The 128,365-nt window shown below is 39.6% G+C and overlaps 7 protein-coding genes, 1 long non-coding RNA gene and 2 pseudogenes across 9 annotated transcripts; 1 reads left to right on the forward strand and 9 right to left on the reverse strand.

Annotated features, from left to right (window-relative positions):
* Positions 1-25,732: 25,732 nt before the first annotated feature.
* Positions 25,733-27,827, reverse strand: LOC118557738 (gastrula zinc finger protein XlCGF8.2DB-like). The gene has a single exon (XM_036128018.1). It carries the CDS (start codon positions 27,810-27,812, stop codon positions 26,928-26,930), a length of 885 nt encoding a protein of 294 aa, XP_035983911.1. The 5' UTR covers positions 27,813-27,827; the 3' UTR covers positions 25,733-26,927.
* A 21,801-nt stretch (positions 27,828-49,628) lies between these two features.
* Positions 49,629-58,273, reverse strand: LOC110367634 (annotated as a pseudogene).
* A 5,734-nt stretch (positions 58,274-64,007) lies between these two features.
* Positions 64,008-67,152, reverse strand: LOC118557968 (gastrula zinc finger protein XlCGF7.1-like; the record flags this gene model as incomplete). Its single annotated transcript, XM_036128505.1, has 2 exons — positions 64,008-64,837; positions 67,122-67,152. Coding segments are annotated over 2 exons (861 nt in total), but the record flags the coding sequence as incomplete, so codon positions are not given.
* A 7,063-nt stretch (positions 67,153-74,215) lies between these two features.
* On the reverse strand, positions 74,216-74,818 carry LOC118557750 (gastrula zinc finger protein XlCGF57.1-like; the record flags this gene model as incomplete). The annotated part of the gene is made up of 1 exon (XM_036128034.1): positions 74,216-74,818. A coding segment is annotated over one exon (603 nt), but the record flags the coding sequence as incomplete, so codon positions are not given.
* A 152-nt stretch (positions 74,819-74,970) lies between these two features.
* LOC118557746 (gastrula zinc finger protein XlCGF49.1-like) lies at positions 74,971-76,006 on the reverse strand. Its single transcript, XM_036128028.1, has 2 exons — positions 75,415-76,006; positions 74,971-75,133 (listed from the first exon to the last, which is right to left on the reverse strand). Exons 1-2 carry the CDS (start codon positions 75,955-75,957, stop codon positions 74,981-74,983), a joined length of 696 nt encoding a protein of 231 aa, XP_035983921.1. The 5' UTR covers positions 75,958-76,006; the 3' UTR covers positions 74,971-74,980.
* Positions 76,007-76,149: 143 nt separating this feature from the next.
* LOC118557742 (gastrula zinc finger protein XlCGF7.1-like) lies at positions 76,150-85,035 on the reverse strand (the record flags this gene model as incomplete). The annotated part of the gene is made up of 2 exons (XM_036128022.1): positions 84,988-85,035; positions 76,150-76,991 (listed from the first exon to the last, which is right to left on the reverse strand). Coding segments are annotated over exons 1-2 (888 nt in total), but the record flags the coding sequence as incomplete, so codon positions are not given.
* A 3,163-nt stretch (positions 85,036-88,198) lies between these two features.
* LOC118557969 (zinc finger BED domain-containing protein 1-like) lies at positions 88,199-90,428 on the reverse strand. The gene is made up of 4 exons (XM_036128506.1): positions 90,344-90,428; positions 89,151-90,244; positions 88,782-88,860; positions 88,199-88,569 (listed from the first exon to the last, which is right to left on the reverse strand). Exons 1-4 carry the CDS (start codon positions 90,426-90,428, stop codon positions 88,199-88,201), a joined length of 1,629 nt encoding a protein of 542 aa, XP_035984399.1.
* A 9,060-nt stretch (positions 90,429-99,488) lies between these two features.
* Positions 99,489-101,815, reverse strand: LOC118557970 (annotated as a pseudogene).
* A 12,540-nt stretch (positions 101,816-114,355) lies between these two features.
* Positions 114,356-116,947, reverse strand: LOC118557752. Of its 2 annotated transcripts, XR_004927972.1 has the most exons (5): positions 116,712-116,947; positions 116,409-116,522; positions 115,301-115,327; positions 115,037-115,210; positions 114,356-114,958 (listed from the first exon to the last, which is right to left on the reverse strand). It is a non-coding gene; the product is annotated as an uncharacterized LOC118557752 (long non-coding RNA). The 2 variants fall into 2 exon arrangements; XR_004927973.1 differs by lacking the exon at positions 115,301-115,327.
* A 4,496-nt stretch (positions 116,948-121,443) lies between these two features.
* On the forward strand, positions 121,444-123,258 carry LOC118557735 (gastrula zinc finger protein XlCGF8.2DB-like). Its single transcript, XM_036128012.1, has 2 exons — positions 121,444-122,007; positions 122,176-123,258. The coding sequence occupies exons 1-2, from the start codon at positions 121,635-121,637 to the stop codon at positions 122,817-122,819; spliced, it is 1,017 nt and encodes a 338-aa protein (XP_035983905.1). The 5' UTR covers positions 121,444-121,634; the 3' UTR covers positions 122,820-123,258.
* The last annotated feature ends 5,107 nt before the right edge of the window (positions 123,259-128,365 follow it).

The raw sequence follows: 128,365 nt of genomic DNA on the forward strand, positions 1-128,365 counted from the left end.
AATTATAGAACAAATATTCAACCCATTTTACAAAAAAAAAAAAAAAATTGACATTTGGCTCAATTTTTGGAAGAATATTGTTAACAAAAACGGAAGGGATAGCCAGATTAATTTATCCAGCATATATCTTAAATATACCAAATACTACAAAAACAAATTCATCAAATTCATCACAATTTCATCTGGAATAATAAAAAACATGTGATCAGAAAGAACGACATAGTAATATCAGTAGAAAAAGGAGGAATAAACATTATTGATTTTAAAGTGATGAATGCCGTGATTAAATTAAAATGGCTGCAGACTTTTATTAAAAATTAAAAGAGCTTATGGTTTATTTTCTCTTCACAACTTTAAAAAAAAATTGGAGGAAGGAAATTTCTCTTAAGATGTAACTTTGATCCTGCAAAATTACCGATTAAACTGTCAGTCTACCACAGAAGCATTCCAAAATGATGTTAAAAGTTTTCATGCCTCGATTAAGTTACTGGAAAATAACCGTAAATTAACAAAATAAAATTGATTTGTAACAAATGGAGATCGCGGGCATAATGTAGTTTGTTTGAGTGGATTTGCCATATGATGAAGTCATCGGGAAGCGCCCGAGCCAATCTGACCACCCGAGTCGATCTGGTACCTACAACGGCATGTGTGCGCTGAGCCCCCCGCAGTGTTCTGTTCATTTGGTAAATTCGGGGTTTAACTTTTTACTGTAAATTATACGATTCTGTCCGTGTTTCAGCATCATGGAAATTACGGGCCCCAGCAACTAGCTACTTTATCGATACCTTATACACTCACCGGCCACTTTATTAGGTACACCTGTCCAACTGCTCGTTAACACCTAATTTCTAAGCAGCCAATCACATGGCGGCAACTCAGTGCATTTAGGCATGTAGACATGGTCAAGAGAATCTCCTGCAGTTCAAACCGAGCATCAGTATGGGGAAGAAAGGTGATTTGAGTGACTTTGAACGTGGCATGATTGTTGGTGCCAGAAGGGCTGGTCTGAGTATTCCAGAAACTGCTAATCTACTGGGATTTTCACGCACAACCATCTCTAGGGATTACAGAGAATGGTCCGAAAAAGAAAAAACATCCAGTGAGCGGCAGTTCTGTGGGCGGAAATGCCTTGTTGATGCCAGAGGTCAGAGGAGAATGGCCAGACTGGTTCAAGCTGATAGAAGGGCAACAGTGACTCAAATAACCACCCATTACAACCAAGGTGGGCAGAAGAGCATCTCTGAACGCACAGTACGTCGAACTTTGAGGCAGATGGGCTACAGCAGCAGAAGACCACATCGGGTGCCACTCCTTTCAGCTAAGAACAGGAAACTGAGGCTACAATTTGCACAAGCTCATCGAAATTGGACAATAGAAGATTGGAAAAACGTTGCCTGGTCTGATGAGTCTCGATTTCTGCTGCGACAGTCGGATGGTAGGGTCAGAATTTGGCGTCTACAACATGAAAGCATGGATCCATCCTGCCTTTTATCAATGGTTCAGGCTGGTGGTGGTGGTGTCATGGTGTGGGGAATATTTTCTTGGCACTCTGTGGGCCCCTTGGTACCAATTGAGCATTGTTGCAACGCCACAGCCTACCTGAGTATTGTTGCTGACCATGTCCATCGCTTTATGACCACAATGTACCCAACTTCTGATGGCTACTTTCAGCAGGATAATGCGCCATGTCATAAAGCTGGAATCATCTCAGACTGGTTTCTTGAACATGACAATGAGTTCGCTGTACTCAAATGGCCTCCACAGTCACCAGATCTCAATCCAATAGAGCATCTTTGGGATGTGGTGGAACGGGAGATTCGCATCATGGATGTGCAGCCGACAAATCTGCGGCAACTGTGTGATGCCATCATGTCAATATGGACCAAACTCCCTGAGGAATGCTTCCAGCACCTTGTTGAATCTATGCCACGAAGAATTGAGGCAGTTCTGAAGGCAAAAAGGGGTCCAACCCGTTACTAGCATGGGGTACCTAAAAGTGGCCGGTGAGTGTATATTACATAGTCCTACAATATGGGAGAAAATGTATTTAGCTCTGAAACACCAGCTTTGTTGAGTTGTAGCTGCATGAAGTGGGATGCTGATGCTGGGTGCTGTGTAAGTGATGCACACCACAGATGTGCGTTGTTTACAAAGGCAACACTTTCTTTTTTTGGGGGGGGGGGGGGGGGTATCTTTCTGCGTGGGTCTCAATTTATTATGCCGGTCGCTTGCAGTAAATCTATGAATGAAAAACTCTGGTTTAAAACTATTAGATATTAGGAGTATCACAGGGTTTATTGCTGAAGCTAACAAGGGAACACACTGGCGTTAAATGAGCATGTCAGAATGATTGGCATGAGGAACAATAGATAAGGTGACACCCTTGTAACTTGACAGAAACAAGGGTGTGTGAGCACGACCAGAACTAACCATTCAGTGGACTGGTCAGAGTTTCTACAGACCTGCAGCTCTCACAGAGATCAAAATTTTAACCTCTTTTTTTCTGAATGCAGAATACATTTAATATTGTAAAGATGGAAGGACCATTTCACCCACTATAACAAAAAGTGCTTCTGAACAGGATTACAAACTATAGCTTGTGGGGTCCATCCTGGGTCCCGCTCTATTTAATATCTATATTCTCCCTTTAGCTCAGATCATAAAACAACATCAATTACAATAACTAAGCAGATGACGTGCAACTCAAATAACCTGGTCACCAGGTGACAAGGTGAGGTGCTTGTAAATCAATGCATTAATGTGCCAAAATTTTCTTCAATTAAATAAAAACAAAAAGGAAGTAAAAAAAATGTCTGGACCAATGGAAGACCCAGAGTTAGCACACAGCTTCAGTTGTTTCAGCAAACGACACAGAGCGCCTACCCCAAAAGAGAATCCGGTGCTCTTCTGTTTCTCTGTGTCCCCTAAGAGTAATGTTCCCTCTAGCTCACATCATGACAATATCCATCTTCAAATGCTAAAAGTCTATAAATGAATGTGATGTTTCCAGCATCTCCTGGCATCTGGCTTATTACAGTCTGGCAGCTCTTAGGCGAACGACTTTCTCTGTGCTGCCGTTTTACTGAGAACCAGAACATGAAGGTACAAGAACAAATGTAACTTTATTCTGCTTCATTTTATTTTATGACGATTTCTATGATGACCTTAAGTGAAAGAAAATGTTCAAAAGGAAAGCCCCTCCATTGGGTGGGCCCTGATACAAAGTAGGAGGGCCCAGGACCACTCAGGACCACCCATAGCTACGCCCCTGCTCTGATGTAAGCATCGACGTCTTCAACATAATCAGAGCCAACAGGACCAGAGACAGTGGTACGAGGAGGGGGTGGCTGTGTTTATTAATAACCGCTGGTGTAGTTCTGAACACGGTAAAGAGAGACTTTGCACAAAGGACACTGAGCTGAGAGCCGATGGTCAGTGAGTGGAATGCAGACGAAGCATAAGCTAATTGTATGCTAACTGCAAAGAGGCATAAAGCTCCTCACCTCCCTCCCTGCCCTAAGTTCTTCTGATCACAATCTAATGCATCTCCAACCTGTTTACAAGCCACTGGTGCTCAGGGAGTCAGAGGTAACACACAGAGTGAGGAGATGGTCAGAGGAGGCAGAAGAAGCCCTCAGAGACTGCTTCAGCTCCACTATGTGGGATGAACTGTGTGATCCTCATGGGGAGGACTTGGATCAAATAGAGCAAAGTACCACGGCTGTGGAAAACCTGCTGTGTGATGTCGGTACCAGAGACCACACACCCCAATGGCCTGAGCAGCTACAGGCTGGTAGCACTAACATCACACCTGATGAAGACCTTCTGGACCATCTGGAGAATCCTGGAAGTACGTTGAGGATCATGGTCTTTGGTTTCTCCAGAGCGTTCAACACCATCTAATCAGGACTCCTGAAGGACCAGCTGGAGTGGTCAGGAGTGGACCACCACCTGTCCCAGTGGATACTGGATCACCTCACTGGTTGACCCAGTATGTGAGGACACGGAGCTGTGTCTCTGACAAGCTGACCTGCAGCACAGGAGCACCTCAGGGAACTGTGCTGGCACCGTTTTAGTTCACCATCTACGCTGCAGACTTCTCCATCAACTCACTATGCTGCCACCTGCTGAGGTTCTCTGATGACTCTGCAATAGTCGTCTCATCACATGTGAGGACGAGTCAGAGTACAGACAGGGGATCCAGAGATTTGTAGACTGGTGCCAGCAGAACCACTTCATGCTTAATGCAGGGAAAACAAAAGACCTTTTTTAACTCTGCGGTGGCATCAGTCATCTTCTATGGTGTGGTTTGTTGGAGCATCAGCTTAACTGTAGCAGAGAGGAAACAGGCTGCTGCATCCTAGATGCTCTAAGGAGCGTTTCTGCAGATCATTCCGCCGAGCTGCAGTCAGACTTTATAATCTTAGCTGCTTATTATACGTCTGTGTGTGTTCATGGTTAAATTGATTAAAATTAGCCTTTCTAAATAGCGACAGATCGCACCCTCAGCTATTTCTGTCTCTAGGCGCGGACGTGACGTCACACTCTGTTCAACGCCCAGAAATCTCCAAGGCAGCTGTGACTCTTAAGCAGCCTCTCTGGTGTACGATGGGCGTCTGCTGTGGGGAAATATAGGAATTTGTCACAAGAAATGTAGCCAATAAGTGCACTCAACCATGAAGTTTAAGATGTCTGTGGAGAGTCTGCGAGGTGCGCAGTACAACCAAGTGTGCAGCTGTCGCTCCTTTACTTTCTGCTCAGAGTCACCTGGGTTCACACGCAGGTAAACTTACATTCCCACCAGGTGAGAGAGCGCTCAGAGTTATGACATATGTTTACCTGCCTTGGTAAACATATCTGCATTTAGTAAACGGACCCAGTTTCTGAGGATGGCTGAACTAAAAACCTCCACAGAGTCGGGAGCATTGAGCGCCTTCTGGCCGTGGAGACGTCGGCAGATTCTGTTCTGATGGGGGAAACATGCGGTGGTGCATTAAATAGAAATGCTTAAATAAGCAAGAATGATCCCAGACAGATTTTGTATCACTTGTGTCAAGAGCAAAGAGATATATGAAACATATGTTTCAACTAGATTATTCTAAGGATTAACGCTCGACACAGCATCTTCTCAACAAGTGAAAGGGTCTATGGTCATTTTCAGATGTCCAACAAAAATAACATTTACTTTGTCGCACATCACCAAAAGTCTATGTTGGAAACAAAAATCTACCTTCCTGAGTCCATCCCTGAAAACAGATGGCTGCGTTATACTTGGAAAACATATTTTTGTTGCTAGACAGACCCCATAAAATTAAAACTTAATAAAGTTACGCTCAAAAATATTATAAACTCTGGCAGATCTAAACTTTTATTCAATCATTTAATCAAGTAGGGAGTAAGGATGGCAGGTAGCCTTCAGAATACAACCATGTATAAAGATACATGACAAAGACAGAAAGATGGATAAATAAGAGAGTTAAGAGAGACAGAAGATGGTTACTCATATAAAGCTGTATTATGTGATTCAAATGGGCAGCTAAGTGGAAGCCTCCATTGCAAGACAATAAAGGAATACTTATTCTTATTAATTTCTGTATGTAGTCTAAATTAAAGGCAGGATTGGTCCTCCATAGTCAACAGCCAGAATAAAACATGCAACCACCTTTCTAGACAAGATAAACCAAAAAGTAGTTTGGAGGAACTTTCCCAGACAGACAGACAGATAGACAGACAAGAAGAACTTAATGCTGAATGTTGCTATGCATGCTAAGCTAGCATTAGTAGCTACTATGCTACATGCTAGCCTAGCATTAGCATCCCATGTGCCACATGCTAAGCTAGCTAGCTGATCATATGCTGCAGGCCTAGCCAGTTTTCTGGGGGAAACCCTGCAACGAGTTCTGATGAAGAGGAGGAATCCATCAGCTGCTGAAAACGGCTCCTAAACTTTAGCTCCATCCACACAGTTAGCATGAAGAAGAAAATCTACAAACCTAATCGGTGCAGCAGAACTCTGGGCTGGAAAACATCCCCCATCATTGGTGTCTCCTCTGCTGCGTCCTGCCGCTCTTTGAGCTCCTGCTTCCCTCCAGTTTCTCCGCTGTGCCTCCAGCTGCTGGACTTCTTTCCAGACTTCATCACCTGCAGCAGCTGCTGCTCTCTTTCAGATTCACTCCTGCTTCTGGCCTCACAGCAAAACAAGGACAAAGAACCAGGAGGGACCAACGTGGCTGTGCTGCTGGGAAGAGGGAATGGAAACAACGGAACAGGAAATGTCTTCTTTCTTCTTCTTCTTCTCTTTTTTTAATGGCGGTTGGCAAACAACTTATAGATGCAAACATCGTTTCGGTGTGCGTTACCGCCACCAACTGGTGAGGAGTGTGGGTCAGAATGGCCCTATTCCTAAAATATATATATATATATATACATATATCAATATATCTATATCTATAATATTAATTTACAAATACTAAATCCTCCTAATTTCTTCGTCTTCTTTTACTTAATAGCAGATTGCAACCATGACTTTTAGGTGCATACTGCCACCTACCTTATTGGATAATGTAGCATGAATCATATCCAGTGTGGAAATTTACCATCTTTCTATATTTTATTAAGTAATTGTAATATTATCTCAACTACTTTCTCAGGTAAGTTCTGAAACATGATGTAACTTAACTCATGTTCTCCTGTTGCACTATTTCTGATAATCTTTAACACTATTTTTAATTCATTAGTATTGATTTCTGCATCTCATGTATTCATACATCTCTGTTTTCAACGAAAATATTCTCTATATGTGTCTATGAATACGAATGATCACCACTATGCACACTAGCAAATTTCTTTCCTAAAATATTAGCTTTTTCTTTATTTGTTATTGCAATTGTTCCTTTATCCTATAAAACTGACAGTTTAACAAATACTTTCTTCCCACTTACTTTCTTTAACATTGACCAAACCTCTACTATTTTAACTTTTTCTGCTATAGTAGAACAATAATTCCTCCATGCGTGCCGTTCACTACTCTCAATAACTCTTCGGACTGAGCACTCTAACAACTAGTCATATTTTCATGGGTCAAAATTTTACTTAACACTGTCATTGCTCTATTTCATTCTTTAATTGCTTTTTTACCTTCATCATTCCACCAAGGCACTGTTTTCTGTTTTCCTCAGACTGATTTATATGGTATACTATTTAATGCTGCATTTAAAATTAGATGAGTGACGTCAGATGTACATTCCTCAATATCTGCCTTCATTGTAATTGATTCTGCTGATATGTTGCATATTTCTTTAAAATTTTCCCAATGCGATTTTTCAAACTTCCATTTCTTATGAATAGGCCTTTCTTGTGTATCTATTTTTACATTTATTGAAAATATTACTGGATAGTTATCACTTCAAATACTTGTGCTTTCCTTAACAATCCATTCACATGAATTTGCCAAATTACTAGATAGTAGAGTAAGATTGATACACAGAAGTGTGTTAGAAAGTATACCAATTCTAGCACCATTTCATTATTTATGCATACTAGTTTTCTAACATCCATCAATTCTTCCACTACTTCTCCATACGGACAATAAGTCACCACTTAAAATTAAATTCTGGGACTACAAACGAAACACCATTCCGATTATTTGAATCTTTGGAAGCATCCGTAAAAATTTTTACATATCCATAATATTCTTCATTTATTTATTTTTGAACCATACTTGAATCTGAAATATCCTCTTTGTATTTCCGTTTATACAACAAAGTTAAATCCGTATCAATTTCAGGCAACATAGATGGATGAATTAATGATCTAATAACTGTTTTACGGACATTTATTTGAGATAATTCAAGATCTGTTATATTAGAATCTGCTATCCATCCAAAAGAATTTAATTTATTCTTCCCCTTTTCCCAACATGGTTTTAAAATTTCCTTACATGAATTTCACAATGATTTTTTAACTGAAACCAGTAAGTGGAAAGTAATTGTAATCTCCTCAATTGTAGTGGTATTTCTCCCATTTCTATTTGTAATGCTGATGTTGGTGTTGTTCTTATGGCCCCTGTGCATAGTCTCAATGCTTGATGCTGAACAATATCCAATTTTTTAAGTAATGAAACTGATGCTGAACCAAAAGCAATACATCCATAATCAAAGACAGACCTAATCTAACCTGTATAAATGGATTTCAATGCTTTCCTCTCAGCTCTCCATTCAGTCCCAACCAAATATCTCATAACATTTATAACTCTTTTGCATTTATCAATCATCATTTCAATATGAACTTTCCAAGTTATCATTCCCCAGATATTTGAAATGTTTGTTTCTCTACCAACTGACTCACAAAACAATTGCTAGTAAACTCTTTTTGCACATTTTACAGTTCTTTTGACTATAGCTTGTGACCTTTTATATTCAATAAAATACTGAAAATTCTGAATTTTCTTTAACATTCTAAACACTTTATTATATTATTTATATTGAGATTTAATCGCACAGTCATAATCTTTTGTCTACCATGGAACAATTTTCTTCTTCCCGCTTCCTTTTTTTCTTTGGATAGATTGTCAAACTGTAACTAAGATGGCTTCACAAACAGAAACATTTATATTATCAACATCCAAATTAATATCAACCTTTTACATTTCTTCATCACTAATTCTCTCATGTTTTTCCCAATCAGCATTTGCAAAAACCCATCTTTCTATTCCTTCAATATAATTTTGTCCTACCTCACAACCCACTTTTATTAGTATTGGATAATGATCACTTCCTACTGTTGAATCTTTTAAAACTTTCCAATTACTGATTCCTGCAATATCCTTAGACACTAATGTAAGATCTATTGCTGATTCTGATCCCTTCCTAATATTAATTCTGGTACCACTTCCATCATTAATACAAACCAAGTTCTTTATATCCATTATTTCTTCTATCCCCTCTCCATTGGAATCATTACTACTATTACAAAGTGTTCTGTGAGCATTAAAGTCTTCACAACACATGACCTTTCCATTTATATTTTCAATCAATTGACTCATTTCCTCAAAACAAAGTTTTTTTACAAGGATTATAAAAATGTAATATTTTAATATTTCCATTTTTAATCCAACTTTCTACAGCTATCCATTCTAATTTTTTCCCTTTTCCTAGAAATCTATATTGAACTCCCTGGTTTATAAAGATTATACATCCACCCCCACTTCCCTGTTCCCTGTCCCTTCGTATGCTATCATATCCCTTTATCACAAAATCTAATTCTGTTTTAAGCCACGTTTATTGCACACAAGTAATATCCGGTTTATTTTTCAAATAATTTATGTAGCCTTTAAACTCTTGGCCATTACTTATTAAGCTCCTAGCATTCCACTAAAAGAGAATCATATCCCCCCCCCTGTTTTACCATCAGTCTCAAGCTTTTTATTTATTAGTTCCCAAGAAAGATCCTTTGCAGAAAATTATTTTTCTGCCCCTTTGTTAGGTTTAAACACCAAACATCTTATTCAGCAACCTGCACAAAGAAGACGCAGAAAATCAGTTAAATTTGTCTTGCAAGGAGAGTGCTCGGAGACTGCTCAGTTACAATCCTCCAAACCACTCTGAAGCAGTCTCCGCTCGCCAGGCTTTTTATTGAAAATTGGAACGCCCTAGTTACAGAGGATTCCAACTGCTGGGGGTAGGGAACAAACCAGTTGAAATCCTTTAGGCAGAAAAACAATACACAACAACATCATTCAAGGTCATGGAGTAACTTCTTCTTTATCTTCCACAGGCAGCTGTAAGATACAATTGGGTGCAATTGCAACTGTTTGCATGCCTGTGATCTGAATCATCAGTATACAAGGAGAAATAACACTTCAGTAATAAGTATAATATAATGTTGTATAGGCAATGAGTTATTATAAGTGAAACATAATAATACTAGAATATAGATTAAAAGTAGAATAACTATAATAAATCCAACATTACCCTCCTGTTTATTCACTTTAAGCTATGTTTCATCCTTTATTGGTCTCTTCTTGTCAGATTTTCAACCATAAATTCATTCACAACTTAAAGGTTACACTCAGAGGTCGTCACAGTCGTCGGGATCAGGATACATGTCTGGAAAATTAAGAGATGTCTCTTCGTCTTCATTTTCAGAATCAGCTGGTGATTTTTCAGTTACAAGCAGCGCATACATTTCCTCTTTTACGGGCTGTATGGCTGTTGTTATCACTCTAGTGCACAATGCTCTTATACACGGAATACAACAACATCCACATAAGGTCAGAATAGCTGCAAACACAGCAATAGACATTAAAATTGATACCATTAACTGTTTGTATTTTCCAAACATTTCTCCAAAGCCATCCCACATAGATGTATCAACTCCAGAATGGTCTTTCATTTTGCTGTTTAAGGAACGGAGGCCTTCTAGGGCCTTTGTCAAGCTGCCATCTGCCGCAGTGTTATTTGGAATAAAGGTACAACACTGTTCTCCAAAGATGGCACAGACACCTCCTTTTTCTGCTAGGAGCATATCAACAGCAATTCTGTTCTGGAAAGCCATTATAGAGGTAGCTGACATTTGTTCATGGATGGCTGCAAAACCTTGTTCTGTTTTATTACCTAATCTCTGAATGTTATAATGGATGTAGTTGATCCTGTCTACGTTTTTATTTATAGTGCACCACCAACAAAAAAAAGATTCAAATCCTGCTGCAATCTGATTTACGATTTTGTACACATCTGGAACTCCGCGGGGAACTCCTATGCTATCAATATAAGTTGGATCGTCCTCACTCCAACCTTGTACTGCTCTCTTGTTTCTTTTTTGCCAAGTGTGTGGAAAAACACTTTTCACCGCGGTCAATAATTCCCGTACTGTAAATGGAGTTATAGAAACTGGGAAAATCCATGTCACAGATGCACAAAGGCCAATGGTGTTATAAGGGAGTTTGTCAAACAATCTATTATAACCACACCACCACCAGATGTCACTACGTGTTACAGGTTTGAAAGTTATGTTTACTGAAAGTATTTCTGTACACTGGGTCTCATTTAACTTTCCTAATTTTTTGCCTGATCCAGTTCTATTTACACATGTGAAGTTACCTGGAGCCACATGTTTTGAAAACAGCGGTTTTCCTTTATCTTCAGTAGTTAGAGGGTAAATAGTGTCCCAGAATGTACAGTTTCCAGAAGGCACTGTGTTATTCATTATTTCAGTCAGACATTCAGGAGTCATTGTTGCTGGTACAACCTGTAGCAAGGGTCTGGGACCCATACAAACTAAACAACCTGTGGATACAGTATGAGCAGCTTGTTCCACCATTAAAAGCCAACTATTGCTTTTTCCGGACATTCCTGTGGTAATTTTGAACCAATCATCTGCAGTAGGATCTACATATATGTGTGGAGTTATTGGAGAGACAGTTTTTTGTCCTAAAGTAACTTCAGGCATCATTATTGTTGTCAGGTTTGGGCAGAAAAACAAGGTAATGCACAGATCTGTCTGGTGAGGGCGCCAAATACACAGGGCTAAACCATGACAGGGAGGATCTTTAAATTTTCTGAAACTGGCTGGTTTTCCAAAAGGTTTATGGGTGGTATTTATCGTCAGGAAAATAGTATTACTGGCATCAGTTAGTTTCACCTTTCCTTTCCACTGTCTGGCAATGTTACTCGTACCATATGTGTTTTGTCTCCACGTATGATCTGGGGTCCGTTCTTCGTACGTCGCTAACTCAGTTAGCAGGATTTCATTGTTGACGATTTGGCATGATCTTGGATCGTTTGGTTCTTCGAAAGACATCCTGCACTTGTTGTCATAGCAACATGTGCGCCAGCTTAAACCTGCTCCAGAGCAGGCTTATTTCATGTAAACAAGATTAGATCACGGCTGTATAAGCGGAGGAGATAGGGAAGTCTGTCGTAGCCATGTCCATTTTTACGACAGCAGCAACCTGTTGCGGAAGGTGCAAGAATAATTTGCAGACTTTTTCAAATTAATCGCGTATTGCGCAATAGACAGGATCCTTTAGCGCAGCGCGACAGTGTGATTGTAGAGAGACTTTTCTTGGTGGCTGTTATAAACAGACAAACATCATTTAACAGTGGCTTTTAAAGAGGAAAAAGTGGTGTTGGAGCCATAAATCTAAAATATTTAAGTTATTTGTATGATAGTTTGCTTTTTACTTTTATCATATTCAGTAAGAAGATTTGTTCGGGCCATTTTATTGTGAAGTTTAGTTTACTTTGAAAGGCTTGCTTCCTGTCGAGCCGTATATTGTATTAGAAAAAAACTATGGATGGATTATCTAGCCACGGAGCAATACAGTTTTACCGTGTAAACTGTGGATGATTGGAAAAGGAAAATTTTCATTTTTTATGGATAAAGATTTTTTTTTGTTAAAATTCCCAGTTTGCACGTGTCCTTTACTTCTCGTGTCTAAGGAATGACACCGAAATTTGGATCTCTTGACACAACAAGTGCCTTTTTAAAATAAAGTATAATAATTAAAGGCTACCATTTTGTAGAATATTCATGTATCTCACTTTTACTTGCCCCCATGTTCTAGTGGGTCCCGTGGAGGCTCTGACATAAAAGAACAAAGTAAATATGAGATTATTAAAATGCAAAAATTCATACTGTAGAAAGTGATAGAAACATCTATCATGGGTAGTGTTTACGCATTAATTTGTCTGCTGCTTTTTGCCAGCCCTCTCTCCTGGCTTTAACAGATTTTTAGGTGTTTTAATTAATAACTTAAATTCGGCATAACCTTTAAGCTCGTGTTCTGCTTGTGAGAAAAACTGTGGGCGTTCTTTGGCCATGCTGAACAGCCAATAGCAGCGTTGCTGATCATTGTTTCTACTATCGATACATTTCCCCTTTTAAACAAACGCATGAACGCGCAGTTGTCTCAGATAACTCAATCCAGTCATACTAATCGTAAACAACAGGTGTGTTGGAAGAACCCAATTAGCCGAATCAGGATTAGCCGGATGAAATCATCTTGGATGTGTCATTTGATCTTGGATGTTTTAAGCAACGTACGAAGAACGGACCCCTGTTGTCTCAAACACATTTTCCCAATTGTGCCCTGTCTGTTTCATTCCTGTGCCATCTAAATACCATTTGTAACCTTTCCAATCAGAAGCTTTGTAACCTCCTATCTTGAATTGATCTTTATTAAACCTAATCACAGTCCGGATCTTATTATTCTGATAACAAAAATATAGCTCTTCAGTTCTTTTGTCATCTTTCGACGCTTTACATGGATTTTGTAATAGTTTCATAATTTGGGAAGGTTTAGGATTGTAGTGGCCCACTCTTCTTGGTTCTCTGGCTCTTTTAGTTCCATGAGGAATTTGAGCTTCCCATAGCCATATAACTACTGCTGCCACGGTTAGGATGGCTATCCCCAACCACACAAGTCTTTTCCCTTTTTCAGTTAGCATTCTGTTTGCAGATTGAAATGCTTCCTAAAGACCCCTCGGCAGAGGTGTGGACAATCTTCACCGATTTGAGACGATTGTATACTAGAAATACAACCCCCTTTGTACAACGGACTTACTCTGAGGGTCGTTGAAGAATTACAATACTACAACAGATACCACAAAGCAATCACTAGGAGACAGACTAATACAGTCAAATTGAATGCAATAATGGAAATTGTGACTTTAGTCATGTTTAATGATTCTTTTGCAATGTGTTAAGTGAATCCACGTGCTCCGCTCTGCAATCTTTACAGCAGTTCCAGTGGTCAGCAAAACCTGGAAAGGTCCTTCCCACTTAGGTGCATGCCAATGTTTCTTCTTTATGCTTTTTATCAGAACCCAGTCCGCTGGTTCAACTAACTGGTTTTCTTGTGGAGACACAGAAGTTGTAACACTGTCAGTTTGTTCTGTCACTTGTTTCTGTTTTTCCAGCATTTTTCTCATATAGTCTGCTAGAGTGCTTTCATCGTCAGTTTCCCATTTGTTCTTAAAATAGGGCAGTTTATATGGTTTACCAAACACCATTTCATAGGGTGTCAGGCCATTTGTGCTAGTAATGTTTATGTGCAGTTTAACAAGGTCCAGGCACTGAGTCCACGGCCTTCCTGTTTCTTCCATGCACTTTCTTAGTCTGTTCTTTATTGTTCCGTTAGTTCTCTCAACTAACCCTGTGATCCATTATCACTGTAGATTTTTTCTGGTATCCCATAACGAGGGATAATGTCTTTACATAAAGCTTTTGCCACTGTTAACGCATCTGGATGTTTTGTGGGAAATAGTTCTATCCATTTGGAAAATGAATCAACTATTACCAGACAATATTTTTTCCTTCACTAGGACTTAATTCAATAAAGTCCATGTGTAGATGTTGAAACGGATAATCAGGTTTTGGAAACTGACCTCTTTTTGGTCTCAGGTTCCCCTGAGCATTGTGTTTTGCACATATCAGAAATGATCTACAAAAATTTTTTGAATAAGAATTAAACCCATAGGTGGTTGTAATGAAGAGCTTCATTACTGTTTCTATGACACTTAAAATGCAGTTTTAGAATATTGTATACAAATAACTTGCACTGTGATTTAAAGTATTTTATTTTCAGTTGTGATGGTTTGTGCAGTTCTTCTCAGCTGGCACTGATGACCTGTCAACAAACCAAACCATTGATTACTGTTTAGAATTGTGATTGTTTGTGTAAATGACTTACCTCCTGTCTCTTCCTCTGCAGGGTGTTCAGGCTAAAAGATTCCCCGGGGGCCTGAACACCTTTTAAAGGTTCCGGAAGAGTCCATTATGGATTGAGGGGGGGAAGTAAACTGTATTTTGGCTGGTGTAGTATTTTAGGAATTTAGATAGAAATGTTCTGAGATATTTATAGATGATGATGATTGTTAAATAAAGTATAATGTTTTAGCTATATTATTTGTTAGTGTTTGTATGTTAGAGTGTGAGTGTGTTTCCCCTGTTTAATGGTAGATCTGGTTAATGGGAGGAGTTGGTGATCTATAAAAGGCTTCTTGTAAGACTCGAGTGTGATTGTGGCTGCTCCTGTGACCTGTTTGCCAAGGTTGGACAATAAATACCAAGTGGGTGCACCTTTTCTCTGCCTCAAGTCTCCTGCTTCAGCCAGCCTCTAAGGGCCATTCTAACAAGTGGTGTCAGGAGTTTGTGTCGGATTCATAAAGTGGAGCTAAGGATGACAAAAGAAAGAGAAAAGAAGAAGCACGACCAACAGGTGGAGCCTGATGATGGAGCCAAACCACCCAGTGATCCAGGGGGCTTCACAGCCAGTAACCCAGAGAAGATTGAGGAGCTGACAGAGTTGGTTAAGTCACTCATTCGGTCTCAAGCAGCAAGAGATCAGCAGATGGAAAAAGATGCCTCCCGTCAAGAACAAAGATGGAAGAGTATGCAGCACCAGTTTCAGCAGATGCAGCTACAAGTACATGAAATGAAGCAAGACCCTAGAGGTGAGCAGCAAGAGTCTGGAGCGGAGCGGCCTCAAGATGACAGTGATGATCCAGTTGAGGGGACAAGCCAACGAGTCAATCACGTCAGACCTGAGAGGGACCTCAGCATGCACAGAGAACCTAAACTGCATCCTCTTTCACCTAATGATGACATTGAACATTTTTTGACTACTTTTGAAAGAATGGCTCAAGTCTGTCGATGGCCAAGAGATGAATGGGCTATCCGGCTTATTCCCCTACTGACTGGTAAGGCACGAAGTGCTTATGTCTTAATGGATATTGAAGATTCAGAAGACTATGAAAAAGTGAAGGCGGCCATCTTGCAAAAATATGAGATTACAGCTGAAACCTATCGTCGACGTTTCCGTTCTATGGACATTCTTCCTGGGGAGACGCCACGGGAGCTTTATGTGCGCCTCAAGGACATGTTTTCCAAGTGGATTAAACCAGACAAGGCAACTGTGAAAGAAATTTCTGAGACGGTGATCTTGGAACAATTTCTGCTAATGGTCAACCCTGAACTGGAAGTGTGGCTTCGTGAGCATGACCCTAAGACAGCAGAGAAGGCGGCACAACTAGCAGAGGTCTTCACAGCTGCGAGAAAAGGGACAAAACATGGAACCTTTGGACGGGACATCAACTTTGCCCATAGAAGTAAGTCCTCTGGGGATGGACGGGGTTTTGGTCAGATTGAGAACAAGGTATTCTCTAGCAGTAGGCAGAATAACTCTAAGTACAAACCTGATGCAGCTAAGAATTCCCCTTTTCGTGCAGTTAAGCGCGATACAAGATGTTATTTATGTAATGGACTGGGTCACACTCAGTATTTTTGCCCCCTTACTAATCAGTCTAAGCCATCCCTGTTTTGCACTGTGCCCAGGCCAACTAGACATGTTTTTCAGGATGCTGCTCATACTGCACCAGTTTTAGTTAATGGTAAGCGTGAAATAGCGTTGCTAGATACGGGTGGATTTCAGACCGTTGTTTTGTCCTCCTTAATACCTAGAGAGAGGTGGACTGGGGAGCAGTCTCATATAAGCTGCATTCATGGGGATAAACATGTATATCCAATGGCTGACGTATATCTGACTGTGGGAGGGCACACATTTTTCATGTCAGTAGCTCTTGCCTCAAAGTTGCCGTACACAGTTATTCTGGGTAATGATGTCCCCATTATTGCAGATCTCATCCAGCAGGCAGGACTACATCCTCACAGAGAGCAGTCAGTGACACACACAGAAAATGCTGCCCAACTAGAAGTAAGGGATGCCCTATTGGCCCAATCTGTAGAGGCTCAGTCTAAAGCAAGATCTACAGGGTACAGCATGGTGACCACAAGGGCGCAGAGTGTACAAAATGTCTTGAGGGAGTTACCATTTTTTGAGGAAGAAGTGGAAACGGGGCCTGGTAAACCATCTAAATCTAGAGCTCAGAGAAGAAGAGAGAAGATGAGAGGCGTAGCCAGGCAACCAGATGACGTTTTGATACCATCTCAACTGCTAGATGTTAACCTTCCAGTAAATGTGGGTGAACTTCAGCGGCAGGATCCAACTTTAAAATGTTGGTTTGACAAGGTGACTGATGTTGAAGGAAATGCACAGGGCAGTCCAGGATTTCTTGCTGAGGCTACTTATGTAGTAAAAGGGGGAATTCTGTATCAGTGTAAAGGGGATGTGCAGTCCTTAGCATTACCACAGGAGTTTAGAGAGAAAGTAATGGATCTGGGACACACTGTTCCATGGGCTGGACATATGGGGTTTCAGAAAACACTGTGTAGAATTGCGAGACGGTTTGTGTGGCCAGGCATGTATAATCAGATATCAAACTTTTGTAAGTCTTGTGTTAAATGTCAGCTCACTTCAGGAAGAAAGGTTCCACATGCCCAGCTTTTGCCCCTGCCAATCATTGGTACCCCTTTTGAGAGGATAGGGATGGATGTAGTGGGTCCCCTACAGAAAAGCTCAACGGGTAACAAATACATCTTAGTAATATGTGATTATGCAACGCGGTATCCTGAAGCTTTTCCCCTGAGGTGTGTAAAAGCCAGAAATGTGTCGAACTGTTTGATACAACTGTTCTCAAGAGTAGGCATACCAAAAGAGGTTTTGACAGACTGTGGAACAAACTTTATGTCTAAGCTTTTGCAGCAAGTCTATAAGCTGTTAGGAGTGAAGGGAATTAAGACCACCCCGTATCATCCTCAGACGGATGGGCTTGTAGAGAGATACAATCAAACTCTGAAGAACATGCTGCGCAAGTTTGTTTCCACTACAGGAGCAGATTGGGACCAGTGGTTGCCCTATATGCTGTTTGCCTACAGAGAAGTCCCACAGGCCTCAACAGGATTTTCACCGTTTGAACTGCTGTATGGGCGCCAAGTAAGAGGACCATTGGACCTCCTGAAAGACTACTGGGAAAACCCTGAATCAGCAGAAGAGAACATTGTGGCATATGTGGTCAAGATGCGGCAGCGGTTGGAGGAGATGACAGCTCTGGCACAGGAGAGTATGATGACAGCACAACAGACCCAGAAAAGATGGTATGATCAGAAATCAAGAGAAAGGGTCCTGAAACCAGGCCAACAAGTCCTATTGCTGCTACCAACATCAGATAATAAGCTGCTTGCTAAGTGGCATGGCCCATATGAAGTGACTCGACAAGTGGGTAAGGTCACATATGAACTGTTTATGCCGGACAGAGTGAAAAAACATCAGACATTTCATGTGAATTTGCTGAAAGAATTTCAAGCACGCCAGAAGCCAGTGCAGCATCTCTTGGTTTGTGATGTCAATGGCGAAGAGGAGAATGAGAAGTTTTTGCCCTCTGTTGACCCACAGGCGGGTGGGGTTGATCTGTCTCATCTCTTAGCATCCCAGCAGGAGGAGGTTTCATCGCTGTTGGATCCAGAACTGTTTAGAGAGACTCCAGGTTTCACAGACCTGGTGCAACATAACATCTACCTCAAGAAGGAAGCTCCAGCGCGGCAGAAGAGCTATAGGATTCCAGAGCGGTTGGTGCTGGAACTGAAGAAAGAGATCAACTTTATGCTGGAACTGGGTATCATTGAGATATCAACAAGTGAATGGTGTAGCCCAGTGGTTCTTGTGCCAAAGAAAGATGGCTCACTGAGATTTTGTATTGACTTTCGTTATTTGAATTCTGTGTCTCAGTGTGATCCATATCCTATGCCCAGAATGGATGACCTGTTGGAAAGAGTGGGAGGAGCCAGGTATATCACTACACTGGACTTGAGTAAAGGATACTGGCAGGTGGCTCTAGTACCAGAGGTACGCAAGCTGACGGCATTCAGGACACCATTTGGTATGTACCATTTTAAGGTGATGCCATTTGGTCTTCAGGGAGCACCAGCCTCTTTTCAAAGACTTATGGATCTTGTTTTGAGAAATGTGTCAGAGTTTTCAGCAGCCTATTTGGATGATGTGGTTGTGTTCAGTCATACCTGGGAGGATCACATGCTACATTTACAACAAGTGTTGGGATGCATCAGGAGAGCTGGACTGACCATCAATCCCCGAAAATGTGCCATTGCCCAGAGAGAGGTGGCCTATTTAGGCTATGTCATTGGATTTGGCAAGATTAGACCTCAGGTGGGGAAGGTTGATGCTATTCATTCGTTTCCTGTACCAACGACCAAGAAGAAAATGAGAAGCTTTTTGGGCCTTGTGGGGTGGTACAGAAAGTTTATTCCCAAGTTTGCAGAGCGTTCAGCAGTGTTGAATGACCTCACCAAAGGCAAGTCTCCAAATAAGATTCAGTGGACGGCTGAATGTGACAGAGCTTTTAAGGATCTTAAACGTGCCATCTGCATGGAGCCTGTTTTGCACACCCCAGATTTTGATAAGTCCTTTACACTGCAGACAGATGCTTCTGGAGTGGGTCTGGGGGCAGTTCTGTTACAGGTGGTGGATGGAGAAATGAAGCCAGTGGTGTTTCTGAGCCGCAAGCTCCTGGACCGGGAGACCAGATATTCAACGGTGGAGAAAGAATGTCTAGCAATGAAGTGGGCCATTGAATCATTGAGGTACTACCTGCTGGGAAGACATTTCTTTTTGGAGACTGACCATCGGGCCCTCCAGTGGTTGCATCGGATGAAGGATGCGAACGCACGTATTGCTGGATGGTACCTTGCCCTGCAACCATACAACTTCACAGTCCACTACAAGGCTGGGAAAACCAACACTGTAGCTGACTGTTTGTCCAGGATTCATGAAGATTGAGGTACTCTGCTCTTAAAGAGAGGGGGGAGGAAATGTAATGAAGAGCTTCATTACTGTTTCTATGACACTTAAAATGCAGTTTTAGAATATTGTATACAAATAACTTGCACTGTGATTTAAAGTATTTTATTTTCAGTTGTGATGGTTTGTGCAGTTCTTCTCAGCTGGCACTGATGACCTGTCAACAAACCAAACCATTGATTACTGTTTAGAATTGTGATTGTTTGTGTAAATGACTTACCTCCTGTCTCTTCCTCTGCAGGGTGTTCAGGCTAAAAGATTCCCCGGGGGCCTGAACACCTTTTAAAGGTTCCGGAAGAGTCCATTATGGATTGAGGGGGGGAAGTAAACTGTATTTTGGCTGGTGTAGTATTTTAGGAATTTAGATAGAAATGTTCTGAGATATTTATAGATGATGATGATTGTTAAATAAAGTATAATGTTTTAGCTATATTATTTGTTAGTGTTTGTATGTTAGAGTGTGAGTGTGTTTCCCCTGTTTAATGGTAGATCTGGTTAATGGGAGGAGTTGGTGATCTATAAAAGGCTTCTTGTAAGACGCTAGTGTGATTGTGGCTGCTCCTGTGACCTGTTTGCCAAGGTTGGACAATAAATACCAAGTTGGTGCACCTTTTCTCTGCCTCAAGTCTCCTGCTTCAGCCAGCCTCTAAGGGCCATTCTAACAGTGGTGTATACTTTGTTTATTAACCCCATAAGAATTAAACCCATAGGTGGTGTATACTTTGTTTATTAACCCCACCATCCCTCCTGTTGAGACATGGGACTTCCCATGGCTCAAAATTGCTGCCCATTTATAGAGATTTTTAGGCAGAATGGGTTTATTTGCTGGTCAGGTGTACAAGCCATCTGTCTGTACAGCACCATTGCGCTGCCACAGTTTTATTTCTTGTTGTGGGGCCTGGTTTTGCATTTCCCTTAAAACATCATGAGTTAAAGGCTCAGGGTCCATAGAAAGTGTGCACACGAAAGTGTCTGTCATTGCAGCTGTTTTGGCAGTTTTGTCTGCAAAAGCATTTCCTTTAGAAATAGGGTCAGTAACATTTGTGTGTGCAGCACACTTGCAAACAGCGAGTTTCGCAGGAAGTTGTACGGCTCGAAGGAGTTCTTTTAACAAATTTGCATGAGTTACTGGTTTTCCAGTCGATGTTATCATGCCTCTATTTTTCCAATGTTGGGCAAATGTGTGTGTGGTTGCAAAGGCATACAGGCTGTCAGTGTAAATGGTTACTTTTTTTCCTTTCATGAGTTTACAGGCCTCAGTCAAGGCCACTAATTCTGCAGCTTGGGCAGAGTAGTGCTGTGGCAAAGAAAAAGCTTTTAGTACTGTGTCAGCGGTGACTACAGAGTAGCCAGTTCTTGTTTTGCCTTTGTCATCCTTTTTGGATGAGCCATCTACAAACAATGTTTCTCCCTCAGTCAGGGGAACGTCCTTCAGATCAGCCCTGCTTTTGGCTGTCTGTTCGGCTAAAGCTTGACAGTCATGATGCTCGCCATCAAATTATCTAATTTAGAGAATGTGTTTACATTAAAGAAATACTTTGGGATCTGCCCTTTAATTTTTCCAAATCCTTTTTTGTTCCTGTTGATTTCTGTCGCTCCGCAAAGTTTAACTTCTGTGGTAAAACAATTTAAACCAGTAACATTCTTCATAAATTCTTAAACATCAGCAACTCCATCTGAGGATAACTGTAAAACTGATACATGACTAGACGTAGGGCTGATAAAATCTATCTAAATAACCGGGTTGTACTTTTACCAAACAGCTTTAAGTTCCATTTTAACTTTTAACTTTTGTTTCTGCTAACTGGTGATTCCTAGACCTACAATTAGCAGAAGTTGTTAGTGAGCTAATTCCTGCTTTCCTTAGATCAACCAGTTTTAAGTCTAGTGTATTATATTCAAACTAGGGCTTTCAAACTATTAAAATTTTAATTTCAATTAATCTCGTATTCTATCTTTTATATTTCTGAAAGTATAAAAGCTCATTTGGAAATTTTAATATGCACTTTTGCAATAATATTCATTTATTATTTACTCTCTTTCTCAAACACATATTCCTGAGCGCTCCCTAAGTTTGTCAATGCAGAGACAGCAAGTCTGCCTCTAGAGGGGAGGGCTGCGCCCTGAGCAGCAGGCGGGACATACCAACTATCAGTGACCGATCCTCGGCTGTTTTCAGCGATGTTGGGGCTGTAGGTGTAGTAACAGATGATGCGCATAGTTGGTGGGTGTTTCTAATAATGTGTTGTTCCTGGGGGTGTCACCAGGAACCGTTAATTCTCCGCCCAACACATTCAGATGTTGGTCAGGTTTGTTTATCATATATATTGTCCTGCTTTAGGTCAAACTGTCTCTCAGAGGTTCGCCTCAGCTCAGTGTAAAAAGTCTCCCCTACACATATTCCATCCAGCTCCACTTCTCCCATATAATCTCCCCACATGCTGTTTGCCAAGTTAATAAAGTTATAACATTACAATATAAAAAGACCCTACTCTATTATTTTTTACAGCTGTCATGAATCCATTGATATCCATGCTGCACAATTCTATTTATTCTCACTAATATCCTGATCAAATGCACCGTAATTCTCTTACGCTTCAGTTGCTATTCTCAGCTCTGTCATACGCACAAATCTACACACACAGACTTACACACAAAAACCCATTACCGCACAGACATCAATCTCCGCGGATCCAAGCAGTCTCTCCCCCACTCACTCAAACAAAATGATCTCATTTCCACAGACACAATATGTTGTACAAGACAGACAGACAGCTTGCGCGTAGTGTTCTGCGAGACGTCTCTCTTTCTTTTTTTTCTTTCTTTTTTTTTTTACGAAACCTCCTTGTTCTAAAAAACTCCCAGAGTGTTGCTCTGTATTTCCCCTTTAGATTTCCCGATTTATTAATGATAGCTTCCTGGAATTTTAGCTATTTTCTGTTTGTTAAGTCACCTCTTAAACCTGAATTGTATTATTTTACCCATGTAGCTAAATGTTAAATTTGATCAGAGTGGGTCCTGCTGTTTTTATCCAGACTTGGGTCTGGGCAAGACCTTCTTTTGCCATTTATTCTCCTTGTTTTTGCATTTAAATTTAATTTTTTCCTGTAGTTCGTTTATGTCAGAAGTGGATAGTTTGCCATTGAAGTTGTACTTTTTTATCCAATAACATAAGGGCACAATTGCTGCTTTATCTTCTTTCTCAACAACTTTCCAATCTTTACATGTAAGTTCTTCAAGCAGCTCGCGTTTTTGTTCACTTTGTCCCTTTCCCATTTTGGTGAATGTTTGGACCCAGTGGGTTGCAACACCTGCTGTGTTCTAACACTGGGTTTATTTAGACAAGATGACGATCAATAACTGTTTGTGGTAAAACTCACTTCAACCTTCAAGGTGGAGTTTTCTTGCCTACATGCATCCACAAAAGCTCGTCATATTTGTTCTTGCCTGTTTTGGTATGAAATAAAATACCTAGTGGTATTTGTATTTCCTCACACACACACAGTCACAGTTTTGAGCTCTTACTTTTAATGTAACACAGAGGACGCCGCCGTCCTTCACAGAATTTAACTAGTTAGTTTAAACTAGAGGAGTCTGTCCTCCTGCGGACTTTAACTGTTTAGATTTCCTATTTTTTTAAAACAGAGGACGCCGCCGTCCTTCACAGAATTTAACTAGTTAGTTTAAACTAGAGGAGTCTGTCCTCCTGCGGACTTTAACTGTTTTTTATCTGCTACCTGATAGTGCCTAGGATTGTCAGGGTTTTATCTTGTTTCTCAGAAATGTTCACTCATTCCTCTTTAACGAAATTCTACTCACAATTCTCTGTGTCCCTGGAATTCTTCAACCTTCGGATCCCAGCCTGTAAAGGAGGGACCAGTCCCGGAAAGGGTCTTAGTGCTGTGGCCACAGACTTGCTGGAACCTCACTTTACCTGCTGGGATCGTTAGGTATGTTGAAATCCGGCTCGAAGGACCATGTAATGTTAGGTTTAAACACCAAACATCTTATTCAGCAACCTGCACAAAGAAGACACAGAGAATCAGTTAAATTTGTCTTGCAAGGAAAGTGCTCGGAGACTGCTCAGTTACAATCCTCCAAACCACTCTGAAGCAGTCTCCGCTCGCCAGGCTTTTTATTGAAAATTGGAACGCCCTAGTTACACAGGATTCCAACTGCTGGGGGTAGGGAACAAACCAGTTGAAATCCCTTAGGCAGAAAAACAATACACAACAACATCATTCAGGGTCATGGAGTAACCTCTTCTTTATCTTCCACAGGCAGCTGTAAGATACAATTGGGTGCAATTGCAACTGTTTGCATGCCTGTGATCTGAATCATCAGTATACAAGGAGAAATAACACTTCAGTAATAAGTATAATATAATGTTGTATAGGCAATGAGTTATTATAAGTGAAACATAATAATACTAGAATATAGATTAAAAGTAGTAAATAACTATAATAAATCCAACACCCTTTCACAATAATTCCATGTTTACTTTCACTTGATCAGTACAGTTAACAACATAAGCCATAAATAGAATTAATTTATCCACTGCAATATCCAGTCCTAACATAACTCTTTGGTTTTGCTCTGGTCTTGCACTCTGATGAATCTGTGAACCTCCTTGAATTATTCTTTTTCCTTCCAGGACCTTCTCGGCTGCTTCTGCACAACTAATGTTTTCAGCTGTTTTAAGTTGTTGTATTTCTGCTGCTCTTTTCCTGGCTTCACAACATCTACATGCAACATTATGCTGAATCATACGTCATGTCATGCAAAGGATTGTGGGATTCCTTATAGCTCCTTAGCACCGGTAAGAGACTATGCTAAAGGAACTATGACGGGAAGCATATAGCCTTCTTTCCTACTTCCTTCCTTACTGACTGCATTATTCGGACAACATTCCCGCTTTGGCTAAAGACTTCTTATCTAAATTATGTTTTCTAATGGGACGGTCAAAAGAAATCAGCCAAGATATCAGGACGAGAATTATGGACTTGCACAGTCTGGCTCATCTTAGGTGTAATTTCTAAATGCCTGAAGGTCCTGCCATCATACCGCTCCAGAATGAGACTGTATATTGGCCTGAAATGTGCACACCAACCAAAGAACAAAAGCAAAAGACTTTGTGAAGATGCTGGCTGAAGTTAGTCAGAGTGTCTCATTATGTACAGCAAAACAAGTACTGTACTGACATGGGCTGAAAGGCTACTCTGGCAGCAAAAATAGGTAAAAGTCAGATGATGTTTGCAAACCCTCACATGGACAAAGGTGTTCATTTTTGGAGACATGTCTTGTGGTCTTAAGCCACTAAACTTGAGCTGGTTGGCCTTAAGGACCATTGTTACATTTGGAGGCAGAAGCTTTCAAGCCTGAGAACACCATCCCAACTGTGAAATATGGGTTGGTAGCATCATGTTGTGGGCTTATTATTTTTTTATTTTTGCTGTGTGCCAAAATCTCCTTCAACTGAATAAAAACAAAACGGAAGTAAAAATTCTTGCACACAGCTTCAGTTGCTTCAGCTACGTACCACAATTCTGGCACAAAATCTGGGTGAACTAATGCAAGGGTTCTCAAACTTTTCATGGACAGGGACCCTTTAGGAGTGGGAACATTTTTCCAAGGACCCCTTTAGATTCCTCATGCTGGTAGTAATTTTAAACAGCCTTTTGTACAGTTGAACACTTCGGGAACTATGTACGTTATATATATAAAGAACTCAGAAATTTGCTGCTCTCTCCATTTGCTATCCACTGTCCATGTTTTGTTTGATTTGTTAATGTTTATTTATTAAAATTAAGAGTTTTGCTTTTTTTTTTATAAGTGTCATTTTTATCATGTAAAAAAATAAAAGGCAATATGGTCTTCAATAATAGGCCCAAAAAATAGGCAGCACATAGAGGATACACTGATGTCAAAATAATCAGCATCTGCCCACAAAAACCTGGGGTGATCGATCACTAACTAATATGCTGAAGGAATAAAAATAAAGATTTTAAGACTTGATATTCAGAAGACATTTATTCAAGGTATACTTTCACAGGATGTTTTCTTCACATATAACAAATTCAAGCTTCCAAGAAAATAAGTTTTGAGAAGACTGAAAGAAAATCCAGTGAATCCTATTTGGTCCATTTATCAGATTAAAGACTCTTAAATTGTTCAGCTTTAGCACAACAAACATCTTAAACTGTTGGTAGAAAACCAAAAACATTCTTATGAATATCTGCTTTAGGCTTTGTTACACACAGTCAAGTCACTCATCAATGATATCAATAAACACTGGACAATTAGTGTGAAGGATGAGACTGTCTCTCTCCACACAGTTTATTCTTGGAGGCATGGATGACAAACTCTAAGATCATCTTCCACTTGTAAACGAGCTCAAAGACTCTGCAACACTTTCCCACGAGACAACCATCACACCTCCAGGTGATAAAGCAGTGTCATGTTCAGCATCCAGATTTGGGGAAAAGTTGACCTAAAAGCCGTGATTGCAAAGCTCTGGATTTCACAAAGTTAACTGCAGTGATAGCTGTGTTCAGAACAGAAGATCTGGGTCCATGTCTTTGGAAGCTAGTGCCTGATGATGCAGGACACAGTGGGTGGCTATAACGCGTGGATTGATGGATTATATCCACGCTTCAACTCTACTCTTTCAGCCGGTCATCACTGCTATTAGTTTAAATTTGAAGTCCAATTGTTTATAAAATCATTAATATTTCCTCTTAGTTTCACTTGCGTTGTGTTTGTACTGAAATGTGCTATACATAAAACTTGGTATGGTTTTTCATGTGTCTGTTTAAATTAGATTTGTGGCTAGATCTTTGTCCACATAGACCAACAAGAAAAATTCTCCTGTCCAGTGTGGATTTTCCTTTGTGTCTTTAAAGTTCCTTTTTTGTTAAATCTTTGTCCACACAGATCACAATAGAAAGGCTTCTGTCCTGTTTGGATTTTCATGTGACTGTTTAACATTAATTTGCAGCTAAATCTTTTTCCACATAGATCACAACAGAAAAGCTTCTCTCCTGTCTGGCCTTTCTTACATTCCTTCTTATAGAACATTTCTTATATCCAGAGTCTGAAAAGTGTTTCAGCTCAGAGAGATAGTGTTCTTTGTAGTCCAATTTGTTTCTGCTTTTATTTTCCTACATTTATTCATTTAAAGCCCTTTGCATTGTCCATGTACTGAAATGTGCTATACAAAAAAGCTTGCCTTGTCATGCATTGTATGGTCAATTTTGTGTATGTTTAAACTAGATTTGTGTCTAAATCTTTTACCACATAGATCACAATAGAAAGGCTTCTGTCCTGTATGGATTATCATGTGTGTGTTTAAACTAGATTTGTGTCTAAATCTTTTACCACATAGATCACAACAGAAAGGCTTCTGTCCTGTATGGATTCTCATGTGTGTGTTTAAACTTGATTTGTGGCTAAATCTTTGTCCACATAGATCACAACAGAAAGTCTTCTGTCCGGTATGGATTCTCATATGCAAGTTTAAATTTGATTTGTGGCTAAATCTTTGTCCACATAGATCACAACAGAAAGGCTTCTGTCCTGTATGGATTTGCATGTGTATCTTTAAACTAGATTTGTCTCTAAATCTCTTTCCACATAGATCACAACAGAAAGGCTTCCTTCCTGTATGGATTTTCATGTGTGTGTTTAAATATGATTTTTGACTAAAGCTTTGTTCACATAGATCACAACAGAAAGGCTTCTGTCCTGTATGGATTCTCATGTGTCTGTTTAAATTTCCTTTTAGACTAAAGCTTTGTCCACATAGATCACAACAGAAAGGCTTCTGTCCTGTATGGATTTTCATGTGTATGTTTAACGTTCCTTTTCGACTAAAGCTTTGTCCACATAGATCACAACAGTAAGCCTTCTGTCCTGTATGGATTCTCATGTGTTTGTTTAAACTAGATTTGTGTCTAAATCTTTTTCCACATAGATCACAACAGAAAGGCTTCTGTCCTGTATGGATTCTCATGTGTCTGTTTAAAGGTGGTTTTTGACTAAAGCTTTGTCCACATAGATCACAACAGAAAGGCTTCTCTCCTGTATGGATTCTCATGTGTGTGTTTAAAACAAGTTTGAGACTAAAGCTTTGTCCACATAGATCACAACAAAAAGGCTTCTGTCCTGTATGGATTCTCATGTGTCTGTTTAAAGTTTCTTTTCGACTAAAGCTTTGTCCACATAGATCACAACAGAAAGGCTTCTCTCCTGTGTGTATTCTCATGTGTCTGTTTAAAGCTGATTTTCCCATAAATGTTTTGCCACAGTCTTTGCAGCTAAGCGCAACTCCTGTGTGGCCTTTCCTACATTTATTCTTCTCTGTAGAACATTTCTTATATCCTGAGTCTGATAAGCGTTTCAGCTCAGAGAGAGGGTGTCCTACATCACTGTCTTCTTCATCCTCCTCAGTGTCTTCAGCCTCTGAAGAAATGGAAGCATCTCCATGATCTTGTATCTTGATGGATTCTCTTCCATCATTCTCTTCTGGAAGCTCTCTGCCTTTAATTTGGTCTGGGTCATGCAGGTGGGCACAAGGTTTGTGGTCTAAAGAAGCTTCTTCTTTAACAATCACCTTCTCCTTAACATCTGCAGGAAACATGTAAACATATTTTGCACATTAGAAAACATTTTGATCTTAGCCAGAACTGAGGCACACTTTAAGATATATTTAGGGAATGTTGTTAGATTAAATTCTTTGACAGAACATGCAGAACAGTAAAACACATAAAAAAATGATATGACTGTTATAACCGCTGCAAAAACTCAGTTCTTCATTGAACTACATTTTTTACATTAAAGTGCTGATGACACAATATTGAACTTTTCAGCCATGCTTTTAAAACAAAATGTTAGGCTTTGTCCAATGTGCTTAATGTGTCTATGTCCAAATATACAGCACACCAGATTATAAGGCGCACCATCAATTTTTGAAAAAAAGTAAGGACTTTAAGTGTCCTTTATAGTTCGAAAAATAAGGTAATAAAATGAGAGCAAGAAGATGTCATTTTATTTAAATGTAGAAGTTTTGAGTATTCTGCCACAACATGACAACTACGGTATTTTGATATCATTTTCTGATTAATTCCTTCTAAAAACTCACCAGATGATGTGAAAATGTTATCCCACCCAAAGCTATTTTTCCAGCCTAATGCGTTCAAAATAAGCCGGATGGGAAACACTTTTTATTTTAGGATTTTATTGAGATTTTTTTGCAGCACTGTAGGAGTGGTCACAGAACCCCTGTTCAGCCCGAAGCAAATAAAATGTTTGCTCAATAAGTCTGCACCCTATAAAAAAATAGAAAGCCCCCCTTTAGTTTTTTCCTGCAGCCGAGCACAGTCCATGAGCCACGGGGACTGTCTGCAAAAGTTTTATCCATCGTCAAGCATACCAATCGCCTGCATTTCTTGTGACAAATTCTTCCATTTCTCACACATTCTGCCAGTGGCACAAGGAGGGGGGAATAGTAGCATGTTTGTTAAGCTACACAGCAAAATTGGAAGAGTTGTTTTGAGTTGATTTTACTGGTGTTAATTGTTCTGGTGTTAACAGGAGTCACTGTGTGTTAATTGTGGTGTTACATTAACACAGAGTGCTTAAAAAGCTCTGTGCACTGTTGTTTCAAAGAGTTAACTGCCTAACACTGACTGAGAGTGACATTCCATATCCGGTTCTTTCATCATGTTGCACACTCGAACAAATTAATGTTGAGACATGCGGTGGTTGTGAATTTTCTTTTACTTTACTTCTCTCTGAAAATGCCAACAACATTCATACATAAGACGTGCGTCACACTATGGCTGTTCTTTTTCTAATGAGTTTACGTTCTCCAACAGAAATTTTATGTCAAACATACAGTGCCTTTTGGTAACTTTTCCATTACTTTTGCTTACCTGAAAATGCCAACAACATTCATACATAAGACGTGCGTCACACTATGGCTGTTCTTTTTCTAATGAGTTTACGTTCTCCAACAGAAATTTAGGACCCAGGGCTGCCCTAAGCGCCTGTTCAAAACTAATCCATTTTTTAACTCATTTCACTCTCAGCCAGAATCGTTACCTAGATAGTATATATGAACGTTCAGCTTAACATAACACAGTTTGTTTAATAACAAAACAAAATATTTATAGGAGAGGTAACAGAATAGAATTGTATTTTAATGGAGGGGGGGGGGGTCCTTGATTTAAAGTCCCCATCAACTGGTCCCCCACAATCATTCTTCCTTTTGGACGACGGACATCTTGCCGCTCTTTTCTACCTGTAAAATAGATGATTGCTTAAAAAGGTAAGAATCTTAATATATTAATGTGACGTTAGTTGTGTTTCCAAGAAAGTTTCAAATAGGCACATCAGCCTGCTGTGTGTGTAAACTGGCCAACTACAAACTTTGTGTTTCGGCTAGGCTATGTAGTCTAACAACTAGTTGGTAGACGAACCAAGAATTTGCATAGCATAAATAAATACGTAATATATAGTAACCTAATCCCAATGTCCCAAATGTTTTCTTTTCTGTGACAAATGAAATGTATTTTGTGGAATCGAACGGGTGGCCAGGAAGCTGTTAGGATATCGCGCGCACGTTGTATAGCCTATGCTAGTCTGACATGGACATTTCATTCTGTTTCCGTTCTCCAAAATAACTTAGAACTAATTTAGTTATATAATTTAACTAGGTACTTAGTTCTAGCAGACACCAGCGAATCTGTATTGCTCCTTAAACCGCCTCTGGCATTAATATCTGCCAACAGTGCCTTAACTTTGCTAACTGTGGGCGGCAGTGTAGGCTAGGCGGGGAAAGCAATCCCATTCGTGAAAGTGTACTAATAGGGGGTTTTCAGCTGACGTCACGCTCACGTGACTACTCAGCGCGTCCTCCATATTGGGTGGCAGTCGTTTCGCACTGTTGACCTGCATTGTATGACGCCTTAGGCAGTATTGGAAGTGAACAATGGGGAAAACGTGTTTAATGGTTGGTTGCACGGCCCGTGGAGGTGGAGATCAACGCTCTATCGCCTACCAGCCGTAATAGTGAATCAGTGTGAAAAAACAAAACAGCTCTCTGAACAACGCCGTCACCTACGGCTGACACGGATATCCAGGTCCGATTTGGACGGTGTTAAGCTGGAATACGCCAGAGTCTGCGGTGCTCACTTTGTCACAGGTAATTAACTGTTAAGTATTTAAAACATGTAAGAAGAATATATTAATAATAGGGCTTGGGCGTTATGACTTATTACTTTCCGCGGCTGCCATGTTGACTGCCTCCGCCGCCTCTACTGCCTATGACTACCGCATACTGTATTCCCTCTCTCAGCTGTGTTTTAATTTGATTAATTTCACCTTAACTTGATTTCAACCATGGTAAACCGTTGCTGTGTTGTGGGCTGTAACAGCGCAACACATGATCGCCATGGGAAAAACATAGAAAATGGGTTAACTTTCCACCGCTTTCCTGCCTGGAGGCGCAACCACGGAGAACAACTGTCAGAGATAACAAAGAGTCGTCGGCTCGCTTGGATCGCGGCTGTAAGTCGACCGAACATAACTTTCCACAGTATCCCGATGTCAATGAGAGTGTGTTCTAAACCTTTGAAACACATAGCAGCTAGATAAAAGTACATTACATGCGTGAGTGGTTGTTAGCGCTAACGGTTAGCAGGTGCCAGAGCCCGTCTGAGCGCAGCTTACCTTTGAACGAGTTACTGTGTTCCCACTGTTTGCTGGCTTTATGATCTGCAGCTCCTACCGGCGCCAATACGGTAAATACAACTTAATTTTGCACTGGTCATTGTTCTGCTTAAATAATTAACGCCGCGAGCGGCGTCGATCGGCCCTGCAGCCAAGCGCCTTCGCGCACCGCCGGCCGTCAGCCACCGCAGAAGCATGCGACGCATTTGCGTCGGATTGTTTACATTTTTACCATCTTATTAAAACTCACCCGTCCACGTATGATGGCGATTTCCTTGATGTACATAACCAGATGTGAACTGGTTGTGAGCCTCTAGACCTTTGTAAGCTCTCATTTCCTCAAGAGTGTGCAGAGGGTTTTCACCGAACACCAGGTAATGCACTATGTCGCCGTGCTCTACATTTGGCCAATCATCTGGATTACGGCTAAACAAGGCACCGTGGAGGGGATAGGGGTCCATATGGTCGATCACGGAACATTTCCTCAGATATACGTCCTTATCTGGTCGCTCTAGCCCGCTGGCGTACTTATCCATTCGCGATACGATAATACGAGTACGACAACTAGAGATAAGGAAGTGTACCACCCAATATGGCGGACCGGAAGTTGGCCAGTGACGTCAGTGAAAACCCCCTATTGTTAGCAGCGAACATCAAGGCATTTGAAAATGCACCCGTTACCTCCGCCAATTTCTTTTTGCATGTGTCTATGTATCGAACAATGCACGCATCTGTATATATCTTGACATACTTAGTAGAAGTCAGCAGTAGTGTGTGTGTAGCAGACTACTACTGTAAATCTTGTGCAAAATTCTGTTTCCCTGTGAAATCTGTTCCCCCTGTGTCGGGAGCGCGCATTGCAGCCAGAGAGGCGGATCTGACTATTTTCAAGGCGCTCCTGATCATTTTTCGGTAAAAACAGCTCATATAATCATGTCAACTTTGTAACATTCAGTTTAATCGGTTTCTCCTTTTACAAATTTATAAAATGAATACATTAACGAGGTCTTCTTGCGCTGTTTTGTGTTGTTTTTTTAAACGCCAAGAGAATCGGTATTTCTCCAACTTTTGTCCCTTCAGCCTGACAGAAATAAACGTCACCAAACAGATTTCCAACACGTAGTGTATTTTTAATTTTTCATTGCTGATATAAGAGGATGGAAACTGGCTGATAGCAGGGCACACAAATTAGAATTTCTGGTTAATCCCCTTCTAATGTAAAATATGAAATATTACTGGATTAAGGACATTTCTAGTATAACATATCACACATATCAATTTTAGAGAAATTGGAAACAGTTGCTCTTTATTTCCCAAAGATGTGGGAGGAGGAGAGGAGAAAATGGATGTTTCAGCTCCCTGAAATAATCTGTTCCTCCTCCATAACATGGGAAGAAGTAAATGTACCTGCAGGTCTTGAAATGTGCTTATTCCTCTCACCATCAACAACAAATCCTGTTGATTTGGTCATATTTACTCTTTATTTGCAAAAATTAAACGGGGGTAACAGTTTTTCTGTAAACTGAAATAATCTGTTCCTCCTCCATAACATGGGAAGAAGTAAATGTACCTGCAGGTCTTTAAAGGTATACTATGCAACCGGGGTTGATTTTCCAGCGAGGCTCCCCCCAGAGGGCGAAAGTAAAAGTGCACTGTCGTAAAGATGCTCAGCTGTTCTGGTTTCTCCATCAAGCCAGGCGCGGTTGTTTTGAGCTTAGCAGACAGGCGAACACAACGAAAAGTGGAAAAACCGCCGCCGCCTCGCCAAGCCGCAGCCGCCGCGGTAATGTCTCGCCAACATAAAAAAAAAAAAAAAAAAAAAAAAAAAAAAAGCTAAACCGGGGTTTCATCAGATCATAACACATGTTCCCACATGCATCTGGGAGATTACAGTTGTCTTTCTGTAAAATGTACTCCACAGGTTGAACTTTTTGGACATAATTCCAAAGGGTATGTTTGGGGCAAAACATCACCCTAATAACACCATACCTAAAGTGGTGGCAGTATTGTGCTTTTGTGCTGTTTTTATTCAGCTATAACTTGGGCCTTAATTGGGGAGGATGGAATAATGAATATTTTGACAAAGGCCGTGGTAGTGGCACAGAACTTTTGACCCTCTGTTAGGAAGGTGAAGATGCAGATGAACTGCATTGTTCAGGTTAATAGTTCAGATTAAAAGGTGGAAAAATCTGTGAATTTATTTGTTTTTCTGTCATTTTCTTTACATAACAAAATCCTGGAATTTGAAGAGGGGTGTAGACTTTTAAGACCTACTGTACATATGTACGTAATATTTTCGCTCTTTGGTACACCTGGCAGTGTGACAGTGTGAAAGTAAGCTATATATGCTGTACTCCTTTGCATTGTGATCAATGCACACTATTAAAATTGGTTATAGGTATGGAATGTATAATTGCCAGAGTCAGCTTAGCATTTATTCTGCCCATTGCCAAATTGGAACTTTCCATGAACATTAAAAACACTAATAGCTACTTGTCTTTCACAACATTACATGTTACCACAAAAGCCCATGTCAAAACGGATACTACCACAGTCATATATTAATCAAAGGATGTGCTGTACATATTTCTTTCCTTTAGACCACTCAACGCCTTCTACTTCTGATACTGCATCTTCTCTCACAGATACCTTGTCCTTATCAAGCGACAGCGACGTAAGAGAAAAGAGCATTTCTACAGGTTGTAGTAGACTGAACAAAGAAGGAAGCCCATCTGTGGAGAAGGCTCCCCTGTGAGAGACCACAAAAGAGGTAACATTTTAAGGAAAAAGTCATGTGTTGTTTGTAAACATACCTCATTTCTGTGGCAAAGACATAGGCAAAGTTTCTATCCATACTAATACTCCCCAATAGTATGATCAAGCATTTGTTTCTCACCTACAAATGGAGCAGGAAAACCACTCAAATGTATCGTGTGATGCATGACACTTACATGCTTAATTATGTTTAATAATGATGATGATTACTTTTGTGTGTTTTGTGTAAGCAGATGGTCAAAAATGCCTTGCTTCGGAAATCTGGAGGACAGGACATTCTTGAAGAGTATAAATCCGAAAACACGCTGAAGCACCGCACTAGGAGGCAGCTTGTCAACATACTGGCAAGTGATATGACTGAGAGACATGGGTAAGACCTAGCAATTGAACTTTGACATGAGTTTAGATTTGTGCAAAATATATTCTCCTGCCTGTCAGAGAGTGAAGTGAATTTTTTGTCTTGCCGCTACAGTCGGATTCCCTCCCGTCAACAGAAGGAGAAGTATGCGCTGGACATCATTTCACTTTTTCCTGCACTTAAGGATCCCTTCTCACCAAAAGGATATGTAAGTTTTGCATTGATTTTTAGGAGTCAGTAGAAAAAATTACATTGGAAGGTGGCTAATGTGACCGCTAGGATGGTTATTATTGCATATATTTCATATTTTAGTCATAGCTATAATAGCCTGACTTATATAGGTGATTTTTACTTTTGTTTCCATTTGCTGTGCGAGACGTAACACTATTTTGATGTTCTTTCATTTGTTGTAGGAGCATTTTTATGATGCACAGAAAGGTACTGGATATTTGGCGTGGCGTCTGAAGACAATGAGCAGGACTACAGCTAAGAGGCCAGCAAAGGTGCCATCATTGCCTAAAAACCAAGGGCCAAAACGGAGAAGACAAGTGACAACACTGCCTGGGCAGCTTGATGGTGACGACTGCAGAGAAGCCATTTTGTTTCTTATTCCTGAAGAGGCAAGTGTGCTGGAGAAAATGAAGATGACGTTTCAATATCGTCAGGACTTGGTGCATGACCCAGAAAGAAGCGCTCATGTCTTCAAAACATTCCCACGTTTCCTGGATGTCAAAGGACTTGTGAGTAGAACATTACTTTCCTTATAATACAGCCCCTTTCAGAATTCTTGGAGCAGCCTCACAAATTATCTTGTTTGTGTTGTCCACCAAAGACATTTAGAATTAAAAGTTCAAATTGTCAGAGTTTTAACACTGGTTCAATGTTGTCATATATGTGATTAACAGGTAAATCAAGACTTCAACCTGCTGTTTGGTGCTGAAAAAAGTTCCAAGTTGTTGAACAAGTGGGACACAACATTCAAGCCGAAGATCATCAAGGAGGCCACCCAGCTGACTCAATCAACTGATCTGCGTCGTCTGTTAAAAGAAGCTGAGAGGCACCCAGAGAGTGATGGTATGCTGGCACACAGTGTTTTACAGTATAAATGAATTCGATGGCCGTAAAAGTCCTCAGAGGGCCGGAATATGAACACAAACCATTATTTTCCCCTGCATTTTAGGTCTGTATTGAAGGAAGCCACATTTAAAACAGACCCCACCTTCTCTAAGTCTCCTGAATATAACTTCACTGTATTGGAAATGCATTTTCTGAGATTCACAAATTATGTCATATTTAATTTGAAGCTGCACAACATTACAATCATATCTAATAATTGATGACATCAAAGTGTTGGAGAGTCATGGAATTAGTTTGCCATATTCAGCTGTGAATGTCCGCGGCACAATTTCCCAAATCACAGGCGATAATTTAGGCATACATGGGATCATGGATGTTATCGAGTCGTTCAGTGGACGTTACTTTTGTCGTTTGTGTTTGATTGAAACAAGTGATGCCCAGAATGTTATCAGTGAGGATGACCCAAAGATTATCTTGCGAGGTAAAGAAATCTTTGAAATTCATTGCAACAAGTTACAGTCAAATCCACAAAAGTTGCATGTGTGTGGTTTAAAAAGGAATTCAACTTTAAACAGCTTACAGTTCTTTCATTGTTCCCAGATGCGAAGATAACCGTTTACGTCTTGCTAATCGTTGCACAGGTTCTCATTCGATCATTAACTGTTTACACTGTTCTCAAATGCTAAGGTAAGTTGCACATGCCTTAGCTAGGATGAAGCTGCACTACAATATATATTTATCGCAGTTTTTCCCCTACCATTCAACAAGAACACTTTGGATTAGACAGGTTTGTTCCTTTTTCTTCTTCTCTATTTTGCCTCATTGCTAATAACTGTGTGTAACTGTCCATGTGTTTGCAACTGTGACACACAAATTTCCTGCATTGCAAGACAATAAAAGAATACTTATTCTTATTAATTTCTGTATGTAGTCTAAATGATGGCAGGATTGGTCCTCCATAGCCAACAGCCAGAATAAAACATGCAACCACCTTTCTGGACAAGATAAACCAAAAGGTTGTTTGGAGGAACTTTCCCAGGCAGACAGACAAGAAGAACTTGATGCTAAATGTTGCTATGCATGCTAAGCTAGCATTAGTAGCTACTATGCTACCCTAGCATTAGCATCCCATGTGCCACATGCTAAGCTAGCTAGCTGATCATATGCTGCAGGCTTAGCCAGTTTTCTGGGGGAAACCCTGCAACGAGTTCTGATGAAGAGGAGGAATCCATCAGCTGCTGAAAACGGCTCCTAAACTTTAGCTCCATCCACACAGTTAGCATGAAGAAGGAAATCTCCAAACCTGATGGGTGCAGCAGAACTCTGGGCTGGAAAACATCCCCCATCATTGGTGTCTCCTCTGCTGCGTCCTGCCGCTCTTTGAGCTCCTGCTTCCCTCCAGTTTCTCCGCTGTGCCTCCAGCTGCTGGACTTCTTTCCAGACTTCATCATCTGCAGCAGCTGCTGCTCTCTTTCAGATTCACCAACACTCCAAATTCTGGCCTCACAGCAAAACAAGGACAAAGAACCCGGAGGGATCAATGCGGCTGTGCTGCTGGGAAGAGGGAATGGAAACAATGGAACCGGAAATGTCTTCTTCTTCTTCTACTTCTTCTTCTTCTTCTTCTTGAGTTTATTGGCGGTTGGCAAACATCTTTTCGATGTGCATTACCGCCACCAACTGGTGAGGAGTGTGTGTCAGAATGGCCCTATTCCTAAAGATATTCATATTTATATATCTATATATCTACATCTATAATATTAATTTACAAATACTAAATCCTCCTAATTTCTTCTTCTTCTTCTTCTTCTTCTAAAAGCAATGAATCAAAGACACCTCGAGAACCGCGCAGTTTGTATATGGACTGATAAACTTGCTGGTAGAGCACCCCAGTGGAGGACTTTATATAAGCCTCCAATTAAAAAGAGAACTGGTGATCTCCAATGGAGGATTTTACACGGTGCCATCGCCACAAACTCTTTTTTATCCGTTATTAATCGGGCTGTTTTAAATGAGTGTCCTTTCTGCAGTCTGTCTGAGAACGTTTTTCATGTTTTTATGGACTGTAACAGACTAAAGACCATTTTTAGCTTTTTAACAAATGTTTTTAGTCTTTTTGGCACTGTTTTTACTACTTCTTTATTTATTGGAGGAGTGTGCCAAAATAAAAGTAATAAGGCAAAGGCCAGACTTTTAAACTTTTTAATCAGTGAGGCAAAGATGGCTATTTATTTGTCTCGTAGAGACAGACTGCAGGGAGGACCTCACCTTGATGCTGTGGCTCTGTGGAAGTGCAATGTTAAAGCCAGAATTAGGCTGGAGTTTCACTTCCACAGAGCCACGCAGAACATGGAGGATTTTATGCAGTTGTGGGGTTTTAAAAAGATTTTTATGTGAAGTGTCTGAAAGAAAAGAACTTCAATTTAACAAGCTTCTTATTTAAGAATTTTATGTAAATGACACTTGGTTTTAACTCAATTGTTTAATTGTTTGGCCTTTTGTAATTAAAGTTTTGTTAAAAGTCAAAAGTCTTCTTCTTCTTCTTCTTCTTTTACTTAATGGCAGATTGCATCCATGACTTTTAGGTGCATACTGCCACCTACCTTATCAGATAATGTAGCATGAATCATATCCAATGTGGAAATTTATCTTCTTTCTATATTTTATTAAGTAATTGTAACATTATCTTAAGTACTTTCTCAGGTAATTTGTGAAACATGATGTAACTTAACTTATCTTCTCCTGCTGCACTATTTCTAATTCCCTTCAACACTATTTTTAATTCATTCATATTGATTTCTGTCATCTCATGTATTTTCGTCACATTCTTTAGGAATAAATACATCTCTGTTTTCATCAAAAATCTTCTCCATATGTTTCTATGAATATTATCTAAATGATCACCACTATGCACACTAGCAAATTTCTTTCCTAAAACATTAGCTTTGTTATTGCAATTATTCCTTCATCCTATAAAACTGACAGTTTAACAAATACTTTCTTCCCACTCATTTTCTTTAACATTGATCAAGCCTCTCCTATTTTAACTTTTCCTCCTATAGTAGAACAATAATTCCTCCATGCGTTCCGTTTACTACTCTTAATAACTCTTCAGGCCTTGCTCTATTTCATTTTTTAATTGCTTTTGTACATTCATCATTCCACCAAGGCACTGTTTTCTGTTTTCCTCAGACTGACTTATACGGTATACTATTTAATGCTGCATTTAAAATTAGATGAGTGACGTCAGAAGTACATTCCTCATTATCTGCCTTCATTGTAATTGATTCTGCTGATATGTTGCATATTTCTTTAAAATTTTCCCAATGAGCTTTTTCAAACATTAACTTTATTTCTTATGAATAGGCCTTTCTTATGTATCTATTTTTACATTTATTGAAAATATTACTGGACAGTTATCACTTCAAATACTTGTGCCGTCCGTCCGTCCGTCCGTCTTCTTCCGCTTATCCGGGGTCGGGTCGCGGGGGTAGCAGCTTCAGTAGGGAGGCCCAGACGTCCCTCTCCCCGGCCACTTGGGCCAGCTCCTCAGGAGGAATCCCAAGGCGTTCCCAGGCCAGCCGGGAGACATAATCCCTCCAGCGTGTCCTGGGTCTTCTCCTGGGCCTCCTCCCGGTGGGACGTGCCCGGAACACCTCACCAGGGAGGCGTCCAGGAGGCATCCTAACCAGATGCCCGAGCCACCTCAACTGGCTCCTCTCGACGTGGAGGAGCAGCGGCTCTACTCTGAGTCCTCCCCGGATGACAGAGCTCCTCACCCTATCTCTAAGGGAGAGCCCAGACACTACGGAGAAAACTCATTTCAGCCGCTTGTATCCAGGATCTCGTTCTATCTGTCACGACCCAAAGCTCGTGACCATAGATGAGGGTAGGAACGTAGATCGACCGGTAAATCGGGAGCTTCGCCTTTTGGCTCAGCTCTCTCTTCACCACAACGGATCGGTACAGCGCCCGCTTCACAGCAGACGCTGCACCAATCCGCCTGTCGATCTCCCGCTCCATCCTCCCCTCATTCGTGAACAAGACCCCAAGATACTTGAACTCCTCCACTAGGGGCAGCACATCCTCCCCAACCCGGAGAAGGCACTCTACCCTTTTCCGGTTCAAGACCATGGTCTCGGATTTGGAGGCACTGATTTTCATCCCGGCCGCTTCGCACTCGGCTGCGAACCGCTCCAGTGAGAGCTGTAGATCACGCCCTGATGAAGCCAATAGGACCACGTCATCCGCGAATAGCAGAGACGCAATCCTAAGGCCACCAAAACGGATCCCCTCAACACCTTGGCTGCACCTAGAAATTCTGTCCATAAAAGTTATGAACAGAATCGATGACAAAGGGCAGCCTTGGCGGAGTCCAACTCTCACCGGAAACGAGTCCGACTTACTGCCGGCAATGCGGACCAGACTCTGACACCGGTCGTACAGAGACCTGACAGCCCTTATTAAAGGGCCCGGTACTCCATACTCCCGGAGTACCCCCCAAAGAACCCCTTCGGGGGACACGGTCGAATGCCTTCTCCAGATCCACAAAGCACATGTAGACTGGTTGGGCAAACTCCCATGCCCCCTCCAGAATCCTGCTGAGGGTATAGAGCTGGTCCAGTGTTCCACGGCCAGGACGAAAACCACACTGCTCTTCCTGAATCCGAGATTCGACTATCCGACGGACCCTCCTTTCCAGTACCCCTGAATAGACCTTACCAGGGAGGCTTAAGAGTGTGATTCCTCTGTAGTTGGAACACACCCTCCGGTCCCCCTTTTTAAATAGGGGGACCACCACCCCAGTCGGCCAATCCAGGGGAACTGCCCCCGATGTCCACGCAATGTTGCAGAGCCGCGTTAACCAACACAGCCCCACAACATCCAGAGCCTTAAGGTACTCCAGGCGAATCTCATCCACCCCCGGGGCCCTGCCACCGAGGAGCTTTTTAACAACCTCGGCAACCTCAGCACCAGAGATGGGAGAACCTGACCCAGAGTCCTCAGGCTCTGCTTCCGCAATGGAAGACGTGTTGGTGGGATTAAGGAGGTCTTCGAAGTATTCCGCCCACCGAAACACAACGTCCCGAGTCGAGGTCAGCAGCACACCACCCCCACTGTAAACAGTGTTGGTACTGCACTGCTTCCCCCTCCTGAGACGCCGGATAGTGGACCAGAATCGCTTCGAAGCCGTACGGAAGTCTTTCTCCATGGCCTCTCCGAACTCTTCCCACGCCCGAGTTTTTGCCTCGGCAACCAGCCGAGCCGCCTGCCGCTTTGACTGCTGGTTCACATTAGCTGCTTCCGGAGTCCCACAGGCCAAAAAAGCCCAATAGGACTCCTTCTTCAGCTTGACGGCTTCCCTCATCGCTGGTGTCCACCAGCGGGTTCGAGGGTTGCCGCTGCAACATGCACCGACAACCTTGCGGCCACAGCTCCGACTAGGCGTCTCAACAATAGAGGCGCGGAACATGGTCCATTCAGACTCAATGTCCCCCGCCTCCCTCGGGACGTGTTTAAAGTTCTCCCGGAGGTGGGAGTTAAAGCTCCGCCTCACAGGGGACTCCGCCAGACGTTCCCAGCAAACCCTCACAGTACGTTTGGGCCTGCCCGGTCGGACCGGCTTCCTCCCCCGCCATCGGAGCCAACTCACCACCAGGTAGTGGTCGGTGGAGAGCTCCGCCCCTCTCTTCACCCGAGTGTCCAAGACATGCGGCCGCAGGTCAGATGAAACGACAACAAAGTCGATCATTGAACTGCGACCTAGGGTGTCCTGGTGCCAAGAGCACATATGGACACCCTTATGCTTGAACATGGTGTTTGTGATGGACAATCCATGACGAGCACAGAAGTCCAACAACAAAACACCACTCGAGTTCAGATCAGGTGGGCCATTCCTCCCAACCACGCCCCTCCAGGTCCCACTGTCATTGCCCACGTGAGCGTTGAAGTCCCCCAGCAAAACGAGGGAGTCCCCAGGAGGGGCACTCTCCAGTACCCCTTCCAAGGACTCCAAAAAGGGTGGGTAATCTGAGCTCCATGGGCAAAAGCCCGGCCACCAGACGCTCGCCAACGTGCCCCACCTCCAGGCCTGGCTCCAGAGTGGGGCCCCGGTGACCCGCGTCCGGGCAAGGGAACACGAGGTCCAATAATCGTACTCATCATAAGGGCATTTTGGGCTGCGCTTTGTCTGGTCCCTCACCTAGGACCTGTCTGCCTTGGGTGACCCTACTAGGGGCTTAAAGCCCCTGACAGCATAGCTCCTAGGATCATTGGGACACTCAAACCCCTCCACCACGGTAAGGTGGCAGCCCAGGGAGGGGACAAACGAAACACCATTCCGATTATTTGAATCTTTAGAAGCATCCGTAAAATTTTTTACATATCCATAATATTCTTCATTTATTTATTTTTGAACCATACTTGAATCTGAAATATCCTCTTTGTATTTCCGTTTATACAACAAAGTTAAATCCGTATCAATTTCAGGCAACATAGATGGATGAATTAATGATCTAATAACTGTTTAACTGACATTTATTTGAGATAATTCAAGATCTGTTATATTAGAATCTGCTATCCATCCAAAAGAATTTAATTTCTTCTTCCCTTTTTCCCAACATGGTTTTAAAATTTCCTTACATGAATTTCACAATGATTTTTTAACTGAAACCAGTAAGTGGAAAGTAATTGTAATCTCCTCAATTGTAGTGGCATTTCTCCCATTTCTATTTGTAATGCTGATGTTGGTGTTGTTCTTAAGGCCCCTGTGCATAGTCTCAATGCTTGATGCTGAACAATATCCATTTTTTTAAGTAATAAAACTGATGCTGAACCAAAAGCAATACATCCATAATCAAAGACAGACCTAATCTAACCTGTTTAAATGGATTTCAATGCTTTCCTCTCAGCTCTCCATTCAGTCCCAACCAAACATCTCATAACATTTATAACTCTTTTGCATTTATCAATCATCATTTCAATATGAACTTTCCAAGTAAGCCGTTCATTCAACCATATACCCAACAATTTATCATCATCAGCAAATAATGAAATGTCCATTTTATTTTCTTTGCAAGTTATCATTCCCCCAGATATTTGAAATGTTTGTTTCTCTACCAACTGACTCACAAAACGATTGCTAGTAAACTCTTTTTGCACATTTTACAGTTCTTTTGACTATAGCTTGTGACCTTTTATATTCAATAAAATACGGAAAATTCTGAATTTTCTTTAACATTCTAAACACTTTATTTTGAGATTTAATCGCACAGTCATAATCTTTTGTCTACCATGGAACAATTTTCTTCTTCCCGCTTCCTTTTTTTCTTTGGATAGATTGTCAAACTGTAACTAAGATGGCTTCACAAACAGAAACATTTATATTATCAACATCCAAATTAATATCAACCTTTTGCATTTCTTCATCATTAATTCTCTTTTATTTTTCCCAATGAGCATTTGCAAAAACCCATCTTTCTATACCTTCAATATAATTTTGTCCTACCTCACAACCCACTTTTATTAGTATTGGATAATGATCACTTCCTATGGTTAAATCTTTTAAAACTTTCCAATTACTGATTCCTGCAATATCCTTAGACACTAATGTAAGATCTATTGCTGATTCTGATTCTAAATTTTGTTATCACTTCCATCATTAATACAAACCAAGTTCGTTATATCCATTATTTCTTCTATCACCTCTCCATTAGAATCATTACTACTATCACAAAGCGTTCTGTGAGCATTAAAGTCTTCACAACACATAAATGACCTTTCCATTTATATTTTCAATCAATTCACTCATTTCTTCGAAACAAAGTTTTTTACAAGGATTATAAAAATGTAATATTTTAATATTTCCATTTTTAATCCAACTTTCTACAGCTATCCATTCTAATTTTTTCCCTTTTCCTAGAAATCTATATTGAACTCCCTGGTTTATAAAGATTATACATCCACCCCCACTTCCCTTTTCCCTGTCCCTTCGTATACTATCATATCCCTTTATCACAAAATCTAATTCTGTTTTAAGCCACGTTTATTGCACACAAGTAATATCGGGTTTATTTTTCAAATAATTTATGTAGCCTTTAAACTCTTGGCCATTACTTATTAAGCTCCTAGTATTCCACTGAAAGAGAATCATATCCCCCCCCCCCCGTTTTACCATCAGTCTCAAGCTTTTTATTTATTAGTTCCCAAGAAGGATCCTTTGCAGAAAATTATTTTTCTGCCCCTTTCACAATAATTCCGTGTTTACTTCCACTTGATCAGTACAGTTAACAACATAAGCCATAAATAGAATTAATTTATCCACTGCAATATCCAGTCCTGACATAACTCTTTGGTTTTGCTCTGGTCTTGCACTCTGATGAATCTGTGAACCTTCTTGAATTATTCTTTTTCCTTCCAGAACCTTCTTGGCTGCTTCTGCACAACTAATGTTTTTAGCTGTTTTAAGTTGTTGTATTTCTGCTGCTCTTTTCCTGGCTTCACAACATCTATATGCAACATTATGCTGTGTCATACGTCATGTCATGCAAAGGATTGTGGGATTCCTTATAGCTCCTTAGCACCGGTAAGGGACTATGCTAAAGGAACTATGACGGGAAGCATATAGGCTCCTTTCCTACTTCCTTCCTTACTGACTGCATTATTCGGACAACATTCCCGCTTTGGCTAAAGAGGTCTTATCTAAATGATGTTTTCTAATGGGACGGTCAAAAGAAATCAGCCAAGATATCAGGACGAGAATTATGGACTTGCAAAGTCTGGCTCATCTTAGGTGTAATTTCTAAATGCCTGAAGGTCCTGCCATCATACCGCTCCAGAATGAGACTGTATATTGGCCTGAAATGTGCACACAAACCAAAGAACAAAAGCAAAACACCTTGTGAAGATGCTGGCTGAAGCTAGTCAGAGTGTCTCATTATGTACAGCAAAACAAGTATTGTACTGACATGGGCTGAAAGGCTACTCTGGCAGCAAAAAACAGGTAAAAGCCAGACAACGTTTGCAAACCCTCACATTGACAAAGGTATTCATTTTTGGAGACATGTCTTGTGGTCTAACACCACTAAACTTGAGCTGGTTGGCCTTAAGGACCATTGTTACATTTGGAGGCAGAAGCTTTCAAGCCTAAGAACACCATCCCAACTGTGAAATATGGGTTGGTAGCATCATGTTGTGGGGTTATTTTTTATTTTTTTTGCTGTGTGCCAAAATCTCCTTTAATTGAATAAAAACAAAACGGAAGTAAAACTTATTGCACACAGCTTCAGCTGCTTCAGCTACTTACCACAGATCTGGCACAAAATCTGGGTGAACTAATGCAGGGGTTCTCAAACTAACTAAAGTTGGCGTTGCTTCGGTGTGTGAGTTTGCTAAAGCAATATCGGACTCCGTAATTTTCTCTGGTCCCCTGCCTGATTTGACCAGTGATGACATGTTTAGCCGCATGTCATCATTCAACCGCTGGTTGTCTAGGTGGTGTCCTGAAAACGACGTGGGCTACATTGATAACTGGAGAACTTTCTGGGGAAAACCTGGTCTGATCCGGAGAGACGGCATCCATCCTACTTTGGATGGTGCAGCTCTTCTTTCTAGAAATCTGGCCGGATTTATTAGTCCTCCTAAATGCTGACAACCCAGGGTCCAGACCAGGAAGCAGAGCCGTAGTTTAACACACCTCTCTGCAGCTTCTGTACTGTTGCCCATCCATTATCCTATTGAGACGGTGTCTTTCCCACGGCCAAAACTTAACAGATCAAAAACCTATCTAAAAGGAACAAATCATAAAAACCTAATAAAAATCAATACGGTTCACCTTGAACCTAAAAATAAAACAATTAAATGTGGTCTATTAAATATAAGGTCTCTCCCTCCAAAGACTTTGTTAGTTAACGAATTGATTTCTGATAAACAGATTGATTTGTTTTGTCTCACAGAAACCTGGCTACAAGAGGACTACGTTAGTATAAATGAGTCAACTCCCTCCAATTATTCAAATTTCCACATTCCCAGATCTGTGGGAAGAGGAGGAGGAGTGGCAACCATCTTTCAGTCTGATTTATTAATTAGTCCCAGGCCAATTAATAACTACAGTTCTTTTGAACATTTAACCCTCAGTTTCCCTCATCCAAACTGCAAAGCAATAAAACCTCTTCTATTTGTTGTTTTGTATCGTCCACCAGGCCCTTACACTCAGTTTTTGGATGAGTTGTCAGATTTCTTATCTGATTTGGTGTTAAATACTGATAAGGCTATTATAGTGGGTGATTTTAACATCCATGTTGACACAGAATGTGATAACCTTAGTGTAGCCTTTAAAACTATCCTAGATTCAATTGGTTTTGCTCAAAATGTGCATAAACCGACGCACTCTTGGCTCCATACTTTAGACCTTGTGCTGACATATGGCATTGATTGTGAAGAATTAACAGTATTTCCTCACAACCCTGTCCTATCTGATCATTTTTTAATAACATTTGAGTTTAATCTAACTGAGTTCTCCACCCCCAAAAGAGGGTTCCATTATAGTAGATCTTTATCGGATAATGCTGTATCAAAACTTAAAGAGTCTGTCCCCTTTTTAATATCCTCCGTATTGCAGAAATGCCCTGTAGATGGCAGCAATGTTGTTTCTTCCAATTCACAAATAGATGTCTTTGTAAACGGTATGACTTCGTCATTGCGTTCTGCATTAGACAATGTAGCTCCCTTGAAAAAGAAGGTGATTATTCACAGGAAGCTGGCTCCTTGGTTTAAATCAGAGCTGCGGTTCCTTGAAGCACAATGTTAGGAAATTGGAGAGAAAATGGCACTCTACACACCAAGAGGAATCCTACCTAATCTGGAGGGACAGTCTATTGTTGTATAACAAGACCCTTCGCAGAGTTAGAGCAGCATATTTTTCATCATTAATTGAGGAGAATAAGAATAATCCTAGATTTCTCTTCAGTACAGTTGCCAAACTTACCCAGAGCCACAGCTCTGTTGATCCATCCATTCCCTTAGCTCTTAGCAGTAATGATTTTATGGGATTCTTCATAAATAAAATTGATTCCATTAAAAATAAAATAATTGGCATCCTCCCAAACATGATTACCTCGTCCTCAGTAAGTGAGGCAGCATTGGAGGAATCTTTAGAACCTGCGCAGTGTTTGAACTGTTTAAAAGCAGTAGAGCTTTCTGAGCTATCTAAAATTTTAGCTTCATCTAAACCTTCTACCTGTATGTTAGACCCAATCCCAACCAAGTTGTTTAAGGAGGTATTCCCTCTGATCAGTGGTCCTATTTTAGACATGATTAATCTATCCTTGGTAAATGGATATGTACCACAGGCTTTTAAAGTAGCTGTTATTAAACCTTTACTTAAGAAACCATCTCTTGATCAAGATGAGTTAGTAAATTACAGACCTATATCTAATCTTCTTTTCTTATCTAAAATTCTTGAGAAAGTAGTTGCTAATCAACTATGTGAACATTTACAAAGTAATGACCTACTTGAGGAGTTTCAGTCAGGCTTCAGAGCTCATCATAGCACTGAAACAGCTCTGGTGAAGGTCACCAATGATATTCTCATGGCCTCAGATAATAGACTTGTGTCTATACTTGTCCTGTTAGATCTCAGTGCTGCATTTGATAGAGTTGATCACAATATTCTCCTACAAAGACTTGAGCATACTGTAGGGATTAAGGGAAAAGCATTAGGCTGGTTTAAATCTTATCTGTCGGACAGATTCCAGTTTGTTCATGTTAATAATAAATCTTCCTCAAACTCTAGGGTCACTTGTGGAGTACCACAGGGTTCAGTCCTTGGACCAATTCTATTTACTATATATATGCTTCCGATTGGCAAAATTATCAGACAGCATGGGATTAATTTCCACTATTATGCTGATGACACTCAGCTATATTTATCCATAAATCCTGATGAATCCAATCAGTTACTTCGACTGCAGTCATGTCTTGATGACATCAAAAGCTGGATGACTTTAAATTTCCTGCATTTAAATTCTGACAAGACAGAAGTTGTAATCTTTGGGCCAGAGTCTTCAAAAAATAAAGTTCTTAATCAATCACTTAATCTGGACTGGCATTAACTTGGCCTCTGGTAATAAAGTTAAAAATCTTGGTGTTGTTTTCGACCAAGACATGTCATTTAAATCCCATATTAAACAGGTTTCCAGAGTTTCCTTTTTTCACCTCCGGAATATCGCCAAAATTAGAAACATTCTGTCCAGGAGTGATGCTGAAAAACTAGTCCATGCATTTGTTACTTCAAGGCTGGACTATTGTAATTCTTTACTATCAGGAAGTCCACAAAATGCAGTTCGAAGTCTTCAGCTGATTCAAAATGCTGCGGCAAGAGTTCTGATGAAAATCAACAAGAGGGATCATATTTCTCCAATTTTAGCTTCCCTTCATTGGCTTCCTGTTAAATCAAGAATAGAATTTAAAATTCTCCTTCTAACGTATAAAGCCCTTAATAACCAAGCTCCATCATATATCAGAGCTCTGATTACCCCATATGTTCCTAACAGAGCACTTCGCTCTCAGACTGCAGGTCTGCTGGTGGTTCCTAGAGTCTCTAAAAGTAGAATGGTAGGCAGATCCTTTAGCTATCAGGCTCCTCTCCTGTGGAACCAACTCCCAGTTTTGGTCCGTGAGGCAGACACCCTATCTATTTTTAAGACTAATGTTAAAACTTTCCTTTTTGACAAAGCTTATAGTTAGAGTGGCTCATACCCTGAGCTATCTCTATAGTTGTGCTGTGATAGGCCTAGGCTGCTGGAGGACATCAGGGTCTAATTTTCTCACTCTACTGATTTCTACTGTTCTTCAGTCTACTGTTTCCAGTTTTGCATTGTATTACATTGAAATGACTGTCGTCATTTCAGCTTTTAACTTTTTGCTCTCTCTCTTTTTCTTCATAGTAGGTACACCTGGTCTGGCGTTCTGTTAACTGTGACATCATGCAGAGAAGACGGCTCACCCGCTACTACCATCTAATGTAGAACAGATTACTAGATCAATGTGTGCTTCTGTGCTTTTTTGTCTCTCTTGTTGTGTCTCTGCTCTGTCTTCCGTAACCCCAGTCGGTCGAGGCAGATGACCGTTCATACTGAGCCCGGTTCTGCCGGAGGTTTTCCTTCCCGTTAATGGGGAGTTTTTCTTCCCACTGTCGATTCATGCTTGCTCAGTATGAGGGATTGCAGCAAACCCATGTACAATGCAGACGACTCTCCCTGTAGCTCTACGGTTCCCCAGGAGTGAATGCTGCTTGTCGGGACTTTGATGCAATCAACTGGTTTCCTTATATAGGACATTTTTGACCAATCTGTATAATCTGACCCAATCTGTATAATATGATTGAACTTGATTTTGTTAAGTGCCTTGAGATGACATGTTTCATGATTTGGCGCTATATAAATAAAATTGAATTGAATTGAAACTTTTCATTGCCAAGGACCTCTTAGGAGTGGGAACATTTTTCCAAGGAACCCTTTAGATTCCTCATGCTGGTAGTATTTTAAACAGCCTTTTGTACAGTTGAACACTTCGGGAACTATGTACGTTTATATATATATATATATATATATATATATATATATATATATATATATATATATATATATATATATATATATATATAAAGAACACAGAAATTTGCTGCTCTCTCCATTTGCTAACCACTGTCAATGTTTTGTTTGATTTGTTAATGTTTATTAAAATTAAGAGTTTTGCAATTTCTTTATAACGGTGTCATTTTTATTATGTAAAAAAACTAAAAGGCAATATGGTCTTCAATAATAGGCCCAAAAAAATAGGCAGCACATAGATGATAGACTGATGTAAAAATAATCAGCATCTGCCCACAAAAACCTGGGTTGATCGATCACTAACTAATATGCTGAAGGAATAAAAATAAAGATTTTAAGACTTGAAATACAGAAGGACATTTATTCAAGGTATACTTTCACAGGATGTTTTCTTCACATATAACAAATTCAAGCTTCCAAGAAAATAAGTTTTGAGAAGACTGAAAGAAAATCCAGTGAATCCTATTTGGTCCATTTATCAAATTAAAGACTCTTAAATTGTTCAGCTTTAGCACAACAAACATCTCAAACTGTTGGTAGAAAACCAAAAACATTCTTATAAATATCTGCTTCAGGCTTTGTTACACACAGTCAAGTCACTCATTAATGACATCAATAACCTCTGGACAATTAGTGTGAAGGATGAGCCTGTCTCTCTCCACACAGTTTATTCTTGGAGGCATGGATGACAAACTCTAAGATCCTCTTCCACTTGTAAACGAGCTCAAAGACTCTGCAACACTTTCCCACGAGACAACCATCACACCTCCAGGTGATAAAGCAGTGTGTCATGTTCAGCATCCAGATTTGGGGAAAAGTTGACCAAACAGCCGTGATTGCAAAGCTCTGGATTTCACAAAGTTAACTGCAGTGATAGCTGTGTTCAGAACAGAAGATCTGGGTCCATGTCTTTGGAAGCTAGTGCCTGATGATGCAGGACACAGTGGGTGGCTATAACGTGTGGATTGATGGATTATATCCACGCTTCAACTCCACTCTTTCAGTCTCATCTACTCATCAATGCTATTAGTTTAAATTTGTAGTCCAATTGTTTCTAAAATCATTAATATTTGTTCTTAGTTTCGCTTTGTGTTGTCCTTGTACTGAAATGTACTACACAACAAAAACTTGCATTGTATGGTTTATTCTGTGCTTGTTTAAATTAGATTTGGTGCTAAATCTTTTTTCACATAGATCACAACAGAAAGGCTTCTTCCCTGTATGGATTCTCATGTGTGTGTTTAAATGTGATTTTTGACTAAAGCTTTTTTCACATAGATCACAACAGAAAGGCTTCTGTCCTGTATGGATTCTCATGTGTGTGTTTAAATTTTATTTTTGACTAAAGCTTTGTCCACATTGATCACAGCAGAAAGGCTTCTGTCCTGTATGGATTCTCATGTGTGTGTTTAAAGAACTTTTTATGCTAAATCTCTGTCCACATAGATCACAACAGAAAGGCTTCTGTCCTGTATGGGTTCTCATGTGTGTGTTTAAACTTTCTTTTCGACTAAAGCTTTGTCCACACAGATCACAACAGAAAGGCTTCTGTCCTGTATGGATCTTCATGTGTCTGTTTAAATGATGTTTGAGACTAAAGCTTTGTCTACATAGATCACAACAGAAAGGCTTCTGTCCTGTATGGATTCTCATGTGTCTGTTTAAATGATGTTTGAGACTAAAGCTTTGTCCACATAGATCACAACAGAAAGGCTTCTGTCCTGTATGGATTCTCATGTGTGTGTTTAAAGTTCCTTTTTGACTAAAGCTTTGTCCACATAGATCACAACAGAAAGGCTTCTGTCCTGTATGGATTCTAATGTGTGTGTTTAAATGGGATTTTTGACTAAAGCTTTGTCCACATAGATCACAACAGAAAGGCTTCTCTCCTGTGTGGATTCTCATGTGTGTGTTTAAAGCTGATTTTCCCATAAATGTTTTGCCACAGTATTTGCAGCTGAGCTTAACTCCTGTGTGACCTTTCCTACATTTATTCTTCTTTGTCAAACATTTCTTATATCCAGAGTCTGACAAGTGTTTCAGCTCAGAGAGAGGTTTCTCTGCATGACTGTCTTCTTCATCCTCCTCAGTGTCTTCAGCCTCTGAAGAAATGGAAGCATCTTCATGATCTTGTATCTTGATGGATTCTTTTCCATCATTCTCTTCTGGAAGCTCTCTGCCTTTAATTTGGTCTGGGTCATGCAGGTCGGCACAAGGTTTGTGGTCTAAAGAAGCTTCTTCTTTAACAATCAGCTTCTCCTTAACAACTGCAGGAAACATGTAAACATATTTTGCACATTAGAAAACATTTAGAATAAAATGGCATGACTGTTATAACCGCTGCAAAAACTCAGTTCTTTGTTGAGCTACCTTTTTTTCACTAAAGTGCTGATGACACAATATTGAACTTTTCAGCCATGGTTTTAAAACAAAATGTTAGGCTTTGTCCAATGTGCTTAATGCGTCTATGTCCAAATATACAGCACACCGGATTATAAGGCGCACCATACATTTTTGAGAAAACGTAAGGACTTTAAGTGTCCTTTATAGTTCGAAAAATATGGTAATAAAATGAGAGCAAGGAGATGTCATTTTATTTAAATGTAAAAGTTTTGAGTATTCTGCCACAACACGACAACTATGGTATTTTGATATAATTTTCTGATTAATTCCTTCTAAAAACTCACCAGATGATATGAAAATGTTAACCCACCCAAAGCCGTTTTTCCAGCCTAATGCGTTCAAAATAAGCCGGATGAGAAACACTTTTTATTTTGGGAATTTTTTTTACAGCACTGTAGGAGTGGTCCCAGAGCCCCTGTTCAGCCTGAAGCAAATAAAATGTTTGCTCAATAAGTTTGCACCCTATAAAAAAAAAAAAAAAGAAAGCCCGCCTTTAGTTTTTTCCTGCAGCCGAGCACAGTCCATGAGCCACGGGGACTGTCTGTGAAAGTTTTATCCATCGTCAAGCATACCGATCGCCTGCATTTTTTTGTGACAAATTCCTCCATTTCTCACACATTCTGCCAGTGGCACGAGGAGGGGGGATAGTACCATGTTTGTTAAGCTAGTTGCACTGAGAGCCTTTTCTTCTCCAACAGGCACCCACTGAAGGGCACAGAAGGGATCGTATGTCCTTGACTGCTTGGAGCAGCTCAGTGGATTGGAACATATCAAACAGTTTGATGGGAAGACTTGTTCCCGCTGAGCAGAAATCTGAGTGACAGCGGTAAAAAAAAACGAGAGGTTTGCGCTCCTGGACTCATGTCAGAAAGCAATAAGGGGGGGCAGCCTTTAGTTGGCTGCACTTTTTTTGTTCAAAAACATGATCATCTCTTTGCTAATGTGTATTTCAATTTGATGGCATGTGTGCGCTGAGCCCCCCGCAATGTTCTGTTCATTTGGTAGATTCGTGGTTTAACTTTTTACTGTAAATTATACGATTCTGTCCATGTTTCAGCATCATGGAAATTACGGGCCCCAGCAACTAGCTACTTTATTGATACCTTATATATTACATAGTCCTACAATATGTGAGAAAATGTATTTAGCTCTGAAACACCAACTTTATTGAGTTGTAGCTGCATGAAGTAGGATGCCGATGCTGGGTGCTGTTTAAGTGATGCACACCGCAGATGTGCGACGTTTACAAAGGCAACACTTTTTTTTGGGGGGGGGGGGGGGTTCTTCCTGGGCAGGTCTCAATTTATTATGCTGGTTCGCTGCAGTAAATTTATTAATGAAAAACTCTGGTTTATGATTATTAGATATTAGGAGTATCTCAGGGTTTATTACGGAAGCTAACAAGGGAACACACTGGCGTTACATGAGCATGTCAGAATGATTGGCATGAGGCACAATAGATAAGGTGACACCCTTGGAGCTTGACGGAAACAAGGGTGTGTGAGCACGACCAGAACTAACCATTCAGTGGACTGGTCAGAGTTTTTACAGTCCTGCAGCTCTCACAGAGATCAAATTTTTAACCTGTTTTTTCTGAATGCAGAATACATTTACTATTGTAAAGATGGAAGGACCATTTCACCCAGTATAACAAAAAGTCTTTCTGAACAGGATTACAAACTATAGCTTGTGGGGTCCATCCTGGGTCCTGCTCTATTCAATATCTACAGTCTCCCTTTAGCTCAGATCATAAAAAAACATCAATTACAATAACTAAGCAGATGACATGCAACTCCTCATCACCTGGTCACAGGTGATGAGGTGAGGTGTGTGTAAATCAATGCAATAATGTGCCAAAATTTTCTTCAATTAAATAAAAACAAAAAGGAAGTAAAAAAATATATGGACCAATGGAAGAGCCACCAAGAGTTAGCACACAGCTTCAGTTGTTTCAGCAAACGACACAGAGCGCCTACCCCAAAAGAGAATCCGGTGCTCTTCTGTTTCTCTGTGTCCCCTAAGAGTAATGTTCCCTCTAGCTCACATCATGACAATATCCACCTTCAAATGCTAAAAGTTTCTAAATGAATGTAATGTTTCCAGCATCTCCTGTCATCTGACTTATTACAGTCCCGCAGCTCTTAGGCGAACGACTTTCTCTGTGCTGCCGTTTTACTGAGAACCAGAACATGAAAGAAGAAATTTCATTTTTATTCTGCTTCATTTTATTTTATGACGATTTCTACGATGACCTTAAGTGAAAGAAAACATTCAAAAGAAAAGCCCCTCCATTGGTTTTGCCCTGATACAAAGTAGGAGGGCCCAGGCCCACTCAGGACCACCCATAGCTACGCCCCTGCTCTGATGTAAGCATCGATGTCTTCAACATAATCAGAGCCAACAGGACCAGAGACAGTGGTACGAGGAGGGGGTGGCTGTGATTATTAATAAACGCTGGTGTAGTTCTGAACACGTTAAAGGGAGACTTTGCACAAAGGACACTGAGCTGAGAGCACAAAGCTCCCCACCTCCCTCCCTCCCCTGGGTTCTTCTGATCACAATCTAATGCATCTCCAGCCTGTTTACAAGCCACTGGTGCTCAGGGAGTCAGAGGTAACACGCAGAGTGAGGAGATGGTCAGAGGAGGCAGAAGAAGCCCTCAGAGACTGCTTCAGCTCCACTATGTGGGATGAACTGTGTGATCCTCATGGGGAGGACTTGGATCAAATAGAGCAAAGTAGCACAGCTGTGGAAAACCTCTAGTGTGGTGACGGTGCCAGAGACCGCACACCCCAATGACCTGAGCAGCTACAGGCTGGTAGCACCAACATCACACTTGATGAAGACCTTCTGGACCATCTGGAGAATCCTGGAAGCACATTGAGGATCATGTTCTTTGGTTTCTCCAGAGCGTTTAACACAATCTAACCAGAACTCCTGAAGGACCAGCTGGACCGGTCAGGAGTGGACCACCACCTGTCCCAGTGGATACTGGATCACCTCACTGGTTGACCCAGTATGTGAGGACACAGAGCTGTGTCTCTGACAAGCTGACCTGCAGCACAGGAGCACCTCAGGGAACTGTGCTCGCACCGTTTTTGTTCACCTTCTACACTGCAGACGTTTAACTCTGTGGTGTGCTGCTGCATTCCAGATGCTCTAAGGAGCGTTTCTGCATATCGTTCCTCCCAGCTGCAGTCAGACTTTATAATCTTAGCTGCTCCCAACAGACATAATACCTATTTAAATCATACACATTTTTTCACAGGTCATGATCCAAGCGTTATTGTTTTCACTGTTCCCAGATGTGAAGATAACTCAGTCTAAGCGTTGCACAGGTTCTGATTCAACCATTAACTGTTTACACTGTTCCCAAATGCTAAGGTTAGTTGCACATGCCTTAGCTAGGATGAAGCTGCATTACAATAAATATTCATTGCAGTGTTTCCCCTACCATTCAACAGGGGAGGTGCCCTGTCAACCCCCCCCCAAGGAAGTTGTGGCATGTAGTAAATTTAGGGCTGGGCAAGTTAACGCGTTAATTTCGCGTTAACTCATTAGACTATTAACGGCGATATTTTCTTTAACGCGCGTTAACGCATGTTGCTCACATGCTTTTATTTTGTGAAGGTCTGTTGCTGCGGTGTAGGGGTTTGAATCAGAACAGTAGGTGGCGATAATGCGCCAATAACCTCGTTGTCAGCCAAGCCTCGGATTCAGAGTAAGAAAGGTGCTGGCCGGAAAAAAACAAAGCCGACATGCGGAAGGCGCAGGAATAGCGTACCGCGCACGTGACGTCACCGTCTCAAGAGCAACGCCCCTTTTGCCGCTTAGGTAGGACATACAGGTAGAGAACACCCATAGCAACCAGCTATTACACGCGCAACAGAAACAGTGATATGACCGACTTTATAGCCGCTAAACTTTCCCAAGACGATGTCCTAGGTGCACGGATTACTGGTCGCACTGTCGAAGAACACACCAACCTTCAGCTCAAACGATGGCTTGAGTGTCGAGGGCTTAAAAAGACCGGAAAACGGGTCGAGTTGATCGAACGGTAAGCTTTGTTTTTTTTTCCTGCGTGGCGATCATGGGGTCCGTCCAGGAATGGGTATATGTTTAATGTTTGTCTTATTTGAAATGTTTTTGAGTAAGCTATCCTGGTAGCAGGGTATCATGTTAGCGCCTGCTACTATGATAGCCTATATGCTATCATGGTAGCAGGCGCTTCATTATTAACATGTCGGCCACCAAAATACTCTTACCTGTTCACTACTTGATGTCGCTGGAATTGGGTCAGGATGTTCTTCGGTTGGGCCCTTTCCTCCAACAACATGCTTGCTACATATGTACTTGAATTTGGCAACTTTTTCCGGGTTGAACTGTTGTGTAGGCCGACCGCACCGGTGTACCCAGCGCACACATTTCTCCTTGGCAGTCTTGAAGAAAACATCCTTCATATGCGGCCGATCAGCGTACCTCGAGTCGCTGTTGCCCGTTCCATAGCAACAATGTTTAAAAACCATGGTCTTAGATTTGGAAAAAGCAGTCGTTTACCGAGTAAAACCTAGGCTAACGCACGTCTCTTTTACAGCGACACAGCGGCGGACTATGCAAGTTTGCCCTACTGCGTACCACGTGATGTGACGTCATCGTGACGTTAAGTTTCTAAAAATAGCTCGCTCGCGGTACGCTATTTGCTTAGGCGAGGCGGTGAGTTGGCGAACGGAACAAGTTTTGTGCGGAGCGGAGCGGGGGGGGGGGTCTGCTTAGACGCCGTCGGTGAAGTCGCTTCTCGTTTCAAAGTATCCATGTGTTTTTGCCTGTTTTTCCCTGCCATTCACTATATGCACGCGAGAAAGCAAAAACAAAAAAACCGCATGTCAAACGTCAAATAAACGCAAGCAACACAAGCATATCGAGTTAGCAAGCATTTCAGTTTAAAGTTCTTCCAGCATGGAATATGACAGAAACAAGTTAGTTGTAACCACTGCCAAGTTAAACTTTGGTATTGAACATAAAATGGTAATGCTGCTCCCTGCTGTTACCTCAGAAATTGCCTGTTTTTGGTAGATTTTTTCCCCATAAACAGAATTCCCTGTCAGTGGCAATAAGCTTTAATTTATTATTATTGCTATTTTTTTGTTTTACATGTTTAAGTTGAGCTTTACACTAAATATGTGTTACTGATAAGTGCTACAAATGTTACAACACTTTTGTTCATATGGCAGCAGAACATTAAAATAAAAGTGCTCTTTACACTACTTTTGAATTCATTCTTGGAGTTTGTAAATACAATGCGATTAATCAGGGCGATTAATCGCCATTAAATATTTTAATCGTTGCCCAGCCCTAAGTAAATTATTATACGTCTGTGTGTGTTCATGGTTAAATTGATTAAAATTAGCCTTTCCAAATAGCAACAGACTATTTCTGTCTCTAGGCGTGGACGTGACGTCACACTCTGCTCAGCGGCCAGAAGTCTCCAAGGCAGCTGTGACTCTTAAGCAGCCTCTCTGGTGTACGATGGGCGCCTGCTGTGGGAATTATAGGAATTTGTCACAAGAAATGTAGCCAATAAGTGCACTCAACCATGAAGTTTAAGATGTCCGTGGAGAGTCTGCGCGGTGCGCAGTACAACCAAGTGTGCAGCTGTCGCTCCTTTACTTTCAGCTCAGAGTAACCTGGGTTCACACGCAGGTAAATTTACATTCTCACCAGGTGAGAGCGTATTGACTTAAAAAATTTTCATTTTTCTATTGTAAAAGGGACGCATTTGTTTATTTCATGTGGTAAAGTCTATGATGGAGTCCATCCCTCAAAACATTTAGCTGCGTTATACTTGGAAAACACATTTTTGTTGCTAGACAGACCCCATAAAATTAAAACTTAATAAAGTTACGCTCAAAAATATTATAAACTCTGGCAGATCTAAACTTTTATTCAATCATTTAATCAAGTAGGGAGTAAGGGTGGCAGGTAGCCTTCAGAATACAACCATGTATAAAGATACATGACAAAGACAGAAAGATGGATAAATAAGATAGTTAAGAGAGACAGAAGATGGTTACTCATATAAAGCTGTATTATGTGATTCAAATGGGCAGCTAAGTGGAAGCCTCCATTGCAAGACAATAAAGGAATACTTATTCTTATTAATTTCTGTATGTAGTCTAAATTAAAGGCAGGATTGGTCCTCCATAGTCAACAGCCAGAATAAAACATGCAACCACCTTTCTAGACAAGATAAACCAAAAAGTAGTTTGGAGGAACTTTCCCAGACAGACAGACAGACAGACAAGTAGAATTTGATACTGAATGTTGCCATGCATGCTAAGCTAGCATTAGTAGCTACTATGCTACATGCTACCCTAGCATTAGCATCCCATGTGCCACATGCTAAGCTAGCTAGCTGATCATATGCTGCAGGCCTAGACAGTTTTCTGGGGGAAACCCTGCAACGAGTTCTGATGAAGAGGAGGAATCCACCAGCTGCTGAAAACGGCTCCTAAACTTTAGCTCCATCCACACAGTTAGCATGAAGAAGGAAATCTCCAAACCTAATCGGTGCAGCAGAACTCTGGGCTGGAAAACATCCCCCATCATCGGTGTCTCCTCTGCTGCGTCCTGCCGCTCTTTGAGCTCCTGCTTCCCTCCAGTTTCTCCGCTGTGCCTCCAGCTGCTGGACTTCTTTCCAGACTTCATCACCTGCAGCAGCTGCTGCTCTATTTCAGATTCACTCCTGCTTCTGGCCTCACAGCAAAACAAGGACAAAGAACCAGGAGGGACCAACGTGGCTGTGCTGCTGGGAAGAGGGAATGGAAACAACGGAACAGGAAATGTCTTCTTTCTTCTTCTTCTTCTCTTTTTTTAATAGCGGTTGGCAAACAATTTATAGGTGCAAACATCGCTTCGGTGTGCGTTACCGCCACCAACTGGTGAGGAGTGTGGGTCAGAATGGCCCTATTCCTAAAATATATATATATACATATATCAATATATCTATATCTATAATATTAATTTACAAATACTAAATCCTCCTAATTTCTTCGTCTTCTTTTACTTAATAGCAGATTGCAACCATGACTTTTAGGTGCATACTGCCACCTACCTTATTGGATAATGTAGCATGAATCATATCCAGTGTGAAAATTTACCATCTTTCTATATTTTATTAGGTAATTGTAATATTATCTCAACTACTTTCTCAGGTAAGTTCTGAAACATGATGTAACTTAACTCATGTTCTCCTGTTGCACTATTTCTGATAATCTTTAACACTATTTTCAATTCATTAGTATTGATTTCTGCATGTCATGTATTCATACATCTCTGTTTTCAACGAAAATATTCTCTATATGTGTCTATGAATATGAATGATCACCACTATGCACACTAGCAAATTTCTTTCCTAAAATATTAGCTTCTTCTTTATTTGTTATTGCAATTGTTCCTTTATCCTATAAAACTGACAGTTTAACAAATACTTTCTTCCCACTTACTTTCTTTAACATTGACCAAACCTCTACTATTTTAACTTTTTCTGCTATAGTAGAACAATAATTCCTCCATGCGTTCCGTTTACTACTCTTAATAACTCTTCGGACTGAGCACTCTAACAACTAGTCATGTTTTCATGGGTCAAAATTTTACTTAACACTGTCATTGCTCTATTTCATTCTTTAATAGCTTTTTTATATTCATCATTCCACCAAGGCACTGTTTTCTGTTTTCCTCAGACTGATTTATATGGTATACTATTTAATGCTGCATTTAAAATTAGATGAGTGACGTCAGAAGTACATTCCTCAATATCTGCCTTCATTGTAATTGATTCTGCTGATATGTTGCATATTTCTTAAAAATTTTCCCTATGCGATTTTTCAAACTTCCATTTCTTATGAATAGGCCTTTCTTGTGTATCTATTTTTACATTTATTGAAAATATTACTGGATAGTTATCACTTCAAATACTTGTGCTTTCCTTAACAATCCATTCACATGAATTTGCCAAATTACTAGATAGTAGAGTAAGATTGATACACAGAAGTGTGTTAGAAAGTATACAAATTCTAGCATCATTTCATTATTTATGCATACTAGTTTTCTAACATCCATCAATTCTTCCACTACTTCTCCATACGGACAATAAGTCACCACTTAAAATTAAATTTTGGAACTACAAACGAAACACCATTCCTATTATTTGAATCTTTTGAAGCATCCGTAAAAAATTTTACATATCCATAATATTCTTCATTTATTTATTGTTGAACCATACTTGAATCTGAAATATCCTCTTTTTATTTCCGTTTATACAACAAAGTTAAATCCGTATCAATTTCAGGCAACATAGATGGATGAATTAATGATCTAATAACTGTTTTACTGACATTTATTTGAGATAATTCAAGATCTGTTATATTAGAATCTGCTATCCATCCAAAATAATTTAATTTCTTCTTCCCTTTTTCCCAACATGGTTTTAAAATTTCCTTACATGAATTTCACAATGATTTTTTTAACTGAAACCAGTAAGTTGAAAGTAATTGTAATCTCCTCAATTGTAGTGGCATTTCTCCCATTTCTATTTGTAATGCTAATGTTGGTGTTGTTCTTATGGCCCCTGTGCATAATCTCAATGGCTGATACTGAACAATATCCAATTTTTGAAACCGATGCTGAACCAAAAGCAATACATCCATAATCAAAGACAGACCTAATCTAACCTGTATAAATGGATTTCAATGCTTTCCTCTCAGCTCTCCATTCAGTCCCAACCAAATACCTCATAACATTTATAACTCTTTTGCATTTATCAATCATCATTTCAATATGAACTTTCCAAGTTATCATTCCCCAGATATTTGAAATGTTTGTTTCTCTACCATCTGACTCACAAAACGATTGCTAGTAAACTCTTTTTACACTTTTTACAGTTCTTTTGACTATAGCTCGTGACCTTTTATATTCAATAAAATACTGAAAATTCTGAATTTTCTTTAACATTCTAAACACTTTATTATATTATTTATATTGAGATTTAATCGCACAGTCATAATCTTTTGTCTACCATGGAACAATTTTCTTCTTCCCGCTTCCTTTTTTTCTTTGGATAGATTGTCAAGCTGTAACTAAGATGGCTTCACAAACAGAAACATTTATATTATCAACATCCAAATTAATATCAACCTTTTACATTTCTTCATCACTAATTCTCTCATATTTTTCCCAATCAGCATTTGCAAAAACCCATCTTTCTATACCTTCAATTTAATTTTGTCCTACCTCACAACCCACTTTTATTAGTATTGGATAATGATCACTTCCTATGGTTAAATCTTTTAAAACTTTCCAATTACTGATTCCTGCAATATCCTTAGACACTAATGTAAGATCTATTGCTGATTCTGATCCCCTCCTAATATAAATTTTGGTATCACTTCCATCATTAATACAAACCAAGTTCGTTATATCCATTATTTCTTCTATCCCCTCTCCATTGGAATCATTACTACTATTACAAAGTGTTCTGTGAGCATTAAAGTCTTCACAACACATGACCTTTCCATTTATATTTTCAATCAATTGACTCATTTCCTCGAAACAAAGTTTTTTACAAGGATTATAAAATGTAATATTTTAATATTTCCATTTTTAATCCAACTTTCTACAGCTATCCATTCTAATTTTTTCCCTTTTCCTAGAAATCTATATTGAACTCCCTGGTTTATAAAGATTATACATCCACCCACACTTCCCTTTTCCCTGTCCCTTCGTATACTATCATATCCCTTTATCACAAAATCTAATTCTGTTTTAAGCCACGTTTATTGCACACAAGTAATATCGGGTTTATTTTTCAAATAATTTATGTAGCCTTTAAACTCTTGGCCATTACTTATTAAGCTCCTAGCATTCCACTGAAAGAGAATCATATCCCCTCCCCCCTGTTTTACCATCAGTCTCAAGCTTTTTATTTATTAGTTCCCAAGAAAGATCCTTTGCAGAAAATTATTTTTCTGCCCCTTTCACAATAATTCCGTGTTTACTTCCACTTGATCAGTACAGTTAGCAACATAAGCCATAAATAGAATTAATTTATCCACTGCAATATCCAGTCCTGACATAACTCTTTTGTTTTGCTCTGGTCTTGCACTCTGATGAATCTGTGAACCTTCTTGAATTATTCTTTTTCCTTCCCGAACCTTCTTGGCTGCTTCTGCACAACTAATGTTTTTAGCTGTTTTAAGTTGTTGTATTTCTGCTGCTCTTTTCCTGGCTTCACAACATCTACATGCAACATTATGCTGAATCATACGTCATGTCATGCAAAGGATTGTGGGATTCCTTATAGCTCCTTAGCACCGGTAAGGGACTATGCTAAAGGAACTATGACGGGAAGCATATAGGCTCCTTTCCTACTTCCTTCCTTACTGACTACATTATTCGGACAACGTTCCCACTTTGGCTAAAGACTTCTTATCTAAATGATGTTTTCTAATGGGACAGTCAAAAGAAATCAGCCAAGATATCAGGACGAGAACTATGGACTTGCACAAGTCTGGCTCATCTTAGGTGTAATTTCTAAATGCCTGAAGGTCCTGCCATCATACCGCTCCAGAATGAGACTGTATATTGGCCTGAAATGTGCACACCAACCAAAGAACAAAAGCAAAAGACTTTGTGAAGATGCTGGCTGAAGCTAGTCAGAGTGTCTCATTATGTAAAGCAAAACAAGTATTGTACTGACATGAGCTGAAAGGCTACTCTGGCAGCAAAAAACAGGTAAAAGTCAGAAGATGTTTGCAAACCCACACATTGACAAAGGTGGTCTGACACTACTAAACCTGAGCTGGTTGGCCTTAAGGACCATTGTTACATTTGGAGGCAGAAGCTTTCAAGCCTGAGAACACCATCCCAACTGTGAAATATGGGTTGGTAGCATCATGTTGTGGGGTTATTTATTTATTTATTTTTTTGCTGTGTGCCAAAATCTCCTTCAATTGACTAAAAACAAAACAGAAGTAAAAATTCTTGCACAAAGCTTCAGTTGCTTCAGCTAGTAACCACAGATGAGGCCCAAAATCTGGGTGCACTAATGCAGGGGTTGTCAAACTTTTCATGGCCAGGGACCCCTTAGCAGCGGGAACATATTCAATTCAATTCAATTCACATACATACATACATATACATATATATATAAAACTCAGAAATTTGCTGCTCTCTCCATTTGCTATCCACTGTCAATGTTTTGTTTGATTTGTTAATGTTTATTTATTAAAATTAAGAGTTGTGCACATTTTTTATAACGGTGTCATTTTTATCATGTAAAAAAAAGATAAAAGGCAATATGGTCTTCAATAATAGGCCCAAAAAAATAGGCAGCACATAGAGGATAGACTGATGTCAAAATAATCGACATCTGCCCACAAAAACCTGGGTTGATGATCACCAACTAATATGCTGAAGGAATAAAAATAAAGATTTTAAGACTTGATATTCAGAAGACATTTATTCAAGGTATACTTTCACAGGATGTTTTCTTCAAATATAACAAATTCAAGCTTCCAAGAAAATAAGTTTTGAGAAGACTGAAAGAAAATCCAGTGAATCCTATTTGGTCCATTTATCAGATTAAAGACTATTAAATTGTTCAGCTTTAGCACAACAAACATCTTAAACTGTTGGTAGAAAACCAAAAACATTCTTATAAATATCTGCTATAGGCTTTGTTACACACAGTCAAGCCACTCAATGACATCAATAACCACTTGACAATTAGTGTGAAGGATGAGCCTGTCTCTCTCCACACAGTTTATTCTTGGAGGCATGGATGACAAACTCTAAGATCATCTTCCACTTGTAAACGAGCTCAAAGACTCTGCAACACTTTCCCACGATACAACCATCACACCTCAGTGATAAAGCAGTGCGTCACGTTCAGCATCCAGATTTGGGAAAAGTTGACCAAACAGCCGTGATTGCATAGCTCTGGATTTCACAGAGTTAACTGCAGGGATAGCTGTGTTCAGAACAGAAGATCTGGGTCCATGTCTTTGGAAGCTAGTGCCTGATGATGCAGGACACAGTGGGTGGCTATAACGCATGTATTGATGAATTATATCCATGCTTCAACTCTACTCTTTCAGCCAGTCATCACTGCTATTAGTTTAAATTTGTAGTCCAATTGTTTTTAAAAGCATTAATATTTCTTCTTAGTTTTACTTTGCGTTGTCCTTGTACTGAAATGTACTATACAAAAAAACTTGCCTTGTCTTGCATTGTATGGTTTTTCATGTGTCTGTATTAATTAGATTTGGTGCTAAATCTTTTTTTCACATAGATCACAACCGAAAGGCTTCTGTCCTGTATAGATTCTCATGTGTGTGTTTAAATTAGATTTGTCTCTAAATCTTTTTTCACATAGATCACAACAGAAAGGCTTCTGTCCTGTATGGATTCTCATGTGTGTGTTTAAACTAGATTTGTGTCTAAATCTCTTTCCACATAGATCACAACAGAAAGGCTTCTGTCCTGTATGGATTCTCATGTGTGTGTCTAAACTTTCTTTTCGACTAAAGCTTCGTCCACACAGATCACAACAGAAAGGCTTCTGTCCTGTATGGATCTTCATGTGACTGTTTAAATGATGTTTGAGACTAAAGCTTTGTCCACATAGATCACAACAGAAAGGCTTCTGTCCTGTATGGATTCTCATGTGTGTGTTTAAATTTTCTTTTCGACTAAATCTTTGTCCACATAGATCACAAGAGAAAGGCTTCTCTCCTGTGTGTATTCTCATGTGTCTGTTTAAAGCTGATTTTGCCATAAATGTTTTGCCACAGTCTTTGCAGCTAAGCTTAACTCCTGTGTGACCTTTCCTACATTTATTCTTCTTTGTAAAACATTTCTTATATCCAGAGTCTGACAACTGTTTCAGCTCAGAGAGAGGTTTCTCTACATCACAGTCTTCTTCATCCTCCTCAGTGTCTTCAGCCTCTGAAGAAATGGAAGCATCTCCATGATCTTGTATCTTGATGGATTCTCTTCCATCATTCTCTTCTGGAAGCTCTCTGCCTTTAATTTGGTTTGGGTCATGCAGGTGGGCATGAGGTTTGTGGTCTAAAGAAGCTTCTTCTTTACCAATCAGCTTCTCCTTAACATCTGCAGGAAACATGTAAACATATTTTGCACATTAGAAAACATTTTGATCTTAGCCAGAACTGAGACACACTTTAAGATATATTTAGGGAATTTTGTTAGATTAAATTCTTTGACAGTATATGCAAAACGGCAAAACACAAAATAAAATGATAGAATGATGATAGAATGATCCGGCAAAATTACCAATTAAAATTGTCAGACTACCACAGAAGCATTCCAAAAAGATGTTAAAAGTTTTCATGCCTCGATTAATTTACTGGAAAATAACCATAAATTAACAAAATAAAATTGATTTGTAACAAATGAAGATCGCGGGCATAATGTTGTTTGAGTGGATTTCCCTTATGATGAAGTCATCGGGAAGCGCCCGAGCCAATCTGACCACCCGAGTCGATCTGGTACCTACAACGGCATTTGTGTGCGCTTAGCCCCCTGCAGTGTTCTGTTCATTTGGTAGATTCGGGGTTTAACTTTTTACTGTAAATTATACGATTCTGTCCATGTTTCAGCATCATGGAAATTACGGGCCCCAGCAACTAGCTACTTTATTGATACCTTATATATTACATAGTCCTACAATATGGGAGAAAATGTATTTAGCTCTGAAACACGCAGATGTGCGTTGTTTACAAAGGCAACACTTTTTTTGTGTGTGTGTGGGGTGGTATCTTTCTGCGCAGGTCTCAAATTATTATGCTGGTCCGCTGCAGTAAATCTATGAATGAAAAACTCTGGTTTATAATTATTAGATATTAGGAGTATCTCAGGGTTTATTACGGAAGCTAACAAGGGAACACACTGGCGTTACATGAGCACGTTAGAATGATTGGCATGAGGAACAATAGATAAGGTGATGCCCTTGGAGCTTGACGGAAACAAGGGTGTATGAGCACGACCAGAACTAACCATTCAGTGGACTGGTCAGAGTTTTTACAGTCCTGCAGCTCTCACAGAGATCAAAAATTTAACCTCTTTTTTTGAATGCAGAATACATTTATTATTGTAAAGATGGAAGGACCATTTCACCCAGTATAACAAAAAGTCTTTCTGAACAGGGTTACAAACTAGAGCTTGTGGGGTCCATCCTGGGTCCTGCTCTATTCAATATCTACAGTCTCCCTTTAGCTCAGATCATAAAAAAAAACATCAATTACAATAACTAAGCAGATGACATGAAACCCTACATCACCTGGTCACCAGGTGACAAGGTGAGGTGCGTGTAAATCAATGCATTAATCTGCCAAACTTTTCTTCAATTACACAAAAACAAAAAGGAAGTAAAAAATGTCTGGACCAATAGAAGAGCCACCAAGAGTTAGCACACAGCTTCAGTTGATTCAGCAAACGACACAGAGCGCCTACCACAAAAGAGAATCCGGTGCTCTTCTGTTTCTCTTTATCCCCTAAGAGTAATGTTCCGTCTAGCTCACATCATGACAATATCCATCTTCAAATGCTAAAAGTCTATAAATGAATGTGATGTTTCCAGCATCTCCTGCCATCTGGCTTATTACAGTCTGGCAGCTCTTAGGCGAACAACTTTCTCTGTGCTGTCGTTTTACTGAGAACCAGAACATGAAGGTACAAGAAGAAATTCAACAGTGAGGAGATGGTCAGAGGAGGCAGAAGAAGCCCTCAGAGACTGCAACAAATTCAACTTTATTCTGCTTCATTTTATGACGATTTCTATGATGACCTTAAGCGAAAGAAAATGTTCAAAAGGAAAGCCCCTCCATTGGGTGGGCCCTGATACAAAGTAGGAGGGCCCAGGCCCTCTCAGGCTCACCCATAGCTACGCCCCTGCTCTAATGTAAACATCGATGGCTTCAACGTGATCAGAGCAAGTTAAAGAGGCCACCTCCCCCAAGTTCTTCCGATCACCATCTAATGCATCTCCAACCTGTTTTCAGTTGTTTGTAATCCTCTTTTAATCAGAAGTATTAAAAGAGGATTACATTCGTTTGTTGAACATTGTTGATGGCCTGAATGTCAAGGTGTTTCTTAGTGGCCCACTTGCCCCGGTTAATTGTGGAGATGAGATTTTTTCCAGAATTCTGATGCTAAACAAATGGCTACTATGCTACATGCTACCCTAGCATTAGCATCCCATGTGCCACATGCTAAGCTAGCTAGCTGATGATCATATGCTGCAGGCCTAGCCAGTTTTCTGGGGGAAACCCTGCAACGGGTTCTGATGAAGAGGAGGAATCCATCAGCTGCTGAAAACGGCTCCTAAACTTTAGCTCCATCCACACAGTTAGCATGAAGAAGGAAATCTCCAAACCTGGTGGGTCCTGCAAAACTCTGGGCTGGAAAACATCCCCCATCATTGGTGTCTCCTCTGCTGCGTCCTGCCGCTCTTTGAGCTCCTGCTTCCCTCCAGTTTCTCCGCTGTGCCTCCAGCTGCTGGACTTCTTTCCAGACTTCATCACTTGCAGCAGCTGCTGCTCTCTTATAGCTTCACTCCCGATTCAGGCCTCACAGCAGAACAAGGACAAAGAACCAGGAGGGACCAACGTGGCTGTGCTGCTGCGAAGAGGGAATGGAAACAACGGAACCGGAAATGTCTTCTTCTTATTATTCTTATTCTTCTTCTTTTGACTAATGGCGGTTGGCAAACAACTTTTGGTGCATTACCGCCACCAACTGAAATGGAGTGTGAATCGGGATGACCTACTCTAATATGCTACTACTATAAATAATAAAAATAAATAACTAAATCCGTTTTATCAAATTAGTCTTTTTAAGATATCTTAATAATAAAGAATAACCCTCTGATTTGGCATTCATGTCTAAAAGATATTTTATGTTTAACTTTAATTTACTGTTTTGTAATCTATTTATCAATTCATTTCTCTCAATATGATATTTACTGCAAAATAATATAACGTGCTCCACTGTTTCTTCAACAAAACAAAAAATCACACTTTCCTGTATCATGAATCCCCATTTTAAATAATGTGCTATTTAACCCTGTATGTCCAAAACGTAATCTTGACATTACTGTTCTATTCCTTGATGTTATCCTCATTAATCCTACTTTTCTTTGAATATTATAAAACCATCTTCCAGTTCTTTCTTCTTCCCACTGTTTCTGCCACCTTGCTCTAATCCTTTTCTTAATTACTGATTTTATTTCACTTTTACTAAATGGAATTATTATATCAATTAAACTGTATTTACTTGCTCTTTTTGCATACTTATCTGCCATCTAATCTCGTTTTATTCCTATATGAGAAGGAATCCATATAAAATAAACAATTAATCCCATTGCTTGAATTCTGAATTTCTACCAATAAATCCAGTCTGCTATCTGAATGTCTTCTTCCTTCTTCTTCTCTTTTTTAATGGCGGTTTGCAAATAACTTATAGGTGCAAACATCGCTTCGGTGTGCATTACCGCCACCAACTGGTGAGGAGTGTGGGTCAGAATGGCCCTATTCCTGAATATATTCATATTGATATATCTACATCTATAATATTAATTTACAAATACTAAATCCTCCTAATTTCCTCTTCTTTTACTTAATAGCAGATTGCAACCATGACTTTTAGGTGCATACTGCCACCTACCTTATCGGGTAATGTAGATTGAATCATATCCAATGTGGAAATTTATCGTCTTTCTATATTTTATTAAGTAATTGTAATATTATCTTAAGTACTTTCTCAGGTAATTCCTGAAACATGATGTAACTTAACTTATCTTCTCCTGTTGCACTATTTCTGATAATCTTTAACACTATTTTCAATTCATTAGTATGGATTTCTGCATCTCATGTACTCATACATCTCTGTTTTCAACGAAAATATTCTCTATATGTGTCTATGAATACGAATGATCACCACTATGCACACTAGCAAATTTCTTTTGTTATTGCAATTGTTCCTTTATCCTATAAAACTGACAGTTTAACAAATACTTTCTTCCCACTTACTTTCTTTAACATTGACCAAACCTCTACTATTTTAACTTTTTCTGCTTTAGTAGAACAATAATTCCTCCATGCGTTCCGTTTACTACTCTTAATAACTCTTCGGACTGAGCACTCTAACAACTAGTCATGTTTTCATGGGTCAAAATTTTACTTAACACTGTCATTGCTCTATTTCATTCTTTAATTGCTTTTTTACATTCATCATTCCACCAAGGCACTGTTTTCTGTTTTCCTCAGACTGATTTATATGGTATACTATTTAATGCTGCATTTAAAATTAGATGAGTGACGTCAGAAGTACATTCCTCAATATCTGCCTTCATTGTAATTGATTCTGCTGATATGTTGCATATTTCTTTAAAATTTTCCCAATGCGATTTTTCAAACTTCAATTTCTTATGAATAGGCCTTTCTTGTGTATCTATTTTTACATTTATTGAAAATATTACTGGATAGTTATCACTTCAAATACTTGTGCTTTCCTTAACAATCCATTCACATGAATTTGCCAAATTACTAGATAGTAGAGTAAGATTGATACACAGAAGTGTGTTAGAAAGTATACAAATTCTAGCACCATTTCATTATTTATGCATACTAGTTTTCTAACATCCATCAATTCTTCCACTACTTCTCCATACGGACAATAAGTCACCACTTAAAATTAAATTTTGGAACTACAAACGAAACACCATTCCTATTATTTGAATCTTTTGAAGCATCCGTAAAAAATTTTACATATCCATAATATTCTTCATTTATTTATTGTTGAACCATACTTGAATCTGAAATATCCTCTTTTTATTTCCGTTTATACAACAAAGTTAAATCCGTATCAATTTCAGGCAACATAGATGGATGAATTAATGATCTAATAACTGTTTTACTGACATTTATTTGAGATAATTCAAGATCTGTTATATTAGAATCTGCTATCAATCCAAAAGAATTTAATTTCTTCTTCCCTTTTTCCCAACATGGTTTTAAAATTTCCTTACATGAATTTCACAATGATTTTTTTAACTGAAACCAGTAAGTGGAAAGTAATTGTAATCTCCTCAATTGTAGTGGCATTTCTCCCATTTCTATTTGTAATGCTGATGTTGGTGTTGTTCTTATGGCCCCTGTGCATAATCTCAATGCTTGATACCGAACAATATCCAATTTTTTAAGTAATGAAACCGATGCTGAACCAAAAGCAATACATCCATAATCAAAGACAGACCTAATCTAACCTGTATAAATGGATTTCAATGCTTTCCTCTCAGCTCTCCATTCAGTCCCAACCAAATACCTCATAACATTTATAACTCTTTTGCATTTATCAATCATCATTTCAATATGAACTTTCCAAGTTATCATTCCCCAGATATTTGAAATGTTTGTTTCTCTACCAACTGACTCACAAAACGATTGCTAGTAAACTCTTTTTACACATTTTACAGTTCTTTTGACTATAGGTTGTGACCTTTTATATTCAATAAAATACTGAAAATTCTGCATTTTCTTTAACGTTCTAAACACTTTATTTTGAGATTTAATCGCACAGTCACATTCTTTTGTCTACCATGGAACAATTTTCTTCTTCCCGCTTCCTTTTTTTCTTTGGATAGATTGTCAAACTGTAACTAAGATGGCTTCACAAACAGAAACATTTATATTATCAACATCCAAATTAATATCAACCTTTTACTACTATTACAAAGTGTTCTGTGAGCATTAAAGTCTTCACAACACATGACCTTTCCATTTATATTTTCAACCAATTGACTCATTTCCTCGAAACAAAGTTTTTTACAAGGATTATAAAAATGTAATATTTTAATATTTCCATATTTAATCCAACTTTCTACAGCTATCCATTCTAATTTTTTCCCTTTTCCTAGAAATCTATATTGAACTCCCTGGTTTATAAAGATTATACATCCACCACCACCTCCCTTTTCCCAGTCCCTTCATACACTATTATATCCCTTTATCACAAAATCTAATTCTGTTTTAAGCCACGTTTATTGCACACAAGTAATATCGGGTTTATTTTTCAAATAATTTATGTAGCCTTTAAACTCTTGGCCATTACTTATTAGGGAGAATCATATTGTTCCCCCCCCCTGTTTTACCATCAGTCTCAAGCTTTTTATTTATTAGTTCCCAAGAAAGATCCTTTGCAGAAAATTATTTTTCTGCCCCTTTCACAATAATTCCGTGTTTACTTCCACTTGATCAGTACAGTTAACAACACAAGCCATAAATAGAATTAATTTATCCACTGCAATATCCAGTCCTGACATAACTCTTTGGTTTTGCTCTGGTCTTGCACTCTGATGAATCTGTGAACCTCCTTGAATTATTCTTTTTCCTTCCAGGACCTTCTCGGCTGCTTCTGCACAACTAATGTTTTCAGCTGTTTTAAGGTGTCGTACTTCTGCTGCTCTTTTCCTGGCTTCACAACATCTACATGCAACATTATGCTGAATCATACGTCATGTCATGCAAAGGATTGTGGGATTCCTTATAGCTCCTTAGCACCGGTAAGAGACTATGCTAAAGGAACTATGACAGGAAGCATATAGGCTTCTTTCCTACTTCCTTCCTTACTGACTGCATTATTCGGACAACATTCCCGCTTTGGCTAAAGACTTCTTATCTAAATGATGTTTTCTAATGGGACGGTCAAAAGAAATCAGCCAAGATATCAGGACGAGAATTATGGACTTGCATAAGTCTGGCTCATCTTAGGTGTAATTTCTAAATGCCTGAAGGTCCTGCCATCATACCGCTCCAGAATGAGACTGTATATTGGCCTGAAATGTGCACACCAACCAAAGAACAAAAGCAAAAGACTTTGTGAAGATGCTGGCTGAAGGAGTCAGAGGGTCTCATTATGTAAAGCAAGACAAGTACTGTACTGACATGGGCTGAAAGGCTACTCTGGCAGCAAAAAACAGGTAAAAGTCAGATGACGTTTGCAAACCCACACATGGACAAAGGTATTCATTTTTGGAGACATGTCTTGTGGTCTAACACCACTAAACCTGAGATGGTTGGCCTTAAGGACCATTGTTATATTTGGAGGCATAAGCTTTCAAGCCTGAGAACACCATCCCAACTGTTAAATATGGGTTGGTAGCATCATGTTGTGGGGTTATTTTGCTGTGTGCCAAAATCTCCTTCAATTGAATAAAAACAAAACGGAAGTAAAAATTCTTGCGCACAGCTTCAGGCTGCTTCAGCTACTTACCACAGATCAGGCCCAAATCTGAGTGAACTAATGCAGGGGTTCTCAGACTTTTCGTGGCCAGGGCCCCCTTAGCAGCGAGAACATTTTTCCAAGGACCCCTTTAGATCACTCATGCTGGTAGCATTTTTAAAACAGCCTTTTGTACAGTTAAACACTTCGGGAACTATATATATATATATATATATATATATATATATATATATATATATATATATATATATATATATATATATATATATATATATATATATATATATATATATAAATAACTCAGACATTTGCTGCTCTCTCCATTTGCCAACCACTGTCAATGTTTTATTTGATTTGTTAATGTTTATTTATTAAAATTAAGAGTTTTGCAATGTTTTTTTTTTAATAACGGTGTCATTTTTATCATGTAAAAAAACTAAAAGGCTATTTGGACTTCAATAATAGGCCCAAAAAAATAGGCAGCACATAGAGGATAAACTGATGTAAAAATAATCAGCATCTGCCCACAAAAACCTGTATTGATCGATCACTAACTAATATGCTGAAGGAATAAAAATAAAGATTTTAAGACTTGATATTCAGAAGACATTTATTCCAGGTATACTTTCACAGGATGTTTTCTTCACATATAACAAATTCAAGCTTCCAATAAAATAAGTTTTGAGAAGACTGAAAGAAAATCCAGTGAATCCTATTTGGTCCATTTATCAGATTAAAGACTCTTAAATTGTTCAGCTTTAGCACAACAAACATCTTAAACTGTTGGTAGAAAACCAAAAACATTCTTATAAATATCTGCGTCAGGCTTTGTTACACACAGTCAAGTCACTCATTAATGACATCAATAACCACTGGACAATTAGTGTGAAGGATGAGCCTGTCTCTCTCCACACAGTTTATTCTTAGAGGCATGGATGACAAACTCTTAAGATCATCTTCCACTTGTAAACGAGCTCAAAGACTCTGCAACACTTTCCCACGAGACAACCATCACACCTCCAGGTGATAAAGCAGTGCGTCATGTTCAGCATCCAGATTTGGGGAAAAGTTGACCTAAAAGCCGTGATTGCAAAGCTCTGGATTTCACAAAGTTAACTGCAGTGATAGCTGTGTTCAGAACAGAAGATCTGGGTCCATGTCTTTGGAAGCTAGTGCCTGATGATGCAGGACACAGTGGGTAGCTATAACGTGTGTATTGATGGATTTTATCCACGCTTTAACTCTGCTCTTTCAGCCAGTCATCACTGCTTTTAGTTTAAATTTGTAGTCCAATTGTTTATAAAATCATTAATATTTCCTCTTAGTTTCTCTTGCGTTGTCTTTGTACTGAAATGTGCTATACATAAAACTTGGATTGTATGGTTTTTCATGTGTCTGTTTAAATTAGATTTGTGGCTAGATCTTTGTCCACATAGACCAACAAGAAAAATTCTCCTGTCCAGTGTGGATTTTCCTTTGTGTCTTTAAAGTTCCTTTTTTGTTAAATCTTTGTCCACACGCAATAGAAAGGCTTCTATCCTGTGTGGATTTTCATGTGACTGTTTAACATTAATTCGCAGCTAAATCTTTTTCCACATAGATCACAACAGAAAGGCTTCTCTCCTGTCTGGCCTTTCTTACATTCCTTCTTTGTAGAACATTTCTTATATCCAGAGTCTGAAAAGTGTTTCAGCTCAGAGAGATAGTGTTCTTTGTAGTCCAATTTGTTTCTGCTTTTATTTTCCTACATTTATTCATGTAAAGCCCTTTGCATTGTCCATGTACTGAAATGTGCTATACAAAAAAGCTTGCCTTGTCATGCATTGTATGGTCAATTTTGTGTATGTTTAAAATAGATTTGTGTCTAAATCTTTTACCACATAGATCACAAAATAAAGGCTTCTGTCCTGTATGGATTTTCATGTGTCTGTTTAAAGTTCCTTTTTGACTAAAGCTTTGTCCACATAGATCACAACAGAAAGGCTTCTGTCCTGTATGGATTATCATGTGTGTGTTTAAACTAGATTTGTGTCTAAATCTTTTACCACATAGATCACAACAGAAAGGCTTCTGTCCTGTATGGCTTCTCATGTGTCTGTTTAAATTTTGTTTTCGACAAAAGCTTTGTCCACATAGATCACAAGAGAAAGGCTTCTGTCCTGTATGGATTCTCATGTGTGTGTTTAAACTTGATTTGTGGCTAAATCTTTGTCCACATAGATCACAAGAGAAAGGCTTCTGTCCTGTATGGATTCTCATGTGTGTGTTTAAACTTGATTTGTGGCTAAATCTTTGTCCACATAGATCACAACAGAAAGTCTTCTGTCCTGTATGGATTTGCATGTGTATCTTTAAACTAGATTTGTCTCTAAATCTCTTTCCACATAGATCACAACAGAAAGGCTTCCTTCCTGTATGGATTTGCATGTGTGTGTTTAAATGATATTTTTGACTAAAGCTTTGTTCACATAGATCACAACAGAAAGGCTTCTGTCCTGTATGGATTCTCATGTGTCTGTTTAAATTTCCTTTTAGACTAAAGCTTTGTCCACATAGATCACAACAGAAAGGCTTCTGTCCTGTATGGATTTTCATGTGTCTGTTTAAAGTTCCTTTTCGACTAAAGCTTTGTCCACATAGATCACAACAGAAAGGGTTCTGTCCTGTATGGATTTTCATGTGTATGTTTAAAGTTCCTTTTCGACTAAAGCTTTGTCCACATAGATCACAGCAGTAAGCCTTCTGTCCTGTATGGATTCTCATGTGTTTGTTTAAACTAGATTTGTGTCTAAATCTTTTTCCACATAGATCACAACAGAAAGGCTTCTGTCCTGTATGGATTCCCATGTGTCTGTTTAAATTTGGTTTTTGACTAAAGCTTTGTCCACATAGATCACAACAAAAAGGCTTCTCTCCTGTATGGATTCTCATGTGTGTGTTTAAAACAGGTTTGAGACTAAAGCTTTGTCCACATAGATCACAACAAAAAGGCTTCTATCCTGTGTGGATTTTCATGTGACTGTTTAACATTAATTTGCAGCTAAATCTTTTTCCACATAGATCACAACAGAAAGGCTTCTCTCCTGTCTGGCCTTTCTTACATTCCTTCTTTGTAGAACATTTCTTATATCCAGAGTCTGAAAAGTGTTTCAGCTCAGAGAGATAGTGTTCTTTGTAGTCCAATTTGTTTCTGCTTTTATTTTCCTACATTTATTCATGTAAAGCCCTTTGCATTGTCCATGTACTGAAATGTGCTATACAAAAAAGCTTGCCTTGTCATGCATTGTATGGTCAATTTTGTGTATGTTTAAAATAGATTTGTGTCTAAATCTTTTACCACATAGATCACAAAATAAAGGCTTCTGTCCTGTATGGATTTTCATGTGTCTGTTTAAAGTTCCTTTTTGACTAAAGCTTTGTCCACATAGATCACAACAGAAAGGCTTCTGTCCTGTATGGATTATCATGTGTGTGTTTAAACTAGATTTGTGTCTAAATCTTTTACCACATAGATCACAACAGAAAGGCTTCTGTCCTGTATGGCTTCTCATGTGTCTGTTTAAATTTTGTTTTCGACAAAAGCTTTGTCCACATAGATCACAAGAGAAAGGCTTCTGTCCTGTATGGATTCTCATGTGTGTGTTTAAACTTGATTTGTGGCTAAATCTTTGTCCACATAGATCACAAGAGAAAGGCTTCTGTCCTGTATGGATTCTCATGTGTGTGTTTAAACTTGATTTGTGGCTAAATCTTTGTCCACATAGATCACAACAGAAAGTCTTCTGTCCGGTATGGATTCTCATATGCGAGTTTAAATATGATTTGTGGCTAAATCTTTGTCCACATAGATCACAACAGAAAGGCTTCTGTCCTGTATGGATTTGCATGTGTATCTTTAAACTAGATTTGTCTCTAAATCTCTTTCCACATAGATCACAACAGAAAGGCTTCCTTCCTGTATGGATTTGCATGTGTGTGTTTAAATGATATTTTTGACTAAAGCTTTGTTCACATAGATCACAACAGAAAGGCTTCTGTCCTGTATGGATTCTCATGTGTCTGTTTAAATTTCCTTTTAGACTAAAGCTTTGTCCACATAGATCACAACAGAAAGGCTTCTGTCCTGTATGGATTTTCATGTGTCTGTTTAAAGTTCCTTTTCGACTAAAGCTTTGTCCACATAGATCACAACAGAAAGGCTTCTGTCCTGTATGGATTTTCATGTGTATGTTTAAAGTTCCTTTTCGACTAAAGCTTTGTCCACATAGATCACAGCAGTAAGCCTTCTGTCCTGTATGGATTCTCATGTGTTTGTTTAAACTAGATTTGTGTCTAAATCTTTTTCCACATAGATCACAACAGAAAGGCTTCTGTCCTGTATGGATTCCCATGTGTCTGTTTAAATTTGGTTTTTGACTAAAGCTTTGTCCACATAGATCACAACAAAAAGGCTTCTCTCCTGTATGGATTCTCATGTGTGTGTTTAAAACAGGTTTGAGACTAAAGCTTTGTCCACATAGATCACAACAAAAAGGCTTCTGTCCTGTATGGATTCCCATGTGTCTGTTTAAAGTTCCTTTTCGACTAAAGCTTTGTCCACATAGATCACAACAGAAAGGCTTCTCTCCTGTGTGGATTCTCATGTGTGTGATTAAAGCTGATTTTGCCATAAATGTTTTGCCACAGTCTTTGCAGCTAAGCGCAACTCCTGGGTGGCCTTTCCTACATTTATTCTTCTCTGTAGAACATTTCTTATATCCTGAGTCTGATAAGCGTTTCAGCTCAGAGAGAGGGTGCCCTACATCACTGTCTTCTTCATCCTCCTCAGTGTCTTCAGCCTCTGAAGAAATGGAAGCATCTCCATGATCTTGTATCTTGATGGATTGTCTTCCATCATTTTCTTCTGGAAGCTCTCTGCCTTTAATTTGGTCTGGGTCATGCAGGTCGGCACGAGGTTTGTGGTCTAAAGAAGCTTCTTCTTTAACGATCACCTTCTCCTTAACATCTGCAGGAAACATGTAAACATATTTTGCACATTAGAAAACATTTTGATCTTAGCCAGAACTGAGGCACACTTTAAGATATATTTAGGGAATGTTGTTAGATTAAATTCTTTGACAGAACATGCAGAACAGTAAAACACATAATAAAATGACAAGACTGTTATAAAAACTCAGTTCTTTGTTGAGCTACCTTTTTTACATTAAAGTGCTGATGACACTTTTCAGCCATGCTTTTAAAACAAAATGTTAGGCTTTGTCCAATGTGCTTAATGTGTCTATGTCCAAATATACAGCACACCAGATTATAAGGCGCGCCATCAATTTTTGAGAAAACGTAAGGACTTTAAGTGTCCTTTACAGTTCGAAAAATAATGTAATAAAATGAGAGCAAGAAGATGTCATTTTATTTAAATGTAGAAGTTTTGAGTATTCTGCCACAACATGACAACTATGGTATTTTGATATCATTTTCTGATTAATTCCTTCTAAAAACTCACCAGATGATGTGAAAATGTTATCCCACCCAAAGCTATTTTTCCAGCCTAACGCGTTCAAAATAAGCCGGATGGGAAACACTTTTTATTTTAGGATTTTATTGAGATTTTTTTGCAGCACTGTAGGAGTGGTCACAGAACCCCTGTTCAGCCCGAAGCAAATAAAATGTTTGCTCAATAAGTCTGCACCCTATAAAAAAATAGAAAGCCCCCCTTTAGTTTTTTCCTGCAGCCGAGCACAGTCCATGAGCCACGGGGACTGTCTGCAAAAGTTTTATCCATCGTCAAGCGTACCAATCGCCTGCATTTCTTGTGACAAATTCTTCCATTTCTCACACATTCTGCCAGTGGCACAAGGAGGGGGGAATAGTAGCATGTTTGTTAAGCTACACAGCAAAATTGGAAGAGTTGTTTTGAGTTGATTTTACTGGTGTTAATTGTTCTGGTGATAACAGGAGTCACTGTGTGTTAATTGTGGTGTTACATTAACACTGAGAGTGCTTAAAAAGCTCTGTGCACTGTGTTGTTTCAAAGAGTTAACTGCCTAACACTGACTGAGAGTGACATTCCATATCCGGTTCTTTCATCATGTTGCACACTCGAACAAATTAATGTTGAGACATGCGGTGGTTGTGAATTTTCTTTTACTTTACTTCTCCCTGAAAATGCCAACAACATTCATACATAAGACGTGCGTCACACTATGGCTGTTCTTTTTCTAATGAGTTTACGTTCTCCAACAGAAATTTTATGTCAAACATACAGTGCCTTTTGGTAACTTTTCCATTACTTTTGCTAACCTGAAAATGCCAACAACATTCATACATAAGACGTGCGTCACACTATGGCTATTCTTTTTCTAATGAGTTTACGTTCTCCAACAGAAATTTAGGACCCAGGGCTGCCCTAAGCGCCTGTTCAAAACTGATCCATTTTTTAACTCATTTCACTCTCAGCCAGAATCGTTACCTAGATAGTATATATGAACGTTCAGCTTAACATAACACAGTTTTTTTAATAACAAAACAAAATATTTATAGGAGAGGTAACAGAATAGAATTGTATTTTAATGGAGGGGGGGGAGGAGGGGGGAGGGGGTGTCCTTGATTTAAAGTCCCCATCAACTGGTCCCCCACAATCATTCTTCCTTTTGGACGACGGACATCTTGCCGCTCTTTTCTACCTGTGAAATAGATGATTGCTTAAAAAGGTAAGAATCTTAATATATTAATGTGACGTTAGTTGTGTTTCCAAGAAAGTTTTAAATAGGCACATCAGCCTGCTGTGTGTGTAAACTGGCCAACTACAAACTTTGTGTTTCGGCTAGGCTATGTAGTCTAAGAACTAGTTGGTAGACGAACCAAGAATTTGCATAGCATAAATAAATACGTAATATATAGTAACCTAAGCCCAATCTCCCAAATGTTTTCTTTTCTGTGACAAAATAAATGTATTTTGTGGAATCGAACGGGTGGCCAAGAAGCTGTTAGGATATCGCGCGCACGTTGTATAGCCTATGCTAGTTTGACATGGACATTTCATTCTGTTTCCGTTCTCCAAAATAACCTAGAACTAATTTAGTTATATAATTTAACTAGGTACTTAGTTATAGCAGACACCAGCGAATCTGTATTGCTCCTTAAACCGCCTCTGGCATTAATATCTGCCAACAGTGCCTTAACTTTGCTAACTGTGGGCGGCAGCGTAGGCTAGGCGGGGAAAGCAATCCCATTTGTGAAAGTGTACTAATTGTTAGCAGCGAACATCAAGGCATTTGAAAATGCACCCGTTACCTCCGCCAATTTCTTTTTGCATGTGTCTATGTATCGAACAATGCACGCATCTGTATATATCTTGACATACTTAGTAGAAGTCAGCAATAGTGTGTGTGTAGCAGACTACTACTGTAAATCTTGTGCAAAATTCTGTTTCCCTGTGAAAATCTGTTCCCCCTGTGTCGGGAGCGCGCATTGCAGCCAGAGAGGCGGATCTGACCATTTTCAAGGCGCTCCTGATCATTTTTCGGTAAAAACAGCTCATATAATCATGTCAACTTTGTAACATTCAGTTTAATCGGTTTCTCTTTTTACAAATTTATAAAATGAATACATTAACAAGGTCTTCTTGCGCTGTTTGGTGTTGTTTTTTTAAACGCCAAGAGAATCTGTATTTCTCCAACTTTTGTCCCTTCAGCCTGACAGAAATAAACGTCACCAAACAGATTTCCAACACATAGTGTATTTTTAATTTTTCATTGCTGATATAAGAGGATGGAAACTGGCTGATAGCAGGGCACACAAATTAGAATTTCTGGTTAATCCCCTTCTAATGTAAAATATGAAATATTACTGGATTAAGGACATTTCTAGTATAACATATCACACATATCAATTTTAGAGAAATTGGAAACAGTTGCTCTTTATTTCCCAAAGATGTGGGAGGAGGAGAGGAGAGAATGGATGTTTCAGCTCCCTGAAATAATCTGTTCCTCCTCCATAACATGGGAAGAAGTAAATGTACCTGCAGGTCTTTAAATGTGCTTATTCCTCTCACCATCAACAACAACAAATCCTGTTGATTTGGTCATATTTACTCTTTATTTGCAAAAATTAAACGGGGGTAACAGTTTTTCTGTAAACTGAAATAATCTGTTCCTCCTCCATAACATGGGAAGAAATTCATTTACCTGTAAGTCTTTAACTGTATTTATTCCCCTCACCACCAACAACAAATCCTGGGCATTTGGTCATATTTACTCTTTATTTGCAAAAATTAAAAAAGGGGGGGGGGGGGGGGAACCATATATTTCAGCTGTTTTAGCTGCCTGATATAATCCATTCTCCCAAAAACATGGGAATAAATTACCAGCAAGTCTTTAACTGTGATTCAAAAACATTTGCTCTTCATTTCACAAAAGCAAGAGGCCTTGGAATTTATATCTTTCTCATTTCAAAATAAGCTTTCTGGAAAAAAAATTCCAGTGGTTTGTTTTTAATTATTTTCGTTATATTTGTAAATAGTTAGATAAACCTTTAAACCGAAAATACATTTCATAAAAAGTAATCAAGCAAACAGTCATATTTATAATAATATAGTATAATATAATAAATGTTGCAAAAATGACTGTACTTGGGCCGTACTAGAAAATATTTGTTTATTACTTGGTAAACTTTCATGGAAAGATCAAATTTGGCAATAGGCAGCCCAGTTTCAATGCAGCAGCATAGTTGCAGTAACTTTTTTGACCATTTCCTGCACAGCGTACCTTTAAAAATTGTGGTATGTTGATATGGCATTTATAAATATATTCCAGGTTTTTCCATTCGAGGACGGCATGTTGCTGAAAGTTAAATATCGGAATGTGAAGAAGTACATCAGTTGGCATTCCACTACTGCCAATAAGTGCTTTTCTGTCAATCCCCCTTACATGTATTTCCAAAGACATTATTGTTGCACATCTGTTTTTTTTTTTTATGGCACAGATATCTTAATATGACACATTTGACATCGACTGTAAAGTACAACAGTAATACTGTATACAAGAATGGCCATATATGGCCATTGGTCAGATTTCAGCTTGTCATTGTTTCTCTTCTTTTACAGTGAAAGAAAAGTTTGGGCTTCCTGATGCCACTGAGCTTGAGGTGTTCGATGATGCGGACACAGCAGTTGACGAAGACATTATTTTAGAACTATTGGAAAAAAATGACAGAAAGATAAATAATTTCAAAACTTTTCCCACTTAAATCTAAACTATTATTGTATGCAATGTAAGTGAAAAACAAACTTAAATCTTTAAATGGAGAGGATGCACACCCTTAAACTTAATACTTTGTTGCAGCACCTTTGGCTTCTATTACAGCACTTGATCTTTTTTGGGCAAGAGTCTATCAGTATAGCACATAAGCATTCCAAATCTGCCTCTACTGTGTACAATCCTCCTCAGATTGTCCAACAGATGTTCAGTGGGATACAGGTCTGAACTCTCTCTGGGCCATTCCAAAACCTCAACCTTATTCTGGTGAAGCCATTCTTTTGATGATTTAGTCGTGTGCCAAAGACGGTTGTTGTTCTAAAAGATGAAGTTCCTCCGCATCTTCACCTGTCTAACAAGGGGCCACGGTTCCACGGCCCCCGTGGAACTGGTCATAATTCCCTCCTCCCTGACTACAGTGCCAGTTCCAGCTGAAGAACAATTATATAGCATGATGCTGCCACCACCATTCTTCACTTTATGTATGGTTTTACCTTGGTGATGTAGAGTTGTTTTTGTGCCAAATATACCTTTTGGAATTATGTAAAGGGGAAAAAAAAAAAAAAAAAAGCTAAACCAGGGTTTCATCAGATCATAACACATGTTCCCACATGCATCTGGGAGATTACAGTTGTCTTTCTGTAAAATGTACTCCACAGGTTGAACTTTTTGGACATAATTCCAAAGGGTATGTTTGGGGCAAAACGTCACCCTAATAACACCATACCTAAAGTGAAGTATGGTGGTGGCAGTATTGTGCTTTTGTGCTGTTTTTATTCAGCTATAACTTGGGCCTTAATTGGGGAGGATGGAATAATGAATATTTTGACAAAGGCCGTGGTAGTGGCACAGAACTTTTGACCCTCTGTTAGGAAGGTGAAGATGCAGATGAACTGCATTGTTCAGGTTAATAGTTCAGATTAAAAGGTGGAAAAATCTGTGAATTTATTTGTTTTTCTGTCATTTTCTTTACATAACAAAAACCTGGAATTTGAAGAGGGGTGTAGACTTTTAAGACCTACTGTACATATGTACGTAATGTTTTCACTCTTTGGTACACCTGGCAGTGTGACAGTGTGAAAGTAAGCTATATATGCTGTACTCCTTTGCATTGTGATCAATGCACACTATTAAAATTGGTTATAGGTATGGAATGTATAATTGCCAGAGTCAGCTTTGCATTTATTCTGCCCATTGCCAAATTGGAACTTTCCATGAACATTAAAAACACTAATAGCTACTTGTCTTTCACAACATTACATGTTACCACAATAGCCCATGTCAAAACGGATACTACCACAGTCATATATTAATCAAAGGATGTGCTGTACAGATTTCTTTCCTTTAGACCACTCAACGCCTTCTACTTCTGATACTGCATCTTCTCTCACAGATACCTTGTCCTTATCAAGCGACAGCGACGTAAGAGAAAAGAGCATTTCTACAGGTTGTAGTAGACTGAACAAAGACGGAAGCCCATCTGTGGAGAAAGCTCCCCTGTCAGAGACCGCAAAAAAGGTAACATTTTAAGGAAAAAGTCATGTGTTGTTTGTAAACATACCTCATTTCTTTGGCAAAGACATAGGCAAAGTTTCTATCCATACTAATACTCCCCAATAGTATGATCAAGCATTTGTTTCTCACCTACAAATGGAGCAGGAAAACCACTCAAATGTATCGTGTGATGCATGACACTTACATGCTTAATTATGTTTAATAATGATGATAATTACTTTTGTGTGTTTTGTGTAAGCAGATGGTCAAAAATGCCTTGCTTCGGAAATCTGGAGGACAGGACATTCTTGAAGAGTATAAATCCGAAAACACGCTGAAGCACCGCACTAGGAGGCAGCTTGTCAACATACTGGCAAGTGATATGACTGAGAGACATGGGTAAGACCTAGCAATTGAACTTTGACATGAGTTTAGATTTGTGCAAAATATATTCTCCTGCCTGTCAGAACTAAGTGAATTTTTTGTCTTGTCGCTACAGCCGGATTCCCTCCCGTCAACAGAAGGAGAAGTATGCGCTGGGCATCATTTCACTTTTTCCTGCACTTAAGGATCCCTTCTCACCAAAAGGATATGTAAGTTTTGCATTGATTTTTAGGAGTCAGTAGAAAAAATTACATTGGAAGGTGGCTAATGTGACCGCTAGGATGGTTATTATTGCATATATTTCATATTTTAGTCATAGCTATAATAGCCTGACTTATATAGGTGATTTTTACTTTTGTTTCCATTTGCTGTGCGAGACGTAACACTATTTTGATGTTCTTTCATTTGTTGTAGGAGCATTTTTATGATGCACAGAAAGGTACTGGATATTTGGCGTGGCGTCTGAAGACAATGAGCAGGACTACAGCGAAGAGGCCAGCAAAGGAGCCATCATTGCCTAAAAACCAAGGGCCAAAACGGAGAAGACAAGTGACAACACTGCCTGGACAGCTTGATGGTGACGACTGCAGAGAAGCCATTTTAAATGAATTTGATGGCCGTAAAAGTCCTCAGAAGGCCGTACTATGAACACAAACCATTATTTTCCCCTGCATTTTAGGTCTGTATTGAAGGAAGCCACATTTAAAACAGACCCCACCTTCTCTAAGTCCCCTGAATATAACTTCACTGTATTGGAAATGCATTTTCTGAGATTCACAAATTATGTCATATTTAATTTGAAGCTGCACAACATTACAATCATATCTAATAATTGATGACATCAAAGTGTTGGAGAGTCATGGAATTAGTTTGCCATATTCAGCTGTGAATGTCCACGGCACAATTTCCCAAATCACAGGCGATAATTTAGGCATACATGGGATCATGGATGTTATCGAGTCGTTCAGTGGACGTTACTTTTGTCGTTTGTGTTTGATTGAAACAAGTGATGCCCAGAATGTTTTCAGTGAGGATGACCCAAAGATTATCTTGCGAGGTAAAGAAATCTTTGAAATTCATTGCAACAAGTTACAGTCAAATCCACAAAAGTTGCATGTGTGTGGTTTAAAAAGGAATTCAACTTTAAACAGCTTACAGTTCTTTCATTGTTCCCAGATGCGAAGATAACCGTTTACGTCTTGCTAATCGTTGCACAGGTTCTCATTCGATCATTAACTGTTTACAGTGTTCTCAAATGCTAAGGTAAGTTGCACATGCCTTAGCTAGGATGAAGCTGCACTACAATATATATTTATCGCAGTTTTTCCCCTACCATTCAACAAGAACACTTTGGATTAGACAGGTTTGTTCCTTTTTCTTCTTCTCTATTTTGCCTCATTGCTAATAACTGTGTGTAACTGTCCATGTGTTTGCAACTGTGACACACAAATTTCCTGCATTGCAAGACAATAAAAGAATACTTATTCTTATTAATTTCTGTATGTAGTCTAAATGATGGCAGGATTGGTCCTCCATAGCCAACAGCCAGAATAAAACATGCAACCACCTTTCTGGACAAGATAAACCAAAAAGTTGTTTGGAGGAACTTTCCCAGGCAGACAGACAAGAAGAACTTGATGCTAAATGTTGCTATGCATGCTAAGCTAGCATTAGTAGCTACTATGCTACATGCTAGCCTAGCATTAGCATCCCATGTGCCACATGCTAAGCTAGCTAGCAGGCCTAGCCAGTTTTCTGGGGGAAACCCTGCAACGAGTTCTGATGAAGAGGAGGAATCCATCAGCTGCTGAAAACGGCTCCTAAACTTTAGCTCCATCCACACAGTTAGCATGAAGAAGGAAATCTCCAAACCTAATCGGTGCAGCAGAACTCTGGGCTGGAAAACATCCCCCATCATTGGTGTCTTCTCTGCTGCGTCCTGCCGCTCTTTGAGCTCCTGCTTCCCTCCAGTTTCTCCGCTGTGCCTCCAGCTGCTGGACTTCTTTCCAGACTTCATCATCTGCAGCAGCTGCTGCTCTCTTTCAGATTCACCAACACTCCAAATTCTGGCCTCACAGCAAAACAAGGACAAACAACCCGGAGGGATCAATGCGGCTGTGCTGCTGGGAAGAGGGAATGGAAACAATGGAACCGGAAATGTCTTCTTCTTCTTCTTCTTCTTCTTGATTTTTTTATTGGCGGTTGACAAATAACGTTTAGGTGAGCATTACCGCCACCAACTGGTATGGAGTGTGGACCGCATGACAAAAAAAAAAAAAAAAAAAAAAAAAAAAAAAAAAAAAAAAAACTATATCCTATTATACAACCTACTCTGTTTCAAAAACTCAAATATGACCTGGTATCCTCTGCTTCCTGATTCCTTTCGCAATAAATCAACAATATCAAGTTTAATTTTCATGTTACTAAGTTTACTTGTCAACCTGTTTCTCTGAATCCAATATTTATTACAATTCAAAATGACATGTTCCACAGTCTCATCTTCCCCACAGTCACATTTCCCTGTCTGATGTTTACCTATCAAAAATAATGATCTATTCAATCCAGTGTGTCCGGAAATGTCTTCTTCTTCTTCTTCTTCTTCTTCTTCTTCTTCTTGAGTTTATTGGCGGTTGGCAAACATCTTTTCGATGTGCATTACCGCCACCAACTGGTGAGGAGTGTGTGTCAGAATGGCCCTATTCCTAAAGATATTCATATTTATATATCTATATATCTACATCTATAATATTAATTTACAAATACTAAATCCTCTTAATTTCTTCTTCTTCTTCTTCTTCTTCTTCTAAAAGCAATGAATCAAAGACACCTCGAGAACCGCGCAGTTTGTATATGGACTGATAAACTTGCTGGTAGAGCACCCCAGTGGAGGACTTTATATAAGCCTCCAATTAAAAAGAGAACTGGTGATCTCCAATGGAGGATTTTACACGGTGCCATCACCACAAACTCTTTTTTATCCGTTATTAATCGGGCTGTTTTAAATGAGTGTCCTTTCTACAGTCTGTCTGAAAATGTTTTTCATGTTTTTACGGACTGTAACAGACTAAAGACCATTTTTAGCCTTTTAACAAATGTTTTTAGTCTTTTTGGTACTGTTTTTACTACTTCTTTATTTATTGGAGGAGTGTGCCAAAATAAAAGTAATAAGGCAAAGGCCAGACTTTTAAACTTTTTAATCAGTGAGGCAAAGATGGCTATTTATTTGTCTCGTAGAGACAGACTGCAGGGAGGACCTCACCTTGATGCTGTCGCTCTGTGGAAGTGCAATGTTAAAGCCAGAATAGGGTAGTTCACGTGTGACGTCCCGCGTGACGTCAGCGCTACATCCGGGTCCCGCTGGTAGGCAGAAAACAGTACTGTTCTCGTCTACTACATGACAAAACGGGTGATTTAGAGCGTACTTTTAGTTTGTTTATTTATGGAATCTAAGCAATGCCTACGACTTGTTGTGCTCCAGGTTGCACAGAGAGGCATTCCAAATCGTTGGATGTACGTTTCTGTCGTTTTCCAAAGGAGGAAGGACGAAGAAAGAAATGGATATTTTCAATGAAAAGAGCGCAGGCAGACACTCCCAATGGACTGGGGGGGCATCGTACTACGACAGAATTTGCAGTCTACACTTCATCTCCGGTAAATACAACTTAATTCTGCTCTAGTCATTGTTCTACTTAAATAGCGGCGGAGGGTACACAGATCGCTACACGGGCCGTAGAAGCGGTAGCAGCAGCAGCCAAGCAGCAGCGGCGGAGCAGGCAGCGGCTGCTCTGCCAGTTCACGGGCTGCAGCAGCAGCCAGCGGCTGCTGCGTAAACACTACACGGGCTGGGCCGGGGCGCCGGCCCGTGTAGCCGCCCCGGCCCGGCTACACGGGCCGGGGCGGCTACACGGGCCGGGCCGGGGCGGCTAGCAGCAGCTAGCAGCAGGGGCTACAGCCGCTGCTGCTGCTATTACGCCCCGGTTCACGGGCGCTAGTATTTCTGTGTTTACGCTGCAATGTCGCCGACACCGCCACCCATTTTAACAAGACAAAAACACCTAAATAATCCGTAGTGAAAATTTTTTTTTTAACCTACCGGGCCTCTGCTGAGACGCGGCCTGTGTCCGACGCCGCTTTGTGCTGTTGCACAAACATGTGTGAACAATAGGGATGGGAATCTTCACCACCAAGGCGATACGATACACATCTCGATACACAGCCAACGATTCGATACATTCACGATTCATGGAATTTCTAGTGATAAGATTCGATACGATTCTCCAACCTCCTGCGATCCGGTGTGATACAGAACGATCTAAATTTAAAATGCTGCGATACAGTGCGATACGATGCGATGCAATGCAGAAGAAAAGTACACCATGGACTACATAGTTCAAGTTATGGCACGCAAGCTAACTGTGCCTTTTATTTTGAAACAAAGGAAGTGCAAATTAGAGAGTGATTGTCTCTCTGAAACTTTATAAGTGTAAACTTCAAACAAAAATAAGATTTCTCTGAAGTGCATGTTGTCCAACAATTAAAGCAAAGGCACAAAGGCACATTTTCCAGTTAAGCCTTTAAAAAAGTGCTTGAAGTTTATACATGAGGTAAAACAAATAAAATGCCCTTATACAAAAGGTGCAGGCCAGGATATTCCATCTATTATAAAAACTAAAAGAAAAACTTAACACAGGGACACATCGCATTTTCCCCCAAATATACAATGCACACCATTGACAAGTACACCCCATTTGAAAAGCAACATTTTGAACAATATTCTAATAGGCACACAAGTAATTTCCAAAATGTGCATAGGTAAAAATGGTATGTCCAAAATGTGCATACAATATCTGAAGAGCAAACTAAGGTTAATAATCTAACTGAAATGTCATTTTCCATTTACTCAGTGCACATTTTGAAAATAACATGTCTACTTATTGAAATATAGTTCAAAATGTTACGTTTCAAAAGTGGTATACTCATTACCTCTGTGCCTCTGTAAAATGATTAATCATTCTGAACAAATGATCATAACAAGGGAGTAACAGTTCCCCATATGTAAATTAAGACAAGTGAATCCCAACATTTAACCCAGATGGGTCTTTTTCAAATTATTTTTAAGAAAGATCAATTGATCAACATGGTCAGGGTGCAGGAGACTACGTTGGGCAGTGACAATATTCCCTGCACTGCTAAAGACACGCTCAGAGCTCACACTAGTTGCTGGAATGGACAAGTAATCCTTAGCTAAAGCTGAAAGGAGTGGCAGGTCCACCTGCCCTTTCCACCACTGCAACACATCACCGCCTAGTTCTAAGGAATCTCTCTCTCTGTATTTTAAAATTTCATCCTTAGCTTTCTCCCTCATGGTCTTCAATGGCGTTCTTGTGGTGATGAACTCTCCAAACAGCTGGTCCATGGCAGTCTTCTTTTTAGGAGAGGGCGAGGCATCATCATCTAAGGAAGACATGTACAAGACTATTAGTATATTGAACAATATGAGCAGTCAACACAACACAAGACTACACACTGTTTAACAATGATAACATACGAGTCAACATCTGTTGTGCTGTATTTAAAAGATTATCTCCATGCCCATGGACCAATAAATAAGTATTTTTTGTCTCTGTTAATGAACAGTCAATTACTCATACACAGTCAACACACACCTCTCCGTTCCCTGCTGGGGCTTCCGTCGCTGCCTCCCTCATCTGCCTCTCCTTCATACAGTGCAGCACTGTCTCCTGTCTGACAATCCAAATCAAAAAGAGTATTTTGTTGTCAAAATGTAAATAACAAGTCTTAGCACAGAATATAATAGCATTTGACCAGACTCCAAATCAAACATAACACTGTACATATTATACAGACAAATTGAACATAAAAATGTAGAGATCTATTGTGTGTGTGTGTGTGTGTGTGTGTGTGTGTGTTTGAGTGAGTGAGTGAGTGAGTGACAGAGACAGAGACAGAGACAGGGAGGGAGGTGGTCACATTCTATAGGCCTAAAGTAAAAGGAAAAAAAGTCAATAAATTACCTGCTCGTTCATCTTCACCACCTCAGATGTTATTTTCATGAAGATGAGGTCTCTGGAGTCCACATCAAGGAAAGCCAGGTCTTTGAATCTGGGATCAAGGCCCGATGCATTGTAGAGGAGTTCTTGGAGATCCAAGTAACGATCAAAAAAATCTTGTCTGAAGCGCTGCTTCATATCTGCAATGATTGGCAGGTCAGTGTTGTCTTCGGAGAAGTGTTTGTGGAGTTTGGCTTGTATTGGGGCGATCATTGAGATGGTTGGGCTTTTTTCTTCACTCAAAAGTGTGGTGGCCACTTTGACAGGGGACATCAGCTTGATGATTTCCTGGATCAGAGTCATGTCGTCCTCATTCACTGCTAACAGGCCCTCTCCCCTCCTGATCCTTCTCGACAGCATAGCGTTCAACAGAGCAGGATGTTGCTCCCAGAATCTCTCCAGCATGTCCACAGAGCTGTTCCATCTTGTACAGACATCGTGAATAAGTTTGTGGTTGGGTAGGCGTAGCTGGGACTGAATTTTCCTCAAAACCTCAGCAGCTTGTGGGCTTTTATGGAAGTATGCAACAACCTTCCTCACCTTCACCAACAATTCGGACACCCTGTCCACCTTCAGTGCCTTTTGCGAGGCCAAGTTTAATGTGTGGGCTACGCATCGGACATGGGGTGTTATCTCTGCGCCAGCCCCTGCCACTAGCATGTTTCTTGCGTTGTCTGTCACCAAGGCAGGTTTTTTTTCTCCGAGGTTCCACTCGCGAAGTACATCTTGCAGCAACGCAGCCAAGTTGACCCCAGTGTGAGACTCATTAAACACTCGCGTTTGCAGGACGTGAGACTGCATGTCCCACTCTTCGTTCACGTAGTGTGCCGTAACAGTAATGTAAGAATCAGTGGCACAGGAGGTCCAACCATCAACCGTTATTGACACCCTCTGTGCACGACCCATTGAGCTGAGAACATCCACTTTCACTTTCTCGTAAAGCGCAGGAACTATTCGGTCCGAAAACACCCTTCTGTCTGGTATGCTATACCTTGGCTCCAACACTTCAAGCAGGTATTTGAATCCCTCGTTTGCTGTAATGTTGTACGGTTGGATGCCTTTGCAGAGGAAGAAAGATAAGGCGTCCGTGATAGAATTCGCCCGGGCAGAATTGCTTGCAAGTGGCGCTTGAAAAAAATGAGGTATTCGTGGCTCACGTGAAGTTGTTGGAGTAGCACTGCTAGCTGACGTCTCCGGGGACTGAACTACTGTACTGTGGTGCCGCTTCAGATGTTGCGACATATTTGTTGTGCTGCCTGTATATCGTACCTCTGTTCTGCAGTGTTTACATATGGCCATTGTCTTGTCCAACTCTCCATCTCGTTTGTAGAAGCCAAAGTCTTTCCATACCGTTGACCTAAAGCGCGTAACCGAATGTATTCTCTCTGTTTCGTTTTCCTCCATGCTAACGTGGTTTCTAGCTTGCCGCCTCTGTCCTCTTCGAAAGCAAGTTTAGACCCTCCTACTCGCGCGAGGCTTCGGGCGAGACTTGAGTGGCAGAGAGACTAGCATGCACGCAGTAGGCAACAGGGATGGAAAGAAACGCAACTAAAACTCAAAGACACGTTTCTAAAAAGTTATAATAATAGAAGATAATAATCAGTTTGTATCGATGCAGGTAGTTTTGATACGATGCATCTCGAGTTTATGTGCGGTTTTTACCGATGCAGACGTTTGCAAATCGATGCAACCGTATCCAACAGGTCGTTCCGATGTTCCGACACGCATCGGTGAATCTTGCCATGCCTAGTGAACAACAGCCATCCATCCATCCATCCATCCATTTTCTGACCGATTAATCCCTCATGGCGTCGCGGGCGTTGCTGGAGCCTTTTTCCCGATTTAAAATAATTGTAGCCGTCCAGTGGTTTCATGGCTTTCGTGCTCTCTGTCTGTACTGGCCTGCCGTGTTTATAAGGCAGCTGTATATGTCATGGTACGGAGCGCTTGGCCAGCATTTCACAGACTCGCTCCGTCCCTTAAGGCTTTTGCTGTGTGGATCTGGCAATCTGATACCATCAACCATCAACTTACTCTTAAAACGATCTTGTAGTACGTTATCTAAAGAAGAAAAATACGCGGAGAACTCGTCAGTTTCTCTGTTTGCGTCCGCCATTGTGTTCGCCTTTTGCCTACCAGTCCGCCGCGCATGCGCGAAAAACCCGCCTCAAAACAATAACAATGAACTACCCTATTAGGCTGGAGTTTCACTTCCACAGAGCCACGCAGAACATGGAGGATTTTATGCAGTTGTGGGGTTTTAAAAAAATTTTATGTGAAGTGTCTGAAAGAAAAGAACTTCAATTTAACAACCTTATTATTTAAGAATTTTATGTAAATGACACTTGGTTTTAACTCAATTGTTTAATTGTTTGGCCTTTTGTAATTAAAGTTTTGTTAAAAGTCAAAAGTCTTCTTCTTCTTCTTTTACTTAATGGCAGATTGCATCCATGACTTTTAGGTGCATACTGCCACCTACCTTATCAGATAATGTAGCATGAATCATATCCAATGTGGAAATTTATCTTCTTTCTATATTTTATTAAGTAACTGTAACATTATCTTAAGTACTTTCTCGGGTAATTTCTGAAACATGATGTAACTTAACTTATCTTCTCCTGCTGCACTATTTCTAATTCCCTTCAACACTATTTTTAATTCATTCATATTGATTTCTGTCATCTCATGTATTTTCGTCACATTCTTTAGGAATAAATACATCTCTGTTTTCATCAAAAATCTTCTCCATATGTTTCTATGAATATTATCTAAATGATCACCACTATGCACACTAGCAAATTTCTTTCCTAAAACATTAGCTTTGTTATTGCAATTATTCCTTCATCCTATAAAACTGACAGTTTAACAAATACTTTCTTCCCACTCATTTTCTTTAACATTGATCAAGCCTCTCCTATTTTAACTTTTCCTCCTATAGTAGAACAATAATTCCTCCATGCGTTCCGTTTACTACTCTTAATAACTCTTCAGGCCTGAGCCCTCTGATAACTAATCAAGTTTTCATGGCTCAAATTTTTCCTTAACATTCTCATTGCTCTATTTCATTTTTTAATTGCTTTTGTACATTCATCATTCCACCAAGGCACTGTTTTCTGTTTTCCTCAGGCTGACTTATACGGTATATTATTTAATGCTGCATTTAAAATTAGATGAGTGACGTCAGAAGTACATTCCTCATTATCTGCCTTCATTGTAATTGATTCTGCTGATATGTTGCATATTTCTTTAAAATTTTCCCAATGAGCTTTTTCAAACATTAACTTTATTTCTTATGAATAGGCCTTTCTTATGTATCTATTTTTACATTTATTGAAAATATTACTGGACAGTTATCACTTCAAATACTTGTGCCGTCCGTCCGTCCGTCTTCTTCCGGATCGCGGGGGTAGCAGCTTCAGTAGGGAGGCCCAGACGTCTCTCTCCCCAGCCACTTGGGCCAGCTCCTCCGGAGGAATCCCAAGGTGTTCCCAGGCCAGCCAAGAGACATAGTCCCTCCAGCGTGTCCTGGGTCTTCCCATGGGCCTCCTCCCGGTGGGACGTGCCCGGAACACCTCACCAGGGAGGCGTCCAGGAGGCATCCTAACCAGATGCCCGAGCCACCTCAACTGGTGGCTCGGGCATCTGGTTCACAGCAGACGCTGCACCAATCCGCCTGTCGATCTCCCGCTCCATCTTCCCCTCATTCGTGAACAAGACCCCAAGATACTTGAACTCCTCCACTAGGGGCAGCACATCCTCCCCAACCCGGAGAAGGCACTCTACCCTTTTCCGGTTCAAGACCATGGTCTCGGATTTGGAGGCACTGATTTTCATCCCGGCCGCTTCGCACTCGGCTGCGAACCGCTCCAATGAGAGCTGTAGATCACGCCCTGATGAAGCCAATAGGACCACGTCATCCGCGAATAGCAGAGACGCAATCCTAAGGCCACCAAAACGGATCCCCTCAACACCTTGGCTGCGCCTAGAAATTCTGTCCATAAAAGTTATGAACAGAATCGATGACAAAGGGCAACCTTGGCGGAGTCCAACTCTCCCCGGAAACGAGTCCGACTTACTGCCGGCAATGTGGACCAGACTCTGACACCGGTCGTACAGAGACCTGACAGCCCTTATTAAAGGGTCCGGTACTCCATACTCCCGGAGTACCCCCCAAAGAACCCCTTCGGGGGACACGGTCGAATGCCTTCTCCAGATCCACAAAACACATGTAGACTGGTTGGGCAAACTCTCATGCCCCCTCCAGAATCCTGCTGAGGGTATAGAGTTGGTCCAGTGTTCCACGGCCAGGACGAAAACCACACTGAGATTCGACTATCCGACGGACCCTCCTTTCCAGAACCCCTGAATAGACCTTACCAGGGAGGCTTAAGAGTGTGATTCCTCTGTAGTTGGAACACACCCTCCGGTCCCCCTTTTTAAATAGGGGGACCACCACCCCAGTCTGCCAATCCAGGGGAACTGCCCCCGATGTCCACGCAATGTTGCAGAGCCGCGTTAACCAACACAGCCCCACAACATCCAGAGCCTTAAGGTACTCAGGGCGAATCTCATCCACCCCCGGGGCCCTGCCACCGAGGAGCTTTTTAACAACCTCGGCAACCTCAGCACCAGAGATGGGAGAACCTGACCCAGAGTCCTCAGGCTCTGCTTCCGCAATGGAAGACGTGTTGGTGGGATTAAGGAGGTCTTCGAAGTATTCCGCCCACCGAAACACGACGTCCCGAGTCGAGGTCAGCAGCACACCACCCCCACTGTAAACAGTGTTGGTACTGCACTGCTTCCCCCTCCTGAGACGCCGGATAGTGGACCAGAATCATTTCGAAGCCGTACGGAAGTCTTTCTCCATGGCCTCTCCGAACTCTTCCCACGCCCGAGTTTTTGCCTCGGCGACCAGCCGAGCCGCCTGCCGCTTCGACTGCCGGTACACATCAGCTGCTTCCGGAGTCCCACAGGCCAAAAAAGCCCGATAGGACTCCTTCTTCAGCTTGACGGCTTCCCTCACCGCTGGTGTCCACCAGCGGGTTCGAGGGTTGCCGCCGCAACATGCACCGACAACCTTGCGGCCACAGCTCCGACTAGCCGCCTCAACAATAGAGGCGCGGAACATGGTCCATTCAGACTCAATGTCCCCCGCCTCCCTCGGGACGTGTTTAAAGTTCTCCCGGAGGTGGGAGTTAAAGCTCCGCCTCACAGGGGACTCCGCCAGACGTTCCCAGCAAACCCTCACAGTACGTTTGGGCCTGCCCGGTCGGACCGGCTTCCTCCCCCGCCATCGGAGCCAACTCACCACCAGGTAGTGGTCGGTGGAGAGCTCCGCCCCTCTCTTCACCCGAGTGTCCAAGACGTACGGCCGCAGATCAGATGAAACGACAACAAAGTCGTTCATTGAACTGCGACCTAGGGTGTCCTGGTGCCAAGAGCACATATGGACACCCTTATGCCTGAACATGGTGTTTGTGATGGACAATCCATGACGAGCACAGAAGTCCAACAACAAAACAGCACTCGAGTTCAGATCAGGTGGGCCATTCCTCCCAACCACGCCCCTCCAGGTCCCACTGTCATTGCCCACGTGAGCGTTGAAAACCCCCAGCAAAACGAGGGAGTCCCCAGGAGGGGCACTCTCCAGTACCCCTTCCAAGGACTCCAAAAAGGGTGGGTAATCTGAGCTCCATGGGCAAAAGCCCGGCCACCAGACGCTCGCCAACGTGCCCCACCTCCAGGCCTGGCTCCAGAGTGGGGCCCCGGTGACCCGCGTCCGGGCGAGGGAACACGAGGTCCAATAATTGTACTCATCATAAGGGCATTTTGGGCTGCGCTTTGTCTGGTCCCTCACCTAGGACCTGTCTGCCTTGGGTGACCCTACTAGGGGCTTAAAGCCCCTGACAGCATAGCTCCTAGGATCATTGGGACACTCAAACCCCTCCACCACGGTAAGGTGGCAGCCCAGGGAGGGGACAAACGAAAAACCATTCCGATTATTTGAATCTTTAGAAGCATCCGTAAAATTTTTTACATATCCATAATATTCTTCATTTATTTATTTTTGAACCATACTTGAATCTGAAATATCCTCTTTGTATTTCTGTTTATACAACAAAGTTAAATCCGTATCAATTTCAGGCAACATAGATGGATGAATTAATGATCTAATAACTGTTTTACTGACATTTATTTGAGATAATTCAAGATCTGTTATATTAGAATCTGCTATCCATCCAAAAAAATGTAATTTCTTCTTCCCTTTTTCCCAACATGGTTTTAAAATTTCCTTACATGAATTTCACAATGATTTTTTAACTGAAACCAGTAAGTGGAAAGTAATTGTAATCTCCTCAATTGTAGTGGCATTTCTCCCATTTCTATTTGTAATGCTGATGTTGGTGTTGTTCTTAAGGCCCCTGTGCATAGTCCCAATGCTTGATGCTGAACAATATCCAATTTTTTAAGTAATAAAACTGATGCTGAACCAAAAGCAATACATCCATAATCAAAGACAGACCTAATTTAACCTGTATAAATGGATTTCAATGCTTTCCTCTCAGCTCCCTATTCAGTCCCAACCAAACATCTCTTAACATTTATAACTCTTTTACATTTATCAATCATCATTTCAATATGAACTTTCCAAGTAAGCCGTTCATTCAACCATATACCCAACAATTTATCATCATCAGCAAATAATGAAATGTCCATTTTATTTTCTTTCCAAGTTATCATTCCCCCAGATATTTGAAATGTTTGTTTCTGTACCAACTGACTCACAAAACGATTGCTAGTAAACTCTTTTTGCACATTTTACAGTTCTTTTGACTATAGCTTGTGACCTTTTATATTCAATAAAATACGGAAAATTCTGAATTTTCTTTAACATTCTAAACACTTTATTTTGAGATTTAATCGCACAGTCATAATCTTTTGTCTACCATGGAACAATTTTCTTCTTCCCGCTTCCTTTTTTTCTTTGGATAGATTGTCAAACTGTAACTAAGATGGCTTCACAAACAGAAACATTTATATTCTCAACATCCAAATTAATATCAAACTTTTGCATTTCTTCATCATTAATTCTCTTTTATTTTTCCCAATGAGCATTTGCAAAAACCCATCTCTATACCTTCAATATAATTTTGTCCTACCTCACAACCCACTTTTATTAGTATTGGATAATGATCACTTCCTATGGTTAAATCTTTTAAAACTTTCCAATTACTGATTCCTGCAATATCCTTAGACACTAATGTAAGATCTATTGCTGATTCTGATCCCTTCCTAATATAAATTCTGGTACCACTTCCATCATTAATACAAACCAAGTTCTTTATATCCATTATTTCTTCTATCACCTCTCCATTAGAATCATTACTACTATCACAAAGCGTTCTGTGAGCATTAAAGTCTTCACAACAAATGACCTTTCCATTTATATTTTCAATCAATTCACTCATTTCTTCAAAACAAAGTTTTTTACAAGGATTATAAAAATTAAGTATTTTAATATTTCCACTTTTAATCCAACTTTCTACAGCTATCCATTCTATTTTTTCCCCCTTTTCCTAGAAATCTATAGTGAACTCCCTGTTTTATAAAGATAATGCATCCACCCCCACTTCCCTGTTCCCAGTCCCTTCATACACTATCATATCCCTTTACCACAAAATCTAATTCTGTTTTAAGCCACGTTTATTGCACACAAGTAATATCGGGTTTATTTTTCAAATAATTTATGTAGCCTTTAAACTCTTGGCCATTACTTATTAAGCTCCTAGCATTCCACTGAAAGAGAATCATATTCTCCCTCCCACTGTTTTACCATCAGTCTCAAGCTTTTTATTTATTAGTTTAAAGAAAGATCCTTTGCAGAAAATTATTTTTCTGCCCCTTTCACAATAATTCAGTGTTTACTTCCACTTGATCAGTACAGGTAACATAAGCCATAAATAGAATTAATTTATCCACTGCAATATCCAGTCCTTACATAACTGTTTGGTTTTGCTCTGGTCTTGCACTCTGATGAATCTGTGAACCTTCTTGAATTATTCTTTTTCCTTCCAGAACCTTCTTGGCTGCTTCTGCACAACTAATGTTTTCAGCTGTTTTAAGTTGTTTTATTTCTGCTGCTCTATTTCTGGCTTCACAACATACGTCATGTCATGCAAAGGATTGTGGGATTCCTTATAGCTCCTTAGCACCGGTAAGAGACTATGCTAAAGGAACTATGACGGGAAGCATATAGGCTTCTTTCCTACTTCCTTCCCTAATGACTGCATTATTCGGACAACATTCCCGCTTTGGCTAAAGAGTTCTTATCTAAATGATGTTTTCTAATGGGACGGTCAAAAGAAATCAGCCAAGATATCAGGACGAGAATTATGGACTTGCACAAGTCTGGCTCATCTTGGGTGTAATTTCTAATTGCCTGAAAGTCCTGCCATCATACCGCTCCAGAATGAGACTGTATATTGGCCTGAAATGTGCACACCAACCAAAGAACAAAAGCAAAAGACTTTGTGAAGATGCTGGCTGAAGCTAGTCAGAGTGTCTCATTATGTAAAGCAAGACAAGTATTTTACTGACATGGGCTGAAAGGCTACTCTGGCAGAAAAAAACAGGTAAAAGCCAGACAACGTTTGCAAACCCTCCCATGGACAAAGGTGGTCTAACACCACTAAACCTGAGATGGTTGGCCTTAAGGACCATTGTTATATTTGGAGGCAGAAGCTTTCAAGCCTGAGAACACTATCCCAACTGTGAAATATGGGTTGGTAGCATCATGTTGTGGGGTTATTTTGTTTTATTTTGCTGTGTGCCAAAATCTCCTTCAATTGAATAAAAACAAAACAGAAGTAAAAATTCTTGCACACAGCTTCAGGCTGCTTCAGCTACTTACTACAGATCAGGCCCAAATCTGAGTGAACTAATGCAGGGGTTCTCAGACTTTTCGTGGCCAGGGCCCCCTTAGCAGCGAGAACATTTTTCCAAGGACCCCTTTAGATTCCTCATACTGGTAGCATTTTTAAAACAGCCTTTTGTACAGTTAAACACTTCGGGAACTATGTACATATACATACACACATATATATATATATATATATAAATAAATAACTCAGACATTTGCTGCTCTCTCCATTTGCTAACCACTGTCAATGTTTTATTTGATTTGTTAATGTTTATTTATTAAAATTAAGAGTTTTGCAATGTTTTTTTAATAACGGTGTCATTTTTATCATGTAAAAAAATAAAAGGCAATATGGACTTGAATAATAGGCCCAAAAAAATAGGCAGCACATAGAGGATAAACTGATGTAAAAATAATCGGCATCTGCCCTCAAAAACCTGTATTGATCGATCACTAACTAATATTCTGAAGGAATAAAAATAAAGATTTTAAGACTTGAAACACAGAAAACATTTATTCAAGGTATACTTTCACAGGATGTTCTCTTCAAATATAACAAATTCAAGCTTCCAATAAAATAAGTTTTGAGAAGACTGAAAGAAAATCCAGTGAATCCTATTTGGTCCATTTACGAGATTAAAGACTCTTAAATTGCTCAGCTTTAGCACAACAAACATCTTAAACTGTTGGTAGAAAACCAAAAACATTCTTATGAATATCTGATTTAGGCTTTGTTACACACAGTCAAGCCACTCATCAATGACATCAATAACCACTTGACAATTAGTGTGAAGGATGAGCCTGTCTCTCTCCACACAGTTTATTCTTGGAGGCATGGATGACAAACTCTAAGATCATCTTCCACTTGTAAACAAGCTCAAAGACTCTGCAACACTTTCCCACGAGACAACCATCACACCTCCAGGTGATAAAGCAGTGTGTCATGTTCAGCATCCAGATTTGGGGAAAAGTTGACCAAACAGCCGTGATTGCAAAGCTCTGGATTTCACAAAGTTAACTGCAGTGATAGCTGTGTTCAGAACAGAAGATCTGGGTCCATGTCTTTGGAAGCAAGTTCCTGCTGATGCAGGACACAGTGGGTAGCTATAACGCATGTATTGATGAACTATATCCATGCTTCAACTCCACTCTTTCAGCCAGTCATCACTGCTTTTAGTTTAAATTTGTAGTCCAATTGTTTATAAAATCATTAATATTTGCTCTTAGTTTCACTTGTGTTGTCCTTGTACTGAAATGTACTATACAAAAAAATTTGCCTTGTCTTGCATTGTAAGGTTTATCCTGTGCTTGTTTAAATTAGATTTGGCGCTAAATCTTTTTTCACATAGATCACAACAGAAAGGCTTCTTCCCTGTATGGATTCTCATGTGTGTGTTTAAATGTGATTTTTGACTAAAGCTTTTTTTCACATTGATCACAACAGAAAGGCTTCTGTCCTGTATGGATTATCATGCGTGTGTTTAAATTTGATTTTTGACTAAAGCTTCTTCCACACAGATCACAACAGAAAGGCTTCTGTCCTGTATGGCTTCTCATGTGTGTGTTTAAATGATGTTTGAGACTAAAGCTTTGTCTACATAGATGACAACAGAAAGGCTTCTCTCCTGTATGGGTTCTCATGTGTGTGTTTAAACTTTCTTTTCGACTAAAGCTTTGTCCACACAGATCACAACAGAAAGGCTTCTGTCCTGTATGGATCTTCATGTGTCTGTTTAAATGATGTTTCAGACTAAAGCTTTGTCCACATTGATCACAACAGAAAGGCTTCTGTCCTGTATGGATTCTCGTGTGTCTGTTTAAATGATGTTTGAGACTAAAGCTTTGTCCACATTGATCACAACAGAAAGGCTTCTGTCCTGTATGGATTCTCATGTGTGTGTTTAAAGTTCCTTTTTGACTAAAGCTTTGTCCACATAGATCACAACAGAAAGGCTTCTGTCCTGTATGGATTCTCATGTGTGTGTTTAAAGTTCCTTTTTGACTAAAGCTTTGTCCACATAGATGACAACAGAAAGGCTTATTTCCTGTGTGGATTCTCATGTGTGTGTTTAAAGCTGATTTTCCCATAAATGTTTTGCCACAGTCTTTGCAGCGAAGCTTAACTCCTGTGTGAACTTTCCTACATTTATTCTTCTTTGTCAAACATTTCTTATATCCAGAGTCTGACAAGTGTTTCAGCTCAGAGAGAGGGTGCTCTACATCACTGTCTTCTTCATTCTCCTCGGTGTCTTCAGCCTTTGAAGAAATGGAAGCATCTCTATGATCTTGTATCTTGATGGATTCTCTTCTGGAAGCTCTCTGCCTTTAATTTGGTCTGGGTCATGCAGGTCAGCACGAGGTTTGTGGTCTAAAGAAGCTTCTTCTTTAACAATCAGCTTCTCCTTAACATCTGCAGGAAACATTAGAAAACATTTAGAATAAAATGACATGACTGTTATAACCGCTGCAAAAACTCAGTTCTTTGTTGAGCTACCTTTTTTTTCACTAAAGTGCTGATGACTCGATATTGAACTTTTCAGCCATGCTTTTAAAACAAAATGTTAGGCTTTGTCCAATGTGCTTAATGCGTCTATGTCCAAATATACAGCACACCGGATTATAAGGCGCACCATACATTTTTGAGAAAACGTAAGGACTTTAAGTGTCCTTTATAGTTAGAAAAATATGGTAATAAAATGAGAGCAAGATGTCATTTTATTTAAATGTAAAAGTTTTGAGTATTCTGCCACAACACGACAACTATGGTATTTTGATATAATTTTCTGATTAATTCCTTCTAAAAACTCACCAGATGAAATGAAAATGTTAACCCACCCAAAGCTATTTTCCTGCCTAATGCGTTCAAAATAAGCCAGATGAGAAACACTTTTTATTTTGGGATTTTTTTTTTACAGCACTGTAGGAGTGGTCACAGAGCCACTGTTCAGCCTGAAGCAAATAAAATGTTTGCTCAATAAGTTTGCACCCTATAAAAAAAAAAAAAGAAAGCCCCCCTTTAGTTTTTTCCTGCAGCCGAGCACAGTCCATGAGCCACGGGGACTGTCTGTGAAAGTTTTATCCATCGTCAAGCGTACCAATCGCCTGCATTTTTTTGTGACAAATTCCTCCATTTCTCACACATTCTTAAGCGAAAAGAAAATGTTCAAAAGGAAAGCCCCTCCATTGGTTTGGCCCTGATACAACCCTGCTCTGATGTAAACATCGATGGCTTCAACATGATCAGAGCCAACAGGACCAGAGACAGTGGTACGAGGAGGGGGTGGCTGTGATTATTAATAACCGCTGATGTAGTTCTGAACACGTTAAAGAGAGACTTTGCACAAAAGGACACTGAGCTGAGAGCATAAAGCTCCTCACCTCCCTCCCTGCCCTAAGTTCTTCTGATCACAATCTAATGTATCTCCAGCCTGTTTACAAGCCACTGGTGATCAGGGAGTCAGAGGTAACACGCAGAGTGAGGAGATGGTCAGAGGAGGCAGAAGAAGCCCTCAGAGACTGCTTCAGCTCCACTATGTGGGATGAACTGTGTGACCCTCATGGGGAGGACTTGGATCAAATAGAGCAAAGTACCACCGCTGTGGAAAACCTCTAGTGTGGTGACGGTGCCAGAGACCGCACACCCCAATGACCTGAGCAGCTACAGGCTGGTAGCACTAACATCACACCTGATGAAGACCTTCTGGACCATCTAGAGAATCCTGGAAACACGGTGAGGATCATGTTCTTTGGTTTCTCCAGAGCGTTTAACACAATCTAACCAGGACTCCTGAAGGACCAGCTGGACCGGTCAGGAGTGGACCACCACCTGTCCCAGTGGATACTGGATCACCTCACTGGTCGACCCAGTATGTGAGGACACAGAGCTGTGTTTCTGACAAGCTGACCTGCAGCACGGGAGCACCTCAGGGAACTGTGCTCGCACCGTTTTTGTTCACCATCTACACTGCAGACGTTTAACTCTGTGGTGTGCTGCTGCATTCCAGATGCTCTAAGGAGCGTTTCTGCATATCGTTCCTCCCAGCTGCAGTCAGACTTTATAATCTTAGCTGCTCCCAACAGACATAATACCTGTTTAAATCATACACATTTTTTCACAGGTCATGATCCAAGCGTTATTGTTTTCACTGTTCCCAGATGTGAAGATAACTCAGTCTAAGCGTTGCACAGGTTCTGATTCAACCATTAACTGTTTACACTGTTCCCAAATGCTAAGGTTAGTTGCACATGCCTTAGCTAGGATGAAGCTGCATTACAATAAATATTCATCGCAGTGTTTCCCCTACCATTCAACAAGGGAGGTGCCCTGTCAACCCCCCCCCCCAAGGAAGTTGTGGCATGTAGTAAATTTAGGGCTGGGCAAGTTAACGCGTTAATTTCGCGTTAACTCATTAGACTATTAACGGCGATATTTTCTTTAACGCGCGTTAACGCATGTTGCTCACATGCTTTTATTTTGTGAAGGTCTGTTGATGCGGTGTAGGGGTTTGAATCAGAACAGTAGGTGGTGATAATGCGCCAATAACCTCGTTGTCAGCCAAGCCTCGGATTCAGAGTAAGAAAGGTGCTGGCCGGAAAAAAACAAAGCCGACATGCGGAAGGCGCAGGAATAGCGTACCGCGCACGTGACGTCACCGTCTCAAGAGCAACGTCCCTTTTGCCGCTTAGGTAGGACATACAGGTAGAGAACGCACGGATAACCCAGCTATTACACGCGCAACAGAAACAGTGATATGACCGACTTTATAGCCGTTAAACTTTCCCAAGACGATGTCCCAGGCACACGGTTTACTGGCCGCACTGTCGAAGAACACACCAACCTTCTGCTCAAACGATGGCTTGAGTGTCGAGGGCTTAAAAAGACCGGAAAACGGGCCGAGTTGATCGAACGGTAAGCTTTGTTTCTTTTTCTTCCTGCGCGGCGATCATGGCGTCCGTCCAGGAATGGGTATATGTTAAATGTTTGTCTTATTTGAAATGTTTTTGAGTAAGCTATCCTGGTAGCAGGGTATCATGTTAGCGCCTGCTACCATGATAGCCTATATGCGATCATGGTAGCAGGCGCTTCAATATTAACATGTCGGCCACCAAAATACTCTTACCTGTTCACTACTTGATGTCGCTGGAATTGGGTCAGGATGTTCTTCGGTTGGGCCCTTTCCTCCGACAAAATGCTTGCTACATATGTACTTGAATTTGGTAACTTTTTCCGGGTTGAACTGTTGTGTAGGCTGACCGCACCGGTGTACCAGCGCACACATTTCTCCTTGGCAGTCTTGAAGAAAACATCCTTCATATGCGGCCGATCAGCGTACCTTGAGTCGCTGTTGCCCGTTCCATAGCAACAATGTTTAAAAACCATGGTCTTAGATTTGGAAAAAGCAGTCATTTACCGAGTAAAACCAAGGGTAACGCACGTCTCTTTTACAGCGAAACAGCGACGGACTATGCAAGCTTGCCCTACTGCGTACCACATGATGTGACGTTACGTTTCTAAAAATAGCTCGCTCGCGGTACGCTACTTGCTTAGGCGAGGCGGTGAGTTGGCGAACGGAACAAGTTTTGTGCGGAGCGGAGCGGGGGGGTGTCTGCTTAGACGCCGTCGGTGAAGTCGCTTCGCGTTTCAAAGTATCCATGTGTTTTTGCCTGTTTTTCCCTGCCATTCACTATATGCACGCGAGAAAGCAACAACAAAAAACCGCGTGTCAACGTCAAATAAACGCAAGTAACGCAAGCATATCGAGTTAGCAAGCATTTCAGTTTAAAGTTCTTCCAGCATGGAATATGACAGAAACAAGTTAGTTGTAACCACTGCCAAGTTAAACTTTGGTATTGAACATAAAATGGTAATGCTGCTCCCTGCTGTTACCTCAGAAATTGCCTGTTTTTGGTAGATTTTTTTCCTCATAAAAGAGAATTCCCTGTCAGTGGCAATAAGCTTTAATTTATTATTATTGCTATTTTTTGTTTTACATGTTTAAGTTGAGCTTTACACTAAATATGTGTTACTGATAAGTGCTACAAATGTTACAACACTTTTGTTCATATGGCAGCAGAACATTAAAATAAAATTGCTCTTTACACTACTTTTGAATTCATTCTTGGAGTTTGTAAATACAATGCGATTAATCGCGATTAATCAGGGCGATTAATCGCGATTAAATATTTTAATCGTTGCCCAGCCCTAAGTAAATTATTATACGTCTGTGTGTGTTCATGGTTAAATTTATTAAAATTAGCCTTTCTAAATAGCGACAGATCGCACCCTCAGCTATTTCTGTCTCTAGGCCTGGACGTGATGTCACTTTGCTCAGCGGCCAGAAGTCTCCAAGGCAGCTGTGACTCTTAAGCAGCCTCTCTGCACCACAGACTCTCTGGTGTACGATGGGCGTCTGCTGTGGGAATTATAGGAATTTGTCACAAGAAATGTAGCCAATAAGTGCACTTAACCATGAAGTTTAAGATGTCCGTGGAGAGTCTGCGCGGTGCGCAGTACAACCAAGTGTGCAGCTGTCGCTCCTTTACTTTCAGCTCAGAGTCACCTGGGTTCACACGCAGGTAAACTTACATTCCCACCAGGTGAGAGCGTATTGACTTATAAAATTTTCATTTTTCTATTGTAAAAGGGACGCATTTGTTTATTTCATGTGGTAAAGTCTATGATGGAAACAAAAATCTACCTTCCTGAGTCCATCCCTCAAAACATTTAGCTGCGTTATACTTGGAAAACACTTTTTTTTTGCTAGACAGACCATGAAAAGATCAGAAACAGATCCCAAAAGTAATAAAATTAAAACTTAATAAAGTTAGGCTAAAAAATATTATAAACTCTGGCAGATCTAAACTTTTATTCAATCATTTAATCAAGTAGGGAGTAAGTACGGCAGGTAGCCTTCAGAATACAACCATGTATAAAGATACATGACAAAAACAGAAAGATGGACAAATAGAGTTATGAGAGACAGAAGATGGTTACTCATATAAAGCTGTATTATGTGATTCAAATGGACAGCTAAGTGGAAGCCTCCATTTCAAGCCAATAAAAGAATACCTATTCTTATTAATTTCTGTATGTAGTCTAAATTAAAGGCAGGATTGGTCCTCCATAGTCAACAGCCAGAAGAAAATATGCAATCACCTTTCTAGACAAGATAAACCAAAAAGTTATTTGGAGGAACTTTCCCAGACAGACAGACAAGTAGAATTTGATACTGAATGTTGCTATGCACGCTAAGCTAGCATTAGTAGCTACTATGCTACATGCTACCCTAGCATTAGCATTCCATGTGCCACATGCTAAGCTAGCTAGCTGATCATATGCTGCTGGCTTAGCCAGTTTTCTGGGGGAAACCCTGCAACGAGTTCTGATGAAGAGGAGGAATCCATCAGCTGCTGAAAACGGCTCCTAAACTTTAGCTCCATCCACACAGTTAGCATGAAGAAGGAAATCTCCAAACCTAATCGGTGTAGCAGAACTCTGGGCTGGAAAACATCCCCCATCATTGGTGTCTCCTCTGCTGCGTCCTGCCGCTCTTTGAGCTCCTGCTTCCCTCCAGTTTCTCCGCTGTGCCTCCAGCTGCTGGACTTCTTTCCAGACTTCATCACCTGCAGCAGCTGCTTGATCTCTTTCAGATTCACTCCCGATTCTGGCCTCACAGGAAAACAATGACAAAGAACCAGGAAAGCTCAACGTGGCTGTGCTGCTGGGAAGAACAACGGAACCGGAAATGTCTTCTTCTTCTTCTTCGTATTCTTCTTCTTCTTGAGTTTATTGGCGGTTGGCAAACATCTTTTCGGTGTGCATTACCGCCACCAACTGGTAAGGAGTGTGGGTCAGAATGGCCCAGTGTATGTATATAGTATATATCAGTGACGTGCGATAGTGTTCATAGCTGGTGAGGCACTGACGTCATCAGTCAGATTTACAAATATATACACTCTACAGAGTAGACTCGTTGCAAAGTGCTGAAGGAGACTGATTGAGCCAAATCAATTCACCAAGATACATGAAAAAAATATTGATTTTTGATGAAAAAAAAAAAGATAAATTATTTGTCATTTGATTGGTTACAGTTTATGAGTTATGACGGATTTCTGCATTTGTAACACATTCTAAAAACTATAACACACATTACACACATTTCATTACAAAAACAAAACATGAGTAATTATCGCTGTCTTACCTCTACTTATAAATGAAGTCCATGCGTCGCTCTTTCTGACCAAAAATCTCATTTTCCGGTAAAAGTTTTTTTTTTTTTATCTTCTTCAGTTTTAAAAGTCTCTCAGTCTCAATGGAGCTCACTGTCAGGGATGAAAGCCTTCCTTGATCAGTCCTGTATATGTTTATGGGCTTTTTAGTGCTTTACTTGTTTAGCAAAACTCGCTAATAATACATCCATAACTTGCTGTCACTCTACAGTTTTGGGATCAGGAGCGGTGCCCCTTGAGCGCCCCTTGCCTAGAGGCCAAGAAACTGCCAGCCTCACCTACAACCAGTTCTTTGCTGTTTATAATCGTCCAACAGCGATTCGTAATCCACATACATTAAATTAGGGAAAAACAGTTAATAACTGTTTGAACAATTGAATTTATGATCTAGAGACAGGAAGATGCATTCACGGAATGGAAGCCAGCGCAGTTAACATGGGATTGCGCAATCCCAGGGGAGGCCAAGCTCGCTGCGGCCTCACCGGTTTCGCTATCAAGCACCACCAAGGATTTACATGAAAAGTAGCGAAAAGTTTGCGATTTTAAAGAAAATATGATAAAAAATGAGGAAATTAGATTAAAAAAATAACTTTTAGTGCAAATGAATTAAAAGTAGTATGGATGAAAATATAACTTCAACAATTCTACAAACTTGTTGGGAATATTTAAAGTTCCATAATAATGGATTTGGATGGGTTGTAAGCAAATTGATTAAAGAGTTTGGATTAGAGGATAAGGAAATAGCACAGTTTAATCCAATTAGTGTTATTCCTCCATGGTTATTTCCTGAGATAAATGTAGACATGAGACTTCTTAAAATGAAAAATTATTGGAATTTAAATGAAATAGGGATACAGACTGATATATATTTAAGAAACTCATATTATAATTACCTTAAAATATATTCAGATGGTTCTAAGAATTTAAAAGGGTGTGTGGGAATAGGAATATATGTACCAGAGTTCAAAATACACATTTCTAAAAGAATGTCAGATCCATTATCTGTTTTCACAGCAGAGATGGTGGCAGTTATACTGAGCTTACAATGGGTTGAGGAGGTTAGACCAGACAGGGTGGTGGTATGCACAGATTCTAAAGCAGTTTTAGAAAGTATTCATGGAGAAGGAAATAATAGGAAATATTTAGTATTAGAAATTCAGCACAGTTTTTTTAGATTATACAAGGGTGGCATTGATATTTGGTTTTGTTGGGTACCAGCACATGAAGGGGTAAAAGGAAATGAAAAGGCAGACAAATTAGTAAAAAGGGCTTTAGAGGAGGCAATAACGATTACAATTCCTTTAGGGAAAGGGGAAGGAAAATCATTTATTAAGAGGAAAGAAATTGAAAAATGGCAACAACAAAAAAAAGGTGGAATGAAGATAAAAAAGGAAGAAGATTATATAAAGTACAAAAGTCAGTATTAAATAGAAATAATAATGAGAGAAACCGAAGGGAAGAAACAATAATGATCAGATTAAGAGTAGGTCATACTTATTTAAATGACAATTTATATTTAATAGGGAGGAAAAATAATGATACATGTGAAGGATATGGAGAGATAGAAAATGTAGAACATGTATTGATGAACTGTAAAACATATGAACCTGAAAGGGAGATATTGAGAAGAGTAGTTGAAAGGAAAGGCCAGGAATGGAGTCTTAAAGGATTATTGGGAAATAAAGGAAATATAAAGGATATTTATAGATTAAGGAAAGCATTATTTATTTATCTTCAGAATACTAAATTAAAAAAATAGAATTTAATAGATGTAAAACAATGTTGCTACACACTCATGAACAGTAGGGGGCGGTATGCACCTTAAAGTTGCTTGCGATCCGCCATGATAGAAAAGAAGAAGAAGAATACTTATCCTTTCGGGGCAGAATATTACTCTCTAAAGCAGAAGGAATATCCAGACTAACTTATGCAGCTGTCTCTCTGGCTGTCAACCAAAATATGTGCAAAGAAATTGATCGGACACTATTCAACTTTATTTGAAAAAAAAAAAAAAACCCTCATTACATAAAAAATCTGTTTTAATGAATAGTTATGATAGAGGAGGTCTTAACTTTTTCGACTTTATGACAATTAACGATACATTCAAAGTTAACTCGATTAAAGATTACCATAAAAATCCTACCTCAATCTGGAATTTTATTCCTCACCACATGTTCTCTAAGATAGGTGGTCTTAAGTAGATTTTGCTAACTTTCTTAAACAAGCCCTTTTTTGGCCTGGTCCCTGATTTTCAAGCATACTTTTTCTCCTAATAGGTACTTTCTTTGAAATAACAAATGAAATATGTTATAAGAAAAAAAATCTCTGTTTTTTGAAAATTGGTTTAAAAATTATATCACAGTGATAAGTCAACTTTTCAATGAAAAAAGGCAACCTCTTTAATTATCAAGAATTTCTATGTCATCTTAAGATTCCTGTAAGCCCAAAACAGTTTGCTATTGTTTTTGATGATATTCCACCAGGTGTTATAATGTTATTTAAAGGTCAGACTTCTCCGTTCTCTGAAGGCCCAAGACCTCCAACTGACACTTATGTAGGTAGGCTGTGTTTTCAACCCAAATCTCCTAAAAACTACAAACATATTCACACTTTATTCCAAGCCACAAAACGTGGTCTGTTCCCATAAATATTTACCAATCAACAAGGTTAAGATCATTCACCGTTGTTACCCGTAAAATCATTCTTGATTAAATATCAAAAGGACATTGATACCACCTGCACTTTGTGCAACATTTGCTCAGAGTCTGTTTTTCACCTGTTTTGGTCCTGTGAGTGAACCAGGCGTCTATATCAAGGTATTTGTCGCTTCATTCTGGACAATATTTATGACAAATTTGAATTTTATTTTAAGGATGTTTAATTTGGAATCACAAAATATAAAAAATAACTTTCTGACCATTTCTTCTTATGTAATCTTTTGCTACTCTTGACCAAGTTTTATATCCACAAATGTAAAACTATTATGATTAAACCCTCATGTATCTGTTTTTTAAGGGAAGCAACAACTTATTTTTCTACATTGTCCTCCATTGTCCTCTTCCAATAACAAAAAAGCTTTTAAAAAAAGTATTCATGTAATCCCTTTACATGCTGCTATGTGTAGCTTCACTTTATTACTATCACTATCTTTACTTTTATTTATGTTTTTTATTTATTATTTTTTTTTTTCACACCCCTGGCGATTGTTCACTGGAAATTGTACTTATTTCTTTTTGTATATTATAAAGAATATTCTAATAAAGTTTATTAAATAAAAACATTTTTAAAAATCAGTTTGCGCTGAGTTCTGCGACTGTTGTGCTGAAAATATTCTCTTTTCAAACAGGTTTCTTTTTTTATCTGGTTATGAAACAAATGTATTTCAGTGGATTTAGATTATAATACAAAGTCCTTTTATTAATCTGATCTTAAATACATAAAATTGTAACTGCTGGGCTGCTAATTTTGTTTTGGGTTTTACTTCAATGGCATTTTATTATTTGGTATTTTATTATTTGAGAAAATCTTGGTTGGTCTTATGCTCTTCAGTCAGTGCGCGCCGAGCTCCGCTGGGGAGAGGTGTGCATGTGGAAGCCCGGTTGATTAAACTGCTGTGCTGAAAATATTCTTGCTTTAAACAGAATAAACCTGCCCTGTCGGTGGTCTTTGTCTGCTGGTTCTTGGGTCAACACATTACAGAGTAAGTAGAGTAGATGAGTTGGCTACACCCACAGAGTTTGTCAAAAGACACAGGAAGAACTCCCAGACTACGAGAAATAAGATTCTCTGGTCTGATGAGAAGAAGATTGAACTTTTTGGCATTAATTCTGAGCGGTAAGTGTGGAGAAAACCAGGCACCGCTCATCGCCTGCCTAATCCAATATCAACAGTGAAACATGGTGGTGGCAGCATCATGCTATGGGGGTGTTTTTCAGCTGCAGGGACAGGACGACTGGTTGCAATTGAAGGAAAGATGAATGTGGCCAAGTACAGAGATATCCTGGAAGAAAACCTCGTCCAGAGTGCTCAGGACCTCAGCCTGGGCCAAAGGTTCACCTTCCAACAAGACAATGATCATAAGCACACAGCTAAAATAACAAAGGAGTGGCTTTGGAACAACTCTGTGACCATTCTTGACCGGCCCAACCAGAGCCCTGAGATAAACCCCACTGAGCATCTCTGAAGAGACCTGAAAATGGCTGTCCACCAACATTCATCCAACCTGAACCGGAGAGGATCTGCAAGGAAGAATGGCAGAGGATCCCCAAATCCTGATGTGAAAAACTTGTTGCATCCTTCCCTAGAAGACTCATGGCTGTACTAGATCAGAAGGGTGCCTCTACTCAATACTGAGCAAAGGGTCTGAATATGTTTTTCTTTTTAAAGACATTTGCAAAAATGTCTACATTTCTGTTTTTTTCTGTCAAGATGGGGTGCTGAGTGTACATTAATGACAAATAAAATGAACTTTTTTGATTTTAGCAAATGGCTGCAATGAAACAAACAGTGAAAAATGTAAAGGGGTCTGAATACTTTCCATACCCACTGTATAGTTTTTTTAATATCTTCCCTTAATTCTGAAGGGAGGGTGGATGGGTTATAACAACCCCGACTGACTTACACTCCTTTATGTTTCCACTCCATAAGGATCCTTCTCTTTATCTCGCAGACACTTGGACCCTTATTCCTGTTTAATTACAATTTTTTTCAACACAAATTTTTTTTTTATTTTATGTAGATTTACAGCCTAGATTCTACAGCTTTTTAACACCCATATAATCGGTCCTTCCCTGAAACTCGTCCTCCGTGCAGCACTGCGCCTCATTTATTTCCACCTTCTTTTTTTTCTTCATTTTCCTTTGACCAGTTTCCTTAACTTCAAATATATATATATATGGTCTTTTAATCGGATAGGTGGCTTTAAAGCATCGTTAAGTGATTGCTAGGGAGCCATCTAAACCTAATATCCGATCAAGCTTGGAGCTTTCTGAATGTCTTAGGGGCGCCCCAGGGTCTTGAGACCAAAGCCAACAACGCGCTCGTTCTTCACAGGGTAGCTTTTGTAGCTGAATGAAGATGAAAAAGTATGTTTTCATATATTTGTGGGACTCAATATCCACTTTCCTAGATTACTTGTCCTTTTTAGCAGTTGGTGCCGGACTTCTAGGACTGTTAAACCTTAAGTAATCACGCTGACCCGTTTGAAAACAATCATCCTGAGGTGTTCTAGTGTCATGCTGAAGTGACAGCATCCATTGAAAATCTCTGGTTTAGTTGCAACATTGACAGCAACTTAGGTCAAAGTGACTATAGGTAGAGATTTTAAATGGCTCTTATTTTGAAATTCCACATCAGAATTGGATGAAAATGGTTAAGCAGCATCTTAACCACTTGGTGCTGCGGTGCCGTATCCAATTACACCTTTTTGGTTGTTTCCTTCTGCGAATGTTGATCTAGAGGTTTATAAAGAAATGCAGATTAATCAAGATAATAACTGGGTAAATTTTGTAAAGGACAGAAGTGAGAATATGTATAGATTGTTTAAAATTATACATATACAGATGGTTCAAAAGATTTAGTTTCAAATTAAACAGGATTTGCTGATGCTATTCCTGAACTAGATGTATATATGAAACAAAGAACATCTGACAATTTAGCTGTATATACAGTGGAAATGTTAACAATACTCATGGCCTTACAGTGGGTAGAGCAAAATAAAACTGAAAAAGTTCTTATATGTTCAGATTCATTATCATCATTAATGTCTATTTTAAATGTCTCATCTGAAAGTCGTATGGAGTTAGTTTATGAAATTTATGAATGTTATTTAGAATGAAACAAACTGAAACAAAGATTAGGTTTATGTGGATACCTCATAAAAATATAAAAGGTAATGATATGGCAGATCATTTAGCTTAGGTGTCTTTAAAACAAAGTAGAATTATGGAAATAGCATATTGTAAATCTGAAATAAAATCAATTATAAAGAGCAAAATTAAATGTGAATGGCAACAAATGTGGGAGGAAGGAACTAAAGGTCGTCATCTATTTCAAATACAAAAGAAAGTAGGGAATATGGAAATAATTGGAGAAAATCGAAAATAACAAGTAGTAATGACAAGATTGCAGCTCGGACATACTGGATTAAATAAAACTTTACATCTGATAGGTAAACATCCAACAGGTAGTTGTGAGTGTGGTATGGACATGGAAACAGTAAAACATGTAATAATTCATTGTGATAAATATACAGCAAGCAGAGAAAAGCTGAAACAAGAAATTAGGAAATATGATATAGAGACATTAAAACTTAATAAGTTATTAATTAAACATAAAATAAATAGAGCAGTTATTACATTTTTGAAGGAAACAGGATTATATATATAAGAATTTAGATTAAAGGGAAACATTCTGGTCCACACTCCAGCACAGTAGATGGTGATAAAACATCTTAACGTTAGATGTCACCCGCCAGTAAAAATCACAGAAGAAGAAGATATTTCCGGTTCCGTTGGTCGTTTCTCTCTTCTAACAAGTACACCTCGCTGCAGCCTGCGGAAAGGGGGCGGGGACGGACCACTGTCAGTCTCATACCTTATATGGAAATGGGACCATTCCACTCCGGAAATTAAGGGGGCGCCAGTGACACTATTTCCTGTACCAGCCGTGTTATAATAATTATAATATTAATAACGCCATTTGTTTGCCAACCATAAATCAAATTAATATTTTAGAGACAAATGTACATTACATTTACAACACATTTATCCATCCACACCTATCCCTATAGTGGGATCGTTAGGGCTGCTGCGGTGGATCCTGGACAGATTCCCAGTCCATCGCAGATTAAGAAAACATCCATCCATCCATTTTCTGACCCACTTAATCCCTTATGGGGTCGCGGGGGTGGTTGGTGCCTATCTCCAGCGTTGAGTAAGAAAACAGATATAACCAAATACTTGCTAGTGCTGAAGTTCGAATAACAGATTTTGATGTTTGAATGGTACTCTTAAAATAAATAAATTCAAATCTAAAATATAATAGCCTTTGCCTTATTTAATAAGGACTAGATAGAAAAGAGGTTTGGTCGGTAAGACATTTAGACAACAATTTTGTCCAATTTAGTATGTCCATTTACAGTGCACTTTTGTTCTGTTTATTTGCCAAATATTTCTCTTATTATTCACATTGTGAATACAATTTACAAACAAACCAAATGACTTTTGAACTTCTAACAAGTGGCATTCCGAAAACTAAGATATACTTCTTTGCAGGCGACCTGGCTCAACTATTATCATTGTTTACCATAATGTCTCATTGGAAACTTTTCTACATAAAACTGATTGGTGTCCCACTATTCCATTTAGAATTTCCACATCAATTCTACCAATTGCAATCGATTCATAAACTGCGCTCCAAATACCTTAAATATCCACTTTTTGCTAAACCAAAAGGGATTCATTTGAAACTTTAAATGTAGCTTCAACCTGGAAAGACTCACACAGAGATAGGTTTTAGAAAGTTTATTTGACAAGAAATAATCTTTGGCGCTCGGAATCCGTCAGTAGACATGGTGCTGGTAACCGGCAGAGAGAATGATCCGCTGTGGATGAGGGTTTTTTTTCTATATGAAAACCTTTTTGAATAAAGTCACTGGATACATAAGTTAAACCAATGTGTAAATTCTAACTATAACTATCTTCATCTTATCTGCTCAGCGAATCACTTGATCATGCACCTCTGTCCCAGCCTAACGGCAGCGGTCTCATCTCCTCCACCCTTCATAAAGTCCGGCTTGATGTGTGCAATTGCTCCTCACCTGAGCTTTCCTCACCTCCATCTGGTCTCCACCTTTGTTCAGCATACATTAATCATATGTTTGCAATATGACTATGTAACCGAACAATGTTTTTCTCTGTGCTTGCTTTATTACAAAAAAAAAAAATCTAATTCTGACTGGTAAAACATAAACAACTTAGCTGTATGTCGGATTTGTAAAGAAAATTTCTATTGATTCCAGTCATTTTTCAAAGATTTTAGGAAACATTTTATTTAAACATATAAAATATTGCAAGTTATTAACTTTGATTGTATGTCAAATTTTTAAAACAAGATTATCAAAATGTTAAACAATGCTGTTACAGTATAGTTACAATAACTTTATTGGTTCTACTCTCTTTAGAACATCTTACAGCCACAATGTAACTTTTTCTGGAACCGACAATATTTCTATGAAAACTAAATGAATGAATGAGCTACAACAAAAAGAACATTCAAAAATTTACATAATATTGAAATAACTCAAAACGAATGACCGCACAAGTTAAAAGGCAAATGTGCTTCATCAGAAATGTTTTAAAATGGCATGTCACACACACAAAAAAAAAAAACGAACAATGTGTGACAACAGAAATATGGAAAACAACTGATTCATTCATTATTGACTTTCAGGGCAGCGTCCGGGTATGGCATCACAGTAGTAACGAGGGTACTCCCCTTCCATTTCTGGTGAAGCCCACACAGTCTTTATATGGCCGGTTGCAGGAAGAACACGTTTCGACCCCAAAAGGAATCCGATTTTCTGCTTTGAATGACTCTTAAAATTTATCCCAGTGGATCTCACCTGTTAATACAAAATATATTTCACGTAGTTCAAATCTAATTTTGCATGTTTAAAGTGAAAATATTCAAAGGTCCTTACCATCCAGCCAAGCAAAGTGAGTCTTCTTCCCGGAAACTGGGTCAGACACAATGGCTTCAAAGCACTTGAAGGTCGATGCCAAGGTGTGTCTTGGCATGCCAGGGTGAGGTAAGCTGTGTCTCCCTGTGCTAGTACCACCTCCTGGAGAACAGCTTCAAGTCCATTCAAAGGCATCTGAAAATAAAAAAAATAAAAAAACAGGTGCATTGCAAGACAGTCATACCAGAAGAATAGCTATGACACGTGATTATGAGTGAATCTTACCTGTAAGATTGGCAATATCCTTTGCACCTGCATGGTGAAGAGCATTAAACGCTAGTTAATACTTTATATCGCTCAAGATCTTATCCTTTCCATCTCTAATGGTATAAAAAATGCTGTCCAAATAATGAATTTAATTTTTGTTTTAAATCATTTAGGGTTTTAGTGTCATTTGCACATTGTAAATTTAACTTTAACGTAAATTTAAGGACAAATCGTAATAGCTACTGACATAAAAGGAAAAGGTTAGTACTCATCAGGAAATATACAAATGATTGGTATAAAAAAGGCATGTTTGAAATTAATCACTGTAGATTTTTTAACTTTATTGTTACTGCTTTGTAGGATTTAACAATTAATTTTAGAAGTCACAATGGCTTCCAGTTAACAGATATATATTCTGCAAAAAATTAATTGAAATTGTAAAAGTGATATTGCTCAAACAGCCAAGGGCAGGTATTAACTAATTAGATTTACTCAATTATTCTGTAACGTTTGACAAAAAAAATAAAAAAAATAGGTCTATTTTTCCTTATGTTGTAATCTTGAGTAAATTTGTTGATACGCAACCCAATGCGTGTAATTTAACTGAATGAAGAACACATTTTAACCTACAAAAAAATAAAACACGATACACAGATAAATGTTGTTCATGCTAGGTTTCTTCTAACCTTAATTTGTTTTCTTGTAATAATATTTTTCATTTTTGGTTAGAAAATGCCGAACAGTGTACATAACTTCATTTTTATTCATGTCTGCTAAAATAAATGGGCAATATTACATCGCACATTATGATCAGTAAAACAGGACTTAATAATAGCCATCTCACAAAATACTTTGTTACTCTTACTTGTGTGTAATTTTGTTTTTGTTTTTTTGCACAGTTACTTATTAAAAATATATTGAAGCAGTGCTACTAGTTATTAGAGCATCACATCTGGGTACTACACCCACATATGATGACAGCTGTTAGTTTATAAAAAATATTTGACTTTCCAGAAATGTAACATTCATGTTCCAAAAACACATTTAAAAATAAAAGAAAAACACTTGAAAACTGATAAGCATGTAAAAAAAATATTTTATATTTTTCAAGTGTTACTTTACATACCGTTATGTTGAGCCATAGCAGCTTTTGCTATATGGTTCTGTACCTTGTGCGACTCATCGGCATTGTATGAGCAAGGGGGACATCAATATGTTGCAAATAGATAGATGCGTGGATCTGTGTGATTAAAATAACAAACAAATTCCATCTAATGGTGCCCTGCAGGAAAATAATTATCTATGCTACATGTTAGCCTTCGCTGTATAAATTACGAATTTCACTTGTCTACAGCTGTTAATTATATTTTAAACCTAATCTAAAAAATGATTTACTATGTGAAAACAAGTTTTAAGAAGGTAAAAATACCTTTTGCTGACTTCGTAGGTTTTGCATTATGGATCGTGTGCCGAACATCAGTGGAAGAACCTCTACTTCTTTTAATCGACTTCTCAACTCCGCTTCTTTAAGGTACTAGTGATAATGAAAATAGCGCCCCCTTCATTTCCGGAGTGCAATAATCCCATTTCCATATAAGGTATGGGACTGACAGTGGTCCGTCCCCGCCCCTTTCCGCAAGGCTGCAGCGAGGTCCTTCTCTCTTCTAACGCAGAGCCACGTTGATCCCTCCGGGTTCTTTGTCCTTGTTTTGCTGTGAGGCCAGAAGCAGGAGTGAATCTGAAAGAGAGCAGCAGCTGCTGCAGGTGATGAAGTCTGGAAAGAAGTCCAGCAGCTGGAGGCACAGCGGAGAAACTGGAGGGAAGCAGGAGCTCAAAGAGCGGCAGGACGCAGCAGAGGAGACACGAATGATGGGGGATGTTTTCCAGCCCAGAGTTCTGCTGCACCCATCAGGTTTGGAGATTTCCTTCTTCATGCTAACTGTGTGGATGGAGCTAAAGTTTAGGAGCCGTTTTCAGCAGCTGATGGATTCCTCCTTTTCATCAGAACTCGTTGCAGGGTTTCCCCCAGAAAACTGGCTAGGCCTGCAGCTCTGCTTAGGAGGTGCTAATGTTAGCTTAGCATGTAGCATAGAGGGTACTAATGCTAGCTTAGCACGTAGCATAGGAGATGCTAATGCTAGCTTAGCATGTAGCATCGTTCAGCATCAAGTTTTCTTGTCTGTCTGCCCCGGAAAGTTCGTCTGAACAACGTTTTTTGGTTTATCTTGTCTAGAAAGAGGGTAGCATTTTTTTCTACTGGATGTTTACTGTAGAGGACCAATCTTGCCATAATTCACAATAAATACAGAATAAATAAATGTCAATAAAATAAGTACTACGGCAAAAAGTAGCTAAAATATATATTAATGTGCCATGAAATGCAACAACTTAAAAAGAAATTAACTAATTGACCAACTAAACAGCTACAAATTATATACATTTATATTTTAATATTTAACTGTTGTATTTTCCTTTGCTCTAATGCATGTTTTTTTTTTTTTATTAAAATCACTCGTTTTCAATCAGCCATTTTTTTTTAACTGTCATATCTTATATCTTGTTGTAATCAGTGTTGTTTTCGGCAACGATGACGAAATTATTTTGTTGGCGCCCCTTTTTTCCATAACGATAACGAAAACTGACGAGCTAAACATGGATCTCTGATGATGAAAACATGAGGAGCCGTGGGTGTGAGTTTTTGTTGACGGGACTGGACGAAAACATTAGTGCACGGTTTGTTGGACGTTTAAAATGCATCACATTTTTGCGAATCTGTTCGTTGCAAGCTAAGAAGTATCAGCCCTGCTGCTGCGTCCTGTTTGGTCACGCCCACCACCTGGCCTGCATGACCAGATTGACGGACCATGGCAGTAGCGACAACCTACGGAGCCCCTCTGGTGTCATGGACAGAAATATTCTTTTTACACGATGTTAAGTAGTTTCCACACGTTACTAATGCGTAGCAAGGGGATTCGGTTTAGGGAATGACAGATCTCAGCTGAATCCCCCCAGTTACAAGTTCCTTAAAATGACTCTTAAAAGTGCGCACCTAAATTACATGTAACGTAATTTTGTGCACCTGAATTCAAGCCCTAGGCAGCATGCCTGTTTATAAGAACGAAACTTAAAAAAAAAAACAGAACAGGAGGCTTTTTAAACTTTTTCTGGTTAGCAGAACTGTTTTCTGATCCAGCTGCAGCCATGACTGGTTCTGAATGAAGCATTTATCTGCAGAAGCTCTCCCTACTTCCCTCCTGTGCAGGGCCGGCCCAAGTCTTTTGGGGGCCCTAAGCAGAGTTTGATGTGGGGGCCCCCTTCCCACCACGCAGAATAACCTATGCTGGAAGATTATTGACACAAATGTTACGCTATCATGTTGTAGCAAATATTATAAAGAATACAGTGAGGTTATGTATTAATACAAAATAAATATATAAACGATACTTAAAATAATTCACTATTTTATTAAAACTTCTGGATACAAACTGTCACAAAACATATTAAATAAATTATTTCATCTTTATTCATTTATATCACTTGTTTAAGTTAATTAATAGCTAAAACAGCTGTCAGTCTGGTAAGTAATCTGGTTATTATTCAAAATTGTTGAGTTTAACTGTTGATTTATGAATTGCAACACAGCACTGACTAAAACTAGACTAAAACCTTTTTGAATTTTAGTCGACTAAACTGGACCGAAACTATTTGGTTTAGTAATGACTAAAATGTGACTAAAACCATAGTTTTCATCATGAAGACTAAAACTAAGATGGCTGCCAAAAACAACACTGGTTGTAATTATAACAAGTGATTTTTCTTTGGTATGTAAAAGTGATTCATATAGCTAGCTAGAGAGATAGTTACAGATAGATAAATATTCATTGATATATTCATAGATATTGATAGAAAGGTAGATGTAAATAGATATAGATAAAAAGACATCATCTATCTGTCTCTCTCAGGGGTGGGGGGGGGGGGGTATTGAATTTCTACAACAGAATGACACTAAAGACACCAGTGATCATTTTAAGTTTGAAACCATCAGTTCCTTAGCTTTGGTTTTCTCTATTCCACTGATCAAATATTTTTCTCTAAACTGAATCTTTCCCATTGTTGTAACATTGTAAAGATCTAGTTGTTCATAAAGCATGTAATGTATTTCAGTGTTGGCTGCAGATGTTAAAGAAGAGGCTCCTGAAGAACAGACTCCTGAGGTGGAGCAGCAGGAGTCAGAGCTCCTCCACATAAAGGAGGAACAGGAGGAACCCGGGGTCCATCAGGAAGGAGAGCAGCTCTTTGTGAAGGAGGAGACTGATACCAGGTTTCCATTAACTGATGCTCCTATCAACAGTAAGGATTTATTTAGTTTTTGTGTGTCTTGTGTTGCAGCTAAAGGCAAAAACTGACTGGATTCAGTTGCAGCTGATCAGACAAAATCACCTCCACTTTGTTGAAACATGGTGGAGGGGGTGACTGAGCTTATCCTGAGGACATGAGATGCAGCAATATTTTATATACAGGCCATCAGATCATCCACATAAAAATGGATAGACACTGTGACTTAAACACCCAAAAGCAATTTTCTGTTTTCAGATAAGCAACAGAAAGGCAGAAAGACACTTGAAGATGTACAGAAGTTAAACATCTGTCTCCTACATTTATATCACATCAGAGATCGACCCATACAGGTTTTTTTAAAGCAGATACAGATTATTTTGACATCAGGCAAACCAATACCCGATACATGGGGCTGAGTTTTGAAGCCAATATTGATTTTCCTTCTTCCATTTACAAGGTAAAGATGAGACAATGATAACAAATGTTATACGCGTGTCAATGTAAACAAAAAATACACATTTAATAAAGGAGCATAGCACAAGTTCTAGAGTTTTTGCAAAAGTTTCCCCCTTGAAACTACACCAGCTCCAGGGCTGGGTTGGGGTGTAAAGCTGGAAGTCTAGACCAGTTTTAACATTCAGTCTGTGGTCCTTCTGATTACTGATTGGTCCTGGCTCAGACTGGGTACCGCCATAGGCAGCAGCTCACAGTTGTTGTACTGAACCACCTAGTGACTCTTAAGATGGGAACAAAATCAAAACCGTCCAAAGTCAAAATGGTCAGAGCACAAAGCAGATGCTTCTCATGAGTCCGTCTGACCTGCTTCACCTACTTTGACCATCATTCAGAATCCTCAAGGAACTTTAATACACTAACATTGTCTTTGTGAGTGTTTGGACAAATACCTGCATTGCTACATGACGGTATAGCTGTAACATACAACCGACAAAACTCTGAAAACTTTAGGAACTGTCAGCTATGAAGCTGCTGTTCTTGTGGTCAACAACCCAGGAAGTCGTTTTCAAGCTTATGTCACTTCCGTCTCCTTCCTTAGTCACTAAGCAGCACTACAGACCTCTATAATTTGCATGAATGACCGTGTTTTTTTTTTTTTTATTAAAATATCATGAAGGCACACTAGACACACTATGAAATATATCATGGAATAAACTTTTGGTTTCCACAACATGGCAGAAAAGGTCAATATCGTGTCATCCGTACCTTCAGTTAAAAAGGCAGCTCTACCAAAAACTGACATTTTGGGGGAAGTTGTAATAGTCATGTATGCTGAGGTTTCTGTTTTATTCTGTGTTTTGCTGTTCTGGATGTTCTATGAATGAAATGGTGCAAACTCCGTCATTTAACAATGTATGTTACTTGACAGTTTGTGAGGAAACAAAACATGAAAAATGCCAAGGGCGTGATTACTTTTGCAAGGAACTGTAAACAAACAGGACGTAAGAAAAACAATGCAAAATAAACAATAAGAAAAAGTAGTAGTTAAATCAAATAATTAAATCTTACTATATTACCTAAACATCTCTTTATTCAAATTTGTCTCACTCCAGGTTGAGATCAAAATATTTTCTAATCTGCATAATGTGTTTCAATGTTTCCCGCAGATGTTCAGCAGAAGCTGATTGTTAAAGAAGAAGCTTCTTTAGACCACAGACCTCCTGGTGACCTGCTTGACCCAAAGCCCCCCCACATAAAGGAGGAGCAGGAGGGAGTCTACATCAGTCTGCCAGGAGAGCAGCTTAATGGAAAGGAAGTGATTAATGCCATCAGGTTTCCAGTCACTGCTCCTCCCATAGAGAGTCTGGATGATGAACAGCCTCTGCTGCTCTCACAGCTTTATCCAGACCAAATTAAAGACAGAGAGCTTCCAGAAGAGAATAATGGAGAAGAATCCAACAGGATACATGGAGATGCTTCCATTTCTTTAAAGAATGAAGACGCTGAGAAGAATCAAGAGGACAATGATGTAGAGAACCCTCTCTCTGAGCTTAAACACATGTCCGACTCTGGATATAAGAAATGTTCTACAGAGAAAAAAACAGTGGAGTCACAAAGGAAAGTCCAGACAGGAATGAAGCTTAGCTGTGAAGACTGTGGCAAAACATTTAGTGGGAAATGCGCTTTAAACGCACACATGAGTATCCACACAGGAGAGAAGCCTTTCTGTTGTGATCTGTGTGGACAAAGATTTGGACAAAAATCACATTTAAACACACACATGAGAATCCATACAGGAGAGAAGCCTTTCTGTTGTGATCTATGTGGACAAAGATTTAGCCTAAAATCTAATTTAAACACACACATGATAATCCATACAGGAGAGAAGCCTTTCTGTTGTGATCTCTGTGGACAAAGATTTAGCCTAAAATGTCATTTAAACACACACATGAGAATCCATACAGGAGAGAAGCCTTTCTGTTGTGATCTATGTGGACAGAGATTTAGCCGAAAAGCAATTTTAAACAACCACATGACAATCCATACAGGAGAGAAGCCTTTCTGTTGTGATCTATGTGGACAGAGATTTAGCCGAAAAGCAATTTTAAACACACATATGAGAATCCACACAGGAGAGAAGCCTTTCTGTTGTGATCTGTGTGGACAAAGATTTAGCGAAAAAGGTTCTTTAACCAAACACATGAGAATCCATACAGGACAGAAGCCTTTCTGTTGTGATCTATGTGGAAAAAGATTTTGCCACAAATCACATTTAAACACACACATGAGAATCCATACAGGACAGAAGCCTTTTTGTTGTGATCTATGTGGACAAAGATTTAGCCACAAATTTAGTTTAAACGCACATATGAGAATCCATACAGGACAGAACCCTTTCTGTTGTGATCTATGTGGAAAAGGATTTAGCCAAAAATCAAGTTTAAACACACACATGAGAATCCATACAGGACAGAAGCCTTTCTGTTGTGATCTATGTGGAAAAACATTTAGCGAAAGAGGAACTCTAAACAGACACATTAGAATCCATACAGGACAGAAGCCTTTCTGTTGTGACCTATGTGGACAAAGATTTTGCCACAAATTTAGTTTAAACGCACATATGAGAATCCATACAGGACAGAACCCTTTCTGTTGTGAGCTATGTGGAAAAGGATTTAGCCAAAAATCAAGTTTAAACAGACACATGAGAATCCATACTGAAGTTAAAATGGCTCTGCTATGAATATTAATACAAAGTGCACAGATGATGATGCCGTGTGTATGGAAGCTTCTGAAAGGTTTGTTGACAAAATTATATATCATTTTAGACATCTGTTGATGTTTTAAAGGCACACCTTAAGCCCTCTGGCGCCATCTGAAAATGCCTAATTATAGCTCTTACCTCCTGTTCCATGACCTTTCATAGGGTCCTCAGTAAGAAAACTATTGTGGGAAGAGAAGGCGCTTTGGACCGCTGTACCAATTTCGGGCAGCCTTTACTTCATGTCTAAGAGAGGGAGAGAAGGTGCTCCTCGCTTTCCGCTTGCTGACACAAGCAGCTCCATGCAGCTTTCAGAAACAGACTAACTCTCAGTGAGGAGCCGACTCCCAGCGTTCAATTCAATTCAGTTTTATTTATATAGCGGCAATTCATGAAACATGTCATCTCAAGGCTCTTTACAAAGTCAAATTCAATCAGATTATACAGATTGGTCAAAAAATTTGCTATATAACACATGGGACCCAGTTGATTGCATCAAAGTCCAAGACAAGCAGCATTCACTCCTGAAGAAGCGTAGAGCCACAGGGAGAGTCCATGGCTTTGCAGCAATACCTCATACTGAGCAAAGATAAAACGACACTGGGAAGAAAACCTCCAGCAGAACCGGGCTCCGTATGAACGGTCATCTGCCTCGACCGACTGGGGGTTAGAGAAGACAGAGCAGAGGCACAACAAGACAGACAAACAAGCACATATTGATCCAGTAATCTGTTCTACATTAGATGGTAATAGCAGGTGATCTGTCTTCTCTGGATGATGTCACAGCTAACAGAACGTCAGACCAGGTGTACCTACTATGAAGAAAAAAGAGAGAGAGCAAAAAGTTAAAAGATGAAATGACGACAAGCAATGCAAAATTGGAGAACAGTAGAACTCAGCAGAGTGAGAGAAATAGACCCTGATGTCCTCCAGCAGCCTAAACCTACAGCAGCATAACTATAGAGGTAGCTCAGGGTAACATGAGCCACTCTAACTATAAGCTTTGTCAAAAAATAAAGTTTTAAGATTAATCTTAAAAGTAGACAGGGTGTCTGCCTCACGGACCAAAACTGGGAGTTGGTTCCACAGGAGAGGAGCCTGATAGCTAAAGGATCTGCCTCCCATTCTACTTTTAGAGACTCTAGGAACCACCAGCAGACCTGCAGTCTGAGAGCGAAGTGCTCTGTTAGGAACATACGGGGTAATCAGAGCTCTGATACATGATGGAGCTTGATTATTAAGGCCTTTATACGTTAGATGGAGAATCTTAAATTCTATCCTTGATTGTTGATTATTATGAACTTTTTGCCACAGTTCTATAATTAGACTGATTTACCAATAATAATCACAAAGAGCCCTTTCAACTTCCTTGTGCACAGATAAAACACTTTTACCTAAGACTAACTTTACGTGTAAACCTAAATTCAATTGAAAACATATGAAATATATTATTACAAAATGATCCAAAGAAATTAATTATTCAAAATACTTTATTAGCAGCAAACTAATTATTGAAGATGTGTGCGTAGTGTGTGTTTGAGTGTGTGTGAGAGAGAGAGATCATAGCTGTTGTTAACAAATGTAAAAATAAAAGGTCCACAGATTGTGATGACATTGATATGACAAGAGTTAAGAGTTATTGATGCAATTATTAAACCACTGACTCATATCTGTAACCTCTCTTTCATAACTGGTCAGTTTCCAAACAAAATAAAAACTGCTAAAATCACCTGTTTTTCTTCTTCTACATTGGGGCATTTCTCAAATGACGTCACGTTTGTCCAGCGACAGACCGGTTTTCCAGCTAGTTGGACAAGACGAACACAAACTGTAATGGCAACAAGCAAAATCCTAATCATTTTGGAAGATGACGACGTCCCAGGAACTTCATTTCTACATAGATCAATCGAGAAACCCAACGTAGAACAGCTTAATTGTTGGTTGAAATGTAGAGGGCTCAAAATGAGGAAAACAAAGGAGTGTTAGTAGAAAGGTTGGAGAAGCTGTTCTCTCTCATGACTGATCAAATAAGAGAGAAACCCGCTGAATCCACGTAGAATTAAAGCTAAAACTAAGAAAGAATTGATATGTATTATTTCAGGCTTATGTTTTAAATTATTATGTTATTGCCGAAAATACTTTAAAACAGCTTATTTTATAAAGTTGCAAAGTAGATCATCCCGCTGTAATCATACATTCAGATCCTGTCTCACCTTCACACACACAAGATCACTGCAAGAGAAACATCGACCTTGATCCATGAAAACAAACCGAAGACAAGCAAGAAAACCACCACACAGGATCATCATAATCATCATAATCATCATAAATGCACGTATTTATACAAACCAAGACTTTTACTGCTGATGAAACAGTTGTCATGTACATATATTGTACATAATAAACATACATACACACACATACATTTACACACTTATGACCTACAGCCCATAGCCCACACCCCGACCATTGCAAAAGTGTGTATCATCCCACCTCCAGTAACTAAGAGTACCTACCGATGTTCACTGTCCTTCCTCCATCTCAGATATTTTTAAGAAAACCAGTTTGAGCCTTTTCCTGAACAGCCTCATGCTTGGACATTGCTTTAATTCAATGTTGAGATTGTTCCAGACCTTCATACCACTTATTGAAATGCACAATCTCTTCATGTTTATTCGAGCACATAAGATTTAGAAATTTAGGTTCTGCCTATAATCTCTGATCTCTGTAATTGTATTTAATGTGAGGATTGCAGCAGATATCATAGTCAATAATACCCAAATATTAAATGTTTATTTACTATTTCCACGTTTACCCCATCTATTAAGACTTTCATGTCCACATTTTCTTTATAATTACCAAACAAAATCAATTAGTTTTCTCCTAATTTAAAGACAAATTGTTTTTGCCAAACCAGTTTTTTTAGTTGTGTGATCTCTGAAGTTATATAATCCAAGAGCTGCTGCAAGCACTCACCTGTACAGAAAATATTTGTATAATCTGCAAACAAACTACTACTTTTGATACTTTACATTTGTCATTTATGTAGAGAATAATTAATGTTAGTCCCAACACTGACCCCTGGGGGACACCACAAGCAATGCCCAAGCATGATGACTGATGACCATCCATTTTCACAAATAGTTGCCTGCTACTTAAATAGCTCTGCATCCAATTAAGAACCACCCATGTCCCCCATTATGCTTTAATGGTCTAATTCATATATTGTGATAATTTCTATCAATACTTTTTTCAGCTAAAAAAAACGGCTCACGGCAAACTTGTTTTTTATCTATAGAGTGGGTGATTTCCTCTATGAATTCCAGGACTGCCAATGCTGTGGCTCTCTGAGATCTAAATCCATGTTGAATTTCAGAAAGTTGTGTTTATTTGTGAAGTTTTCCAGTCTGTTAATAAAGGAGTTTTTCTAAAATTGTGGAAAATAGGGCATTCTTCATATTAAATCAAATTACTAAACTTAGACGTAGCCATCTTGTGGATCATACAAGCAGAGCGGTTTACTTGTATGAGTCAAATAGGGCACAGATCTGTCCTGAATATAACCTCAACAGACAATAATATGGCAACAACAAAACACTGCTGCGTTGACGACTTTACTGTAGAATCTGACCAAAGACTTCTATATATGGTCTCCAAATTTCCTCAGTCGTAAGGAGCCAGTACTGGAAAGTCCAGACCTAATACCAGCGACGGCAGCATCTTGTGAGTCGGTGGTGTGATTTCTTGGGGCTGTTTCTGAATGTGAAGTCCTCTTTTGGGCGTCGCTTTTTCAAACAGAACGCCTTTTTCTGGTTAACGGGCCGCGCAGCAATGTAATTTATTTCCTTAATGAACTTTGGACCAGTATGATCTCAAAGTACGAATCAGGAAGCAGGGCCGGCCCGGGGCAAAGCGAACTAAGTGGCTGCTTGGCGAAAATAGGGCATTCCTCATATTAAGAGTGAAGTTTTTTAATTATGGTTTATTTATTTTGTAGTAATACATAACCTCACTGTATTCATTTATAACATTCCCTATGACATTAAAGACTCTACAGGACAGAGAAGGTTCCAGATGAGTTGTAGATAAACTTGTTCTTGGTTAAACTGCACAGGGGACTTGCTAGAAACTTACCTAAATGCATTCTGGAGCTGTTTCACTGGTCCAAATTCTGGTTTTGTCTCTGGGGGTTTGGGTATTGTTTGACTGTAGATTTGATCCTGCCTGTTTTGACCTGTTGGACATATAAAACTATAATATTATTATATGGTTGCTGGAGCTGTTCAACACAGCAGCTGGGAAAATAACAGAAGATTCATAGAAATTGTGGACGTCAGAGAAGGGACATTCTTAGACTTGGACAAAGGGGACTGATAATAAAAAACGGGTCAGTTATCCTGGGGTCAGTCTGCTGACTTTAGATAAGTCTTGGCCAAAATCTATCATGTAACACCCAAGTGGTAACATGTTATTCCACTGATGTCATGTTGGTAAGCTTCTCTATTGATGGTCCTAAAACCGTCTTTGTCTCTTATTAAAAAAGAGGGAATATGTTCTCACACTTTAGTGAAACTTTGATAGAGGAATATGTAAAGTACTTTAACAGACACTAACAATCAAATTAGCCACAAGAACCATCACTAATCCAGTATTTTGTGTTGTAGAATCCATGTTTTACCGCAGTAATACGCTACACTCTCATTCTTTCAGGAAGCCATTTTCTTGTCCAGCAGAATGAGCTTCCATCATTTTGTATTAATAATACTGAATTACAAATAAACAATATGTGTTGGAAAACAGTGTTTGATGACTGATATCAGTCAGGTTAAATTGAGCATGACTCAGTGAAGACTTTGGTTCTCATGCCGATTTTTATTTTATTTGGTTTATTTTTAAGTAAAGGATTAAAAATAAAGCAACCACATCACATGACTGCGTGTCGTTTGCCTGTGAAGGTGATGAAAAATCCTGAGAAGACTGTGGAATCAGCCTCTGGTATCCTTGTGCTATTCTCAGGATGACCGCCCCAAGATGGCGGCCATAATTTATGCGCCGCAACAGTCAATGCGGAGTCTACTCTTTACATTTTTCCATGGTGACGCCCCTCTTCCCAAACACGCGGTGACGTTGATCCCTCCGGGTTCTTTGTCCTTGTTTTACTGTGAGGCAAGAATCGGGAGAGTTGGTGAAGCTAAATGAGAGCAGCAGGTGATGAAGTCTGGAAAGAAGTCCAGCAGCTGGAGGCACAGCGGAGAAACTGGAGGGAAGCAGGAGCTCAAAGAGCGGCAGGACGCAGCAGAGGATACACCAATGATGGGGGATGTTTTCCAGCCCAGAGTTCTGCTGCACCCATCAGGTTTGGAGATTTCCTTCTTCATGCTAACTGTGTGGATGGAGCTAAAGTTTAGGAGCCGTTTTCAGCAGCTGATGGATTCCTCCTCTTCATCAGAACTCGTTGCAGGGTTTCCCCCAGAAAACTGGCTAAACCTGCAGCTCTGCATAGAAGATGCTAATGCTAGCTTAGCATG

Source organism: Fundulus heteroclitus, chromosome 24, assembly GCF_011125445.2.
Source record: "Fundulus heteroclitus isolate FHET01 chromosome 24, MU-UCD_Fhet_4.1, whole genome shotgun sequence".
NCBI classification, from domain to species: domain Eukaryota; kingdom Metazoa; phylum Chordata; class Actinopteri; order Cyprinodontiformes; family Fundulidae; genus Fundulus; species Fundulus heteroclitus.

Coding starts and splice junctions, on each gene's coding strand:
- LOC118557746 (XM_036128028.1), bottom strand. CDS start 75,957: ATGCAAATCCATACAGGAAGGAAGCCTTTCTGTTGTGATCTATGTGGA. Junction 75,134..75,414: donor AGAAGCCTTTCTGTTGTGAT/CTATGTGGACAA, acceptor TCTGAGCTGAAA/CACTTTTCAGACTCTGGATA.
- LOC118557969 (XM_036128506.1), bottom strand. CDS start 90,428: ATGTCGCAACATCTGAAGCGGCACCACAGTACAGTAGTTCAGTCCCCG. Junction 88,861..89,150: donor TGGTGAAGATGAACGAGCAG/GTAATTTATTGA, acceptor TTGGATTGTCAG/ACAGGAGACAGTGCTGCACT. Junction 88,570..88,781: donor CCCCAGCAGGGAACGGAGAG/GTGTGTGTTGAC, acceptor TGTCTTCCTTAG/ATGATGATGCCTCGCCCTCT.
- LOC118557738 (XM_036128018.1), bottom strand. CDS start 27,812: ATGAGAATCCATACAGGAGAGAAGCCTTTCTGTTGTGATCTATGTGGA.
- LOC118557735 (XM_036128012.1), top strand. CDS start 121,635: ATGTCCGACTCTGGATATAAGAAATGTTCTACAGAGAAAAAAACAGTG. Junction 122,008..122,175: donor ACAAAGATTTAGCCTAAAAT/GTCATTTAAACA, acceptor TTAGCCGAAAAG/CAATTTTAAACACACATATG.